Source organism: Lytechinus variegatus, chromosome 2 (assembly GCF_018143015.1).
Source record: "Lytechinus variegatus isolate NC3 chromosome 2, Lvar_3.0, whole genome shotgun sequence".
Classification (NCBI taxonomy): Eukaryota; Metazoa; Echinodermata; class Echinoidea; order Temnopleuroida; family Toxopneustidae; genus Lytechinus; species Lytechinus variegatus.
Window position 1 is genome coordinate 51,305,094 of NC_054741.1, and position 103,419 is coordinate 51,408,512.

The 103,419-nt window shown below is 35.8% G+C and overlaps 6 protein-coding genes across 12 annotated transcripts; 3 read left to right on the forward strand and 3 right to left on the reverse strand.

The window, feature by feature from the left end:
- Positions 1 to 9,838: 9,838 nt before the first annotated feature.
- On the reverse strand, positions 9,839 to 11,602 carry LOC121408309 (triple QxxK/R motif-containing protein-like). Its single transcript, XM_041599724.1, has 3 exons — positions 11,515 to 11,602; positions 10,677 to 10,828; positions 9,839 to 10,269 (listed from the first exon to the last, which is right to left on the reverse strand). The coding sequence occupies exons 2-3, from the start codon at positions 10,824 to 10,826 to the stop codon at positions 10,183 to 10,185; spliced, it is 237 nt and encodes a 78-aa protein (XP_041455658.1). The 5' UTR covers positions 10,827 to 10,828; positions 11,515 to 11,602; the 3' UTR covers positions 9,839 to 10,182.
- Positions 11,603 to 11,649: 47 nt separating this feature from the next.
- On the forward strand, positions 11,650 to 18,805 carry LOC121408308 (malonate--CoA ligase ACSF3, mitochondrial-like). The gene is made up of 6 exons (XM_041599723.1): positions 11,650 to 11,737; positions 12,991 to 13,966; positions 14,512 to 14,666; positions 15,169 to 15,314; positions 15,778 to 15,996; positions 16,634 to 18,805. Exons 2-6 carry the CDS (start codon positions 13,016 to 13,018, stop codon positions 16,999 to 17,001), a joined length of 1,839 nt encoding a protein of 612 aa, XP_041455657.1. The 5' UTR covers positions 11,650 to 11,737; positions 12,991 to 13,015; the 3' UTR covers positions 17,002 to 18,805.
- A 5,060-nt stretch (positions 18,806 to 23,865) lies between these two features.
- Positions 23,866 to 31,671, reverse strand: LOC121408314 (glutathione S-transferase omega-1-like). The gene is made up of 6 exons (XM_041599736.1): positions 31,499 to 31,671; positions 28,267 to 28,372; positions 27,066 to 27,291; positions 26,025 to 26,157; positions 25,161 to 25,255; positions 23,866 to 24,501 (listed from the first exon to the last, which is right to left on the reverse strand). The coding sequence occupies exons 1-6, from the start codon at positions 31,539 to 31,541 to the stop codon at positions 24,379 to 24,381; spliced, it is 726 nt and encodes a 241-aa protein (XP_041455670.1). The 5' UTR covers positions 31,542 to 31,671; the 3' UTR covers positions 23,866 to 24,378.
- Positions 29,908 to 67,847, forward strand: LOC121408312 (39S ribosomal protein L3, mitochondrial-like). Of its 4 annotated transcripts, none has more exons than XM_041599734.1 (9): positions 29,908 to 30,010; positions 43,133 to 43,302; positions 60,859 to 61,183; positions 62,273 to 62,374; positions 62,945 to 63,044; positions 64,020 to 64,080; positions 64,698 to 64,809; positions 65,958 to 66,035; positions 66,599 to 67,847. In XM_041599734.1, exons 2-9 carry the CDS (start codon positions 43,205 to 43,207, stop codon positions 66,824 to 66,826), a joined length of 1,104 nt encoding a protein of 367 aa, XP_041455668.1. In that variant the 5' UTR covers positions 29,908 to 30,010; positions 43,133 to 43,204; the 3' UTR covers positions 66,827 to 67,847. The 4 variants fall into 4 exon arrangements, with proteins under 4 accessions (XP_041455668.1, XP_041455666.1, XP_041455667.1 ...); XM_041599732.1 differs by lacking the exon at positions 29,908 to 30,010 and adding an exon at positions 39,704 to 39,827; XM_041599733.1 differs by lacking the exon at positions 29,908 to 30,010 and adding an exon at positions 39,704 to 39,810.
- LOC121408311 lies at positions 53,439 to 60,855 on the forward strand. 2 transcript variants are annotated; one of them, XM_041599731.1, is made up of 2 exons: positions 53,439 to 55,084; positions 55,130 to 60,855. In XM_041599731.1, exons 1-2 carry the CDS (start codon positions 54,239 to 54,241, stop codon positions 55,469 to 55,471), a joined length of 1,188 nt encoding a protein of 395 aa, XP_041455665.1. In that variant the 5' UTR covers positions 53,439 to 54,238; the 3' UTR covers positions 55,472 to 60,855. The 2 variants fall into 2 exon arrangements, with proteins under 2 accessions (XP_041455665.1, XP_041455663.1); XM_041599729.1 differs by having other exon boundaries at positions 53,439 to 53,970; positions 54,106 to 60,855.
- A 1,937-nt stretch (positions 67,848 to 69,784) lies between the features above and the next one.
- Positions 69,785 to 102,542, reverse strand: LOC121408310. 3 transcript variants are annotated; one of them, XM_041599726.1, is made up of 24 exons: positions 102,167 to 102,542; positions 95,881 to 96,191; positions 95,080 to 95,309; positions 92,741 to 92,752; positions 91,358 to 91,489; positions 89,914 to 90,006; positions 89,536 to 89,622; positions 88,931 to 89,004; positions 88,358 to 88,490; positions 87,826 to 87,899; positions 87,197 to 87,293; positions 83,709 to 83,833; positions 82,565 to 82,652; positions 81,102 to 81,200; positions 80,040 to 80,124; positions 79,103 to 79,166; positions 78,423 to 78,594; positions 77,846 to 77,989; positions 77,045 to 77,220; positions 75,236 to 75,323; positions 72,773 to 73,166; positions 72,181 to 72,288; positions 71,263 to 71,369; positions 69,785 to 70,625 (listed from the first exon to the last, which is right to left on the reverse strand). In XM_041599726.1, exons 2-24 carry the CDS (start codon positions 96,077 to 96,079, stop codon positions 70,518 to 70,520), a joined length of 2,889 nt encoding a protein of 962 aa, XP_041455660.1. In that variant the 5' UTR covers positions 96,080 to 96,191; positions 102,167 to 102,542; the 3' UTR covers positions 69,785 to 70,517. The 3 variants fall into 3 exon arrangements, with proteins under 3 accessions (XP_041455660.1, XP_041455661.1, XP_041455662.1); XM_041599727.1 differs by lacking the exon at positions 102,167 to 102,542 and adding an exon at positions 100,124 to 100,285; XM_041599728.1 differs by lacking the exon at positions 92,741 to 92,752 and having other exon boundaries at positions 102,167 to 102,540.
- Positions 102,543 to 103,419: the final 877 nt, after the last annotated feature.

The following is a 103,419-nucleotide window of genomic DNA, read 5'->3' on the forward strand; positions in this document are numbered from 1 at the left end:
AAAGGTTAATTAACTTCGTGAAAAAGTTCCTGAGAGTCCTTGTGGGATTTTAACTATCAATTATAAAAAATCCTCTTGAGTGATGTAAAAAAAAAATGAAGGTCCTTTGATGTATCCGTCGCTTCAACACACAAAGCATTGTCAGAAAGATAGGTATCCTTACTATCTTGCTACCATCTTTATTTATATTTGGATATTTTAGTTAGCTAAACGATATAACCATGCAGTTCATTTTATTTGATGGAAGAATTCAACTTTTTTATGATGTTCTTTCTTATATTGATAGTTTGCTGAATATAAGGTTATAATTACACTATACTAGCATTACTTCGGTGAATAAATATTGTAAGATTGTGAAAATGTTTGGGTAAATTATCCATCACACTTGTCTATATTTGCCATTATCTCTTACACAGGGTTTACATGTAATCAGGTACCCTTTGTACCCCAAAGACGTGCCTCTGCTGATGACATCTATCTCTGATTAAACAGACATCTTTGACTAAAAGCTAGGTTATAGTTAGGCCCTATTAAGTGGTTATCATTGTTTTATCGTGTCACGCCATGCGACCTTTAACACGAGCTACCTCCGTGCATGTTTTGTGTTTTAACACATTTTATACAATTGCTTGATATTTTTGTAGATGAGTTATTACTACAATTCAATTACAATAGTGCATTGGTGATATCGTTTTATAATATTTGTTGATTTTCTTAATTTTGTTATCATTCTTCCCCTGTCCTTCTTCTTCCTTTCTTCTTCTTCTTCTTCACCATCTTCTTCTGTCTCCTCCTCCTCATTTTCTTCTTTATTCTTCTTCTTGAAACCCTTGTTTACTAAAGATGTGTATGAATGTCGTATACATTATGTATTATGTGCCAATAAGAAAAAGAAAATCATATCAATATTTTTGCATCGATTTTTTTTTATAATAGCGCTACTAAGTCATTATATCTATAATTTTTCTTGTTGCCAATTTTGTCTATACCTAACCAAAGATTTTTTTTTCAAATTAAAATCAAATTGAGTTTTCGTAATTGCTCACTCTGTCCATTTACTTCTTCTCAAACTAACTTGTGCGTACTGGATTTTTTTTTTTTGGGGGGGGCAATATGTAACAAATTGCAAATAGGTTTAGGTCTACAATTTTCCACAAAGTGATGTAGCCGCCCTATGAAATTCAAACAACTGAGACACGGGGGGGGGGGGGGATTGGGCACCCACTAATCAAGCATGATTTTGTATGCTCAACTACTTCTCTAAAAATAAAAGTGTATTGATAAAGCTGTATTTCTCTTTGGCATGTTTGGGGTGCGGTGGTTTCACTGGCGTAAATCCCGGGGGGGGGGGGTGGGGGGATATATCCCCCCACTTTTCGAGGAGGGGGGGGGTGGCCTGTACAAACATCTCCCCCACTTTTTATGGAAGAAATGAAAAATAAATCACAAGAGATAATTGTTTTATTTGTGAAAATTCTTCCTAAAATACCGCTTAACAAATAAAACAATACTATTGAATCATAAAATGCAAATAAAGAGCCAGTTTACCATTTCCAAATGAAATACTTATGTCCTTATTATAACATTGAAGAGAAACCCCCGTTTCTTCCAATTAATCAATGCTGGGGTTTTTCGGGGAAGGGTTTAAGATGGAATGTCAACAAATTTTGAATACAATCTCTAATAAAACTATTAAACTATCATGGGGTAAAAAAAGATAATAATATCGGAGGGGTATTTGCCATATGGACATACAGTGGCGTAACTACAGGGGGCATTGGAGCACATGCCCCCCATCGGCTGACCCCCCCCCAAAAAAAAGGGGGAAAGGATAAATGAGGGAGAAAGGAAGAGAAACGTAGTGGGAAAGAAGAAAATATTCATTATGTTATATTATAATCATGTTATGTTACATTACATAAGAAACATTTTTATCATAACTTTATGAAACATAATTTGCCCAGGGCCTACGTCTTCATTGTTCCTGGTGCTCGCATTGTCAGTTTAACGAGATATATAATCATGTTGTACCAAAACATCCCCTTTTCAAGTCAATATAAACCAAATATATTTCCTAGCACTTGAGTTATCATTTTTTGTTATGTAGTGACATATGCTTCTTTTACATGACTAAAAAGAGATTGCCCCATGCTATGGTCTTCGTATATAAACATTTCCTGTCCGTGATTACGTTCGCATTAGTGGATTGGTGAGATATGTCTGCTCTTCATGAATTCCTAAAATCAGTCCTTAAAATGTCCCTTCTTCTGATCTGAATATCAAAAATTTTCAGCTTGCGCTTCGCGCTCGCATCATTTGGTTAATGAAATACATATATGTTCCTAGTTAATTCCTACATAGAAACCTTAAAATGCTCAACTTCAGGTCTGAATTATCTAAATTTTCAGCTCGCGCTTGCAATATTTGATTAGTGAGATGCGTATGATAATCATGATTGCAATGACTACAAAAAGTGTGTCATGTGTTCAGATGTAATTCTAATAAAATCAGCAAGCGCTTGGCACTCGCATTAGATGACTATGGTGAGATATGCATACTCTTAATGGATTCCTAAAATATATTCCTCAAAATCTCGCTGTTTGGGGTAAAAATATACGAAAATTTCAGCTCGCGCTTCGCGCTCGCATTGTTTAGCAAGACAGGTACCTATCATGATTACGCAAATTTGATTATAATGTCCCTTTTTAGGTGTGAACATCAAAAATTTTCAGCTCGCGCTTTGCGCGCTCACTCAGTGATTCAAAAATTTTGCTGGTGCCCCCACAATGCCGTGACCCACGGTACGCCACTGTGGACATATCAATGACAATTCCTTGCATATCTAAAAACATGATTGAAACAAAAATGCCAAAATATTTCAGTCATCCCCCACCCATCAACACGGATTTACGCCAGTGGGTGGTTTTACGACCAGGGATAGCCAGAGAAGAAACCCCTTGATTGTTTTATATTTTCACTATAATGGCTTTCCATATTTTGATGTATGATCTATAAGCTGTAATAATCCGTAGGCCCTAAAGGTTTTTTTTCTTTGATTTTTTTAAAAAAGTACAATCAATTTTCTTTGAATTTTTTTAATTGCTAAAATTAAGAGAAAACATATTCCGTCCTCTTCCGCGTCTAAAATTTGCATGTACAAGCATTATTACAGGGTATTATCTACTCAAATTTGAACAGGTATGTTTTATCAATGGGCATATCATAATATAAAAAAAATGAATAATTTCTTGTCAAAGTGACAAGGTCTTTGTCACAACAGAATCTGTTTATTTGAACAAAAATCTTTGGTATATGTGTGGGTAATGTAATGTTGATTACTAATTTCGAGGTTCTTTTGTATGAATGAGTAATCTGAGCTGACCATAATGCCTGTGACACTTTTGTATGATAAAATATATGCAAAATACTAAATTGATTTCATTGTGTTCTTTCGTAATATTTCTTATTCCTCTTCCTAAGCTCGATATGAAATTGTCGATATTTCATTCCGGAAAACAATGGAAAAGGGACAATTTAATTATCAGGTATTAAGCACTTTTGTCATTATGAATAGGATGCGAGCGCAAATCGCGAGCCGAAATATTTTTTTTTATTGCCATGAAAAGGGGATTTTCAGTAGTTTATTAGAATTAATCCTTTTCAGGTCTGGTTGTCAAAACGTATCAGCTGGCGCATTTCAATCGGTGAGTTGTGTATGTATAGGCTCGCCCATCAAAATGCGAGCGCGCAGTGCTTGCTATACGTTTTGACAATCAGACCTAAAAAGGGATATTTGGAAAACAAGGAGAGAATAAGTACTTGACATATCAAATAATGCGAGCGCGTAGCGCGAGCTGAAAATGGTACACTCTAAATTACAGGGATATAAAATAAGTCCACATGGACTGTAGTTAGGGACCAATCGAATTCCGGATTTAGTTTGACTCCTTAAGATTCATTTTTTAATCTCGAAAGATTTAAATTTAAATAATTTTAGATTTAAATTTAAGTCTTTAGGATGAAAACTAAATCCAGAAATCGATTGGTCACTAACTACAGTCCATCTTGACTTATTATAAATCCCTGTAATTTAGAGTGTAATATTCAGACCATAAAACAGACATTTTACAGAGCACTTATTAAAAATCAATTTATAAATCAAACAAAATAATGAAAACTCGATGTCCGAGCTGGAATATGTTTTGTATATTGACTTTAAAACTTGATATTTTAATTTCCATATTAGCCTATTGAGGAAGATAAGTATCTCGTAGAGAAGGCAATGCGAACGCGAACAAAAAAAATCATAGTGGCATGAAAGATATTCTCTCCCCTCAACTTATTTTATTCACTCGTATTGCTCCTCTTATTTTAACTCTCCACTTTTTCTCCTCTCTTTTCTTCTTTTTCTTTAAAAAAAAAAAAAGTTTCTCCCCCTCTTTTTGCTCCACCATGCGGGGGGGGGGGGGGTCGGCCCCCTTGTTCTGCCTATTTATACCTTTCGTTTATCACCAGGCAAATTATTTCACACCCTCTACTGAAAGAAAATATATAGTCATCATGAATCATCAAAATGTAAAATACCCGTATTTTATATCATATAACATATTATGGGACAGCTGCTCGTATATGACGTCCCAATTTAAGAAACTTGAAATTGTTTGTTTGTTTGTTTGCATTTATTTCTGCGTTCAAAAACACAATACAAAATTATTTATAATTACAAAATACAAAATAATTCATAATATAAACAATGTGGTCATATTACATAATAAATACAAATAAGGATGTGAGTATAAATTAATCTATTATAAAATGTAAACATAATAATGTAATAAATGAACGCAGGAGACCGCCATCGTGAGCGGTTAGGCTTGAATTGATGGCGGCCTCATAAAAGATTCGTGACTAAGATTGATATTTACTGACCAAGTGGGTGCATTGCAAGTGCAGGTGCTGTGTATAGCAGTTGAGTAAAATCAGAATATTAAATAGCGAATGTGAATATTTGAGTGAATGTTTTAATTTGGAGGGTGGGGTTGATAAGATTGAATGATAGTTTTCTTTAGAGTGGCTTTTAATGAGTATATGGTTGAACATGTTTTAATATTGTTTGGAAGACCATTCCAAATGTCAGGACCATGGTGTCGTATTGATTTAGAGGCAATTAACAGTCTGGGGTTAGAGAGATGAAAGTTTCCGGATATGCGCGTTGGGTAAGTATGGACAGAACTATTAAATTTGAACATGTTATCAAAGGACGAAGGGAGCAGATTGTTAATATATTTAAACATAATTATAGTTATTTGAATAGTATATAAGTCGGCAATTTTTAATGTTTTCAGTTTAAAAAATAAAGGATCAGTGTGAGCCAAATAATGTGATCCTGTACAAATGCGAATTGCTCTTTTTTGTAATTTAGAAATAGAAGTAAGTTTTGTAGAACCACAATTAGCCCAAACAACGTTACAATATGTTATATACGGGAGTATTAACGAATTATACAATAGAAATAAAGTTTTGTGTGGTAAAATAAATTTCAACTTGGAAATTATTCCAATATTTCTCGAGATACATATAATGATATGGTGCAGATGTTCATTCCAAGACAAAGCTTGATCTATGATGACGCCTAAGAATCTAGATTGAGTCTTCCGCTCTAATGGTGTGCCGTCAATCTGTAAGTGAATTGGAGAATCTGTAATATGAGAATGTTTAAAATGGATGAAGTGGGTCTTTTTTGAGTTCAAGGATAGTTCATTAGCTTTAAACCACTGTGAGACTTTAATTAATTCAATATTTAAGATGTTGTTTAAGGAAGTTATATTTTTATGAGAAAAAAATATATTTGTGTCGTCAGCAAATAATACAAATGATAAAATGGAGGATGTATTAATAATATCATTGACATATAATAAAAATAAAAGCGGGCCTAGAATGGAACCTTGAGGGACACCACATTGAACTGGAAGTAAACTAGAATCGTTGCCATTAAATGTGACATATTGTTTTCGGTTTATTAAATAATTTTTAAACCAAAGGAGTGATTGACCGCGAATACCATAATAATTAAGTTTTGAAAGTAAAATATTATGATTAAGTGTATCGAACGCCTTACTGAGGTCACAAAATATACCAATGACATGCTCTTTGTTGGCTATGGCGTTTGTTATTTTATCGTAAATTTGGATTAAAGCCAAGTTTGTTGAGTAATTTTTTCTAAAGCCATATTGATTAGAAATAAATAAATTGTGTTTGTTGATAAATTCATAAAGTCTATTATAAACTATTTTCTCGAGGATTTTGGATATACTAGGGAGAAGAGATATAGGGCGATAATTGCTTATTTCATGAGGATTGTCTTTTTTGAAAATTGGATTGACTTTGGCGATTTTGAATAAGTCAGGAAATATACCTTGTGATAGAGATTTATTAAAAACATGACTAAGAGGGTTTGCAAGCGGGTGAATTATTTCTTTTAAAAGAGACATACTAATTTTATCATGCCCATGAGATTTGGAGCTATTAAGAGACCGTGTAATGTTGAGAATTTCTGTGGGGTTCGTCGGGTTCAGGAAAAATGAATGTGGATTAGGTTCGGGGAGGTAATCTGTGAAATGCGCATTTTGGCTATTGATCTTGCTTGCAAGTTCGGGTCCGATATTTGTGAAAAATGAATTGAATGAGTTTGCATGAAGGGAAGAGTCAACTTTGGAACCATTTAAAGTCATGTCATCAGAAATAACTTTCTTAATATTTGATAATTATCTTTTAACTTTCACCAATAATATTTATTATTGTTTCTGTTATTTTTTCAATAAACTCTTCATCACAAAGGGTGAACGTCTTACATCTACTTTTTTTCTAAGAAGTAATAAAGATACAGAAAGTTTGCCACAAAGGGGCATTTCATAAAAAAAAGAAATGGAAAGAAGCACGCAAGGTGGATCCAAAGGGAGGGGTGCCTGCTGGAACTGCCAATATAATCATTTTTAGTAATGTCTTTTTGCTCCTTATTCATTTTGCAATATGGTTATTTCTTGCCAGTGAAAAAACCGGGTGGGAACCCATTTTGCTTTTTGTGAAAACAGTTTGAAAGAAAAATATCAAACTTTTTTTACAATAGAAAAGTGTGAACAATCATATGGCTCCCTGGCATCAAGCAGGGGGGGGGGGGTGATCAGAGTGATTAGACAAAAATTGGGTGTATTTCATTGTTACATCAACCTATTTTTTTTGTCTTGCAAATCTTTAGTTAAAGTGGTACTCTAGGCTGATAAGTGAAAAATGATGACCTCTGAAGATGTAGAGAACTGGTAAAATTAATGGAGCAAAAAGTTGAGGAATTCATCGAAATATATTTACGATTTTTACATTTTTTGCAGTAGAATAAGAAAAAGATATCAATTGATAAATGGGTCGACAACTGGCACTCCATAAAAGTGTGGTCTAAATTAACCCAGGTTCATTCAAACCATGATTCCCGATGACCCGTATTCTGAAGTCAGGTTTAGCTTAGACCATGGTCTAACTCTGTACTCAAATGATGGGGAGCCAAAAATTCAAAGATTCTGTTTATATTGTATCTTTGTTATGCTTACTATTTTTCCCCCTTTCACTTTCATAATTAAGAAAAATACTTCAGTTGTCAATTAATGAACTGAATACTGTAAGGGATTTGTGCTCAAATCAGCTCTCCATAGTTAAACCATAACTTTAAACCAGGGTTTAATTTAAACCAGCGTTCAGAATACGGGCCATATGGTTTAGGTTGGTATGACGCCACATAGGGGTTATATAAGGTATAGCAGGTGCACACCTCACTTCTGCATCACATTAAATATATCAACACAACTTTCTAATTACAATTAAAACATGTTACATTGTAAACACTATATATATATTTTAATCAAGGATACTGCAATGCATGTCAGGCTAACAAAACAACACAAGTGCATCATTAGGTAACAAATCAAGACAATAAGCAAATCTGAGAATTTAACTGAAATCCAAAACACAGAGGGAGGGATATTCCATGGTCTCAACATAAGGCACAATAATTTATGAATACCTGTACATACAAAATATGTAATAAAAAGGAGTATTTATGAGAAACTTACTCCCTTCCTTAAAGAGAAGTTTATCCTGACAAAAAATATTATCATAAAAATAGCAGAAAAAATAATATGAAATATTACTGAAAGTTTGAGGAAAATCCATCAAAGAATAAAAAAGTTATTAGAATTCGATTATTTGATTTGTGTTGTCATATGCGAGCAGCTTTCCTACCAAAAAAAATGAAATGTCATTACTCAAAAAATTGAAAATGGTTTTTATTGAACCCTCAGTATATAAATACACAAATCATTTCACATGTGCTCCTAAAAAGAAATAAAAATAAGTCGTCACAAACCATTGAAAATGAAATTTGTGCATTTTATAATAAACACATGGGGCAGCTGCTCGTTTATGACGTCACAAATCAAATAATTGATTTCTAAAAACTTTCTTCACATTTAAAGGATTTTCCTCAAACCTTCATCAATATTTTTTGCTATTTTTATAACTTTTCGTCAGGGTAAACTTCGCTTTTAAGATTGTAATCATCATAGGATTCTGATCACATCAAGAACTACAACGGTATACAAAGGCGACTTCTGTTATTGCTTCATAGATCACAACATTAGTAGTCCGTAAATAGATGAGCGCTGAATTATCCATATCATTATAAGTCATTGGACATGAACTCAGCTAATAATTTTTCAAATTCTGCTTTTAATGAGATATACGGTATGAAATCTGCGCCAGGCATTTTATGTCGAGTTTTCACTTTAAACTTTATACTGGAGATCTTTCAAGTGCATTTGTGCCCCTTGACCAAAAAAGGAGGCCTTGACCACTATTTGATAAAATTTTTAGGCATGATAATATTACACCATTACACTGGAATGTCATTGAAGAGCTTAGGTACCTGACAGATTTATTATTACCCTTGTAAGTTGTATGCACATTGTTCTAACAATGAGCAGTCAAGTCATTCCAATGGTTCGGCCATCAGCATGGCTTTTTTGCATCCAACAGGCACCCATTTATCACCTGGATGAAGAGCGGCAATTAGGTGTAGATTGACACCTTGACAAAAGGCATTTCATGTCTTTCTCATTACAAGACAAGAATCAGAACCAATCCACCATGAATAATAATTTTTTTTTTCATTATGGTAGTAGCTGTTTTATACTGTTCTCAAGTCTTCATTGATGTTAGCTTTAAATTTCACAAACTGGCAAAACATGTGCAATCAATTCCCTTGGCACAGTTTTCTCCCCCTTGTTCAAGCCGATTTCCCCCCAATCAGAAGACTCTGCATCAAGGATGATAAACTTCGAGAACTCACCATTTTAATCCCAAGGAACACCAAACCATGTACCACAGTTATGATCCTCTATTGTACATTCCACAAGCGGATCCAGGATTTTCTAACGGGGGGGGGGGGACATTTTTCAGAGGAAAAATTTGACAAGCAAAATAAAAAAAAGGTCTTCACTTTCAAAAGGAGCACACCTCTGTTTTAATGGCATTTTTACATTACAAAATTAATTTTGCTTCTCAAAAGGGGGCATGGGCTGGCTGTGCCCCCCCTGGATCCGCCAGTGGTACATTTTTCTCTAGTCTACAATCATCTACAATCTATTTCCATACTACTGCTTACAATGATAATTTCCTTCCCTGGGGCCCATTTCATAAAGCTGTTCGTTAAAATAAGAGCGACTTTAAGAACAGCTGGTGATCCTTTCTTGTGGTAAATGATGATCACCATTAAATGTTGATGATTATTTAGTGGGTAAGAAAGGATCACCAGTCATTCTTAAAGTCACTCTTAAGTTACAAACAGCTTTATGAAACACCCACCAGGTCATTTTGTTGTTTATGCACGACTATGAAGACTCTTTATCATGTTCATTGGAATGGTAGTAAGTTGTGCCAAACTGAAGAATGAAAATCTATCAACACTTCTTGCAAATTCTTCCAGCTAATGTTCCCTTCACTGCTCTGGAAATCAATCCTCCATATTCAAACGACATCAAGTTTGAAAGTGAGATCCGCACACCAATCTTGAGTTTGAGATCATAGTACGAAATATCAAGTCAATATGGAAGTTGTGCTGAAAATGTACAGCTTATGTCAATCCTTGGGTGTGATTTGGAAATAGAAGAGGGCGTAGATCAACATCACTGCTGCTAGTAATGACAAAATCACGAGAAGAGACTCCTGGAAATGAAAAAAGAAAAGGTCGGACTTTCTTTTGAACAGTGATATCATAGAGCTAGTATACGGTGATATCTTATGTCATAAAAACATGCTAGGTAAAGATAATTTCTTTTAATATCTAACAATTATCTTATTTTGGTTATACATTCTTCTCTTCCCCTTACCCCACCTTCTTTTTTTCTTCCTCTCCTTCACTTCCACGGTTATGGTTTATTTTAAAAAAATACTTATTGGTAGTACAGTACGTCATATTGACTAGTATCAGACTATCATTGACTGTACACGTGTCTTCTGTACATGGAATAATCTTTTCCGTCTAAAATGAGACTTTCCTAATATTGTAATATATGCTAAGTACTCATGTGTAATAAAAGACTAGATGTATTAACAAGTTCTTTTTTGTATACCTGAAATCCAAATCCTCCTTTCCTGATCTGTGCCTCATTTTTCATTCTTTTGACATCTTTCTTTGTTCTCTTCTGTTCCTGTTTCCCAATACTCTTCCTGTACTGATCAACAGACAGGTGTGCTCTTTGAGATGCATCTTTCTTCCCCATCCCTGCTGGAGAAATGTGAAAGTATATTTAACAAACACATGTTATGCATGCTGGTACATGAAAGAAAATCTTGGTCCTTGACCTATTTTTTTTTTTACTAATACTATAGTTATACTACATTTACCGGTATTCAGTCTGGTCTAACATTAGTTAGGATTAAACCTGGGGGATTAAACAGGAATAACCATCATTTCTGGGGTTTTATTTAACGATTTCTGACATTTTACTATCATCCCCTGCCAATGTATTGACTATTGGTGAGTAGAGCCAATTTAACATGGTTCAGCAGAACAACCAATTTACAAATAGTCAAAAAGGCTGAAGCTTTTTTTGGGGGGGGGGGGACTAATCTAGCCATTGCCAAATTCCATCAAGAAGAGGGGAAAATTATCATTAAAAGTGTGACGAAATTCATTGAATCACCCAAGACGACCCAAAGTGTCTCAATCATGATGATTTTTTGTCAATTAAGCCCGGCAATTAATCATTTAATGGTGTACGTGGCAACAAGTAAAACGTTACATGATATTGAGTTAGTGGGGCAACGGTTTAAACAGCAAATATAATTGAAACCGTCGTCTGCTGCATGAACACAATATTTTAAATCATTAATTATTTACACGTAGAAAATTAAGAATCGTGTATAATTACTCAATATATACAAAGAATACGGTCAACTATTACATACCCCTTATTTTTTTTCTCAGAAATTTGAAAATATGACAATTCTACTGTCTAGACGTCCACCCTAGCCTGCAGTCATCATTGCATTCTCCTTCCGCATCAATTTTGTTTGTGTTTCGAAGTCTGCAAACTCCGAAAGAGTGATGATGAAGTGAAAGCAGTTTTATTTACTCCGATATCTTTTATCGTTTCGTAAAATATTAGTCTCTAGATCTTAGAGCAATCAGGTACGTAATACTGTGCGATCTGAGAGATTTTGAACTTTGATTATGATGATGTTCTTTGCGGGGTTCTTTGTCAGTTTATGCTACTGACTGTGTCTGTGCTGCACCTCAAGCTCAGGGAATCGGAGCGGATCGCCGCGCCCGAGATTGGCCCGGGCTCTGGGCCGGTGTTTCCTCCGGCTCCGGCTTCGCGATCCTGGCGCAGTTTGGAGGTGTGTTTGGAGTTCGTGTAATAACTATTCGGACAATCGATTTCAAACAGCCATTTAAAAAATTGGCAAGAGTTTCATATGTACCCCCCACTAAAATTGAAAAACAAAAACATGGAGGTTCAGAATTCAGGATAATAAAAGTATCTAGCCATTAACATTTACCGTATGACATGTATGATGGGGGAGTGGAAATACATACCAAAAATATAGACACTAACAGCTGTTTCGAGGAGTTTTTAAATTTTTTTAAATTTATTCTCGTACATAGACGGCTATAGTGTGCAGCCACCATTAGGGGGACTTACATTGCTAAATTCCCCCGTCGGGGCTCTTCAAGTTCAATTTTTGTCTTTAATGAATCAAACTTTTGAAAATTAACGCGACCGAAATGTAAATTAATAATATTCCCTCTTGGCATTAATTGCCAAAAAACAGGGAAAAATCAAGTTAAAAGGAACAAAAACAGTGACTTACCTCGGCTGTCGCACAACTTCACCTCCCTGTTTTATCAGAATTTAGTACATAAACATATGGCCATTGAGTCCCCTGTACAGATCGCGCTAGAACTTTGGTCTCTGTATTTGGTGGGTGAAGCCAATGGAGTTCATCTGAACAACCAACATAACAGAGACCGAAGCTTTTGGTCTAACCAAAATATGGCTTTATTCCATCAAATTTCGAGCAGGATCGAGTGCGTGTAATTATCCATGTATAGACATCGGTTTATTTTGTCAGTAATAAACTAAAGGGTCTGTGAGGCTAGACTAGTTGAACTATCGGCTGATAAATACCCCTTCGGTTCGGGTATCAGTGTTTCTCACTAGTATAGCAGGAAGAGGTCTTGACTGCAAATAAAACGATTGAGGTGAATTCGAGGTGTTAATACACTAGTGATGATAATGAAGCTCATTTTATTACTCTAATTGTGCTTTGATTTATAAGAATCTATTGATCTATCTTCACTAATGTAGCCGCAAATAGTTGTATTTCGTGTATTGTTTACATACTTTAGGATTTTTATTTCATATTCTCTTTTCTTTACAGGCATCTAGAGGCAAGATCCCCAATCATGAGGATGTATATAGGCATCCTGTTACCATGGAAACACATCATATCACACGTGAGACCAGTGCTTCCAAAGAGATACTCATCTGGAGGGAGATCAACCAGGACTCCTTTCATCCAAGCAATCAAAGAGGGGTATGGAGATCGAAAAGCATTAGTTGATACTCATCAGACATACACTTATAGAGATATCATAAGCTGGAGTATGGTTCTATCAAGGCACATCCTCTCCAATACAAAAAGAGATGAAGTGCTATCAAGGCGAGGGTCAAAGGTCATTCTGAACGGTGAGAGAGTAGCATTCCTGTGTCCTAACGATGCGTCGTATACGATTACCCAATGGGGTGTTTGGATGAGTGGTGGGATGGCTGTTCCTCTGTGCAAGTCACATCCAGAGTCGGAGTTAGAGTACATCATCCAGGATTCGCAAAGCTCTCTGGTGGTAACAACCAAGGAATTCTCACAGAAGATCATACCTATCGTTGAAAGACACATGATCAATTACATGGTAATAGACAATCAGGCTTTCCATACTCCAGAACAGGGTGATGGAGTTGATATGGAAACTCGGGTCGGGGTACAAGAAGATCCAATCCTACAAAGAGAAGATGCTATCGAGGACAATCTTTCCATCATGACGTTCAATCACCACACCGAGGATCTAATCCCAATGAATAGCCTAACTGAGAAGTGGAAGCAAATACGTTGGAAGAATCGTGGCGCCATGTTGCTCTACACGAGTGGTACGACAGGGCGACCCAAGGGTGTCTTGATGACCTTTGGTGCTCTTCAAGCTCAGATTCAGATGATGATATCAGCGTGGGATTGGACGTCCGGTGATGTTATTCTTCATGTTTTACCATTACATCATTTTCATGGTGTGGTTAATTGTTTAGCGTGTCCTCTATGGTCGGGTGCTACGTGTGTCATGCTTCCCAAATTTGATGCAGAAAAGGTAACAATAATGTAGAATTCCTAAACAATTTTTAAAAGAGAAGGATCTTGCAAATGTCCTCGGAAGCCTTGACTTGGATAAAGATTTGGCTTGTGTGAGATCTACTTTAGAAGGACCTTCCTTGATCTGTGTTTTAAAATTTTGTTTCTTCATTTACTTACTAATTAATGCTGTGTTGAGTATTCTATCTTTGAGGTGGATTTCTCCAGTACTCATAAAATAATATTATCCCACTTTTTGACATCTTTAAAACCTTGTGAAAAAGCAATACAAGGAAAAAAAGTAGAAAACAATGTTTTTAAGAATAGGAAATGGCATAAAATTATATTCTAAGAATGTCATTTTTCAAGGTGTGACCAGTTTCGATCACTTGTCATAAAGAAGACAACTATTTTTTCTACAAGATTTGATAAGAATGATGATAATTTTTTAATTCTTGTTGGTGTTGATGCTCTATTTGTAATAAATGTGCATTATATAAAAAGCTACATATATTGTTTATCGCTAGTCAAGCAATGTTTTCTTGTTTCGCTTTTCTTTGACAGGTTTGGCAATTGCTCCTTGAAGACCATACACCTAGGGTGAATGTCTTTATGGCGGTACCTACTGTCTATGTCAAGCTTCTAGATTTCTATCAACTCAAGTACACAACGCCAAAGGTTCAAGCTTTCATTAGAGCAACATTGAAAGAAAAGATGAGGTAAGTTACCCCTCCCAAAAATGATAAATGGAAGAATAATCTGAATAGATAATGAATCTGAGGAAATCAAAGTCCAAAGTCTGTAAATTTCAAACTGTCCTTGTGAACTTCCAGAGTAGATGCCCTCTCTCTCATTCCCTTAAAATATATGCAAATATCCAAACGTAGTCTTGACAATTACAATGTTGGTTGTACAGACCACAGTCTCAATTATTCAATGATTTCAAGTTTTCGAATAACCATTATCAGCTTGTGAATAATCTCAGTTGAAGACAGTAATGGATTTAGGAAGGAGGGGGTTCATCTATTTTTCCTGCACTGTCTATAGTTTGGTAAGTTGCTTTAATTATACATCAAATCTATTTCCACTACATCCAAAATGTTTTGAGTGTTAATTCTTCAATTTACAGGAATGCTAGAACAACAATAGATATCATGTTATCTCAGCATTAAATGATTTTATTTTTCAAAGAATTATTAATATCTTGCAACTTTCTTTTAGATTGATGGTGTCTGGTTCGGCTGCATTACCTCAACCTATTATGGATGAATGGGAGAAAGTATCGGGTCATCGATTACTAGAAAGATACGGTATGACGGAACTTGGTATGGCTCTTACCAATCCACTCATCGGAGAAAGAAAACCAGGTAGCCCCACTTCCAAGGAAGTTTGCTGATTGATTGCAATTGATTTGATGAGTTGAAATATTTGGAAAAAGAGAGAAAAAGCAGGTTTAGGATTAGAGATTGAGTTTATTCTTTGATTGATTTCCATTGTGTATCTCCATAGAAGCAAAGATATTCATCATTCATTTTTTAAACTTGCATTTCCTTCTTTAAAAATAAACATACATGTATGTTATAGTTGTGGGATAGAATTGTGGAAACAACTGTTTCAGCTGACTTTGATATCTTTTTAATGATAATGTCCCTAAGGGATGTGTGGTAAGATTTTAGAATTGTGAAAATGATCTGAAATTTAATGGATTCTGTTGTGAATCATATGCACTGCACTTATTGTTGTCTGAACGAGTTTTCCATTTTATTTCTTGAATTAAAAAATGTGTCTTGATCAATTTAAATACAATCCTTGTAATTGCGTGTCTATCAGGTGCAGTAGGGAATCCCTTCCCGACCGTTGAGGTGCGAATCGTGTCCTCCACCAACCAAGTCATTGCCTGGGGCAACTGCTTTCACAGTGAGGTCGTGCCAGGGTTCGAAGGTCAACCGGGTGACCTACAGGTCAAAGGCCCAGCTGTTTTCAAAGAATATTGGAATAGACCTGATGCTACGAAGGAGAGTTTTACTGACGATGGGTGGTTCATGACTGGTAAGTTTGATTGTCTTGTATCAGTGCTGTCTCAAGGTGTGCTCTGAAAGTCTATGTCAAGTTTTGTTTGGGTGCCTAGTCGAAAGGACTTTTTTTAAAATTTTTTTTTTCATTTTATATGAAATTACTTTTCGAAAGCATTGAAACTTTCAGGATATAATAATCTCTGTATTAAAAACTTTCTGATATCCAATTATTATATTTTTAAGATACAGTTCAAAGTGTAATTTTTAAATAGAAATGAAAGATACAACTGAGAGACGGTGTTACATACCACCCCAAAAAAAAAGAATTAAAAATTTCACAAAGAATCAAGAAGTGAAAAAAAAATTAATGGCTACTATTCTTTTGTAAAATTGGAATAATAGATGCTTCCCAAGTAAAGAATAAATCACATTTGGACCCTTAACCAAAGCTTTCGAAAGGTTTTAACGTATTGAATACAGTTTGATTTCAGTACAATGCACATTTTAATTATGCTACTGACACAGTTATCTTGGACTTAGAATTCTTCTTTGATTTTTATTGTCATGATGAATATGATAATTTTTCATGTAAATGTAAGTGAAAAAAGATAAAATGGGAATCCCAATGATTTGATGAATGAATGATTGTTTGATATTGCTGATTCAAACAGGAGACACGGCATGCTTGGATGATGGTGTGTTCAGGATCTTGGGAAGATCATCGGTGGATATCATCAAGTCCGGAGGCTACAAGATCAGCGCCCTTGATGTTGAAAGACATCTCCTCTCCCATCCCATGATTGCCGAGGTTGCTGTGGTAGGTCTCCCAGACATTACTTGGGGTCAGAGGGTCACTGCCATAGTAACGTTAAAGGCAGGTCAAAGGTTAAGTCTTGGAGAGCTTAGGAATTGGGGGAAGGATAAGCTGCCATCATATCAGATTCCTACAGAGTTGAAGATCGTAGAAGAAATACAGAGGAATGCAATGGGGAAGGTTAATAAGAAGCAGTTAGTATCTCAATTATTTGGGATTGAATGAAAAGAAATTCAGTGGGGTAAATCTCTGGTATATTCCTCAAGGAGTGGTGATTGGGCTTGCCAGAATCTGTTGACTTGGGTAACCATAGGTTTGTAAACTACTTAATTACTCCATTACATTGTGATATAAGCATTACATGATATTCAAACAGATTTTTGTATGTCAGAACATCACGCTTTGCGATTTACTTATTAAAAAATGGTGCTCGCCAAGTTTATTGGACTCGTTTAACATTCATTAAGTGAACGATGAATGTGAAAAAAAATCATTGAACAGTTGTAGAGAATATCACTTATGAGCATAACAGGCACGACGTGCAATGACCATAACTTTTTTTTAAATCTTCTAATTAAGAGAATCCCTGGAATGTATATTTGGTACTAATGAAGCCTTAGATCATAAAGCAAATATTTCATATCAGTTTTGAATTCAACTCTTTAGTAAGAGATCACAGTTGTGTAAAAAACATGACACCTTAAACATGACATGCCAGTTTTGTCCATTTTCTTTACGGTCTTTATACTTACACTTAAAAGCATTCAATAACAAATGTAAAGCTTATGTCATTAATTTTAAATCCTACCTGTACCATAAACATCTATGAAATCAATTCTGAAGATAAATGTAGAATAAATCTATTCAAACATTGTAACCCCCTCCAAAAAAAGTAGAAAATTGCAAGAAGACATTTGCATTTTTGGAAGAAAGGTATGCCTAAATGACTTTAAAAATATTTAGATACCACTCAAATTAAATAGCTTGATGAGTTTGATTAATTGATACTAAATTTGTCACTTTAGCATCACACATATTGTTTGAGTTATTAGTGACTATTACAGATGTTTGAATTAGAGGAATGGTAAATTAAAAAAAAATTTTTTGGGGGGGAGGGGGTCTTCCATACAAGCTCTTTAAAATAGAGTCTTTGACTCTGTAATATGAAGTGTGGTTTGGATTAGTGTTATCGTCCTTATATTTCTATTTTTGTATCAAGAAAACTTTGCAGCTGCATGTATAAAAGCATTTTCTAAACAAATGTGTGTGTGTTGGTATGGTTTGATTTCAAATCAAAAGTATTACCAGTAATAAAAAAATATTCAAGTAATTCTGTCTGTTTTGTTGAATTGCCAGGAAGATAGTAGTCAATAGATATTGGAGTTGACTCTTTTAGTATCTCCTTGGTTGAACTTGAGGATTGTATGGAATTTCATCATTTATACAAACTCGTGCTTCATTTTCAACATGTTAAACATGGATTTAACACGTTATGACATGATAGCGAGCTCTGTGCTCCATTATAGTCTCAAAGAATTGAAAGTCTTGTCAGGGCCAATCAAATTTGCAGTTTCATGCACATGGCATTCACCATGCCCACTATTAGCCAATCAGAATCATTGTTGCAAGGGTGGAAGTGATCACAAATTGAGCTGAAAAAGCTTAAGTTGAGAGAGCTCGGACTCCCATATATTTTTTGTAAAGAGGAAAGCTAAAATTAGCTTCAATTAAGCTGAAAATCAAAAGCAAATATAGCTGAAATAGCTTAAAAGCTGAAATCTCTTAACCCTGGTATTGGAGGAAACTTACAAATGATTGCAAACTTTAGGGCCAACAAATTCATTTCTTGAAATGAAGTATGTCAAAACAAATTTAATTCAATAATTACTTGTTATAAGCTTTGTCGATTTTTGTAATTCTTGAGTAGTCTTCCAAGATGTACTTTGATGTTAATATGTGCAATTATGAGATCATGATGTGAAAACAGGATATTATTATTATGTATTAAATACATGTCATTAATTAGAAATGTTATCTGTTCAGTGTCATTTTCTGTTCTTTAGCAATAAGTGATGACTTACATAGTATCAAACAGATAATTTAAAAATGAGACATCACTGTAAATTGAGAAGGAACCGAGTTATGCTTGGACTGAACCCATCAAGTCCTGCATGTATGCCCAAGATAATGTGGGGAATGGTATCTGGTAAATGAGCATCATATCGAAATAGAATTGCAATCAATCAGTACATAACACAATGAATATGTGAATCAAGTTATTCAATGTTGGTAGAATGATTATGAAGAAATACATCCAACTTGTGCATGAATTTGCACCGATATTATTTATAACCATTCATCAAGCTGATTGGAATCAGAATCACAACTTATTCATGATGCAAATTTGTTTGCGTTCGATCTTGTTAATTTACTTGGGGAGGTCAGATATTTTACAGTTTCAGTGAGACTAACTTCTGGATGGTCGACTGTAAAGTATATGTATACAAGCTGGCTATTATTATCACCATCTCCTTATCCTTTGCAGTACCTCCATCTCCATCACTAGATCAGCACCATGGAAATCATTCCCTTTGTCAATGCAACCATTTATCATCTCCTTCAAAATCATCTGCATCTCTAAATGCTGTCATCATTATGATCATCATAGTCATTGTCTCCATCATCACAAATGCACAATCAACACAATGACCATTATTGCCACATGGACCCAAGTCCATGGTTGCCCCCACTCTAATCATTTACATCGCTATTTCTGTCTCCTAATAAATGTTGCCATCATTACTCTCATCAACATCACCACTGTCATAACTACCACCTCTCAAAGGCGGCGGAAGCAGGGGGTAAGTGTCCCCCCTAAATTTTTTGTTGATAACCTTTTTTTTGGCTTGTCAATTTCGTTTCCTGCGTCCCCCTAAAATTTTGGGTTGATAACCTTTTTTTTTTCTGGTAAACAAATTTTGGTGGTCCCCCCTAAAATTTTTGGCTTCTGTTGCCAATGCCACCTCTACAATCACCACTACCACTACAATCATTGTTATCGACATCTACGAAGACATCTACCACCACCACCACTACAATCACCACCATCCCTCTCATCAACATCATCAGCAATGCCATCATCCTTATGAGCACATGATCATCAACACTACCATCACCATTCAAAGAAAAGGTAAAAATGGCAGAAAATATAATAAAAAATATTGGTGAATGTTTTAGGAAAGTTATTGAACGAGCAGGTTCCCTATATGTTATGTAATATAGAATGCATGAATTTCATTTTTTTCAATGGTTCCTGATGACATATTTTCATTTACTTTTCATGATTGGGCATGAAATGATGTATGTTGATATACAAGAGGTAAAGTAAAAACCATTTTCAATTTTCTGAGAAAATACCATTTTTATTGATTGTTTACCATTGGCTATATAGGAATGCTGCTTGCATATGACAAAAGTCTAATAAATTTTTGATTTTTTGATGGATTTATATAGAACCTTTGGCAATATTTTCTGCTATTTTTACAGTAAACTTTTTGTCCGGGTGAACTTCCTCTTTAACATCCATCAGCAATACTGCCACCCTCGTGAACTCATACCCATCATTACAACCACTACCATCACCATGATTGTCTTCAACATTGAGATCACTGTTGATTATACCACTACTAAATTAGAAAACAAGGGAGCGCTAAGTTCTGCTGGTGCACCTCTAGATTTATTTAATACAAATTATAGAAACTGAACTACTGCATATCAAAAGGAAGCATAGTTAATCGTGCGGGTGAGGATACAGAACAATTCATTTCGAACTTATCTTTATTACTAATACCCTTTTCATAAACCTATCCTCCAATTAGCCGCCTAAGAGTAATGCGGATAATTCAATAAAAATTGCGTTCGTAAACTCCGAAAATAAGCCGCATTATTTTTACGAGCGCCCGTCCTGAAAAGGCGGATAATCGCCATGACAACTGGACACGCCCCCTCCGATGCGGTTGTGTTGGAAAAGGGTGACCTTGTGACCGCACCATGGCAATTATCCGCATTATTTGGAAATGCGTTCATAAACTCAAAATCTTATCCCGATGCCGCTATTATGCGGATAATAGCAGCATCAGAGTAATGCGGATAACTCTTGTCCTCCTCCAATTTTACGACCAAATTATGCTGCTATTAGCTGCCTAATTCATAGTAATTGGGTTTATGAAAGGGGTATTTAGGACCATCCCAAAAGCAAGTTGATTTCAATACAGCGAGTCGAAAACAGCTGTTTTATTCATTTTTTCAAATCATGCATATGTAGCTATTTACTGCTATTACAAAAAAATGTCAAAACCGCTGTTTTCGACTCGCCATATGGGCATCGAAGAGCAAATGTGATGAGGTATAACAATGAAGTACAAATGGTGCTTTCACATGTTCATGGACCAGCCAAGAAAAATGAAGATTTTTCAAGATTCATATATAGTACATGTCAGTCATATGTTTTTAGTGAAATTAAACTTGTTGTGCTTGATGATTTTCTTCTTTTTTTCCACAGATTAACCTGGTTTTGGGTGTAGACTTGACCTTTTACCAGCATATCAGTAACAAAAAGGAAATGTACACAAAAAGAAGTTGCTATGCAATTTTGCTACACAATTTAATATATTGGACATGTGAAAGACAAAATGTAGTAAAAAAAACACCTTGAATATATATGAAATTGCCCTATAAAAACGAAGGGGAGCACAAAGTTGGCCAGCATCCCAACTATTCATTTGTTTATACTTGATTTGAAACAAATATTCCTTTTCAAATGGCAAAAAATCAATTCATTGGATACTTGGTTTTAAAAATTTCCAAACAATTCAATATTTACCAGACTGTTTCATGGAACAATCATGTGTTGCATGGAGCATAAATCAATTTTAATAACATGAATATGCTTCCAAAAGAAGGTGAAAATATTGACATATTTCCAGCCTATCCAGAGTAGAACTCTTGCAAACAGTGCTTTTAAACCATATAAAACTGGTTTTACCATCTATTTAAGAACATCTCCCGTATATAGAGTAACAAGTCTCACTTTTTGTTTCCATTCAATTTCAATCAACAATACAAAAACTATCTGGGTCTCTGTTATTAGGAAAGAAACATGAAGGGTACATAGGTACATGAAACAAGGTGATATGAAAACGAGTCATGCTTCAAGCAATAGATATTAATCCAATAATTTCTGAAATGAATGCTTTGAGCTAACTTACAAAAATATCTGTAAAAAAATAACATCCACATACATAATCTAGTCATTAAATGATTAACAATTCAGTAAAAAAAACTACCTGTTATACATACCCTGCTGCTCTACTAAAAATAGGGTAAAGTAAAATGGAATGCTCAATTAATCAGTTTAGTAACCTAATATATTTCAGACTGAGGTAATACAACAAATGATACATATTTGTTCTTGAATACTGCTATAAAATAGCACCACTCAGTCATGATCATCAAATGGATATATAACGTGCTGTAATATTGTTTACATGAAACACACCAATGTAATAATGTAATTGAATCTAGATGTGCATTCATCACTTTCATTCTGATATTCAAGATTGACTATAAAACTTAACACTTACACATAAATAAATGCCTTACCAAAGGGCACTAGTGCACCACTTGGGAATCGAACATGGGTCACCAGAATCCGAAACCGTCGCTCTACCGACCGAGCTATCGCGCCTCCCTATGACAAGTGATGAGTTGTCGAGGAAAGCTTAGAATTATTCCATGATGGAAGATGATTCAGGAGAGAACAATTATTCAAGATGGATCCTGTTACACAAACCTTAACATCTAGATGTACATTTATCATTCTTTAGTTTTAATTTGAAATATGAGATTGACAAAACTCGCCTTCCCTGACATCGTTACCCATTTAATTATGACAAGTGATGAGTTCTCTAAGGAAGCTTAACAATTATTCTATGATAAGCTAATTCAGAAGAAAGCAAGACAATTAATCAAGATGGGGCTTGTAACTTGAAGCTTTATGTTGATTGTAAGGCTGATTCTTGCGGTTGAGTACAAAGACCACGATGTGAAAATTATCGTAAAATCAACTGTACAATTCACTGCTAAGCTGTGCGATAAGGGTGGGTGTTCCATAAAGCTGTTCGTAATTTACGAGCGACATGTAATTGTCAACATCATTTACCACAAGGATCACCATTCGTTCTTAAAGTCACTCTTAACTTGCGATCAGCTTTCTGAAACGGCCCCCTGGTGGGTGTTTCATAAAGCTGTTCATAAGTTACGAGTGACTTTACTATTAAGACTGGTGATCTTTTTTTGTGTGCTTTCCGTTGGTCTTGATTTAGTTCTTGAGAAAGGGTCACCAATCATTTGTTAAGTCGGTGGTATCTCACAAACAGCTTCATAAAACACCCACCTGAAAATGGAGCTATTACATTGACTTAGTCAGGATGAGAAGACGTCAAGACATCCAAAAACTACTGACTGAAGAGAGCAGGAGGGAGGTAAGAGGATTTGGGTAAAAAAAAATCAATTTGTGTTTGCTCATTACCAAATATAGGGTATTGAGAATGTACAGATAAATTTTATGATAAAAAGGCCATTGCACATCTTATGATTGGTCTGTGACCCAAGTTTAGAATCTAATTAATGTAAAATTGAATGACAAAATTGCCATCTCACAATGGAAAGACTTGATTAAATGAATACTCAAGCTTAAAGATAAATGTAAGTAGTTGCAGTAAACACTGCTTTCACAAGAAAGTCTGTAAAACCAGGCTTAATTGTCACTATATCATCGAGGATCTAGATCTGGGACAGTTACATAAACTGAACTTTGTGAAATCTTGAAATCTATGCTGAAAAATTCCACATTGAAGATCACCAACACAGATAAGCACATGTGGGACAGTGTATAATTACTGCTTTGAATGTCGGCCCGACACTTGAACCGAATCCCGTGCTTATTTGCTAATTTTTCAGCAATTACACAATTTCTTCCAGAATCATTTGGCACATGTTTTTTTTTATTCATACAAACAGACACTTTGGTGGTCATTTAATTGGATTCTGAACAAACTCATTTTGAGATCATTACCACAACTGGCATTCATCTTTAAATTCATGATTATATTACTACCGCCCTTTATAGAAGAATAAAAAATATAATTTCAAATTTTAATGACACCACAGCAATTGTACAATTGACTACAATTTGAAACCTTTACTATAGGCTTGAATTACCAATGTTACAGTTAAACCTCAAATATGAGTATCCCATTTGTTTATATCTTAGGGGAACATTTTTTTCTAGAATCGAGTCATAGACTAATCGAAAGATATACAGTGGCATGAAAGCTTCCGTTTTCTTTGCCTTCCTTCTTCTTTTAATTATCAAGACAAAGTATTACCTCGTCTTGTTTCATTTTCATGCGTTTTTCTGAAATGTCTCACAACTTGGTTTTAATTAAGATCTCCATAGAATCCTGAGTTGGTTTTTGGAAGTGAGAGGGTTTCAATGAATGGATTAACCTGAGGATGTATGCCGATAGATAAGGCAAGGCCCTAGTAATCATCCTGGGGATTTTTCTCCAACAATCTCTTAAATTGATCTTGATAGATTTCATCAGGTGTAGACGCTTCTATCACAGCCGGGTCTTCTTTCATTCGAGCACAGTATCCCATTAGCTGGAACAGAAAAAAAATAATAAACTGACATTAGCTCAAGCAAAATCAATGAAAATTTTACATGCAAAATTGTTGGTATGAATAAATCAAAATTGTCAATAAACTTTTAACGATTTGCATTTTGAAATAAAAATACTAAAGTTTAATTAAAGCTTGTGGTTCCGAAATGTTTTTCTTAGACTGCCATAGAATACAATTAGATCCCACTTGAACTTTTTTACAATTGTCATAGAGTTGTTTTTTTCTAAATTTCTTGTCTGTGGAACTGCATTCATTGTAATGATTGAAAATTAATGGGTTCAACCATGGAATTAAACCATGAAATGCATTGTTTATACCCCAAATTATGTCAACTATACAGCAATGTGGATGTAGTACGCACAGGGTGATATCACATTTATTGAAAACACCAAGGTTGGTGCTAAATCCAAAACAATTTCTTAAAATTTCAACAACTACTTCCAGTGTTAAGGGGGGGGGGGGGTTATTCCACTTACATTGTAAGGCAACATTTTTTATATTTTGGAAAAACAATATTTTTCTGTCTTTCCTCCCAGAATAGGAAAAACATCACCCATTGATACTGAGTCTTTGGGCAAATTTTCAGGACAAAATGCGGTCAACGAAGTAAAAGGTGGCATCTTTATATCAAAACTCACCGTAGGATAATTGTCTCGTTTGAACTCTTCTCCAAAGACAGTCCACCTTTCAAACCATGGCCACATGATGTAATCCACTAATCCTGGCCTGTTGCCTAGATATAAACACAGAAATAAGACAGTATTTGTTCATTAAACTTTAAATTCACCATATTGACATCCATTGAAAACAGCAAGACAACATGTGAAGCATAAAAACAAACATAATGCATTGAAATTATATACAAAATAATGACAAAATTAAAAACGCCAACAAACTCAAACCCACTCACACACAAATAGAATTACAAAATAAGAAAGCATTCGGTGCCTCTATTACGCTCATTTTCAAAAAAAGTTCCTCCTGATATATGGTTAGTCTTCCATGGAGGATTCTGGTGAATGAACACACCAACACACACCCACATCCACTCATACAGTGATTTCAAGTACGGTGTTGACCTTTTGGTGTTGGTGTTAGGTCAATTTTACATGATTATAACGCCAAACTTGAAATAAAGATGGTTCTGAAAAGTAACTCACTAGTTGTTTGGGTGTTAATAATGTGATCTGGATCAGTTTTGCAAACTATGAAGAAGTTTTGAAGCCAGGGGAAGCAATCCAAATTTCAACACCAACAACAAGGACAACACTGGACTTGATATCACCCATAGACTCCCCCAAAATGCAGTAGCATACGTTTATCTCCTAAAAGTAGAGTTTCCTCTGATAGATGTCTAGATAGTCTACCATTGAGGATACTGGGGATGGACACACGAAAAAAAAAAACACACACCCACAATCACTGTAAACTTGGGTTTACTTCTGAAAATTGGATAGATGGATTCTTATAAAATGAGTTTGGTGGATTAACATTTGACTTACCAAAGAAGAAAGCAGTGCCTCTTTTCTTGAGCTCATCTTCAAGAACATAGAGCTCCTTCTGATAGATGGCTAGATAGTCTTCAGTAGGGGATTCTGGCGGATGGTACGTGGCCTTGAAGAATGGTGGACTTATCTGTGATCAGAGAAAGCATGTTTAAAAGACAAATAACTACCATGCTACACCATCTTTCTTTAAAAAGATATTTCACTCAAGTGTTTCCCATCCTCTCTTTTAGGTTTGAATACCGTAGCGTAGGTGATGACTGATGAGGGTTTTATGTAATAGAGCACAGTCCGCTGATATACATATATATACACACAGATGTATGGTGAAATGGTGAAAATCAAGAGAATGGGCATTGAAACACAGGTGAGAAGGGAGGAACACTAAAGGGGGTGTTGTAAGAAAATATTTGCAATCATTTGCAAATATTCTGTTGCAATGTTACAATTGGTGGATCAATTTTAACTATAGCGAATAAGATTATTCTCCTTGTTTTAAAAAGCATATTAGCAATTAATCACCAATTACAATTAATTGCAAGACTTACGATCGATTTAGGAACAATAAATAGACTTGCACTTGATTGAAAGTTTCTTGCGACACCCCATAAGGAAAAACTAGCATTAATTTGGTGATATTAGAGTTAGAAACTTGAATTAAATAGAGAACAAGAACAACACTTGACTTCCAATCCTTATCTTCACTCTGGGATATATAAGATAACTGAAAAGTAAGTTTGTTTAATAATTAATTGATGAATTAATTAATTTATTTACTTATTAATTCATTTATTCGATCAATCATTCATACGACCGACCGACTGATCACCCACCCACCAACCAACCAACCAACCAATCATTTACTTATTCATTTATTATATTTCATGAATCATTCAATTCAAGATTTAAAAAGAGCACACAATCAAATGAAGAGCATTTTTACTCAAAACAGAGCTGCCCAAGGCCCCTACAAAATCGCATCTTGAGGCAATATGAGCCCCGATAAAGCTACCGGTATTGAAAAGAAAAAAATCTTACCTTGCTCCCAAAGTAATCCAGAAGCATCTTATCCTGAGCCTTTCTGTATGGATCACTTGGCCATAGGTTGCCATGATCGGGGTAAGCATCATTCACGTATTCACAGACAAGGGTAGAATCTCTCACGATCTTCTCATCATGTTCAAAGCATGGAGTAGTTCCAAAGGGATTCTTTGAGAAGTACCATTCTGGTTTCTTAGAGAGGCTTATGTTGACAAGTTCATAGCTGGAAAAAAAAACATGATGCAATTTGACATTCAGGGGCAGGCCTGTAACACAAAGCTTAGCAGTGATCGTAGACACATTTTTCTACAATTGATTACATTGACTACAATGTACAATCAGTCATAAAAATCAAGCGTACAAATAATCACTAACGTTTGTGTTACGGGACCCCGATGTATTCTAAATAGTTTTCACTTCAGGTTAATTTTGTTTGATATTCAAGATATCAACTTGAAATACATTGTTCTCAGTCACAGGTTATTTCTCAATGTCAAGTCTACTCCAACAAAGAGCATGATGAATAAATAGAAGAAAAAGCAAAATTACCATAACTTTATTAGCATCATCACCATGTATAATGTCATTTGAATTTAAATCTATTGATTTATTCAATTTCTTTGTAAATTTTCAACATACAAATTTATCAGAAATACAGATCGATGTTGAATGAGATTTACAAACAATTTGATTAGATTTTTAGTGATATAATTTGTTTGATTTTCTATATTTGTAAGGTAAATGCTAGTTTTGGTAACGATGTCAAAATGAGTTCGTACAGAATCCAATGAAATGACCACCAAAGGGTCTGTTTGTATAAATAAAAATCATGTGCCAAAGGATTCTGGAAGAAATTGTGTAATTGCTGAGAAATCAGCAAATAAGCACAGGATTTGGGTAGAGCGTCGGGCCCGACGCTCTAAGCAATAATTAAACATTGTCCCACGTGCGCTTATCTGTGTTGGGGATCTTCGGTGTGAACATTTTTCAGCGTAGATTTCAAGATTTCACAAAGTTCAGCTAATGTAACTGTACCAGATCTAGATCCTCGATGATATACTGACAATAAAGCCTTGTTTTGCAGACTTTCTCATGAAATCAGTGTTTACTGCAATTACTGGAACTTCTCTTTAAAAAAATCATGAAATACTAAATCGTAAACTGAAATTTATTTCAAGTGGATATGAATAATGCATACTCAACATTCTTGGCAGCCAGCACCAAACGAGCTCTATGAGCAAAGGGGCAAAACCGGAAACTGTACAGACGAGGAACTCCCTTCTTCAGAGGTGGGAGGGGCTCTCCTGTGAACACCAATAGATAATACAATCATAATTCAATCATATCATTATTCAGAGAAAATCAAAATAAAATCAAAAGAAATAGTGGATTATTTTTAGCTTCCTTATTTGTTTAAGTAGCCATCATGTATAACAGTTTTGTGAAAATATATGTAATTTATACGATATCTTTATCAGTTCTTCAAATCTATATATTTTAGTAAATAAATACTGGTATAAGTTTTCTTGAAACAAAATCATGATATCTAAAACTCAAGAAAATTACTTCATGCAGTTTGTCATGTTGTTGGTCAAAATGAACTGATTGTGCAGTTCATATAACGTTGGTTATATTTGTTGTTAAATGCTATTTTAGGCATTAAGTATGGGCTTAGAAAAATGAAAATGTACTCAAAACAATATTTTTCAAAAGTCAATGCAGAGCATTCATTATCAAATTATTCAGAGTGCGACCCCCCCCTCTTTTTAAAAGAAATAAGAGACCATCTATTGTTCCATATCGAGGACAGTTTTTACCCATACTCGTGATGTTGCTGGTAATAGTATATACAGCATTGATGGACGGTATTCCCTGGTAATAGGGTATATGCTGGTAGGCAGTGTATCCACTGAGTGTATCAAATAATACTTCCCTGATGTGATATACAGCTTGGTAGACTTAAACATTGATGGGGGGTTGGTGACTTTGGGTGTGTTTAGACTTTAGACTTAATTTTCAAAGGCAAATGAGAATTTTGAAACGCAAACAGAAAAAAACATATTTTGAGACATAAGTAGTTAAAAAAAATACCATAATTATGTAATATTTATGAGCGCCTTGGGTCGCATGATTGGCATCATTGACATGTCAAGTGGAACATCATCTTTTTAAGTGATATGAGGTTTACAACTGTATACAAACCACATTTTTTATAAAAATAATCACATTTGATCCTTTGATTTCTTTCTTAAGAAATGATGTAACTCGGTTTTAAAAACTTTTTATAAAAAAGCCACCTATACAATTAAGAGTCCTAATGTGCACGTTCATATTAATACATTATCACACAGTGTGGAATGCAGAATAAACTCTCCTGATATGCAGCAAAGACTTTAAATAAAGTGTCTATAAAATAACTCTATTGTCTCCTAAATTTCAGTATGAACCCACCCTTTCTTGTTAGCAGTGTTTAAGTCTTATCATGCCACTCAAATGAATTAATTTTTCATACTAGTTTGATAAAGTGTCTAAACATCTCTTTTTGCTCCTAAATTTTAGTATGAACTTATCCCCCTTTTTTGCATGGTGATGGTTTAGTCTTAGACTTAACATAAAAAATTGAATTAGTTTTGCATACATCATATTGCCAACTACTGACAAAGGTGTCCTATTGGTTAAAACAAAGCAATTCCTGAGGGTATCCTTTGTGTTGGCTTCAGGACCAGCAAGATTGAACGGCGCCTTATGGTTGATATTATAATGGGATGGGTGAAAGGATGAAAGAGGGAATTATTATGGGATATCGGGTTTGAGCTAGAGTAAATCAGCTTGCAAAGTTGTTCAGATCTGGTTTTGGGGTGAAGATGATGGACAGCATCAAACATGTAGTAGACCTGGGGATTCCATGCTGTACAGTGCCCTAATTCAGGGGAACAGAATGGGTAAGTAGATCTCTACTGGGTAATTGTGGTGTGAGGCTGAAGCAGTAAAGTGTGTTGGTTGTTTATCTAGTCAAATCAAAGAACATAGCTTTATCAAAATTAAAAACATATCTCTTTAGTTAAGAAAATATGCTGTGTAGAGTTGTAGACCAAAATAAGTAAAAAGAGCTCTGAACAAGCGCAGCTGAATATATCCATATAACAGCTGCGCTATATACATTAATGCTTATTATCAAACAAAATAACCGCATTAAATTGTGACTGTAATTATAATGAATACGTTCTATGTTTCATCATTCATGTCTAACTTGTTACGGTATATAAAAAGGTGATTGCTCACATTTCTGTCATTGCCTAGGATCCATATGCGACCTACATTTGATGTTTGATACATTATCGGCAATAATATTCCATTCCCATAACATTTAATTTCAATCACCTTCCTGATTTATTGAGATATTTGGGAAAATAATTTAGCTGCCCGGCACTCCAGTCCACACTCCCTTGGCCTTGACAGTGACACCCATAGTAATCTTACCCCGGCCAGGGCCACGCTCCGGCCCGCATCACGGGCAGGAGCTCCCTGGGTTCACTTGTTCACTGCTACAATCTGGCCTGTGGAGAATATACAGGTAGGACTATGGTATGCCAATGCTGTTGAGCACACACTTTAAAAAATCCTTAAAATATCACTTTTGTGACCAAAATTACTAATTTCCATACAGTTTTAATTTATTTATCATTATATTAGTAAAGTGGGAATATTTTTGTATTCACCAGAGCGCTCAAAAACTTGAATTTTGGGCATATTTTTGTGTACGCCCTCTATTGGTGGAAAGTAATATGGCAAGAAAATTTTCATTTTTTGATCTCTAATTTTAATTAAGAAAAAAATGATATAAAATCAAATTTAAATAAGAGGCAAGTTGTATGAATAGCAGGTCTAATGGAAACTGTCAGTGTAAAAAATCAAGCATTTGCCCCAAAGGAAAAGAGAAAATAAGCCAAACATTGCCACCCTTATTTTGCCACACATGGAGATGAGAACAAGGTTATATCATAACCTTGTTCATTGAATGAGTGCCTGGGATTGTTAACAATGCAATCCCAGGGGCCGATTGCACGAAATGGTATTTCCAAGGACCGTCTTTCGTGTCGCCCATCTTTTATGATACGCTATAAGCGGGGTGTTTCTGAAATTTATGATAAAGAATTAGATTCGTTAGCTTGCTTTTAAATCAAATTTTAAACAATTTCATGATATATCCCAACATTTTATAAACAAATATTTTGTTTATTTTAATGGACAAATGAAATATGTTTGCAGATGATTTATTTAAAATGCGTTTCACATGGCGCATCATAAAAGATGGGCGACACGAATACGGTCCTTGGAAAGCCCCTTTCGTGCAATCAGTCCCAGGTTAACATAAATCCAAACTTAGATATATTTCGCAAATGGGCTAGTAATACGAAGTTTATACGAACCTTGTACAATATGCTTTGGATTAGGCTTTGGAGACGGAGTCATCCTTACACAAGAGAAATTCGCCCAACTCAATTCGGAAAACTGACTATTTATCTCGGCTTGGCTCCACTTATCGCCTACTAATTCTATCTTTTCCAATCAATGCAGATCGACCTGTACCTCCCACTGGAGAGATCAGTGCCTGTACTGTACCTCCCACTGAGATCAGTGGTACCTCCTCGCGCGCGCTCAGCTCATGCTCAAAGCACAAAGTCAGGCAATATTACGAGACATCTCACATTTGATTGCTTGCGTAACATCATGGACCTAGGTCCATGGTAACATAGAGTGTGCGTGATGAATTAGCCGATGTATGCATGATAGTCATAGAGATATGATTTCCGTCCTTTTTTTTTGATATTTTTTTTTCTATAAGTAAAGAAAAATGGCTCCTGATTGAGGCTTAACTTAATAAAAACATATTAGTGACTCAAAAGTGCCGATCCACGTTTCGGATACCGAGAGGGGGTAAAGACAATGTCAAAAATTTTCGGCGCCAAATTATATACTTGCAGAATTTTGCACGTGAAGCACGCCGAAAAAATACAAGTTTATATATTTAATAATATTTTGATGGAACTAGTTTGATGGTTTTATAGCAATTTCATATGTTTTTTTTTCACTGACTCAATTTGCAAAATTAATGGACAGAGCAAACTGGTAAATTTGCCGCATAGTATTTCGATCGCCCCCTGCCCCGCCCCATAGAAGCAACATCATGTAGAATGATTTGATTCTGTTGTGATAGACTCCGGGTGTAGAATTTGTGTTGTACAGGGCAGTGATCATTGGATCATATTCTTAATATGCATGAGTATCCTATTCAGTATGTTGCAAAATTAATGTAGGCGTACATTTATTTAGAAGTTCATAAAGTTCTCAAAATGTTAGGTTTCCTTTAAAAAAATTCTCCTTGGTCACCACATTCCCTCGTAACATTTTAAGAATTATCATTGACATTATAAATCTCTGGTCATATTCTACACACAAAAAAAAAGCCTGGAGCGCCTAGTAACAACGGAAACCCATGCACTTCCTGATGGGTCCTACCCCCTCCCCGGCATCGTTAAATGTATAACATGCAGGCCCTGATGCATAATAATAGCATTTTGAAAATGTGATCGTTTTTTTTTTGGCTCGTCGCTACGCCCCCCACTCTCATAATAATACTAGACAATTTTTTTATAGGAGGGGAAAGGTAGCTGCTCGACCAGCTAAAGGCTATATATCCAGAATTATAGGCCATTTTCATTGTATACCATCGTCTAAAATAGTCAATCAGAAGCCCCCCGCGAAAATGATCTATAGAACCGCGCCTGCTCTCTCTATCTCTCTCCCCCTCTTTATATAAAGGATTTGTTTACAGGTGTATTGTAATATTCAAGATAAAAAAAAATCATGTATTTTGATGGCTTTAGCAATCACAAAAATACATTGGGCCTCATTGCATGGTAACAATTTCAGAAAATAGAAGTAATAAGGGAGCAATAGTAGGCTTCAATAATCAGGGGCGGCGGGAAGTATTTTCGTTTGGGGTGCAAAGCCCCAAAAGTGCACTCATAATTATGTCACAATGGGCATTGTGCAACCGGATATTTTCTCCATGAGATTGCGTGACAAAAAAAATCGTTTAAAGGGGTGTTTTCTCCAATCTTGGAGGCGGGTCGCGCGTGTAGTCAATAAGGGTGTCACAACTAACGTGGTTTTGAAAGACTGGTCAATGGATCAATCGCGGGGTCAAACTCAGTGTATAATAGTTTTTTTTTTTCAAAGCTTTTCTTTTTAGACTAGACAAACGTGTCAGTGGAGTCCCCGCCCCCATTATTTTTTTGGTAACCAGGAACATAATGATATGAACAATAGCTTCACTAGTTGAAACTTTGTGCTGTTCCAATCTGAAAAATGGATGGACATGAACGGGATAAGCTATAGATGCAAGCGGAAAGCGTGAGCCACAACAAAAAAATGTGATTTTCTAACTCAGTAAAATATACTGTGTTTTACTTCAAACATTGAAAAGGGTACATTACAAGTTGAAAAAAAGTCATTTTCCGTTTTGGGAAAACGGCATTTTTTTTCCTATGAGGATTTTTTTGGGGAAGGGGGACTAGGGGCCCCGGTTCCGCCGCCGCCTGACGTCATAAAAAACAAAAAAGAGACTCAAGATTTTTAAAAAAAAGGAAGCCGTTGCCACTGCAGATTATTTTGCTAAAAAGATGTGTGTGTGATTGAACCTGTTTTTGCTTCTTGATTCTCAACATTTGATTATCGACTAAATTATTTATTTACACATCACAATATCAAAATTTGCACTAAAATGAAGATGAAAAGGAGAAACCAATTCCGAATAGCTCGAGCTCATTGGTTACAGTTATGACTTGTGACAGTGCTTGTTCGTGTTTACAAAGATACTTGTGTTTATAGCTGTGAGTGAGCACTCTCCGCAAGTTAGTTGTTTGAATACACACGTACGTACACGTACACATGTGGCGTGGGAAAGGAATCAGGGACAACTCGGACCACGGGACATCTCGGACCGCGGGCCGAGTTGTCCCACCCATTACGAGATTTTTTTCTCACAAATTTGCGTCTATTTTTCCGTCATTTCGAAATTTCTTGTAAAGATTTTCTAGACATATGGTGTAATTCTAATGTTCTTCACTTTCTATTACTTTTTTTTCGCTGAAATAAAAAAAAAGTGTAATTTTAGGCGTTTTTCGACAGCTCGCGATTCCCATAGGCGCGCGTGTATTAACTGTGTCGGTGCTCGGCTCGGCCCCGCTCAATAACTGACTTGATTTTGTGATCATTTCTCCTCAAAGTACCACTTTTATCGCAGAAGATGGACTTTGTTGTATTCCATTACCTCCATTTTCTCATCACAAGGATAAAATTTGGTGTATTTGCACGATTTTGATCAAGTTTTTCACCTTTTTCTCTCTGGTCGCAAGAAGCGAACAACCGATGAACGGTCCGCTGCTCTTCATCGTAATTCTCCGTAGCTCGGCCGCCAAACTGGCGGGGTGGGATTCAGACCGAATCCACAATGGAAGTGGGCGTGCACAGCAAAGAGCTGAGCTTGACTGAGAGTGAACTAGAGTTTGAAGCTTGGCAGTGTCGTATAGGCTCTGCCTTTTTTTGTAAATATATATTTTTCAATTTTTTCTATATTGATTTTCCCTGGTTTCGAGCTCTAAGATTGTAATGATATAATTATGCTTCAATTTCTTTGACTGAGTGTGACTATGGTGTGGATGTTTGAGTTGCTCAAAAATATTTTTACGTGGGTGGGGGCTCGGGGCGATTTCACTCTTGCCCCCGAAATGCGAAAAAAATATATTCGGGGTGTAGCTGTGTGGGCATGCCGGGCTGAGGCTAGCCATCAATAATTTTTTTTTTTTTGAGAGGGGGGGGCTTAATTTTTTACTTTAAATTGATCATTTTTAGGCCTTTTTTTCCATTTTATTTTTAATATTGAATTTCCGTGGTGTAGAGTTGAGTTTTAAGTTGCATTAATCAATATGCTTTAATTTCTTTGACTTTGAATGTGACTGTGGTGTGGATGTTTGAGTCGAACAAAAAAATACCTTTACGTGGGTGGGGGCTCGGGGCGATTTCACTCCTGCCCCCTAAATGCGAAAAATATTCTGGATGTAGCTGTGTGGGCATGCCGGGCTGAGGGTAGCCCTCAATAAAAAAATGTTTTTTTTTGGGGGGGGCTTAATTTTTCACTTTAAATTTATTATTTTTAGGCCTATTTTTTGTACATTCTATTTTTCATATTGAGTTTCCCTGGTGTAGAGAGTTGAGTTTTAAGTTGCAATAATTAATATGCTTCAATTTCTTTGACTTTGAGTGTGACCGTGGTGTGGATGTTTTGAGTCGAACAAAATACTTTTACGAGCTAGGGTGGTGGCTCAGGGCGATTTCACTCTGCCTCCGAAATATGAAAATGATCTAAGTGTATCTGTGTGGGCATGTCAGGCTGAGGGTAGCCATCAATTAAAAAAGTGTTTTATTTGGGGGCTTGATTTTTAATTAAATTAATTATTTGTATTTTTTACAGGATTTAAAATAAAACTGATTTACTTTAATTTTATTTCTTGGTCTCAAGGGTGGATGTCAGGCTGCCGGGATGGAATTCAGCCACAATTGCCAATGGAAGTGGACATACTTGTACAGTCGTGAGCTTGGAGACTGAAGCCTTGCCCTACAGCTTAGAATATTTTTTAATCAAGTTTTAGGCCACTCAGTCTTATTCCCATTTGAAATATAATCAGGGCCGGATCCAAAATTTCCCTACAGGGCCGGGGGCATTTTGTCTAGGAATTTTTGACAAAAGGTCTTTACTGCCAAATCACAGTAATTTTTTCTCAGGAAAAATTTGACAAGCAAAAAAAAAAAGAAAAAAATGTAAGTTGCCTTTTCAGTACTTTTTAAGGGGGCGAATGTACCCCCTCCCTCAATTCGCCACGAGAACTTATGTCCATATTATTTAGTTTTAATTTTTACAGGAGGAAAGAATACCAAATTAAATAAGTTTTATGTTTTGCATTTTTACCAATTATTGTTTATTCAAGTAAAATGTATTTAATTTAGTATTGTTCCAAAATGCATCACCTAATTAACTTGTTTGAATTTAAAATGCAAACCTGAATAAAAAATGAATTATGAACTTTGAATATAAATAGAAAATAATATGTTATATTCTGTAAATTGTAATATTTTCAAATCATATTTTATCTCCATTCTTATCTTATCATTGTCTCCCTTTCTCATTATGTTTATCACTCTCATTTCAATTAAATTTATATTCTATTACTGGAATAAAAAAAGACAATACTCAACAATGAAACATCGATCAATAGAAAAAAAACAAAGAAAAAGAGGGAAAATACAAAGAAATGACAGGTACAAGGAGGGGGGGGGGGGTAACAACAAGTCATTCTTGTCTGGGTTTTAAAAACAGGAGAAGAGTCGTCAATACAATATTGCAAATAGCAACTATGAAGAGGGTTTGGTTTTTATCAAATAATTTTTGCAGTTCCTTTGGAGTGATGTTGTTTTTGTTTCACCCATTCTAGAAAGTGAACTTTGTATCTAACACTAAGTTGCCCTAGTGTTGTTTTCCAATCTACATTTTCTAGTTCCTTGTATCATGTATGGATGAAATCATTTAAGGTGTACCAGTTAGAAAATTGTTGACTTTTGGTATATATTTACATTAATCATGCAAGTTGCAGGTATGATCACCTTCTCAATGACTCTTAAGACAAGCTTCTGCAATTAATAAAATATATTGTATTTACTAGATAATTTGAACAACTGGACCAAATTGTGGCAAGATTAATGAGCTATATATAAGTGACAATGGGGAACCCGAGGCTGATGATATGATTTGAGCAAAGAAACAATAAAAATTTGATCAAAATCGGATAAGGAAAAACAATATTATCGCTGCATTTTAAAGAATGATTTGTATTTTTCTGGTGAAACAGGTCTGGCGTTTCTTCATGGATATTTAATCAGCAACCTCATACATGATGTCATATCCTCACTTGTTCTTTGTATTTTATTATGTGAAATTAGATTAAATTTTTAAAGTTGAATTCAATAACCCCGCTATTTGTTATCAGATTTTTATGAAATAAGCACTTTGATATGTGAATGTTGCTATGTCTACATTATTCATATATAAATATTTTCATCCCGGAGCATCCCTTTAAATGATTTATTTATTATTTCTTTTTCTCGAGAAAGAGTATAGTCTCTACAATAAAACAAGTGGAATGCCTCTGGCGGTCTCACCTGCATCACATGATTCGATATAACAGTAGTGCTGACTTTGAAAACTACTATATACAACTCGCACAAGATGTTCAGTGATACTGGGTTACTCTTATTTCCATGTCTTATGAAATATACCAATAAACTTAAAGGGGAAGTTCACCCTGACAAAAAGTTTATTGTAAAAATAGCAGAAAAAATAATAAAAAATATTGCCGAAGGTTTGAGAAAAATTCATCAAATAATTAAAAAGTTATTAGAATTTCAATTATTTGATTTGTGACGTCATATGCGAGCAGCATTCCTACATAGCGAATGGTAAAAAATCAATGAAATGTCATTTTCTCAGAAAATTGAAAATGGTTTTCACTGTAACTTTTGTATATCAATAGACAAATAATTTCACACCCGATCACGAAAAGAAAACAAAATTAAGTTATCAGGAACCATACAAAATTTTAAATTCATACATTTTATATTATGTAACACATGGGGCAGCTGCTCGTTTATGACGTCACAAATTCAAAATTTTGAACTCTAATAACTTTCTTACTCTTTAACGGATTTTCCTCAAACCTTCACCAATATTTTTTACTATTATACCCCAAAACAATTGACAAGAAAAAAGAGGGGGTTTTCAATAATAAAAGGTCATTTAGTCCTAAACACATGTATCATTTCAATTGTGAATGATTCATTATTTTGTTCTCCATGAAGAAAAATAGTAGGGTGGACATTTGGTATTGTGTCCCCCTATTTTTGGTAGGGGGACACGTCCCCCCCCCCCCGATTTCCTCCCATAATCATCCCTCACATCCTCGTCCTTCTCACCATCTCATGCACCCCTCTTATCAAGAGTCATCATCATCATCTCTCTTATTTATATCCTTCATGCACCTCCTCTTCCCTCTCATCATCAAGGCCCACCCCTTATCATCGCCATCCCTCACATCCTCATCTCCATCTCTTTCCCTTTGTCCCTCTCATCATCCCCCCCCCCTCATCAAGAGTCATCAAAGATCCTCATCCCTCTTATCATCACCATCTCTCACCTCCTCGTCCCTCTCATCAAGGCCCACCCCTCGTTATCGCCGGTATGCTATCATCGCCATCCCTCACATCGTCGTCCCTTTTACCCTATATCCAAAACTCTGCTCTCTACACAAAGGAAACTTAATATAAAAATTAAAAATGAAATTGGCATGCCCACACAGATACACCTAGAACATTATCACATTTCGGGGGCAGGAGTGAAAATGCTCGGAGCCCCCATCCACATATTTTTTGTTCGGCTCAAACATCCACACCACAGTCACACTCAAAATCAAAGAAACTGAAGCATATTAATTATTGCAACTTAAAACTCAACTCTCTACACCAGGGAAATTCAATATTAAAAATAAAATGGAAAAAAAGGCCTAAAAATGATCAATTTAAAGTGAAAAATTAAGCCCCCCCCCTCCAAAAAAAAAAAAAATTGATGGCTAGCCTCAGCCCGGCATGCCCACACAGCTACACCCCGAATATATTTTTTTCGCATTTCGGGGGCAAGAGTGAAATCGCCCCGAGCCCCCACCCACGTAACTTATTTTTGAGCAACTCAAACATCCACACCACAGTCACACTCAGTCAAAGAAATTGAAGCATAATTATATCATTACAATCTTAGAGCTCGAAACCAGGGAAAATCAATATAGAAAAAATTGAAAAATATATATTTACAAAAAAAGGCAGAGCCTATACGACACTGCCAAGCTTCAAACTCTAGTTCACTCTCTCTCACTCAGTCAAGCTCAGCTCTTTGACTGCACGCCCACTTCCATTGTGGATTCGGTCTAAATCCCACCCCGCCAGTTTAGGCGGCCGAGCTACGGAGAATTACGATGAAGAGCAGCGGACCGTTCATCGGTTGTTTGCTTCTTGCAACCAGAGAGAAAAAGGTGAAAAACTTGAACGAAATCGTGCAAATACACCAAATTTTATCCTTGTGATGAGAAAATGGAGGTAATGGAATACAACAAAGTCCATCTTCTGCGATAAAAGTGGTACTTTGAGGAGAAATGATCACAAAATCAAGTCAGTTATTGAGCGGGGCCGAGCCGAGCACCGACACAGTTAATACACGCGCGCCTATGGGAATCGCGAGCTGTCGAAAAACGCCTAAAATTACACTTTTTTTTTATTTCAGCGAAAAAAAAAGTAATAGAAAGTGAAGGACATTACCATTAGACCATATCTCTAGAAAATCTTTACAAGAAATTTCGAAATGACGGAAAAATAGACGCAAATTTGTGAGAAAAAATCTCGTAATGGGTGGGACAACTCGGCCCGCGGTCCGAGATGTCCCGTGGTCCGAGTTGTCCCGTCCCCTGGGAGAGGGATGAGTGTACGGTACTCCATCAGCTTGGACTGGTGTTGGATTCCAATGTTACATTTTAATTACTGTATTGTGATTTGTGAGTGGGATTGTTAACTATGGTATGAGGTCAGCTTCAGGAGAAGGTACCTTTTTATTTCATTTCTTATGTGTGACGGCACTGTATTGAATTCGAAGAATCTAATAAAATTGTAATTTAAACTTGCGCTTGCGGTACGGTATCTGCGGCTAGCTAGCTACGGCAACCGTGAAACTTTCCGACCGGGCAGCTCTCGGGCGCACGGCGTCGGCGGATCGGGAAGTTCAGCTACCAGAGCGCTGGACCTTGACCTAGCTAGTCTAATCTAGTCGTGTAACTTGTGCGTAGTCTGCAATAAAAGAATTTGACACGATAACCAATGATACCATGTATGTATAGAGCTAGATAAAACTAGACTTAACATGTATCTGTGTATATTTGTATAGAACTGGATGAAACGAATTGCGCATGACCTGTGCTGTGGCTGAGCGCAATTCGCGTTCGCCAGTTTCATTTTTGATTCGGTGGTTAATTGATACGTGTGGGCAACATTCTCGCCAGTAGTGTAGGAAAGGTGTGTCGCATGCAACATTTCACAAGCAAATTCATGCGTCACAGCAAAATGCGAGTGACTCAGGCAAAAAAAACACAAAAGAGGGGGAAAATCTTCAGACCTCGGAAATCATTGTTGCATCATTCATCATCAATCCTCAAAAGTATACAGATATTTCAGAATCATTTCGGCAACAGACAAACTATGATTGTATCATTGATGACCAAATAATGCCAGTGTGGCTAGCTAGCGCTAGCCACACCCATCGCCTGTACTCTTGACATGCTAACCAATGAGCTACGTGTAGATTTCATCCCAGTGCGATTTATCACTAATCTCCGAAGAGCGGAGGATCAAAACAGAGAAAGAGAGAGAGCTAGTTGAGCCGGACATACATGCTATGTTTAGAACTGAATTGTCTGCGGTGCGACGTATAGCCTTTCATTTTTACATGATACCTTATTCCGATAGTTTTCAAGAAATTTTATTTTAAAATGAAGTATTCCACTGTTTCTACATAATTTTCCTGCTAATTACCTTAGTCTTGAGGACTCTATGATTGTGTTATTTCTTTTATATTTTGATATACTTCTTCATCAAGGAGTCTTGAACTGCCGTGGCATGATTGATACGTAGGTGTCATTTTCAACTGACCAAACATTAAAGGGGAATTCACCCTGACAAAAAGTTTATTGTGAAGATAGCAGAAAAATAATGATAAGTATTGGTGAAAGTTTGAGGAAAATCCATCAAAGATTTAGAAAGTTATTAGAATTTGTACTTTTTTTATTTGTAAAGTTGCTGATTAAAGGACAAGTCCTCCCCAACAAAAACTTGATTTGAATAAAAAGAGAAAATTTCAACAAGCATAACACTGAAAATTTCATCAAAATCGGATGTAAAATAAGAAAGTTATGACATTTTAAAGTTTCGCTTCATTTCACAAAACAGTTATATGCACATCTCGGTCGGTATGCAAATGAGGGAACTGATGACATCACTCACTCACTATTTCATTTGTATTTTATTATATGAAATAATTTGATTTTCTCGTCATTGTCATGTAAAATTAAGTTTCATTCCTCCCTGAACATGTGGAATTCCATTATTTTAACATTTGTGCTTCAGGCAAGGAGGTCCTAATCATCAAATTCGTAAAAATTGAAATATTGTATAATTCAAACAATAAAAAACAAAAGAAATAGTGAATGGGTGACATCATCGACTCTCTCATTTGGATGTAACTGGCTCGTTCATATAACTATTTTGTTAAAAATAAGCGAAACTTTGAAATGTCATAACTTTCTTATTTTACATCCGATTTTGATGAAATTTTCAGCATTGTGCTTGTCTGATTTTTCTCTATTGATTCAAATCAACACTTTTCTGAGGTGGACTTGACCTTTAAATAAGAAATCAATGAAATGTCCATCACCACCCAAAGCAATTGCTTGCATGGCTCATGGTTTAAAATCAACTCAGTGGCTGTCCAAATGAGTCCCAAGAGAAACAATTTTTATCTCATGTTTACCTGATTTAATGGTTCAGCAATCTCGGCAGATTATCTCAATTTGTAGTCGAGTGTCTTGATGACAGATCTGGCCCAGCTGGGTCACCCAAGGTATTACGCAATGTACCTCATGACGAAGGAGGTATCACTTGCTTTGACTGTGAGCTTCATTTTGCTTTTCGTAGAATGATATATCATATCATGTAGATATCATGTCAAAACTCTTTACCCCGATTAGTGAGGAGAGCTTCATAACAGAAACTAGTTTTTCTTTTAGTCATCCTCAGGCACTAGTCGGTGGTAATTTCTCTTTCTTGTACTTATTCTTGATGTCTTTTGCCTGGAAATAAAATAAATAAATAAATAAATAACGTCAAAGGTCATTACAAATATGTTATGAATCTTCAACAATTTTAAGATTATCATTTATACCCGGGTTTATACCTCCTCTCAAGCCGGGATGCTTAACAATCCAAGTGATCAATGTTTGTTACTTCTGTTCTATTTTATTTTGATTTCCGCCATTGTCAGAATAGTGCATCATTTATATTTCTTAGAGAGGTCATAGCAAAAGGTATATAAAATATATTTTAATTTGTTAGGACCTCAAAACAAGTTTAAAACATTCCCAATCGATCATTCATTAATCTGAGATGTTTGTGACTTCTATTTTGTTCTATTCCCCTTAAGCCCCTCCCCCTGGCCTTTTAGGGTTAATTTGCCATTTTCATTTGTAATTATATAATGAGTGTAAAAGTTAGAACATATTTTACAACTTAATCCTGTTTGCTTTTTATTCTGAAAATGTGAATGAATATTATCTTTTTATTTAAGGCTATTTATCCCCAGGAAAATTATGTGGTCAAAGGTCATCTAGGGGTCTAAAGGTAAATTGATATGAGGTCATGTCATTCCTTTTGAAGTTTTTGTTCAACTTGCTCTCCTTTCTTTTATTCTGCATCAATTTTGATCACCTTTGGTCCAAATGATCCTTGAGTAATGTGTGTTCATGAGGATGATAAGGTCAACGGTCATCTAGGGAGCAGACTACATGTATATATATTGCATATTGATCGCGAAATCAGGCGAGACTCGTGGTTGGTGAACCACCTTATTTAGTATTGCAAGCTGTAGTATCGTGGAGTAAAAGGCCACATTGGTTTTAAATCATCGTACATTGTAAATTGTAGGATTGCTATGACTTCATTATCATGACTAGATATTCAGTTCACTTTTACTACAATATTATGATGGTAGCTTAGTTATAAAGTTGAATAGAATATTCTTACAATGATTTATAACTTCAAATAAAAGTAAACTTACATTATTGTGTATTGATTCTTTGTAGGTCTTTGCAGTTTGTAGTGTCTCACCTGTACATGTATGTGTGACTGTGTGACCTATTATAACCAACATTAGCATGGCTAGCTGCAGTGTACAGCTACTGGACGCAGTCAGGCATTCTACTCTTCAAACCTGCCGGATATCAGCAACACAGTTGACATTTGGACCCTCAAGGTAGGTGTAGGCCCTACAACTATGATCTAGTCTAGACTAGGTCACCTAGCACTAATTTTTAAAATTGATTGCAGAGAGTGATATGAAACTATATATTTATTATCATTAGGATTGAAAATAATCATGGAAAAGATATCGAGAAAATAACATTAACTTGAGTCATTGCCTGTGTTCATTTTTCTCACTTTTTTTCTATGATTATATTTATTTCATTCTTTATCAGCACATGTCCCAAATATGTGTCATTTCATATGAGATATTGTTATGTACTTACAAAGAGTTGTGATATGCATTCTATATAAAGCAAAATCAGGTTGCAATTGATCTAAGGTGCATGAATTTAGATCAGTCATAATTTTAGTTTTATTTGAATATTCAGACTTGGTGCTAAAAAGTTAGTGAACCCCACTAGAAAATATGTAAGTGTTTGAGTTCTGCCATGTTTAATTGTGAAGTCTGGTGATAAAATATTACATTCCATAAAGTTTGTTTCACTGGGCTCACTCGACATTGTAGTATTGTTTGTTGTCTACATTCAACACTCGGCATGAAGGAGTGCATTTTGTTGTGGGGTTCACTATTTACTTTCTAGCACCATTGTACATGGTTAGCAACTCTTAAAGGTCAAGTCCACCTCATAACAATTTTGATTTGAATCAATAGAGAAAAATCAGACAAGCACAATCCTGAAAATTTCATCAAAATCGGATGTAAAATAAGAAAGTTATGACATTTCAAAGTTTCGCTTATTTTTAACAAAATAATTATATGAATGAGCCTGTTACATCCAAATGAGAGAGTTGATGACGTCACTCACTCACTATTTCTTTTGTTTTTTATTGTTTGAATTATACAATATTTCAAATTTTACGAATTTGATGATTAGGACCTCCTTGCCTGAAGTACAAAATGTTAAAATAATGGAATTCTACGTGTTCAGGGAGGAATGAAACTTCATTTCACATGACAATGACGAGAAAATCAAAATATTTCATATTTCATGTAATAAAATACAAAAGAAATAGTGAGTGAGTGATGTCATTAGTTCCCTCATTTGCATACCGACCAGGCGAGATGTGCATATCACTGTTTTGTGAAATGTAGCGAAACTTTATAAAATGTCATAACTTTCTTATATTACATCCGATTTTGATGAAATTTTCAGTGTTATGCTTGTTGAATTTTTCTCTTTTTATTCAAATCAAATTTTTGTTGGGGTGGACTTGTCCTTTAAAGGCATAGCAGGGCAGTATGATGTCCAATGGTATTAAAATATGACAACAAATCTTTTATGAATGAAATATATGTAATGTGTGAAGTGTCATTCATGCTTTTCTGTTTTCACTTCATGAGATAATTAGCAGACTTTGTATTGTTGTTTTCAATTTTTTTTAGGGCAATGCCACTTTTCAAATATTTTCATATTATAGCACAAATTTAAGAAAAATGTCACACAAAATACTCAAGGACAATGGGCATCTGGGGACATGTGCATGTCAGTTGAATAATACTAGGCTTTCCAATGCCATGGCACAAGACAATGGCATTGGGTGGCCCTGGATTATTTTAACCCATGGCATATGTAATTTAATTGAACAGTTCATTGTGAGCTAAACAATCATGGTCAATTGAGCCAGTTTTTTTATCCACAGATAGATTTTATGACCAGGGAGCATTTCAAGTTATTTCCACTGACCATTTCCTTTGAGCTAAACAATTTCAAGGGAAAATGGAAGTTTATTACTAAAAGATGAAAATCACCTATAACTGGGGTTTGATCTTACCAGGGAAGGGGTCTTGAAAGTACCAAATTTATCAATTTTTTTTTTACTGCATTCCCTCCTGATGTAAAGATTTTTATATTGTAGTACATATATGGTGAACTACCATCGATTTTTACTTTTTGCTTGGCATAATATATTGTTTTTTTATATCTAGGTCTATAGTAAAATAGAGTTGGTGAATTCTTTGTCTATTGCATATATCAGTTTATTTCAGTGTTGGATTTGAGACAGTCTCAGTCAAGACCTAAACTACTGCTCAAAAGTTTGACATTAGGTTTTACTGTTTAATGTACTAATGTACCGAAACCTTTGAGCAGTCATGTACATAGTTAGAGCCAATGATTTCTGTTTGAAAAGCTGGGATGAGACAATAACACTTAGACAAGAGACCAAGACAGCGACAGAGACACTTGCATCCAGATTTAGCAGAGACCAAGATAAGGCATGGTTTATAATTTCTAGACCTGTATAAAGACAACAGGAATGGACGCATTTAAGTATACAGTAGCAATGAAATTTATTTCTCGATTGTGAGCCCTTTTTCAGTGTCTTACCAATGTTTCAACCCCAGATACCTAAGACATGTCTCTTTAAGACGGAGACATTGACCAAGGTATTAATTAGCATTCTAGACTGAGGTAAGATGCACAATAGGCGGTTTCAGACCGCCTCGAAGTTTGCCAGTTCCAGGTATTCTCTGATCGGGAAATTTACCCCGATCAGAAAATACCAGGTATTTTGGTAATGTGAAAGCAAACTATGCGTAATTTCCCCGAAAGAAAATACCCGCTAAATAGTAGGTACTTGGCGAAATTACGAGAATTTTCGTGGGGATTTTTCCAAGGTCGCAGGTATTTTGGCGATGTGAAAGCAAATTACGGGAAGTTTTATCCCAGCGTGTCGTTGGGCGCGGCGGCGTGGGTGGCTGCTGGGCTAGTGATTTTGAATCTCCCGCCTTGTCTGCTTATCAGACCACACTGCGCATGCTCGTAACTTCGGGAACTTATCCCGAAGGATGTGTTTCGGGGCGGTGTGAATGCAGGAATAATTAACGGGTATTTTTTAGCCTTAAAAAGTTCTCGTAATTTAACAGGGATTCTTGTGATCGAGGCGGTTTGAAACCACCTAATCACTGTCAGGATTGTGGTGCCGGGTACTTAAGCGTTTGGGCTCCTCTATAAAGAAACAAAACTTTGGGCCTTCTTACAAGGGCAACCCTTAGAATTTTGTTCAAGTCCTCCATATTTCGAACACTGGTACTTTAGTGTGAACAAGGAGGTATTGTTTGGAATCTCTGAGCTCTCAACTTTTTTTGATTTTGGGATGGGTGAAGAGCCAATGTACCCACAGGATGTCACTGAGAGTCTCTGTCACTTCATACCTCCTTGCATAAAGCTGACAGAGATCACAGAAGACCTTGTTGGAGGCATTGTTTCCTTCTCCACTCAACCCTCCAACTGTTCCTGATTCCTTTTGATCCTCCACGATCTCCTTTACATGCTGGTGCAGATAATTGAGCCAGATTGCATGGGAAATGTGTCTTCAAAAGATTCCCCATACACACTGCATTGTCTTTTTTATTTAGACTGTTATCCTCCAGGCAGCCTGTGCAAGATGGCTCTGTGTTGATTAACTCAGACGTGACAAGGTAGACAAAGATCCTGATGGCCCATCGATTTTTGTTCGTCCGCATCTACATTAAAGATACTAGCTTGCCTCTGCCGTTCTCTTGCTCTCATCCTGTGCTCCTGAAGGATACAGAACATCGCCTCGTTCTTGGCGGTTCACCTTGTTTGACTGATGATTGTCAATATTTGGTGATTCCCTTTTCGCCTTCCACTCTTCAAACACCTTTTCTACATGTATACATGTACATGTATGATTCCAATATTCGAAACCACACAGGCGCATTCCAAAACGCAAACACCATCGACAAGGCTATCACCATCGTTCAACCCTAATTCTGAGTGGGTGGTAGAATGATACATCTCGTCGAGTGAATGAATGGGCCTGCTTTTATCCAGTCCTTTATACCTCTTCCACGCTGATTGCATCATATTCATTCTTTTATATGAATAAAATTTTTTTTTACCAACATCCGCATGCTACTGCCCCGAAAATTGCCCCGGATAACCTTGCGAGTTCAATGACACGCTTTGGCCGCTTCATGAACTTTGAGGCACTTGACATATCTGCTGGTAGACATGACTGAATAAGATATAAGCTTACTGGTCAACAGGTACATCAAGGTTCCCCTTTGTTTGTCTTTGCTAATACTCGGTAGCTACGGGTGTGGGTCTGATTCTCCGGGCAGGGCGGTCCGAGGGGTAGGGAGGACATTGCATTTCTTTACAAATCGGTCTTCCAGCTTCTCCAATTTTTCTCTTCATTGTTTCATGTACTGCAGCATCGATGGCATTGGTCTTATTGACCAGTTCTTTCCATTTGTTCACCCTCAGCTGTATCCCCTTTTTGGTGGGATACCACTGCAATATGCCGCCAGGGCTGTACTGGTCAAAGTATTCCCGGATAGACACGAAGACCCCACAGCTCAAAGATTGAACTACCCGCTACGTAATCACCGACTCTGTTTCCTAAATATGAAAAGAGATTAAAAAGAATAATAATTACAAATGTAGAATATCGTACAAATAACAATAACAGATGAAAGAAAAAATAAAAAGGAAGGATTCTCCGATTGTTTTCTTTCTTGGTGGTAGGGTGGCTCTTGGTGGTAAAGAGCCTTTGGATTGATTGCTGATTGAAATCTCTATAGATTGATCGCCATGACTGTATTTCCCGGCAGGGAAACAGTTGCACAGTTGGGGAGCTCCATCGTCAGGCAGCCATTCTCTAGCGTGAGGTACTGTAAAAGCTGTTATTTTCGCGTACAGAATTTTTCGCGAATCGCGGGGGTCCCGACATTTTCGCGGGTTGTTAAATTCGCGATCGGAAGATGTATGATACATTTCCACAGCATTTCAAAGAAGCAAAACTAATGCAATTCATGTGCAAATCTTCACTTCTCAAAGTCACCATGCTGATATGTCTTTTGTACATAAATATGTCCCTGTAAAAACAGTTACAAATTGTGGAAAAAGTGGCTTAAATTTCACTTTTTTTAACCTTTAGATCTAAAAATTAATCATGCCACAGGATCTATAGGGTTAAGCAATCTTTGGAATTTGTGTTTGATTCGATTCATTTTTCAAAAAGTTGGTAAAAAGTGCAAAATTGTGGAATTTTGTGAACAGAATGTTCACCTTCAAAATTCTGGTCATGTGACTTATGAATATTAATGAGTATGCAAATAGCTACCAATACGTGTGTAAAGAGTCAATCAGATGACAATAAAATCAAATTGTTTCATGGAAAATACATTTTAATATTACAGTGAGTGTATAAATATTGATAAAATAATGTTAGAAAATAGTTTAGGCCCTGATTTTGTTTGAGAAATTAAAACAAAAGTGAAATTCTAGCTAACTTTTTGAATCACTAACTGTACTTTCTAAGCCTATTTTTTGTACATATAGAGGTGCATATCTCCATTTTCTCAATATGCAGGATGTTTTCAATAGCAAAGCTTTGCTGTTGGGGGCATTGGCGCTGACTTAGAAATGTGTCAATATTTTCGCGTGTTGTTAAATTCGCGGCCGATCGGCAATGCGAAAATAACAGCTCCTACAGTATATGGTTTTTGCAACGGTTGGCTGTGTTGGAGCTTCAGCGGGTGTTGGGGGCGGGTCCTTCAAAAAATTTGCTGCCTCTTCCACCTCATCATTCCAAAGGTATGTAGGTTCTGAACCCATGGCTACAACTTATAATTATCCCCAACACCATCTGCTGTTTAACTCCTCTGGAAAGATAAAAAAGTCAGTAAAAAAAGCTAAAGACCTAGAATATCAAATTGATGTCGTTGACTTATTAGAACCTAAAGTAAACTGAAACGAGATACATATCTGACCTTGAACCCACAATTCATCGTTCAACGAACCTTCGTGACCCCTTAAAGTCTTGGGACTAGATAAAAGTCATTCGTCGATTGTGACACATTTGCTCGTAGATTGTGTGTTTTAAAATATTGTTTATCGGGTTTTATACAACTTAGTGAAAAAAAAGAAGAAGAAAGAAATAGTATAATGTGTGTGCTGCCAGATTTTGGAAACAAAAAAAAGTCGCAGGCTTAACAATTATTAATGGACTTGTATTATGGATGTAGAACGTAAATAGTTCTGACCACTTGGCTGCCGCCATGTATGCCTCCTTCAGTTCTTTGACTGGTATGATAGGGTTTTTTTCTTCCCCCTCCAACATACATTTTGATCTGGCAGCAAAATTTCCACGCCTCTTGTTGAACAATTTCTATTTTATAATCCTTTCCAAGGTAGTGCAGATGGAAAACATCGACAATATTGACACCAGCCATCTTAGTATAGCGATAAGGAAGCTTGAAATTGCCAATTGAAAAGCAAAGGAACGTAAATAGTTCTGACCACCGGGCTGCTGCCAGGTATGCCTCCTTAAGTACTTCGACCGGTATGATACGTTTTTTTTCTTCTCCCTCCCACGTACATTTTGATCGGTTAGTGAAATTCCCACGCCTCTTGCTGAACAATTTCTATTTTATAATCCTTTCCAAGGTAGTGCAGATGGAAAACATTGACAATATTGACACCAGCCATCTTAGTATAGCCCCGGTAAAGGCATAGATCTAGTCTTATTGGTCTTGCTAAAGTAAACTTTGCGAATGTCGACATACACATCACCTTGATATGTTTTAAGCGTCACAAATTTTGGATATTCTCTTTTCCCACCAATGCGGGACTTTTTCACAAAAGACACAGAAGTGTCTTTTCTCCCACTTCCTTCTAGTTCGGTTATTTGCTGTTAGAACCTTCATATCTTGAGGTTTCTCTGCCATGTCCATCTCTTTATTTCCAGCATTTGATGTTTATGCTTGGAGAGGGCATGTTTCTTCCGAGAAGTTAGCTTGATGTTTCTGTCAATAATGTTCACGATACCCTCACAAATGGCATCTATAAGTGCTTTATCGGCAGCTTTCAGTAAAGCTTTATGCTGTTTAGGTGAATAGTGAGCCAACGCCTGGAGGAGAACAGCGTGCGTCCGGACACGGCAGGACATGTTTGCGAAATAGGAAGGGCGGGCAGTGAGATGTTCCTTTATAGACGTTGGATGTAGGCATGATGAGTTTCCCCAGGGAAGATGTTCGTCCCTTGCCGAAAGTTCTCGAGAGTATCTGGTTTTAAATTGACAAAAAGATAGCCGTACTTATCTTTTGTGGCATCCGCATAAGCTAAAAAAATTTATATGGGCTCGATACATTTGCTTTCCTAAACACGTTACCTGCATTTTATCAGGACAATTTTTGAATAAAACGTATTGTGTATTCAAAGAAATGGTCTGCGACTGTTTTCCTTGGTGAAATAAATTTTGCATAATGTAAATGAGGCTTGCATTTCGATGATGACAGCCTTTGGTGAAAAGGGCTGCCACTTTGTCGTTATCCCCCGCTGCCTCCATGAGATCATCAATGATGAAAAGGGTGCAGGTACCTTCTTCAATAAAATCGTAAAAGCTTTTGGGTAAATTTTCATCTCGGCAGGGTTCCATCCTGTGCCATTGTACCCTTGTCCGTGGTTTCACCTAATCTTCCAATGGTCTGGGGCGGTCCAGGTCCAAAAAATCCTTATCAAATGCGATCCATTGCTGTAGGGAACAATCAAGTATAAAATAAAGGTTAAAAGATGGTGACCCAAATTAAAAACTAAAAGATTAACTCTACAACTACAACAACAAAAATATTAACACTTAGAACCAGTCCGCTTACAATTTCTATTGCCTATTACTCCTCCGGTAGATCCCAGCTTGCGGGACTGCCGGGTGAAGAGGGTTCAGGGAGAGAGTATTCCACCTATCCACTGCTATCGCAACTTTCCTTCGAAAATGGTATGGAATGGCCACCCCTTCTAACAGCAGAGTGTTTCCTGTCAAGGCGGTAGATTCAAACAAACATGCAAACAAAAACTTATGAGAAAGTTTGCAATTAACTTTGTATTTGACTTGATTCTATAAAGATAGGATATCGAGTTTATCATTTCAAGAGATTTCATGATGAACTTTCATGAATACTTGCAGGTAAAAAATATCAAATACCTTGATAATTAACAGCAATGATAAACTGTTGAGCCCAGGTGTTGAACACATTTAATCATAGTTTGATCAGACATGTCTGTGATGGCATCGGCTTGTCCTCATCGCCCGCCCCCAGCTCTGGTTGAGAAGGCATCATCTGATCCTCATCATGCTCTTCGGTACCTCCTCTTCTTCCAGGGCCTTCACTACCTTAATCAGTGACATCATACACCTCCTCTTCACGAACAACTCCGCCTTGTTGTCGCTGTTTATTTTAAAGGTCAAGTCCACTTCAGAAAAATGTTTTAAATCAATAGAGAAAAATCAGACAAACACAATGCTGAAAATTTCATCAAAATGAGATGTAAAATAAAAAAGTTATGACATTTGAAAATGTCGCTTATTTGAACAAAATAGTTATATGAACGAGCCAGTTACATCCAAATGAGAGAGTCAATGATGTTAATCACTCACTATTTCTTTTGTTTTTCATTGTTTGAATTATACAATATTTCAATTTTTACAAATTTGACTTCCTTGCTTGAAGCATAAAATTTAAAAATAATGAAATTCCACATGTTCAGGGAGGAATGAAAGTTCATTTTACATGACAATGTCGAGAAAATAAAAATATCGTGAGTGATGTTATCAGGTCCTCATTTGCATACCGACCAGAATGTGCATATAACTGTTTTGTGAAATGAAGCAGAAGTTTAAAATGCCATAACTTTCTTATTTTACATTCGATTTGATGAAATTTTCAGTGTTATGCTTGTTGAATTTTTTTCTTTTTATTCAAATAAAGTTTTCGTTTGGGTGGACTTGTCCTTTCAGTTCTTGTTCTTATTACAACTATTTGTATCATAATTCTCATTAACATTGAAACCATCATCATCATTATCATCATCCTCACTATCAATATCATCATCATTCTATCATCATTACTATAATTAACATTATTATTATCATCACTCACAATACATTCTTACATACAATTGAGTTGCATAAAACTATCATACATTTTTACATTCAACTAATTCGCATATTACCACCAATGTTAAACACCATAATAAAACAAATTTTGTACAATGTGAAACGTCATAATTTGATTTAAGTTGTAAATTTTAATACCAAGAAAAATAAACAAAGGATATGAGTTGTGGAAATGCACTATAACATATTGTGATTATAATGTTAACATTATCATTACGAGTTAAGCGTTTTTCGTAGATACCATGTCACTTTTTATCAATTTCATAAGCAAATGGCTATTTTTAGACTGTTATGATTATTCATATTTTCTATGAAATATGATATTATGACCGATTGACCGTAAACAATTGTAGTTTATTGATTACATTATATTTGCATTTCGTTAAAAAGATATTTTCATACAGAGTAAAAACGCTGTTTAAGACTCATACAGCGTTGTATATTTTTTATTTTAATATTCATGAAGTTATATAGTAGCAACAATACGAATATAAGATACAAAAAATGTAGCAAAGAAATGTTCAAGATAAATGTGGCAAATGGAGTTTGGAAATACAAACAAACGTTTAAATGTCTGAGAAATAAAAGCATATGAGAAATACATGTAGGAATGATGGATTTTGGAATAAAGGTTGACTTTAAAAACAGAGCGACATTGGAGGGGATGGGAGTCAGAATGAAATGAAGCAGTCAAGAAGTGCAAGAAAAATGGAAATAAAATATTTACTGTCTAGAAAACATTAGTACAAACTTAAAACTTTTCAGATTGTAACTAACATATATGAATAATAACACAAAGTAAACATAATTATTTATGTCATTGAATAAAACACATAATTATGGAGTAATACAAAATTTATTCAAAAATATTTTTGTTTATAATATTTCTTGCACAAGGTAATGGGTTTGTTGATTTCGTATTTTAATGTACTGTATATGGAAAGAAGTGCTTTTAATCTTGTTTTATACTTTGAAATGGGCATAGGAGATCATGTGAGACTTGGTAAAAGGAATAAAAAATGCTTATGTTCATTAAAACCTGGGGCATGGGCTAATTTTTTGGGTCTTATATGCAGGTGCCTGTTACAAAAATAAGCTTTTAGACATAGCATCTACAACCACTGAGAAAGTTCATGGTCATTCGTTTTGGCAACCACTGAGGAAACTCGTCATACTATTTAACAACCACTGACGAAGCTCGTGGTCATACCTTTTCCAGCTAGAACGATTATAATACGGAGATACTCTGCATCGTGTAATTCGTTTTGGCAACCACTGAGGAAACTTGTCGTCATACTATTTAACAACCACTGACGAAGCTCGTGGTCATACCCTTGATGGCTTCGCTGGCCTCCGGCATTGTGTTGGCATCCAAAACATGATGCCGAGGCCAGCTCCACTATCTTCCTTCATAATACTGCCCCTAATGCTATGAGCATTAGGGGGAACACATCAATATACTCTTCTGACTCGAGGGTTGAGGAGTCAGGCATTGGCTCGTCATCATTGGGTTGAGAAGGCCATGGTTCCGTTAGTATCAGCACGTCGTCATTGGGTTGAGAAGGCCCTTGTTGCGTTAACATTAGCACGTCGTCATCGGGTTGAGAAGGCCCTGGTTGCGTTAGCATCACCACGTGGTCATCGGGTTGAGAAGGCCATGGTTGCGTTAGCATCACCACGTCGTCATCGGGTTGAGAAGGCCCTGGTTGCGTCGGCATCACCACGTCGTCATCGGGTTGAGAAGGCCCTGGTTGCGTTAGCATCACCACGTCGTCATCGGGTTGAGAAGGCCCTAGTTGCGTTAGCATCACCACGTCGTCATCGGGTTGAGAAGGCCCTGGTTGCGTTGGCATCACCACGTCGTCATCAGGTTGAGAGGGGTCCACTGGACCATCTGTCCCTAATTCTTCCTCGAGGACCCTCACCTTGTCTATTAGGGGTCTCAAACACCTCTTGCCGAACATCTCTTCCTCCTCCTTGTCACTCTCGGGTGAAGAGATTCTATGCCTTTTGCGGCTTTCATTCCTCTTCCCCCTACCCTTGTCAATCGAGGATCGCTGGGTCTCTCCTGCCTTCGCATCCAAAACATGATGCCGAGGCCAGCTCCACTATCTTCCTTCGTAATACTGCCCCTAATGCTCATAGCATTAGGGGGAACACATCAATATACTCTTCTGACTCGAGGGTTGAGGAATCAGGCATCGGCTCGTCGTCATCGGGTTGAGAAGGCCATGGTTCCGTTAGTATCAGCACATCGTCATTGGGTTGAGAAGGCCATGGTTGCGTTAACATTAGCACGTCGTCATCGGGTTGAGAAGGCCATGGTTGCGTTAGCATCAGCACATCGTCATTGGGTTGAGAAGGCCATGGTTGCGTTAACATTAGCACGTCGTCATCGGGTTGAGAAGGCCCTGGTTGCGTTAGCATCACCACGTCGTCATCGGGTTGAGAAGGCCATGGTTGCGTTAGCATCACCACGTCGTCATCGGGTTGAGAAGGCCCTGGTTGCGTTAGCATCACCACGTCGTCATCGGGTTGAGAAGGCCCTAGTTGCGTTAGCATCACCACGTCGTCATCGGGTTGAGAAGGCCCTGGTTGCGTTAGCATCACCACGTCGTCATCGGGTTGAGAAGGCCATGGTTGCGTTAGCATCACCACGTCGTCATCGGGTTGAGAAGGCCATGGTTGCGTTAGCATCACCACGTCGTCATCGGGTTGAGAAGGCCCTGGTTGCGTTAGCATCACCACGTCGTCATCGGGTTGAGAAGGCCCTAGTTGCGTTAGCATCACCACATCGTCATCGGGTTGAGAAGGCCCTAGTTGCGTTAGCATCACCACGTCGTCATCGGGTTGAGAAGGCCCTGGTTGCGTTAGCATCACCACGTCGTCATCAGGTTGAGAGGGGTCCACTGGACCATCTGTCCCTAACTCTTCCTCGAGGGCCCTCACCTCGTCTATTAGGGGTCTCAAACACCTCTTGCCGAACATCCATTCCTCCTCGTCGTTACTCTCGGGTGAAGAGATTCTATGCCTTTTGCGGCTTTCATTCCTCTTCCCCCTACCCTTGTCAATCGAGGATCGCTGGGTCTCTCCTGCCTCCACATAGGAGAGACTCTTCTCAGAGGAGGAGTCGAGAGAACGCTCGGAGAGGAGGCGAGTGTGGAAGGAGGGGTCTCATCGTCTCTAACTTCCAGCTGATGGATAGAACAAGGACAAAAAGCAACAACAATTACTAGATGTGTACAGCCAAACTTTACACCTATCTTCATCCTCCCCCCCCTCTAAGTCACGTCTTTAAACGAGAGTTAAAAAAGCGTTCATTTTTTATTCTCCATCACAAGTTCAACCATCACCCCACTTTTTTTTCATGACAACCACACATCCAAAATATATACCAAATTAATCTAGAAAGAAATTCAAATGTTTTTTGTTACTTGCTTTTTGATCGCGCCGCAATTGATTTTTCAGTTTCAAGAAGAGAAGCGCTTATTTCAGACCCCACTTTAGCAAGCTCCTTCCAATTATCCGCTGTAAAATTAATCCCCTTTTTACCCGGAAACATTTTTGTACCCATCCCTTTCTTTTGATAATATTCCCTTATATTAACATACGGCTTCCCACAAAATGTTTTCACGACAACAAAATGCGATTTCCCCAAACTAAATGCTTTTTTCACCCCATCTTCAAAGATATAGGGCTTTTCTAATGGCTGCTTTACACTAGATGCTGTTGACTTTTCCTCCCTATCCCACTCTTTACAATCATCCTGACGTTAAAAAAAAGGAAAAAATGAAACCAATTATTCAATTTTGTTTCTGTCAGACACTCGTGAAGCTTAAGATACAGTGCATCGTTATAATCCAAACTATACACACACTTCACACGCAAACAAATCCACAAAAAAATCTAAAAAGCAATATGTCTTACCTCGTACACTCTTTGTATAATGTTGTCAGCTTGCTCTCTTGCCTTAACTTCATCCACGATTTTGTTGGTTGGTGGAGCCATTTTTTAATTTTACAAATTTCAAAATTGAAGACTTATTTAAATGAAATTTAGACGAAGATATAACAGTAGCAAAAAACAATGAATGATATGAATTGAAGACAAAGGTAAATTGTGTTGAAGATATAAGAGTAGCAAAAAACGATGATCGAGATAAAATATTTTGAAGATGAAGGTAATTTTTTTAGGTGATCAAGATCAAATATTGAGGACGTGTGTGTCGGGAGAGATGCGAATTTGACAGCTGTCAAAAGTGAGAATGATGGCCTTGATTGAAGTCCCATCTTTATACCCTTCACCTTCCTACCTGTTTGACACATACATGAGTATGGATTTCACTCTTGTACCCCATCATCCCCTCTTTTACCTGTTACAATCGAAAACATTTTACGCTCATCGAACATCATTCCCTCTTTTACCTGTTACAATCGAAAACATTTTACGCTCATTGAACATCATCACCATTAATACCCGTTACTTTTATGATCCTGGCAACGTTATACCAACGTACCTGCATCTTCCCCAACATCAAGTCCTCCAACTACCCGCATCTTCTAAAAGGTCGCCGAACTTCAACACCCATCAACTTTTACGACCGGGGGTGTTACGTAATATACAATAGGTCGTAAAAATCCTACCTATACTGCTATACTACTCTTCTAGCCAGTAGTCAAATGTTCGTACTTGCAGCCATTTTTGCTCCTCCCAATATGTATCCAACAATCAGTGATTGGGTCCCCCTCAGACTCACTGTGTCTTTCCCTTACTTTGTTACATTATGTTGACACCACTCTTCTTCCGTTAAATTCTGCAGTTCTCCCCTCTCCATTCCTTTTCCAATGGGCATTTTTCTTCAACAATTTTACCAGATAGACCTATCAAATGTAATCGGATGCTATGTAATGTTAGCACAGCGTCTGTTGTCGGTATAGTTAGAAGAAGACTCGACACATAAACCTAACAATGACTCAAAACACACAGTTAGATGTCTGTCCACGGTTCTCCTACCTGATAGCCCAGTTCTGCCTGTTACAGCCAGCAGAATGATCTTATTCTGTTCTGTTTTAATTATATTCATGGAACAAACAATAGTGTAGCCCATAAAAGAACCATATTGCAATGCTCGGGCATGGATCTGGCCAGATTAGACACACTACCATTGCAGGGCCCATCTTGTTTAAATTGCACAATCCCCTTTTAAAACTATTTTGTCTAATCTGGATGGATAGCCTTGCAATGCTTATATACAGTAGTGCTTCCCCATTGACACTGTCTTATTTTTTTGCTCTGACATCAGCTTTTCTTCTTCATGTGTAGAACATGAGGAATGGGTCCCTCTTCAGACAAGACCGAGACAGTGACTGATACAGTGGTCACCAGGACAGAGACAATGGCACCCTAGACTGAGATGAGACATGAGACAGACACACAATTTCTGTCATGAGACATGTCTCAAGACGTCCAACACTGATCCTGATTTACCATAATCTTTGATTCAGTCAACATTCTGTGATACTCGGTTGTTGATACATTGTAATTGGAAAATCCCATCTCTTGACAACAATGTCTTTGTTGATTAACATATAAATACTTAAATTATCAAATAATTTCCTGATCTGATCCGAGGTCTACATGGAATTGAAATCATGTTTCTAAATATGAAACACTGATATGCCACTGGATCATGTCCCATTTCCATCATGTCCTTCATTATATCAGTTTGACTTTACAAGAATTCACCAACTAAATCCATATCAGTTAATTTTGATTCAATATCAGATTTCATTTTTTTTTAAATATACCTGCAGTCTATATGTAGCCTGAATCTGGATTCGGTTAGGTGAGGATATAATAGGTTTTCAGGTCAAGGCATGCCTAACATGATGCAGATGATGGGGGGGGTGCAGAGCAACCTTTTTTGTGAGTGCCAAGAGGTATCTCTTTCTTGCAATGTTAAGTAAAACCATTTTTATGCATAAATTGATCTCAAAAGGTTGTCTATTCATAGATATTAGCCAGCTTTTACATTAATTTAGAAAAATATATTGATTTGTGTAAGAAAATTGTCATCTATTTTGCATAGTATACAACTAAGTCTCAAAATGTTAATTAGAATGAATTATTTTCATGCAGCCAAACCTGTGTAACATAATTCATGATGTACAATTTAAATGTTTATCCCATGATTAGTGTATGACTAGTATTTATAAAATTGAAGTTATGAATTAACTTTAAACATAAGACCACTATATTGTGAGATGTGATAATTATTAACCTCCATTAGTATTTACAAACTGCAACACCTTTCCTACATGTAGCTCAAACCATTAGGGGGGTATCTGATTCAGCTATTGTTCCGCAATATAAATGTACAATAACTAATGTTGACAATATTGTGACTGGGTTGCAACTAATCTACAAAATGCTGTGTGGTACCAGATTTGTTAGAACTTTAATACAAGAACTAAATAAACATTTTGACTGCGTCATAACATAATTCATCGATAATTGTTGTGTTGCACCAGATTTGTTCTACAACCTTCAAGAACTATATTATCCACATTGTGACTGGGTCATGGCTGATCTATGATTGCAGTATGGTACCAGATTTGTTTTCCAACCTACAAGAACTTTGTTATCAACATTGTGACTGGGTCACAGGTCATCTACGATTGTTGTGTGGTACCAGATTTGTTCTACAACCTTCAAGAACTTAACACTGTGACTGGGTCACAATATATCTACAATTGCTGCATGGTACCATACATTGATTTGTTCTAAAACCCTCAAGAGCTTATCAACACTGTGACTGGGTCACAATATATCTACAATTGCTGCATGGTACCATACATTGATTTGTTCTAAAACCCTCAAGAACTTATCAACACTGTGACTGGGTCACAATTTATCTACAATGGCTGCATGGTACCAGATTTGTTCTACAACCTACAAGAACTTATTAACACTGTGGCTGGGTCACAATATATCTACAATTGATGTGTGGTACCAGATTTGTTCTACAACCTTCAAGAACTTATCAACACTGTGACTGGGTCACAATATATATCTACAATTGCTGCATGGTACCATACATTGATTTGTTCTAAAACCCTCAAGAACTTATCAACACTGTGACTGGGTCACAATTTATCTACAATGGCTGCATGGTACCAGATTTGTTCTACAACCTTCAAGAACTTATCAACACTGTGACTGGGTCACAATTTATCTACAATGGCTGCATGGTACCAGATTTGTTCTACAACCTACAAGAACTTATTAACACTGTGGCTGGGTCACAATATATCTACAATTGATGTGTGGTACCAGATTTGTTCTACAACCTTCAAGAACTTATCAACACTGTGACTGGGTCACAATATATCTACAATTGATGTGTGGTACCAGATTTGTTCTACAACCTTCAAGAACTTATCATCATTGTGACTGGGTCACAATATATCTACAATTGATGTGTGGTACCATATTTGTTTTACAAACTACAAGAACTTATCAACACTGTGACTGGGTCACAATTTACTACAATTGCTGTATGGTACCATATTTGTTCTACATCCTTCAAGAATCCATCATCATTGTGACTGGGTCACAACTTATCAACAATTGCTGCGTGGTACCAGATTTGTTCTACAACGTACAAGAACTTATCAACATTGTGTCTGGGTCACGCGTCATCTATGATTGGTACATGGTACCATATTTGTTCTATATCCTTCAAGAACCTATCATTGTGGCTGGGTCACAATATATCTACAATTTCTGTATGTTACCAGATTTGTTCTACAACCTACAAGAACTCTGTTATCAACATTGTGACTTGGTCACAATTTGTCTACATTGCTGTATGGTACTAGCATTTTTCTGCAACCTTCAATAACCAGTGTTACCAACATTGTTTTGAAGCCTTGGTACAATTTCTGTATGGTACATAAATGTGTTCTGAAGCCCTTATATGTATCAACATTGTTATGAACCTTGATAATGTATTTTGTCACTCCAGAATGTACTGTAAGAACTGAGCTCTTGATAAGAGATTTGTGTAATTTGTAGATCATGTCACTAATTGAGATGTTTTTTTTTTCTTAGAAGTATTGTGTTCTAACACCATATTTTGAAATGATGGAAAATTGCACATCTAATTATTTTAACATCAACAAATAAAGACAAACTGGTATAGCTAATGTAATTTTAGTTCATGGGTTTGGCTGCATGATTACTTTTTCATGGTTTTGGTCAAATTTATTCATATTACTATATCAATATATTATTTTATTAACAGGCATTTGGGCAGAAGTGAAACTCCTTCAGGTTTTTTTTTCTGGTGTAAGATATTCTGTATTTTCAAAATACTTGTAATTGACTGGCTTGAATTACATGTACATACAAACATGACATTACAAGTACTGTGTGCTTGAATAATATGTGCCATCTTCGAACTCATCTTCCTGTGTACAGTGCACTATAAATATAAACATTGGCTATTTTGTATTGTAATCAAGTTTGAAATGTAAATAAATGATTATGAGAAGAAAAAATAACATGATGCAATAGAGAATGACATGAAATATTTTCTGTTGATCTCTTTGCATTGTGCTAGATTTCTGACCCCTGTCGCATCCACCACTGGCCAACAAGTGAGACACAAACAATTCTACCCCAAGTACAAGAAGGTCGACATCTCCAAGGAAAACTTCACCCGCTTCAAACAACAGCCACCAGAGGGCGACCTAACCAAGGAGAATGAGACGTTCGTGTATAAATGGAGCCAGACCAAGCATCTGATGAGTCCGTTGAAGCATGCTCCGTGGCCAAGAGGTGAATGGACTCCACAATCGAAGAGAACGGGCGTGATAGCGATCAAGCTGGGTATGCAGCCGCTGTGGACTAAAGATGGAAAGCGCATTCCTACTACGCTTCTCCAGGTAAGTCATGGGATAATGCAGTAGGCTGAGCGCTGGAATTGAGTGTTAGCATGCGCCAGTTAAAGGAGAATGAAACCTTTGGAACAAGTAGGCTTGTGTCAAAACAGTAAAATCAAAGAATAAGAACAAAGAAAGTTTGAGAAAAATCGGACAAATAATGATAATGTTATGAGCATTTGAATATTGCAATCACTAAAGCAATGGAGATCCTCCTATTGGCAATGCGACAAGGATGTGTGATGTCACATGTGAACAACTTTCCCTTTGATGGACTGTAAAATACCCCCAAAATGTCTCTTTTTGCTTTTTCTTATGGTGATACAAACTCTTTATCCATGATGTATTCTGTAAAAATCTGTATTTCATGCCCTCCTATAGAAAGAACAAATGATCTTTTGATAGATGTGATAAAAGAGACAGTTTAAGTGAAATATATACTTAAGTAATGGGGAGAGTTGTTCACAAGTGACATCACACATCTTTGTCGCATTGCCAATGTGAGGATCTCCATAGCATTAGTGATCACAATATTCAAATGCTCATAACTTTCTCATTATTTGTCTGATTTTCTCAAACTTTCGTTGATCTGTTTTTTTTTATTTTTCTGTTTTCACACTAGCTATCCTATTCCAAAGGTTTCATTCTCATTTAAGGGAAGGGCTCTTAATAGTTGTTTGAAGGACTTCTTATTACAGATAGTGAAGGGGCATTCATGTTATTACATGATATTTAATTATATTCCTTTAAGATTGAAAATTCATGGTTCATGTGTTTTTCAGATTTTATGGCATTTTTATTCAGGGGCGTATCAAGAATTATGGGAAAGAGTTCTTGTGTGATTTGTAGTTCTTCACGTGTTCTTCATTTGTTTGATCGTCATAAATATTAAATTCAGATTTGCTCCTAAAAGTCCTAAACGACTTCAGATATTACAACTAAACTGCCCTACATGTATATGTTTTTTTTTCTCCGTATTTAGTTAAGTTCAGTGACTAACATTACCTGTAATCATAAAATAACAGAAGAATAGTCGATAGTAGTTATGTATCACTAATTGATTGATTTGTTATGTTTGTTTTGAATTAACAGGTATTGGAATGCAATGTATTGGATTTCCATCCTAAAGGTTTGAATGGTAATGATCGACCAGGTACCCTTCTTGTAGCAGCTAAGAATGCATCACCTTACTATGTGAGTTCACTCTATCTCATTATTTTATGTCTCCACGGAAATCTAGATTATTTTATGTATATATATTCCCTAATAGTAGCTTTTCTATCATCATAAGACTTTTTTTTTTTTAATACTTGCATTTATCCAGTAAAAAGGGTTTGAATAGAGATCATGTTTACACTAGGTTTTAGATGGGACTGTTTGACTGCATTTTGATATTGCCCTTTTGGTTATTATCTGCTTTCTATATCAGTGACAAAAGGATGTTTCACCTACAAGTATATCCTAACACTGGGGTGATATCATGTTCAAATGGCGTGTGTGTGTGATGTCCAAATTTCCTTCCAACAGCTCTAAGCACCCAATATGATTCTATATAAAATGATCCAAATCAAATTATTGAAAGCTTGACTCCTAGTGAGACCATATTCTTGTTTAGTTTAATGCTATGCTGAGGTAAATATTTGCCTTTTAAACAATCAACACCAAAAGGTCAACACTGATCTTGAAATCACGATCTCTTAGAAATTAGTTTAGACATCATTCAAGGCACCGGCTTCATTAATTTTCTCTTTCTCTGTCCTTTAGAAAGATGAAGAGTATGCAAACCTGTTCAAGCCGGCGTGTCTACCCGTCAAGGAACACATTACTAGCTTTAATGTGACTGATGATGCAGCCATTCAACCAGGTAAGAATCGTTCAATTATTCAATATCACTCTATTTAGATTCAATCTCTGTGTATGTTAAAAAAATATGAAACATATATAAAAAGCGATTACTTGTATACCTATGATACATTGAACAACAGTACTTGATATAAACCAATATTAAAGAACCGGGCTGAATTTTTTATTTTTTTATTTTTTTTCTGGGGCTACTTTTCACAACTTACTGCCTAAATCTGCATCATTGTATAAGCTTTAATAATAATAATAATAGGCATTTATATAGCGCCATCTATCTAGAAATATTCTATTCCGAGGCGCGTTGTTATTATTACCCCGGCTTTAGCTCAAGCTGCCTCTCAGCGCTCATGCATTCAAGGAATTAATCATGCCGGGTACCCATTCACCTCACCTGGGTCGAGTGCAGCACAATGTGGATAAATTTCTTGCTGAAGGAAATTACGCCATGGCTGGGATTCGAACCCACGACCCTCTGTTTCAAAGTCAGAAGACTTATCCACTGGGCCACAACGCTCCACATAATAATGATAATTGGCATTTATATTGCGCGTTATCAATCTACGACTGTTCAAAGCGCTTCACAATTATTATTACCCGGTCACTGGATTCATAGCATTTCAAGCAGCCTGTTAGACGCACAACCACAATGACGGTTGTTTCCTACCGGCACCCAATTAGCACCTGGGTGAGAGTGGCAAAGTGTGGATTTGAAATTCTAATGAATGGGAATTTTCCAGGGCTTCTTGTATTAGTTTCCAGAGCTCTTATGAGCAATTGGGGGGCTAAATTGCCCCCTGCCCACGTACATTTTGTTTCCTGGAAAGATCTAAATAGATCATCACTGTTAAATAGACAAGGTTTTGTGAGGGCTGCTTCTCTTGGTCAATGAAATTTATTTGCATAATAGAGAGGAAAACATATACAAGGATTTGTAATGGTTTTTATTTCACTCGGAAATGTTTTGTCTTTGATGTAGGTACTCCCCTATATGCTGCTCACTTTAGACCAGGCATGTATGTAGACATCGCTGCCAAAACGTAAGTATACCTGTCTCTTTCAAACCATGTTTGTTTATGGTTGTTGAATTGAATTCTCATTGTAGGGCCAGAAGTGTTTAACATTCCTAGTTCTTCCCAATATATTTCATATTCATTTTAGCTCTCTCATTTGAAAGTATTAAAGAAAAAAAACGGACTTGATAAAAATGCATCCAGACAGTTCTGAAGGGAATATAAGATTTTATGAGCTATTTCAAGTTGATAAAGAATCATTATACTGAAGTTTGCATTAGTTTTAGATAACATCTAATAGAGTTAAACATATATTTAAGATAAATGTTCATTCTTCATATTGGTTTAGGAATTTTTTTTATCTTTACAAGATGAAATTCTTCAAACATCCTTTCAACTTCGTTTGAGGAAAATATTCTTAACATTCGCAGGCCTGATCTTTTAGTGTTCCTTGGGCAACAAAACATTCCTTATTATGTGTTATATATCAGCAAAGTGATATATAGATGATGCATATATAAAAGCAGATGATGATTGTTGTTACCAAGAAGCCTATTATATCATCTGATTGTTGAGATGTAAACAGCCAATATATTGAATTTTACCACAATTACCCCCTTTATATTTGATTGACCTTTGACCAGCATCGACAAGGGCTTCCAAGGTGTGATGAAGAGATGGGGGATGAAGGGTCAACCAGCTTCACACGGTGCTACCAAAACACATAGGAAGATGGGAGGATCAGGTGGTGGAGGGGTAAGTCATGTACCTCTATGAGTAGGATAGGGTGAGGGAGGGGTGTATGAAGGGTCAACCAGCTTCACATGGTGCTACCAAAACACATAGGAAGATGGGAGGATCAATTGGTGGAGGGGTAAGTCATGTACCTCTATGAGTAGGATAGGGGTGAGGGGGGTGTATGAAGGGTCAACTAGCTTGAGACGGTGCTACTAAATTGCAGGAAGATGGGAGGATCAGGTGGTAGAGGGGTAAGTCATGTACCTCTATGAGTAGGATAGGGGTGAGGGAGGGGTGTATGAAGGGTCAACCAGCTTCACATGGTGCTACCAAAACACATAGGAAGATGGGAGGATCAGGTGGTGGAGGGGTAAGTCATGTACCTCTATGAGTAAAATAGGGGTGAGGGGGGTGTATGAAGGGTCAACTAGCTTGAGACGGTGCTACTAAATTGCAGGAAGATGGGAGGATCAGGTGGTAGAGGGGTAAGTCATGTACCTCTATGAGTAGGATAGGGGTGAGGGAGGGGTGTATGAAGGGTCAACCAGCTTCAAATGGTGCTACTTAAACACATAGGAAGATAGGAGGATCAGGTGGTGGAGGGGTAAGTCATGTACCTCTATGAGTAGGATAGGGGGTGAGAGGATGGTATCAAGGGTCAACCAGTTTCACGCGGTGCTTCCAAAACACATAGGAAGAGGGGAGGATCAGGTGTGGAGAGTAAGTCATGTACCTCTATGAGTAAAATAGGGTGAGGGGGGTGTATGATATAAACACATTGAGTAAGGTAGGGATGATGTAGTGGTGACGGGGTGACATCTACCTATATAAATTATGTTTATGATTATGTTCATGGAAATTATTTGCCTCTTTTTGTCCCACCCATCAGATATCGATGAATAGTATATGTCAGGTTCATAGATGAAATATTGATTCTTACTTTTTGATGGCATCTTGTACATTCCTTTACATTGCTATCACCTAGTAATCAGTAGCAGACTTTATACTCTTCCTTTGTTCTTTACATTTTATGTGTGGTTGGACAATAGAAGTAATTGGCAAGTTTGTTATTTTTCTGCCCTTTTTTGAATATTTTTCAATCAATTGATTTTCTTAACTGTTCGGTTGTTTATATTTGCTGCTTTATTGTTCTATTGTTTTTATAGGATCCTGGGAGAGTTTGGCCCGGTAAGAAGATGGCTGGATTCATGGGTGATAAACTCAGATGGACTTATGCATTGAAGGTACGTAACTTTGTTTTACGGTAGATGCACACTGGGGAGATGTTTCCCAAAGTCGAACATAAGGTCATACTTCATTGCTTACACACGCATGATGTTCAATCCAAAATTTCATTGATAAGTATGTGGTCGCACACACCCTGTGCGTGTGATCTAACCACTGACGTAAATGCATCGTGTACCACTCATAACTAGGAATTTCAGTGCATCGTTTAGTCACACTAAAATCTTTGTGAAAACTCCCCCATGTCTTTTTCATCCTCAGATTTTGAGACATAAAAATTTATCTAATTTCTTTATGTCTAGCTAACAGACATGTAAAATATCAAACAATGCAAATCCGTATCAGCAATTATTTCAAGCAATGTAAAACATCCGAGTATGTGTTCAGTGACCCACTCTACAATACAGTAGCTTACAGCTTGTACAAGGTATGCTTGAATAGACTTCTTGAGTTTTATAAATATACTTTCCAAGGGCCAAGAAGGAAAATTTTTGTTGGACTAGATTTCGCACTTGAAATATTGAATATCAAGTAAGTAATCTCTTGAATTCATCCCGTTTAGGTGGTTCGGGTGAACACCAAGCATAACATCCTGTATTTGAAGGGCACCGTACACGGGCGTAACCTTGGCTTCGTCAAGATCAAAGATTCTCACGTCCGTCCCAGCTCCGAGATGCCTCCGTTCCCCACGTACTTCCCGGATGAGGAAGTAGAAGAAGACCTGTTTGATGAATCACTCCATAATTTCTCTGATCCTAGCATTGAATATGAAGTGGAAGAGGGATCGTGATGATGAGATGGAGGCTCGCATCCGATTCCATGCCTCATAGACGTTGAAAAAGACATTGCACATTGCTCGACTCAGCCATGAATATGAAATGCTGATGGGAGCTCTGTCTGGTATTTTAAGTGATCAATGTGAAAAAAAAAGTAAAATGGATTTTCTATAGTGAATCAAACATTTGGAACTACTGAATCGGTCAACTCATATGCAAGTATCAAGTGGATGCTGACTGTCTGAATGAAACGGATTGCTGGGTATGATTGTAGAACTGCAATGATCTACTTATAAACGGAATATTTAATTTGGAAAGTCTTCTCTTTTTTTACATTATCCTCTTGCAGGATAATTGTGGGAAAATAAAACCATGGAATATTAGATTATTTGTGTTTAGATATCCTTTTCCTCTCTAAAAATTGAAAGAGAATTCTCTTTTCAATTGGCTTGGCTCAACATAATCATGTGAAATCATCCTCTATAAAGATATTAGAGGGTCTAGAGATGCATACACATATGGCAATACATCTCGGCACTGTTTGGTGTCATTTCCTGGCAAATCATTTACAGACATTCATCTCTGTGTATTAAGGCAAGAGTGTTCCAAACTGCTTGCTTTATTACATGCATGAATACAACCAGGATGTATGTCTTCTAGCCCCGTGTTTATTAATTTCTCCCTTTTTTTTGGGGGGGGTTGGGCTGTTAGTTGATTCCAAGTTTGGTGTTGGGTGCTGGTGTAAAGAACAAACTTTAGCAAGGACACTGAACTAAACACAAGGTTGGTGCTACAATAAACACTACTAGTTGTATTTTCAATGATGCAATTAAAGTCATTTTCTATACTCAATTTCTTTTTTGTATATATACACGTAGAGCTCAGTTCAGCAGCCTATTAACATCTTTTTATCCCCAACACCCATCATCATACTTGAGACCACCAATGAATGTGATATGAGCAAATTGTTTTCTATGAAGACTGACACCAATTTTAGAATGAGTGATTGATGTGAATAAAGACATTTAACAACAATTTATTTCTGAAATATATTTTTTTATTGTTTTTATATTACCATTACAGTATCTTAATGATATTTCATGCCATGCTTAGCTAATTGATTGCCAGAACAATTTGTAATAGAAAAGACACTTCAAACAGTTCTTACACACTCGTAACCACAAATGAGTACAATTTTTTTTTTCAATTTTTCAAACAGTATGAAACATTTTTGTTGGCTGTTTACACATAATAGTTCATTTTTATACTTAAAATTTTTACCTGAATTAAAATTATTTGGAGAGAGTATTTTGAAAATACAGATTAAATATGCATGCTTGTAACTCTGAAAATTTCTTTTCAATCAGAAATAAAATAAAAATGAGTTTGGGAGTTAAACATGAATTTATTCATTTATGATATACAATGAATGAGCTGATGTCTATTTTCAAATAGAATGCAAAGAAGTGGGAATATTGATGATTACATACAAACAATTGTAAGATCTAAGTAATTTCTTACTGTTTTACTATGGTATTCTATTCAATTGATTTGATGGAATTTTAATTATACTATATTCATTCAACTGTCATTAAAAGAAACTAGAATATTCCATTTTGTCATAAAATACTCAAACATTGGTAAAGTATATCAAAACAGAAAGAATCTGAATTTTGCACATTCTACTAATTCTTGATAATTTTACTTCACACTCCTTTAAAAAGTGCCAATTTTACTTCACACTCCTTTAAAAAGTGCCATTTCTTGATAATTTTGTTTGCGTACAGGATCCAACCGAATTGTGTTTTCCTCATAAGATGCATGGATAGTGCAAGGATGATTTTTAAAAAATAATTTTACTACCTACTCCTTCTTGAAAGGATGTTTTTGTGTAATAAAAATAATGAAAAAACCCCAGATCAAATCATCCATAAGTTTTAAGTTCTGGGCAAGGATAAAATGGGAATTGTCCACTATCAATTTGGATTCTGTATGCACAATATTCCAAATAAACATCCTGAAAGGGGTGAAAACTATCTAATGGGTAAAACCTTGTGAAAATATCACAAACATTAAATACAAAATCACAATGATGTTTCACTCTTAATTCCAGTCTCACTATATGATATCTGTAGTAAAATACATACTGTATTGCAATACATAATTTTCATTCAATAAAAAATAGAAAACAATATTCTTACCTGATTTTTTTAACATCAACATTAAAATGCACTAGAAATCCTCTCTATAGTATATATTTTAAAATATATAGTATTGCAAATACATCAATGCCTTTAGTAATTCATTTTTTGATAGAAAACTGCCACTCGGTCCACTACATATTCAAATATACAATTATACTAAAGCGAACACTAAAACATGTTCAAGTATTCAGTATACTAATACACATGGCAAGCTATTGCACAAATTTGTTCTGTTTTCATATCTCCTTTGGCACTTACTAAGTCATACTGAACAATGTGGGAATGCCACAAAAAAGCTTAAAATTCCATTCAACTTCAAATTTCCAGATTGAATCCAGGGAATAATTTTCCCGGTGCTGCATTGCAATTTGCTCTACATTTATAAAAAAAAATAGTAGTTAAGAGTTTTTCTCCTGTGATTACAAATGCTATTAATCAAACTATTCCCTGGAATCTTCAATTTCTGATTGCTTATCATACCACTGGTACATACATGTAGTAGTCAATGAAATAAGCTCATGCTTATTTTTGTATCTCTTTTAGTTCTAGTCTTGTGCAGCGAAACCCTTACTGACTCATTCATTACATCCAAGGAACATGCTAGTTCTTTATTCAATAATAATAATGATGATAATATAGGATTTATAAAGGGCATGTATCCACCTTGCTAGGTACTCACGGCGCTCCTATATTACCCCGGGTAAACTAGTCCAGGGATTCTGGTGCGCACAGCTTTTTGAGAAATACTTCCTGCCGGTACCCATTTACCTCACCTGGGTTGAGTGCAGCACAATGCAGGTAAATTTCTTGCTGAAGGAAAACATGCCATGGCTTGGAATCGGACCCACGTCCTTAAAGATTGAAAGACAAAAGTCTTAACCACTGTACCACAATGCCCCCATGCATTCAGACTCTTTCTACATGTTCCTTTAGTTTACGTCATCTTTCTCTTACAAACTCAATCACAGATCATCCATGATGTATGGTGTGGTTGAGTCTTCCAAAGTCCACCTTCCCTAAGGTAAACTTCATCCAAGTCAGGGACCGCGTACAAAAAAACGTAAAATGACCATATGATTGTGATTTTTTGCATGGTCAGCCCCCACTTTGAAAACCGTTCCGCGGCCCCTGCAAGTTGTACAGATTTCTGTGGTTCCAAGAAAGAGATTCAACCCCGGGAATAATTTTCCTAGTATCATATATCAAATTCGCTTCACATTTTAAAGACTGCTACACAAAGAGTCTCCAGTGTAGCAAATTTTTGGCATAAGAGTGTACAGAACGTAGCTTTTCTCTCTTGACCAAAAATGCTTATCAGTTGTGGTAATCAAAATTACTCCCTGCAACATTTTTTGCAGATTCTACTTTATTTCAATGAGTTCTGGCTCATTCACCAATTCTTTGCGTACACGGTACAGACATGTCCATTATTTAAAGTATTTCAATGAGTTAAGGCCATTCATCAATGTCTTTGCATCCATGGTAGACAAATGTCCATTATTCAAGGTATTTCGATGAGTTCAGGCTCCCCATCTCTGTAAGTCTTCGTTGTCCCTGTTTTGTGCCTCAACTCTCTCACCAACTCATTGATTCTCTGGTATGTCGCAGTCTGCAAAAGAAAAGTAAAAGATAATGAATTTTACACATAAGAAGTAATTTGAGACTAAAACAGACTGATATCAATAATTGGCTACATACTCGGGTATGAAAAAGAACAGAACTTAGAAACTCAAGCTGATCATAGCCCATATGAACAAGCATTAAACCCAGCTGGTATGACTTGAATATTTCTCCAAAGATCTTATAACAAAGCTAGTAATGTCTATTTCCAATACACGAAAAATTTATTGTTGAAATAATTCCATCATTCATGATGGCATAAAACAGCATATGTGTGTCGTATTTTGTTTGCTCAGGGGGTAAAAGCTTTCTGAGAAAAATCACAAATTCCCAACAATTAAAGAACTCAATGAATGGGAGATTTATTAATATTTATAATAATAATAATGATGTAACTGATTTGCAAAATCCAACCCCAAAATTTCCCTCCCATTTGATATAATCTCACAAAATTGCCTATGTGAGATCCCATTTTCAATTGACATTTTTTTTAGCACATTTGGCACAAGTCATGTATCACCAAAGGTGGATTCCCTTTAGAGTATATAGAGTACCACAAGTCCCATACCTGAAAACTGTGATCACTTGATAACATACTATTGTCATGATTACTCCAACAGACTTACCTTTGCATTGAGAACAAGGAAGATGTCGGTTATCTTCACTATCTTGCCATGTCTCTTGTTAGCATGAAAGTATCTCTTCCCGTTGATGATCCCATCAGTGTCTCCCGCTGATCAAACAAAACCAAGGGGGAAAGAATTTTAGTTAGGGCTAAGAGGACAAAAAGTTGCTTTGTAGGCAATTAATCCAGAATTCACAAACCTGGTTTATGCCACCACCCAGGTTTTATAGCATGAACACACTGACTGATCAAATTACGTATTTTCTTGGGGTACACAAATGGGGAAAGTGGTTCTATTTGTAATCAGTCATAAATTAATATTCATTTAAGTGTGGTTTAAAAACCAAACAACCAAAAGATATTGTTTAAAACTGATCTTTGGTTTTAAACTCTTGTGAATTGGGGCCTTTATCTTGGTATATTAGTGGCATTCTCACCATCAACAGATGATCAATTCTAGTTCACAAGTGATTCACTGAAATGTTGCCAATTGATGGCAGGGACTCATTGAATAAAAAATATTGATGAGTGTGTCTTGCAATTTATTGTAACTTCCAAAGAAACCTTGATTTTGATTGGTTGTAGAGCAGTGTTGCTATCAGTGGCGGACCGTGACCCGGAGGAGACAAAGCATTGGGGGGGGGGCACAGCATTGTTCACAAACAATGCAGTGCCCCCCCCAATGCTTTGTCTACTCCGGGTCACGGTCTGCTACCGGTTGCTATGGTAGTAAATATCAAATGGAATGCAACTGGGCCCGCAGGCTTTGATGTTAATCTCACTTAAGATTATTAATGTAATTTATATTGCAAAATATTGTTTGTAAAAAAGACAAAGAAATGGGTTAATCAATATTTATATACCACATAAGTTCTAAAAGAAGGTACTATTTTTTTTAATAGGAGAAAAGTTGACTCACTTGGTTCGTCCAGCCTCAGTCCCACATATATATGATGGTCGATATGATCTTTGTCTATCTTGCCAACAAACTTCACAATCCCTGTCATAAAATCACTTGGTTTCATTGCTGCAGAGAAATTAAGAATATGTAAAAAGGAAATACCTATTTATAGGCCTATATACATTTGAAATGAATTGAGAGAATAATAGTTGCATAGCTTAATTCATAATTCCCCAGACCTGTTCTTCCAATGTTATGAAAATTTTGTCAAAATACTTCGGCTTTGTATATCAATTCCTTAACATACCCTGGAGATGGGTAAGTGATTTCAGTGCCTCCAACTCCTCTTATCAAGGAATTGATAAAGCCCTCAACCTCAACTATTTAATTCCTATTTGGCAGCAGATGAATTTTGAACAATGACAAGCCACATGCCTAAGCTGGATCTAAACTGGGATGAATATATTGTTAAAATAGTTGAGATTTTTTGTGACTCTATACATAAACACATGTGATTGAGTAAATAACGGGAGCATAGCATATATAAAAAATTCCCCAGAGCTGTCCTTACATAAAGGATAGACCTCATAATAAGAAAAAGGTTACTCACATATGATCTTTGAAGCATTCTTCTTGACCCTGACTCGATCTCCAACATGTACAAACTGAGCCACCATGAAATCATCTTCATAGAGACGTGTTCCTGTGGGCAGTGCAGACTTATCCCTCCTCTGTATCCTAGCAACGCACGACTTGGGTCGTACACGCTGGTGTGACCTCGGAGAGCCCGACCTCTTGTCTTGTGGGGAGTAAACTCCGTTGGGTTCATAGAGGTCATACACTGTTGGCATGTCATCATGGTTACCATCGTTCTCTAGGAAACGGAGGAAGCTTTTCTTGGACGTATCGATGGCTTTCGTTGGCGACTTTCTCTTCGGATAGAAGGAGTACTCCTCGCCTTCATCAGAGATGTCTTCTGGTGAGGCGCCTTGTCTTGGCGCCGACTGAATAGAAAATAAGATAACACCAAACAAACAGATTAGGAATATATTGTTTGTAAATTATGGGTTTTTTACACTTAAAGGAAAGTATCTGTATTAATAGCATTTTCTATATTTCTTCATTTTTGTCTCACCTGCGAAGCAAAGTGAGACTATAGGCGCCGCTTTTCCGACGGCGGCGGCGACGGCGGCGGCGGCGTCAACATCAAATCTTAACCTGAGGTTAAGTTTTTGAAATGATGTCATAACTTAGAAAGTATATGGACCTAGTTCATAAAACTTGGCCATAAGGTTAATCAAGTATTACTGAACATCCTATTAGAGTTTCATGTCACATGACCAAGGTCAAAGGTCATTTAGGGTCAATGAACTTAGACCATGTTGGAGGAATCAACATCGAAATCTTAACCTGAGGTTAAGTTTTTGAAATGTCATCATAACTTAGAAAATATATGGACCTAGTTCATGAAACTTGGACATAAGGTTAATCAAGTATCACTGAACATCCTGCATGAGTTTCACGTCACATGACCAAGGTCAAAGGTCATTTAGGGTCAATGAACTTTGGCCGAATTGGGGATATCTGTTGAATTCCCATCATAACTTTGAAAGTTTATGGATCTGATTAATGAAACTTGGACATAATAGTAATCAAGCATCACTGAACATTTTGTGCAAGTTTCAGGTCTCATGATTAAGGTCAAAGGTCATTTAGGGTCAATGAACTTTGGCCGAATCGGGGGTATCTGTTGAATTACCATCATAACTTTGAAAGTTTATTGGTCTAGTTCATTGAACTTGGACATTAGAGTAATCAAGTATCACTGAACATCCTGTGCTCATTTCAGGTCACATGACCAAGGTCAAAGGTCAATGAACTTTGGCCGAATTGGGTGTATCTGTTGAATTACCATCATAACTTTGAATGTTTATGGATCTGATTCATGAAACTTGTACATAAGAGTAATCAAGTATCACTGAACATCCTGTGCGAGTTTCAGGTCACATGATCAAGGTCAAAGGTCATGTAAGGTCAATGAACTTTGGCCATGTTGGGGTTTTTCGTTGAATAACCACCATCATATCTCTGTAAGTTTATTGGTCTAGTTCATAAAAAGTGGTCTAGTTCATTAAACTTGGACATAAGAGTAACCATGTATCACTGAACATCTTGTGCGAGTTAGAGCAGTATTCATAGTCAGCACTGCTGCCATATTGAACCGCGTGATGCAGGTGAGACGGCCAGAGGCATTCCACTTGTTATGAATATTCTCTCCCAGTAATGTGTAAATGTTGGAGTTTAAGGGTTCCTATATGTTTGTCTACCTGTCTGTCTCTGCTTTTCTGTATTTCTTCCTTTAGCCTCCCCACTCCACTCCCATTCTCTCTCTTCAAAGTCACTTCCCGTCACCTTTCACTCTTGTCATGCTATTTCTCTTCACATTTCAAGTCTCTCCATGGCTCAAACTCCCCCCCCCTCTTTCCATGTCCCACCCACCCCTGCCCCTAGATTTCCTGTCTCCCTCCCTTCCACATTCTCTCCATTCCCTCCTTCCTAGGGCCTGTTGCATAAAACATTTTACCTGAGAAAACTCTGGTAAAAACTGAAAACTAAGGTTAGTCTCATATCTGCCATTGACTTTAATACAGGGCAAAAACTCTGGTAAAAACAACCTGAGTTTTCTCAGGTAAAAAGTTTTATGCAACGGGCCCCTGCTCTCTCTCCCCTCCATCTCTGTTTCTCAATGGGTGATTTCAAGTTCAGTGTTGACCTTTTGGTGTTGGTGTTGGGTCATTTTCTACACGATTATAACACCAAACATAAAATGAAGATTGTCCCGAGAAGTCACTCACTGGTTGTTGAGATGTCAATAATGTGATCTGGATCAGTTTTACAAACTCTGGAGCTAGGGGAAGCAATCCAAATTTCAACACCCAGGCCAACACCGGACTTGAAATCACCCAATCTCTCCCTCAGCTTTATCCCCATCTCTTCTTCCCCCTCTCTCTCTCTCCCTCCATACCTCATCTCCTTTATGTCATTCCACCAATCATACCCCTGTCTAACTTACCTTATGATGTCCATTCGTCTGCATTCCTTGTGTCTTCTTCGGGTTCTGGTAGAGTGGACATGATGGATCACTACATGTCCGTAATGTACTAAAAACAAAACATGATATAAGAAGAAATTAATCATCGCTTTCTAATAAGAATTTATTATAGAATGGATGAGAAAATCCCCGCAATCTGATTGGTTGAGAGCTATGCAAGAATATTTACTGGGCTGCACGAACGATATCCCGATAATCAAAACGATATCCACTGTAAACAAGCTATCGCCCGAAAAGGTCATTGTGATGTCATCGCGCATGTACTGTTACGCTTGTTTACGTCAAAATTTTGAATTTTCGATCAAGGCAGAATGAATCAAATAAAGGATGCAAAATGATCTGTAAGTACAAATCTGGTACCGTAATTGTCATTCGGATTAAAACTGCCCGCATACTTGTTAGTTGAGAAGTCCAGACATACGATCTAATGTTAGATCTACTGCCCTGTGAACAGCCAAATTCTCCACTGCACTGCAGGCCCAGGCAGCTGCAAGCGCTGGCCCCCGGCGCGGCCCGGGCATACACACACAGCTATTGGAGGTCGGAGGCTGCCTCAAGATCTTGTCAATGCAAAGCTGTATTTGGCATTTTGGGTATAATAATGCCTTTGTGCCAACATATTATGCAGTTAAGCCCATATTTATGTTGTCCAGGGTTATCAAAGTGTCTGCACTACATTTTGGAATTTTCATGCATCCGGTAAATAAATCATGCGTCCGGTAAAAAAAATCATGCGTCCGGTAAATTTTTTCATGCGTCCGGTAAATTCAATTTACCGGACGCATGAAATTATCATGCATCCGGTAAATCATTAATTTTTGTATTTTATTCAATAAATTTTTTCCATTCTATAAAACAGATGATGCATGGGTTTCTTTCGTGGGTCAGTGGAACTGTGTGCACGCGGTAACTTTGGCATTATGGTCTAAACCCACTCGGCTGCGCCTCGTGGGTTAAACCATGCCAAAGTTACCTTGTGCACACAGTTCCTACTGACCCACTCTAACCCATGCATCATTTGTATATTAATAATGAATAAAATAATACTTTAATAATCATTTGAATTTTGTAACAGAATTGATACATGGAAACGTTAATAAACCATGTAATTTTAAGCAGTAGTATACTAGGTGTTTCCTTTATTTTCTCTTTTCAAAAATTTACTTGCATTCTTTTAAAATTTGTATTCTATATTTTGTATTTAAATGAATTTTATATGAATTGCATTCTCCTAATATTGAATTTTCCGAATGATTACAGTCCAATTGCTTTAATAATGTTCATTTCATTATCATTACCATTTGACATTTGGATGAAAAGAAGGAAAAATCAATCAATAATATTATCATCACTTACACAATAAGCACAGCCATGGACCATAACCATTTGAGAAATTGATATTGATTTTGGTATTGACTTTGACATTGATCAGTGATAGTGAGTTTGTCATACATTCAATTGGTTATCTAGTAATTACTTGGCAAAATGGCAATTCTATAAAGTAATCCACCCATTCCCCCACCCCTCCACTTTAATACACTTAATGAACTGCTCAAGACATGGTAATTTGAAAGCATAGCATCTTTTAATATGAAGCAAATAGCAGAGACAAAATGATTTCAGGAAGTCCCTCATAAAGGGGTTCTGTTGTACACAATTTATAGAATCAACCAAACGTGAAACAACTATTTTTCCTGAATCTCATTGCATACTAGTACGTCAAAAACCCTGGACAAAGCTGGCAATCTACTAAGGAAATGGTTTACTTACTAGTTTAGCGATTCCATTGACTTTCTATTCCCCGTTGCATTAGCAATCTGTTGAGCTTGTTTTATGACCAGACGATCCTTTCCATCTAATAGCTTCTTTAATGTGTCAACCTCACATTTAGCATGTTCCATCTCCGTTTCCACGGCAACCAGACGATCTATTTCATCCTCGAGATTCTAGAAGAGAAGTGAAAGTGCCTTGTCTTATAATCAGAGGTTAATTTAAGTGTAGCCAAGGGCAGACACAGAACTACGGTTTGCAAATTTCCTTAACCATTTACGATTAGATTCTTAACTTTTGCTACTATGAAAACTATTAATTATGATCTTGTAAAAAACTAAACAAATAATAATAATATTCCGCATTTATGTAGCGCTTAACACATCGGAACGACATCTCTAAGTGCTTTAAAGATATATTATTACCCTGGTCATCGGATCCTTGCATGCCCGCATACAATGTATGCACCTTCTCCACTCCCTGGGGAGCGTTCCAACAAGAGTTCAAGACTCAATTGCATACTACACAGGCTTTTGCATCATACCGGGTACCCATTTAACACCTGGGTGCAGAGTGGCAAATTGTGGACTGATGCCTTGCCAAAGAATGCTAAATTCACTGTTTCTTTTACTTTTATTCAATCTTCAAAACCTTTTCTTTTACCATACTTTTGTCAAAATTGTGAAAAAAATTATTACCATCATGTGATTACATATATCTGTAAGGTGCTTAGAAACACTGTTATATCATAACAATTTTGTATGAAATCAGAATCCTATAATCACTATTATTACAGCATACCTTGATAGTTTGCTTGTTATCTCTCAAGATGTATCTAGCATGTGTGAGTTGAGTCTTTTTCTCATCCAAGACACTCTGTACGGCCGCCACTCTCTCATCTGTTTCAGAAAGATCTTTCTTCAATAAAGGAATAACCTTCATCTCCTGAAACATAATATTAAAATATCACATTTCATATTCATCAAACACTCTTAATATTTGATATCAAATTGATGAACATTACTCTTCACTTCTTTTTACCAGGGGGGGTGTTTCATAAAGCTGTTCATAAGATACAAATGACTTCAAGAATGACTGGTGATCCTTTCTTGTGGTCTATTCATTGGCGATGATTACACGCGTACGAAAGGTTCTTAAAGTCGCTCTTAAATCATGAACAGTTTTATGAAACAGCCCCCAGAAAGAAAGAAATCCCTGTCAAAAATTTAAAAATCTAAATTCACTATGAATTGATTCATCTGTGATATAAGACAGGAAAATGTAGCATTGTTTTTTAATTAACCTTTTAACAACTAATGTTATTTTCAGAATTTAAACATCAGTGAAGATTTTTTCAAGATAAAGGGATAAAGTTTACTTCTTCCATCTGTTGATTTCTCTTGATTTCAACCCTGAGTTGATGGTGAAGATCGGCCACCTTAGCTTCTAACATCTCAACATTCTCCTTTGTCTCGCCCAACATCTTGTTGGTTTCATCAAGCTTGCTCTTCAACTGACGGAGATCAAAGTCTTTCTCTCTGACGGTAGACCTGGATTGATGAACAAAAGATCATGGTAGTCATATCCTAAAGATCGAACTCCCGACACATAACTACGATTCCTATTTTGATCTTATGTGATGAAATGCAATATTATAATATGCACTATTTATATAGTGCTTCATACAAATGCTTCAACCCATGCAGCCTTAGCATGGCTCTCCCGATCAGGCACTCGAGCATTCAAAGAATTTCTTCCTTCCAGATGGATAGTGGCAAATGTAGATAAATGCTTCCACTTCGAATCACCTTGTGATTGACACATTCACGTCAATCACTTAAAACTCTCATAAATTCAAGGTATTTATTTCAGTTTGTAAAACAAATAGAAATGTATACCATCATCTTGGGCTAAGCAAAACGTTAAAAAGTGAAAAATTAATGGTTTAATACAAACATTTCAATTCAAATAGTAAAGGAGTACATAAGTGATGTAAGGGGGTGAGGCAGTGGAATGGAATACTTCTTGTGGAAATGCTATGTCAGGCAATGGACTTACTGTGTTACTTTGAGCATATCTCGCACCGATTCTAGATTCTGTTCAGCTTTGTCTCCTTCAGCAGCTAGAAATCAGACAGAAATAAAAAGAGAAATGTCATAACTTAATGACATCGCAGATATCATGAAGATGATAAGCATTTGATCAAATGATGGGATGTTTTCAAAACGCGGTAAGTTACATAATATATGCTCTTATATGCTTAAAAAGAATGCCATCTGATTTGCTGAGAGCAAACTTTTGATAAAATTTAATTCTTTTTCTGATATTTTTCAATGAAATATGATCAGATTCATTCTGTTTTGAACAAGTTTTAACCCTAGGGGCAACAAATATTACATGTTTATTTCCTTGAGACTCCACACTCCAAGAAAAATCAGAAACATAGGGCCTAATAATGAAAATATAACCTATTAAAGATAAATGCCAGTTGTGGTAACAATCTCAAAATGGCTTTTCACAGAATCCCATATAATGACCACCCAAGTATCTGTTTGTATGAATAAAAAATATATGCCAAATGATTAATTCTGGAAGAAATTGCTAAGAAATAAGCAAAATAAACGCGGATTTGGGCACTTCCTTCGGGTCTTTATTCCAGCAATAATAATATACACTGTCCCACGTGTGCCTATATTTGTTGGCGATCTTCAGTGTGATTGTTTTTCAGCTTAGATTTGATGATTTCACAAAGTTCAGTTTATGAAACTGTACCAGATCTAGATCCACGATGATACAGTAATACTTAACCTTGGTTTTACAGACTTTCTCACGAAATCAGTGTTTTACTGCAACTACTTTCATTTAGCTTTAATGACAATAACTTTCATGGCTTTAAACCATATAATGATTGCTTGTTTAGGACCTCATAGCCGAGTTTTTTTTTTCTTACAGAATGATTTATGCATCAAAATTGATTTCGGGAAAAAGTTCTTACCTCTGGATTCTAATCCTTTCATCTTGGTGTTGAGTTTCTCTATTTCTCTTTCTAGATGCTCAATCTGCTTTCCTCTCATTTCATTCTGTCAACATCAAACATCAATATTATCAATAAATCATTAAACTCACTTAAAAGTTTAAAACATCCCTGTATATACATTTCACCTACACAATAGTTTTTGGTATCAATTTGAATGCTCAGATTAGTCTCAAAAGGACCGTTTGCACCGTCCCGAGTTTTCAAATTAGCTTGCTTTTTCTGATCCGGCAAATTATTCCGATCTGAACAATCTCGTGATTATTTACAATGGAGATGCAATTATCATGCTAGTTCGCAGGATTAATCTCGAGATTGTAATCCCAACTCAACTTGGGATTATTCGCAAAATAGCGCGCTATTTTACGAATTATCACGCTAATTTGTAGATGCAGACGCACTCTGGATTATTTATTCATGGTGTCAGACCATAATGCATCGATGCCTCGCTCAAGAAGGAATCGTTCTTCTTGCGATGGTGGAGACGGGGTTTCATGAATCTCAAGATTAATCGCGAAGAGGGCCGATCAGGCTAAAATCAAGAATGAGCAAACTCGGGATGGTGCAGCACCGCCTAGAGTAGAAAGCTATTTGGATTATTTAAAATAGTATTACAATTCATTGATACTGTCTTCATCTACTGATTTAATCTATTCTACCTATTGGATCGAACTTTCTAACTTCTACACAGGCTCATTGAATGAGATGGCTGATTCACATAGTCATATGGTAAACATGAAGTATGTTTTAACAGCAACAACTCTGCAAATCTACAATGAGGACAAATAATCATGTTAATATGCCTCATTGGAAAAAAAGTGAATGTTACAGCCACAAACCTACAATGCACAGAAAGTAGTCCATTGAAACTGTCCGTTTAAGCTTACATCAATTAAACAACTTAACTACCCCCCCCAAAAAAAAAAATTACTCCCATCTTTTGCCAAATACAATAACTTTTTATGAAACATTTTTAAGTGAAATAATTTCTATCTCAACCAGATTAAAGGGTGTATTTCATACCTCTGTTTTAGTCTTCTCCAAGGTTTTAGTAGTTTTTTCCAGAGCACTAGCATTGCTGCTGTTTTCTCTAGATACAGTACTCAGCTTCTTCTCAAGATCCTGATAGGTAAAGAAGGAAAAGAAACATGATGCTGATTTTCCTTGCTGCGAACATTAAGCTCAATATTGTGATATTTTCAACATAATAGGTTGGCAAATTAGGCACTTTTGTTTCCCATCAAAGCCATGAGTCTTGTCTTAGCCTTTTGGAGACTGAGCTACCCTGCGTATTTGCATGCTGGAGTCTATGGAAAACATATTTTATAGCAAAATCATTATGTCTCCAACAGGATAATAAGTCCTTAAGAAGTTACAGTTTTCTCCAAGTTTAAAGAAAATCAGATGAACTGCCTGTTTCAGATCTGGGCCCTGTCTTACAAAGAGTTACAATTGATCCAATCAATTGCAACTCTATGGAAATCCATCAGTGTCAAAGTTTCTTCTACAGGAAATTTGTAAAATGTCCTTTGTAAACAAAGGAGAACACATCAAATTGTCAAGATATCAATGAATTTATGGATATACATTCATACACGTATCTAGGAATTTTTTTGAACAAACATGCATTTTATTTGTTGACGTTGATGGCCATCCATAGTTGCGATTGATCAGATCAATCTCAACTCTTTGTAAGACGGGTCCCTGATATCACTATGGAATCAATTCAACTTCACTTCAATGGATCACTTCCACATACATAGTCACACTTTTCCATTGTAACTATTTAACTCAATGATTATAAAAGTTTACTGTAATCTAGGATTAATCTATGAATAAAGTTAAGGTCATTTGAATCAGGAAATAAATTGTCTCAAAAGTTTGGGAAAGTTTATTCATAATTCACATAAAAGCTCATATTTGCTGTACCAAACGTTAGATAACTTGATGCAATTCTACCAAGAGTCACAAATGGTATGGCACACATATGGTAAGACCCAACCATTTCAACTATTCTCACAGTAAGATTTTAGGAAACTTGAAGAGCAATCTGTCACGGTACACTGTTAGAAAATTTATCCTTAAAATAAAAAAAGTTCCTGCAGCAGAGTCTCGAGAACACCTGTAATTACCAGATTGCGTAATCTTACAGAAAATTGGTATGGAACCTTACAAATTTCCTCTAATAAAACACCATTTTCCCCCTTTTAAACAGACCTGTTCTGTTAAATTGCAGAAAATTTCCTGCTTTATGAATTTACAGAATGATTCTGTCATTGCTTTTTGCAAAATCTTCTTTCTTTTTTCTGTAAAATCAGGGTATTTTTAACAGTGTACAATATTTGTCTGCGATATCTTTTCTAAATATAAAGAGAATATGAACGCTCACAAAATCATTTTCCATCCTTCCACACAACTGGAATATCACTATAATAATCGATTCTTTTTGAGTTCGAAGATATGAAAAGAGAGTTCAAAATATTTACCTGTCTACGTTTTCGTTCTTTCTCTAGTTCACTCCTCGTAGAAGCTAGATCTTCTGCTGATTTTGTCAACAGTTCCATCTCAAGTTCTCTGTTTATATACAACAAACATCATTTAAGTACAAAAATATACATTTCAACATAGTATTCCAACATTACTTTAAGGATGCATATTTTTCATGTGCAATACAAAGATATATGTCAATTCAAGAATTTTTTTTACATGTACATCATGTGGGAAAGACAAAAGAAATATGAAACATTGCACGTACGAAAGTCTCCCCAAAACAAAATAAAGGTATATGAAATTCTTGCCAATCACTTGACTTTTTTCTCACAGGGTCCAACTCGAACAGTACTAAGTAACAAATATCATAACAAAATTATAAACAAGTGAAGGTGCTCAAGCATTTATGTAATCAACATATTACTGATGTGGAAATGAGTGGTGGAATTTGTTCCACTAATCACACCTTAGTATTCTTTTATAAATCTTGTGTTGTGTCAAAACTGAAATTAAAGGACGAGTCCACCCCAACCAAGAGTGAATTTGAATAAAAAGAGAAAAATCCAACAAGCACTGAAAATTTCATCAAAATCAGATGGAAAAAAGAATGTTATATGACAATTTCATGTTTCGCTTAATTTTCACAAAATAGTTATATTCACATCCTGGTCGGTATGCAAATGAAGAAACTGATATCACACACTCACTATTTCTTTTGTATTTTATTATATGAAATAGGAAATGTTTTAATTTTCTCCTCATTGTCCTGTGAAACAAAGTTTTATTTTGCCATGAACATGTGGAATTACCATTGTTTAACATTTTATGTTTCAATCAAGTTGGTCTTTATTTTCAAATCTGTAAAGATTGAAATATTTTATGATTCAAACAATAAAAAACAAAAGAATTAGTGAGTGAGGGACATATCGATTCTCTCATTTGCATGTGACTAAATTGTGCATATAACTACCGGTATTTTATGAAAAATAAGCAAAAAACTATAAAATGTCATAATTTTCTTATTTTACATTTGATTTGATGAAATTTTCAGCATTATGCTTCTCTGATTTTTCTCTATTGATTCAAATTAACATTTTCTGAGGTGGCCTTGACCTTTAACAAATGCTTTAAAGAACTTACCTATCTACCAGTCTGTGTTGCTGTTCTGTAATGTACTTCTTGGGTGGGACACGCGATGATTCTCCTGTTCTCTTATTGAACCAGAATGATCCTACGTTACCAGTGTAAAGGTGGCACCATTCATGCTGTGGACATAAAATAGTATGGCGATAGGTCAGGAAATTATCAAAATTGAGTTAATTCACTGCAATGTTCATGTTTTTTTTACTTTTTATTTATTTATTTGGCTTTTAGTTTTTATCCACATTTTCAATTGCAAGTTATGGGATCTGTTGCAGAAAGAATTGCGTTTAAACGCAAGTCAAAAAATCAATCGCAAGTCCCAAATATACGCTGTTGATTGGTTGAAAATCAAAAAATCAAGTAACGCATGATTGTCAGGGTTCAGATTGATTGCAACTTTTTCTGCAACGGGCCCATGATTAATCAAATGAGTATATTCTTCATAACATTTTGATATATGAATAACAATTTACAATTTAATTTTTGAAAAATAAATAATTTCAATTAATCCAGTGTCACAATATGACTTAATTGTTAAAATAAAAACAACATATGCACCAATATATTCAAGATGATAAAATACCTCATTTCAAATCATAAATTTTAACTACATTTTTTTTAAAGATGCACTGTGATAGAATATATGACGCTTCGGGAACTTAAGCAAAACTTCAAAACTAAACAAAACTAGATAAAAATCATAATATTCTCAAAACACTTCATATAACCGTAAGTGTGTATATATGTTTGCACATGGCCATTGACCCAACACATGTTGCAGTAAGTAGGCCTTTAGACAATACAAATATACATGAAGACACCATGAACAAACTAAAATAGAAGCATTTTACAAGTCAATAATATCAAATGTAACAAAATCATACAAAATTATGTATCAAATACAAAAATATCCTATAATTACCTCTATAAAATAAGTTCAATTTAAGTTTATCTATAATACTCCATAAGCCGGTAAAGTTATCATATTCCAGAAGTATACTACAACGTAATAATCCCTCGTTATTGACAATAGGATCTTCGCACACCCTTCAATAATTTACCCCCTCAGTAGATTGATTCCTAGCAACCATAGGGCTTCACTAGTCTACAGTAAACTAGTCTTGGAAATACTTGCAAAACTTTATAAATCGATGAAAAGGGAATTTAATGTAACTTAAATGGTGTGGAATAATTAAGAAATAATACTGATATATTTTTCAGGTCATATCTAAATGTAACATAGATATTTTTCTCTAGTTACAGATAAATATTTTTCTGCGGATCAACAGAAAAGTGAGTATAGAAGGTCTGTGAATGCAAGACTATTCTATTTAGAAGGTTGTTCCCTGAATGGAAGGGCACTTAAGCATATCCCTATTATCTTCAATACAAAGAAATCTACTGATTGTGTTTCATTCGGATGCAACAAAGGATACAGAACGCTGCAAACAGAATTAAAAGCTTGTTCAACGAGTCTTATTTACTAAAATGCATTAGCATGTTTGACTGTAATTCATCCCCCCCCCCTCTCTCTCTCTCTCTCATTTTCTTTTCCCAAACATTGAGATAATCAAGTACAATGGTAACATGGTAACGGTGAGGGGAAAAATATGCTTTCAAAATGAAAAAAAATAAATATATATTTCATTAATGTTTTCACAACCGAGTGATATAATTTAGACTTTGTTCATTACTGGTCTGCTTTATCATGAAATTATCATCACTTTTTCACATTCATATAATTAATATATATCACCCAAATCTATTTGATATTTTTGGAATATCAAGGACATTTGGAGCCATTGTAATTCAATTATACAACTTCTAAATCAGAGCACTGCTTCATGATAGTTATCAGCACCAATAAGTTGCTATTCTCTGGAAAATGTTTAGCTCACTCCTGGCTTAATTTCAACTGGTCGAGAAGCACTGGTCTCTGACTCTGGTGGTTACTATGGTAACTACCAGTAAATGAAAACCTGTCAAAACCTTACATTTCTTTTTTTATAATGAATTAAGAAATGAATGAACAAAGAAAATGATTAAATGAATACGTGATTAATAAAATAGATGAATAAATTAAAATATTGATAAATGTACACTACTACAAATGAAAACCGATAGTAGAAAAATTAATTAATCAATCAATGAACTAGTACATGAATAGATAAATGAAACCTAAAAGATAATGTACAAATGGAAAGTGGTAGGTAAAAGGGTATGGGGGAAATGTGTAGACCCCTCATCCCCCCCCTCCCCTCGCAGGCCACAGGAAATAATTTCACCTTATATTGCATACCAAAATGTTTGATGTGAAAAATGCATCTCTTTAAAGATAAATTCCAGTTTTGGTAACGATCTCAAAATGACTTTTTACAGAATCTTATATAATGACCACCCAAGTGGCTGTTTGTATGAATGAAAAATATATGCCAAAGGATTCTGAAAGAAATTGTGTAATTGCTGAGAAATAAGCAAAATAAGCGCGGATTCGGTCACTTCCGTCGGGTCTTTATTCCAGCAATAATAATACACTGTCCCACGTGTGCCTATCTGTGTTGGTGATGTTCAGTGTGAACATTTTTCAGCGTAGATTTCAAGATTTCACGAAGTTCAGTTTATTTAACTGTACCAGATCTAGATCCTTGACGATATACTGACAATTAAGCCTGGTTTTATAGACTTTGTCATGAAATCAGTGTTTACTGCAACTACTGGTATTTCTCTTTAAGAGATGATGACCTTTTTTCTTTTGCTTATCACATCAGAAATTTGTTTAGACAACATACCTACCTCTGTCTTGTGAATCAACGATCCACCACTGATGGGCAAATTAATTGTTCAGTTATAAATTAAAGGAAAATCAAACCTTTGGAAAAAGAAAGCTTGTGTGAAAACAGGAAAATCAAACAAAAACACATCAACAAAAGTTTGAGAAAAATCAGACAAATAATGAAAAAGTTATGAGCATTTGAATATTGCAATCACTAATGCTATGGAGATCCTCGAATTGGCAATGCAATTAAAGATGTGTGATGTCACTTGTGAACAACTTTCCTATTACTTTAGTACCGTATATATTTCACTTAAACTGCCTCTATTATCACATCTATCAGTAGATCATGTATTCTCTATAGGAGGGCATGTAATACAGATTTTCAAAGAATTCATTATGGATAAAGAGTTTGTATCATCCTAAAAAAGAACAAAAAGAGACAATTTGGGGGTATTTCATAGTCCATTAAAGGGAAAATTGTTTACATGTGACATCACACATCTTTGTCGCATTCCCAATGAGAGGATCCCATAGTATTAGTGATCACAATATTCAAATGCTCATAACTTTCTTATTATTTGTCTGATTTTTTATCAAACTTTCTTCGTTCTTCTTCTTTGAATTTTCTGTTTCCACACAAGCCCACGTGTTTCGAAGGTTTCATTTCCCTTTAAACACTTTGATGAATGAAAACAGAACATTGACTTACAGGATATGGATCTCTTGCTCTGTAGATAGTAACGATGAGTCTCTTTGCCATGGGAACAAAGAAAGCATATGGCATGTTAATCTTCCTCCCAGCCTCACTGAAAGAAAAACAGGCCAAAAAATATTTTCATATATCATTAAAAACATTTAAAAAAAAATATCATGATTTTTTCGCCGGTTATCATATTTTGAGAAATCTACAAAAACAAATGTAATAGTGCTTGAGTGAATAATAAATAATTCAATCTTTCATTAATAAAGATAAGTCATTATGGAAGTGTTTTCAGTCTTGAAACAAAAATTAAATTGGATTTTGTGTGAATGGAGATTCTAATTCATCACTTAAAAATACATAACCATTATATCGTGCTAGTTAGAGAAATAAATTAAAATTATTTCAGATGTGATTGTTAGTCAAATATTTTTATCCATCTCATTTTGATTATAACGATATACCTTTATAATGATATATCATTCATGTAAAATATAAAGTGGTTTATGTAAATAGAAAATACAACAAAATATGGCATGAAAATTTCGGCTGAATAAATTTCATGAATGTCAACATCTGTATCAACAATATTATATCTTAAAATTTAAGTTAATTCATAGTCAATAATTGATACTTACTTGACAAAATGATTGTTGATTTGATCCAAATCTTCATCGGTCAACTGCAAGCCGTAGTTCACTGAATTTATTATCTGAGAGAGCAAATATTACATACCAAATATTCCATGCAAAACCATGATACAACAGACATCTGAATAATAGACCATTTTTACAGCCTAAATTGTGCTAGGTGTTAGAGGGTAATAAAGCGATATGCTCTATACAAAACGGCAGACTTTATCACGTTAGGTAGTAGGGTAATAAATCCAGGTGATATTCCATATAGCATTTTGCTGCTATCATAAACAGCTGATTCAAAGTAGTGCACACAAAAACTCAAAAGCAAGGGAGCAAAGTGACCAAGCTTATCTTGGAGGGCACGTTTGCATTTTCTTAAGTGAGATTGAAGGATGTCCTGCACACTTTGGGTGAATTTTGTGGAAATTTTCAGTAAAAAGAATGTAGGTTTTCAATATTTATGGGGGCGACTGCCCCTCCCCTACATCACAGCTTAGTTCTTAACATAATACTTTCATTCATGCTTACTTACCCTGATGAAATCATTAATGTTTATCTTCCCATCATTATTCATATCAGCAATCTCAAAGAGATCCATCAGAGACCTCTCAAATAAATCCGGTTCTTGGAAATGCCATGCATCGTAATCCAATGGTCTTGTGGTACTGCAAAAAAAAAAATGCCTGAAATAGTAAATAATACTCCTACATCTGAAAAGATATATTTCTAATACTCTTATCTTTTTTAAATGCTTAGGAGAAAAAGAATAGATCTAGTGCACATACACACACAAAAATGCAATTCAATGAAATAACAACTTTTTATGGATCAGATTTTATCTATTTTATCTATATTCCGCCAACAAATTACACAAAAAAACATTACTAGGTCAAATATTTACATAATTTTGAATCAAACATCAAAGCTAGTACAAAAAAAAATAATATTCAGTGTAATTTCAAATGAACAACTAAATTAGAGATGCCCTAGATGGTAAAGGTTGATATTAAAAGATTTTGCAAGAATACTCCATATTTCAATATTCATAATGACAAAATAGCCTGGGCTCAACAGGATTAATAGACAAACAGGTGAGGAAACTTACCAAGCCTCGCCCGTTTCTTTGTTGAAGTATATCACTCCACTCTTTGGGCCTTTATCCAGTACAACCCAGTGGTTCTAGATAAGATAGGGAAAAGGACAATAAAATAATCTTTGGTAACAATTCTAAGAGTATGATTGCAATATCCATAAGAGTTTGTTAAATCATTTCAAGTCCTAAACTGACAGATGTAAAGCAATACTCTCTCTAGAGCGGCTTGTATAATCCCCTGTCAATAAGAGATCATGCCAGTACAACTTCTTAACACAAACACTTGCAAGCACAAATCAGATTAGATATTTCTAAGAGCTGATTTTGTGAAATATTTTGTTGGTAAGAAGCAATTTGAAGGAAGAAAATACATTTTTAGAACACCTGGATACTTATTTGATTTCCAGCAAATTGGTGCGGAGACTATCATGGATATCAATACTCTAAACTTTGATTCTTTCCATCATAGGTGTTTGCACTTACTATTCACCCCCTACTCTCACCCACACTCTCTCATCCCCCCCCCCCCTCTTCTCTCTGTCCCTACCCCTTGCTCTCTACATCAAGTTCCATCTTTCTTTTCATATGAAACAAAATATTGGAGGGATTTGAATTACCTCAGAATTGACATCCTTCTTGCTGTAGAAAAACTTGAGCAGATGGACACCAAATGGAAGGAACTCATCAAATGTCATGGGAGAATCCTGAAAAAAAAGAAAATCATTATCAAATTAGAAGGAAAGATAACAGTTACTTAAAATATTAACAAAATTAAAATTGCAACAAAAATTATACATAAACTAGCACTGCAGGTGTGATTACAAAATGATATGGTATGTTTACACTTTACAATATGTCCATGATGGTAAATACTATTATTCATTCAAATATCAGCTTCTCTGATTAAGAGATTTATAATTAAATTTGAAAATAATTTCCATTAACACATATAATAACAGATGAAAGATATGTTCACAAAGACAGGAGAAACTTACTTTGATGTTATCTCGTTTATGGCAGATATCTTTCATCAGTTTAGTGACATCATCTTTAGAGACTTCTAGATCCAGTCGAGGAGAATTCATGATCTATTCAAAAGATATAAAACATTTAAAAGTCAACGTCAGATATATGAAAAATAGACAAAAACATTAATAAATCTTAAAGTGATTGGTTAACATTGGTTTGACTTTCAAAAAATCTGAGCTAGAAGGTCACATTTGTCACCTGTGTCTGTGATATGTTACAAAACTGAAGCCCAGAAAAAATTGCGTTCGAAAATAATTATTTATTACTTCAAAAATTGAAATATAAAGTGACCGGAAACACCATCTTAATTTCATCCTATACACTTATGTGTACTATTTAGGCGTCTATAAGACACCTACTTACAAAATGGGGGTTACATTGTAGTTTTAGCTTTTCATTCTCAATAATGGTTGTTTTCAGGGTTTATTAGTTCTAATACATGCACTTGTACACATGTTTCATCTTGGTTTGAAAATTTTTTAAATCGGCTGCTCACAAAGTTAAACAATACCTTTAAGATTGATCCATTTTGTATGAAAACTTTCAAATATTTATTTAAGAAAAAAAAAAAACAACAATAAAGAACCATATTTCTGTAAATTTACTATGGTAATTTATTTTCAATAAGTAATTATAAGTATAATGTTTTGATTATAAAGACAAGCTTGCATTGAAAGGGGTCCTAATTGGCATAAATAACATTAACCCTAAAAATTACAACTCAGATAGGCCTATATAGAGCTCAACCATAATGCCACAGAATGGAACAATCTATAAATTTAGAGAATGAAATCAATCACAATTTTAATGAGAAAATCCATTCATAGATTAGTTGATCAACCTTAAATCTATTTTTATCTTATACCCTTTTTACACAGGCTAAAATTTCCTTAACCCCGTACTATAGGTGGGGCTAAATGGCAATTTAGCCCCACCTATAGTACGGGGTTAAGCTTAGCCCACTTTCTTTTTACACAGCATTTTTGCAAAGTGGGCTAACCCCACCTATAGTACGGGATTATTTGGCCCTGCAAAAAAGCAGGGTTATCCCACCAATTGCGGTGCTAAGAGCAATAGTACGGGGTTAAGATCGCATGTGTAAAACGAAAGTGGGCTATTATAAGCTTAACCCCGTACTATAGGTGGGGCTAAATGGCAATTTGGCCCCACCTATAGTACGAGGTTAAGGAAATTGTAGCGTACGAGTGAAGTACTTTTACTACGAATGATCGACAAGAACCAATAGTCCGGGGTTAGCGAGTTTCGTGTGTGAAAAGCAAGCATTCCTTATCCGGGTTAGCAATAACAATTTGGCATGTGTGAAAAGGAAAAAAATAGTACGGGGTTAAGGATAGTACAGGGTTAGCGATAGTCCGGGGTTAAGAAAATCCTGTGTAAAAAGGGCATTACCGTGCCAAACTCTTTCCTACTGAGTTTGCCGTCATTATCTCTGTCAGCTGTTCTGAATATAGTCCAAGCGAGTTGTTTGTCAGGTTCAGTGAATTGGGTGCATTTAAACCGCTTTACCCGCTGCTTCTTCTTCTGTAATCAAACCAGAAAAAAATGATTAAATATTTTGAATCGGACAAATTAGTTAGTATAAACTTTTAATTTAAAGGCCTTACAAAAAATTTTGAAATAAAGATTTTAAAAATTAAATTTGGCCTGAACTTTATTGAAGGAAAGTATGAAGATGAAGTTCCATTAAAAGGAAACTGTATCCTTTTTTTTATTCATTTACTTTTTCAGATTGCTTCCACAAGTTCCACTCACCCAAAATGTGCAACAAATCTCCCGTCCACTGATGAAAAGAAGCAACTCTGGTTTTGTTTAAAAAAATTAAAGAGTTGGAATATTTTGTACTGGATGCCAAAGGACTGTTGCATCACCACGAATTTCAGAATTACAGTTTTCTCAAAATCATCATTCCACAGAGTTACTTCTTTCTGTCGGTGGACAAAAGGAGAGTAGTGCACCAAGCTGCTGAAGTATCTCATTCATCTTGACAACATTACTACCACCCTATTACCATTGCCTGATGTAGGCATATTCCACAAATCCTGCTTACTCTATTTTGTTTATTACCCAATCTACTTCTATCTAACACTTTAAGACTTACACATGTACAGTAAGCATCTTGTCACAAAAAACAATGTGATCTCACTTTCATCATCATGATTGGACATCCATCAACATTGCATTCTATAAATGCCTCAAAATTCTCTACCCCTCCAATCTGTCATCACTACAACCATTAAACATCTCCACCACCACCACCTCTACCACCACCAACACTACCATAAGAACAAAACAAATTCCATGAGAACACTGCCACCACCACCACTACTTTGCATTATACAAGGAAGAATTGATAAGAAGAGTGCATACAACTAATAATTATAAACCAACAAACAATACCACCTAAGTCCTATTTACAAGCAAAATAAAACTTCAGTGAGTGGTTGAGTATAGACCAAAATAAAATTAAATAAAATTGCAGGTTTACGCAAATCATATCTGTGCAGAAACATGCTAGCAAAAAGAATGGGAAGCAATATATGCCTGAGCGATTTCAATGTCATATGATAAATGCTTGATAGATTCATTATAGGTATAATGATTAACATGAATATACTATGTATAGTAACATTTTTCCAATATAAAGCAGTTAAACAGATGATTAGCTGATCTAAAGGATAATGGCAAAACTTATATTCTGTACATTAGAGAAAGCTGGTTAATACGGGTGCAACTTATACATATACTAATTCTAAGCTAATTCAGTGTACAAACCCTCTTCTTGGTCTGATTGTTATGAATTAAACAAATGAGAAATTACATTTTTTATAATGTATTTTATATATGATGAAACTCAAGAATCTATCAATTATACAACATATTAAACATTTTTGATGATATTCAAGTTAGTAAATCCTGAAACGTGTACATGTGTACTTGCAGTTGGTACTACTGACTAACTTTGTGAAAACTGGCCAAGCATAAATACAAATTTGAATTCAAAGGGAAAAATGCGTAAAAAATTCAAGACATTTCTAACAAACAAACCAAATTCTCTGCATAAATCATTCAGGACATTATTTTGAACCCAAGTGTAAATGTTTAAATCTACTGGTAAGTTAAAGTGTAGGGGAAGGCGGGGTAAGTTGTGACAGTTTTTGCTTTTTGCATGTTAGAATTGATATGATTAATAATCTTGTCGAAATAAGTACCTTGCCTTGAAATTTCATTCTTCTGAAATATTTTCCACCTGTATATAACTTTCTACCCCAACACTGAAAGTCATCGTGACCTTTGAAAAAACTGATGTCAAATGGCTCAACTTGCCCCATATATGGGGTAAGTTTGAGCCACCTTCTGGGGTAAGTTGAGCCACAAAAACTATGTACAAAATGTATGGGGGGAGAACCAGCATGTCAATTTTTTGTTTAAAGTCTTTTCACTTGCTAATTCTCTATAAATACTAACATCCTGTAAAAGGAAAAGAGCAGTCATGTAAATTTGCTCCTTTCAGCCTGCATTTCAATCTATTTTTATGGTTTGTTTGTTTTTTAAGATACATTACCATAGGAATTACCATGGCTCAACTTGCCCCATGCTATTTGGCTCAACTCTCCCCAGTCCAAACTTAGTGCGATAATTTTGTATCCACACATTTATTATGCATTCATCATATAAAAGACTATGACAAGAATGAAGATCCATACCTGGACTAATGATATTGTTATCATGTCTTTGTTATATTTAAAGACGTGTGTGTTTATAAAGCACTTATCTATTTCACACTCTTTTTACTTTTTTGGCTGAAATTCATATTTTTCCCTCTAAAAAACTACTTTTTGTTTCAAAGTTGGAAACAATGTGGTGGGGTTAGGGGTTATGCTATGGGTCATCAATACATGACACCACCACAATGTCTGACTCATTCATTATTGGCCTGGGGCTGGTGGCTCAACTTGCCCCTATGCTCAACTTACCCCGCCTTCCCCTATCTATTTGTTTTAATTGTGTATACACTCTAAAAACAAACTACTAATTAAAATGACTAGATTCATTACAGTGCAAATGATAGGTCTCGTATTTGGTCATATTCTTGGAAATTTTGTTGACAGAATGACAATGTTCTAGTCAGATTTGACGACAAAATATTCAAGTACAACTAAAATAACATTAGACATCAGTCATTATGATGACTTGGGATTTATCCCACTGCTGCCACCAGTCATTTTGGTGGCTTGGAATTTGTCCCACTGCTGCCACCAGTCATTTTGATGGCTTGGTTTTGTATCCCACCACTGCCCTTAGTCATTTTGTTGGCTAAGGTTTGTATCCCACCCCTACCACCATTCATTTTGATGGCTTGTGTTTGTATCAGACCACTGCCACCACTTATTTTGATTGCTAGGGTTTGTATCCCACCCCTAATACCAGTCATTTCCATGGCTTGGATTTTCATCCCACCGCTGCCACCAGACATTTTGATGACTTGGGTTTGTATCCCACCCCTGCCACTAGTCATTTTGATGGTTTGGGTTGTATCCCACTGCTGCCACCAGTCGATCATTTTGAAGTCTTATTTGGGTTTGTATCCCACCACTACCACCAGTCATTTTGATGGATTGGGTTTGTATTCCAAGCTGCCACCAGTCATTTTGTTGGCTAAGGTTTGTATCCCACCCTTACCACCAGTCCTTTTGATGGCTTGGGTTTGTATCCCACTGCTGCCACCACTTATTTTGATTGCTAGGGTTTGTATCCCATTCCTAATACCAGTCGTTTTGATGGCTTGAGTTTGTATCCCATTGCTGCCAACAGTCATTTCGATGGCTTGGATTTTCATCCCACCGCTGCCATCAGTCATTTTGATGGCTTAGGTTTGTATCATCCCAACACTGCTCAGTCATTTTGATCTAACTATCATCACTGGCACTGGCCTTTTCTTCAATTCATTTTGTAACAAGTTTTGTTTTCAGAGAGAGTATGGACTAGACCACAGGTTTATCAAATTTAGAAATAAGTTTCTTTTGATCTTTCTTTGGTTATGAAACTATTATCTTTGATGAACATATGAATAAATCAATACATAAGTATTGAATGAAAAAATATAAACGCACCTCTCCAAATTCATCCAGGTCATCAGTCTCTAGGATATCTTTGATTGGAGGAAGCTCTCCAAATGGATCAATCAACCTCTTCTTACGGCCTTTCCTTGGGGTTGATCCTTGAGATTGATCACCTGATTGGTCATGTGACATTGGGCGCACCACTGACTGAGTTTTATACTCATCCTCTGATGTTACATACCCAGCATGTACGGGTCCACCATCTGTATCAGTTTCAAATCCTGCAATTAAGATACATGACAAATAATCATATATATTTTGGTGTTTTTTTTTTCTTTCTTTTCAATTTCGATTAATCATTTAAGAGTAACGATTTATATTCATCAAATGAATGCTTCATCTTATGAAGATGAATTAAACTTTAAAAAGGGTATATTTTCAACGAGTCACTTTCCAGGGTCTAACTTATTGTCTAACAGTGCATGCTTTAATTGGTATATCAATGGACTATCACATTTCTACAAATATCGGAATAAATTTCTTGAACGATTCTTGGAATTTATTAATTTCATTATGCAATTTATGAATTTCATTATGTCATTGTACTTTTGTTATGTTTTCTGCTGTCTTTTTTAACCTATTATTGTACATTTCTATTGATTTTTGTGATTACACATTTTTATTGAATACTTTGAATTGATTTGGAAATAAAGTTTATCTTTGCCTTTATAATCAATATTGAGTTTACTCTATATTATACATGCATAACAACTAATTGTTCGATTGCACTTGGCCTTGAAGTATTGCTGATTAGGTACACGTTCAGCATTTTTTCTTGAAAGAATTTTTTACCTTCATTTCTGCTGTGTTCTCCTTCATCCTCTTCGAGTATCATGTGAAGTAGATTATCTCCAGGTCCTCCTCCTTCTCCTCCTTGTCCTTCCATTAATTGATCCATCATCCAATCAAATTGATTGTTATCATTGGGTGATTGCATTCCATACTGAGTGTTCATACCTTGGGGGACTGGGTGATTCCTATAAGATGCCATAGTTTTTGGATCCTTTCTCTGTTAATCCCTGGTTTGATAAGAAATGTCCTCCATTTCTTCAAAACATTGTAATATCTGTTAAGTCTTTGTAAAACTCCTCTGAAAATGGTTCCTGCATGAACATCAAACAAAACAAAAAAAAAATATCAAAGAACATTTATTGAAGAACATTTCTACAATTTATGATAAAAAGATTCCATAGAAATGCTGATGAAAAGTTTATTAAACTATTAAAGAAACTAATTCATATAGCATTTGGAAATAGCAGAAAGCTATAGACACTGACATGACAGTGAGCTATGATTGGTTCCTAATGCTGCAGTCACATTTCCCCTATGGCCAACATCTGTATTATAAATCTAATTTTTATTCAAACTACCCATTTGTATCTGGTATAAAAAACTGTACTTGCTGTACGGCGACCGTAAAGGAAATGTGACTGAGGTATAAGTGTAAGGAACTGCATGTGGCAAGGGTCAAAAAGGAATAATCACTATGCTCCTCTTTTTCTGATATGAAATGATAAAATATTCATCTATTTCAGTTGATGATGTACACATGCAGGCTTTGATGAGAATTGCCATAGAAGTAGAACATTAAAAAATATGACAATAAAATTAAAATGGAATTCATACTTGTCAATGGACATTCATATCCCATGATTGATTAAGCTTATTAAAACTGTGATCATCACAATATAATCAATATATTTCTGTTACACACCTGTTCACAATCAAAGTCTTTTACTCATCGTTTTTGTTTGAACTAAACAATGGGAGTACATTCAAAAATTGAAAGGAATTTAGCATCTGCAATACAGGAATTCAAGATCACATGTTCCATTTGCCCTGTTGACTTTATGTAAAAATACTTAAAAAGTTATTAATTGTTTATACACAGAATAGTAATGAAAAAGAAATTCATGAACTTTCAATATGTGAATAAATTATAAGAAACATAAGCATCTCTTACAAAGAATAATGATGGTACAATAACATGGAAGAAATAAAAATGCCTTGGTTATAAGGGATTTTTATTTGTATTGTTTGAGATGCATTTGTTAATTGATATCCAAAGTCTTGTTAATTAAGTATGTTGTCCTGACAACATGAACAACAAAAAAAATAAAAGGGCGACACACAAAGTCTTTGATTATTTTCTTATTAAGTAAATTGATTAATAATCACATTATGAGTTGATATAGATTAATAAAGTATATTGTCATGACAACAATATCACCCAATAACAGTGGGGAAAAGAATAACATAATGAAAAATGGAATGTCCCTTCCAAGGACATGAAAGCATGCCTCAACCAAAAATGAATTTTCCATTAAGCCAATAATTGATTTCACGATTCGACACGGCATGGAGTTTGTTTATGATGCTTCCATGGTGATAGCATGATACAAATATTCTGTCAATTAAATAAAAAGTGTTCTGGTGTATGACAGCTTTATGAGCTTCTCAATCCAATCACAACTAATGAAGTGAACCGCAATTGAAATTAAAGGGGTACTCCAGGCTGAAATAGAGTAAAATTCACCAAGCAGAATGCTAAAAAAAATTCATCAAAATTTGATAACAAATAATGAAGTTTTAATTTATAACAATAATTTTAACAATATTTTGTGAATAAAGTTATATGCACATCATCATGAATATTTATTAGGTTGGTTGATGTCATGTGCCCAATTCCTATTATGTTATTACATAAAATCATTAATATTTTACATTTTCATACATGTTGGTAGGGTATGTCTCCTTTATAAACAAGTTGCAGTGTTCTAATGCATTGAATCAGTTGCCAATCCAGTTTTTTTTTATTCTTAGATGAACACAATTTTATATCATAAAATATGAGGGAAGAAGTGGGGACATAACATCATCACTCTACTCATGGAATATTCATGAATACATGCATAGACCTGTTTCACTTTAAAAGGGGAATGAAACCTTTGGAACAAATAGGCTTGTGTAGAAACAAACAAAATCAAAGAATAAGAATAAAGAAAGTTTGAGAAAAATCAGACAACTAATGAGAAAGTTATGAGCATTTAAATATTGCAATCACTAATGCTATGGAGATCCTCCCATTGGCAATACGACAAGGATGTGTGATGTCACTGATGAACAACTTTCCCTTGGGTGACTATAAAATACCCTCAAAACGTCTCTTTCTGCTTTTTCTTATGATGATACAATTTTTTTATCCATGACGTATTCTTAAAAAATATGTATTAAATGCCCTCATGTAGAAAGAACACATGATCTATGAATAGATGTGATAAAAGAGGCAATTCAAGTGAAATATATACTAAAGTAATGGGGAGAGTTGTTCACAAGTGACATCACACATCTTTGTCACATTGCCAATTTGCTATCTCCATAGCATAAGTGATCGCAATATTCAAATGCTCATAACTTTCTTAGTATTTGTCCGATTTTTCTCAAACTTTTGTTGATCTGTTTCTTTGATTTTTCTGTTTTCACACAAGCTATCTTGTTCCAATGGTTTCATTCTCCTTTAAATAATGAAAATCTTTAAAAATGTCATAACTTTTCTTATTCCTTGTCTGATTTTCCCATATCTGTTCAAATCATATAATTTTCAGCCTGGAGTAAGCCAGCAAATAGTAACAATAATCCATGATTGAGCTGAAATAATATTGACCCCAAACAGAGATATTTTAAGAACTATAGGACTTAATGAAGAGCTTTTATATCTCACTATAGTCTCATCTAATGAGAGCACCAAGCGCGTGTTGATTTTTTTTAAAGACTTACACTTAAACACATGAAGCACTCTGTAGTCAATGTAATTATGAACATGATAGGTATCTCACTAATCAAAATATTCAGACCTGAAAAGGGGCATTCTTCTTTGTAGGAATTCATTAAGACCAAACGTATTTCGCTAACTAAACGATCATGATGCAAAGCGCCAGCTGAAGATTTTTGATATTCAAACCAGAAAAAGGGGCATTTTAAGGACTGTATTTCGGTATTCATTTTCACAAATACATATCTCGCCAATAACTCATTAATACCTCACCAATCCACTAATGCGAACGTATGTACGGACTGGAAATGTTTTGAATTCAGACCGTAAAAGGGGGTAACCACTTAAAGTAGTTATGAAAAAGAAGCATATGTGTCACTACATGAATCAAAGTGCGAGGAAATATATTTGGTGTATGTTGACGTAAACGGGATGTTTAAGTGCCATTTAATCCCTTTGAACAGGATTATATATCTCATTAAACAGACAATGTGAGCATTAGGAGTGATGAACACATAGGCCCTAAGGCCTAAGCAAATATGTTTCATTACGTTATGAAAAAAAATTCTTATGCATATAAAATAAAATGATACAGTAAGTCAGTATGCGTATATTAATATAATATACAATAATTTCTTCTTCTTCCCCGACTACCTTTCTCTAGCTTTCTTTCTCCTTGTTTCCCTCATTTTTTTTCGCCAGCCGACTGGGGGAGGGGGGCATGTGCCCAGCTTTTCCCCCTTTTTCTCTTACCCTTGTTTCAATTTATTTTCACTTCTTGAAAAAAAAATCACATGGGGGCATCCATGGCCCCAGGCGCGGATCCAGAGGGGCATGTGCCCCCTCCCCATTTTGAGAAGAAAAATTAAAAATGTCATGAAAACAGAGGTGTGCCCCCTTGAACTTTTTTCTTGCAAAATTTTGTTAGGGTACATAATACCCTTAATTTTTGGTTGAAAACTTTTTTTTTTAGCTCGTCAAAATCCTCCCCCCCCCAGGCTAAAAAAAAAGGTTTTCAACCAAAAATTAAGGCTGTGGCATTTCGTACACCGCTGCTTGCCCACCTGTCTTTATCAACAACTCATACAAACTTGTTGGAACATGATAATCATGATATAAAAAGACCATTTTTCCATCCTCCTTCATCATTTTATAGACTTGATGAGAGTTCCTAATTAGGCTAGTATAATAGTGCCAGAAGTTGTTCTCAATTCAATTCCATTTCCACTTTTCAGAAAACATTATTTTAGAATTTTTACTTACAAAAATTGTTAAATCTCCATCTGAAGAAAGATTTGAATTTTGATGTGTTGACCGCCAAGACGAATGTCGCCGTACGTACAGTTCAAGAACATTCAACAGTTACAATGTGGTCGAATGTTTGACCACATTATTGATTTCCGATAGAATCAGATTGTCCCGTGTCCAAACTCCGTGTATATGATAAATGATAAATACAATTATATGTGTTGAACGACGAAGAGACCCCTTTCACGGCAAGTGCATATCTAGTCTCAATAAATAAACTTTTTGTTATGCTAATCAGAGATCGTGTCATAAAAGGTCCCTTGGCGAGATTTTGCTCCCGGATTTTGCTACATAAACTTCAACGGCATTAATCTCAATTCCCGTGTAATAATCATATTTTGCTATCAATATTCACTGCAGATGTGCATATTGAATTCAAGACTTCACTTAAAACTTCAGAAAAAAGGATCAAAGTAATATCGTAATAAAAAAGTAATAACAATTTATTCAAATTATAGGCTTGCGTGTGTCAAGAGCTCGGATCAGGAGAAAATAAACTTATGCCTAGTCTAAAATTGATTGTGGGCCCTTATATGTGCCTATTAAGAAATAATTGGACAGACGATACTCACATCATTACCTTTATCCATTTTTCAAGTAAACTGACTATAGCAACATCATGCACTTTGAGAATGATAATGAACAACTTTATCTCAATCAAATATGATGAAGAATATCTTTAACAGACTATGGCTAGAAACAAAACAGCTAGAATTTTCGATTGTGATTTCTGAAAATGCATTACAAGATACACATATAAACATTTAAATTGAAACAGCGAGTAGTATAGGCAGACTAAAATATTACCATATGAATGTGTAATTTAATTCTTTAATTTCTTATAAATTTGGGGACAAATTACACCATATCCAAAACTAAGCAACCCCTCCCTCCTCATTATACCAACAATATACATTCTAACTAAAAACTCCCTGTATTTTTACGGAAAAGTGCACCCGATCCGACAGAGTAATCAATAAAGTGTCTTCATTTCTAGACTAAGGATTAGATCTCGTTCAATCTTTTTATTGCCCATCAGCCATTCAGGGACGACAATGGCTCGGTTTCACTCTTTGACTGTTACCATGGTTACAGGAAGCTATCAGACGGTCGGTGCAGGCATGCATGCGAGGGTACACAAACACCATGTGATAATAACGGTGCGCTTTGATCATGTTGATGTCATGCAATTATGAAATTAGATTTCTCCTCATCCTTTACAAATGCAGCCGCTGTTATCATTGTTCACGCATGTATACGTCTGCAACATGAATAATTGCTTGCAATATTGAGGGTTCATTGTATCTATATTGTAGAGACCAGAATTGAAGAGCTGATTATGCGACACATGCGAACACTCTACCTTAATCGGGGTGTGTATATAGAGAGAACATTATGATTAATTTCTGTTCAACCCTTTAAACATTATCAAAATTTATCATGATAATGATTATGCCTACCCCCAACATAAACAAATTGTTTTTGTCAGGAAAATGTGTAATATTTCGGAAATATTCTCACTATATAGCTCCTCTTCATATTTAGGCCTACTCTTGTATATGAAATTCAAGTGAAATCCCCCCAAATCATATACTGTCAATCCGAATGAGTGCATGAAAGAGCACCAAATGCATTGAGAATAAAATTGGGGTCTGTGTAACTATAACTAGCTTGTATAAAAGAAATATGAATTTGAGTTGAATGTCCAAATAAACAAGGCTCGATAAAAAAAGCAAAAGAACATCCACAATAATCACAGGGAATATCTAGTCTTGAGAACTCCATGATGAAGTATTTAAAAAAAAAATGACATATACTTCTTCATCAAGGGGAATCCATCTTTATTTACTTGGTTCTCTTATGGCTATATGGAAAGGGATTCAAGACTCCAATGATGAAGAAGTATATGTCATTTTTTTTAAAGACATCATCATGGAGTCCTCAAGACTAGGGAATATCAAGGAGCTAGGCCCAAGCGCAATGCATATCAGTACTCACCAGCCAAAAGTTAGACAGCTTTGATCATGCGAGTATTCCAAATTATTCCATATCTTGGGAAATCATTCAGCTTGCGAAGGTCGACTGATAACTTTGAATCCCCGAGAATCCTTTTCAAGTATAATATACCGCAAATAAATTCACAAGGAAAAAAATATATACTCCGTCTGCGTATCGTGAAATGGGGTGAAGTGTCGAAGGAGAAATCTCGACAATACAAACCCGGTACAAACCCCTCGCTCGAAGAGCTTGACAATGTCAATACAGCGTTTGAAGTAAAGATGAACCAGAGAGGTTGAAAGATTAAACACTCTACTTCTTTGACTCCCTCTTCAAGGACTCACTTCTAGTCTTCTTTCCAAGCAAGAGTTCATTCAAGCGACCAAATCAATAAGATCCCCCTGAGAGGGGCTCATGCTTTTATTCCGATCACAATAGAAAGAAAACTAACTGTATGGTTTCTGTACGGCGAAGCTGTCTCTTTCTCTTGTCTCGGAGACAATAGTTAAACAAAAACACAATGTGTGAACCCAAACGCGTGAATTCAATCTATTGTGACATCATTGATTAAGGTCGTCTGTATGATGAAGTGTTAAAATTTGTGAATATTTCGTTTCCTTTTTTTTTCGTGGGGGAGTGGGTTAGTTTTCACATTTTAGATGAAATTAACTGACTAAAGGAGAAGATAAATAGAATGGAATAATGTGTGTTTATTTGATGACTTAATGTTTTAACGGGTGTTTCAACTGAATACAATCGGATGTGTTTCAGGATCCCATGTAAGACCAAAACCAAATTTCCTGTAAAACATGAAAGAATTAATAAATACAAATGACGCCCAGAAAATATTGTTGTGACCAAGTTCAATTTTCTCCTCGTTTTGTCATTCTGAAGTTGTCAATTTGTAATACAAATTAAGTTGTGTTTTCTATTATTTTGTCCTGTAAACGCCTAAAAAAGTTTGAAGCTAAAATTGAATGAAAATGAGATATCCAAAGGGGCCACTTCCATTGACGAGTGGATACCATGCGTGACCACGGGTCTTGAAAATCACCCTAAACACGTATTTTCCATATTCTGAAAATGCACCCCTTAAGTATTGGCGTTTGAAACCCTACCCTTAACAAGTATTGGAAACAAATGCTATTGGCAAGTATTCCCAGAATTGAGCCCCTAAACAAATACAGCGATGTATTTTCCATATTCTGAAAATGCACCCCTTAACATTAAAGTATTGGAAACAAAACTATACT

Bases quoted from the DNA above. Each gene is read 5' to 3' on its own strand.
- LOC121408309 (XM_041599724.1), bottom strand. From the start codon at position 10,826: ATGGGGAAGAAAGATGCATCTCAAAGAGCACACCTGTCTGTTGATCAG. The intron at 10,270-10,676 runs GTATACAAAAAA...TTTCATTTCCAG, and splicing joins AAGGAGGATTTGGATTTCAG to GAGTCTCTTCTCGTGATTTT.
- LOC121408308 (XM_041599723.1), top strand. From the start codon at position 13,016: ATGAGGATGTATATAGGCATCCTGTTACCATGGAAACACATCATATCA. The intron at 14,667-15,168 runs GTAAGTTACCCC...ACTTTCTTTTAG, and splicing joins ACATTGAAAGAAAAGATGAG to ATTGATGGTGTCTGGTTCGG. The intron at 15,315-15,777 runs GTAGCCCCACTT...CGTGTCTATCAG, and splicing joins CATCGGAGAAAGAAAACCAG to GTGCAGTAGGGAATCCCTTC.
- LOC121408314 (XM_041599736.1), bottom strand. From the start codon at position 31,541: ATGACTCCGTCTCCAAAGCCTAATCCAAAGCATATTGTACAAG. The intron at 28,373-31,498 runs GTTCGTATAAAC...TGGTGTTCACAG, and splicing joins TCCAAAGCATATTGTACAAG to GAGAGCCCCTCCCACCTCTG. The intron at 25,256-26,024 runs GTAAGTCAAATG...GTTTATATCTAG, and splicing joins AGGCACTGCTTTCTTCTTTG to GCAACAGGCCAGGATTAGTG.
- LOC121408312 (XM_041599734.1), top strand. From the start codon at position 43,205: ATGGCTAGCTGCAGTGTACAGCTACTGGACGCAGTCAGGCATTCTACT. The intron at 63,045-64,019 runs GTAAGAATCGTT...TCTTTGATGTAG, and splicing joins TGATGCAGCCATTCAACCAG to GTACTCCCCTATATGCTGCT. The intron at 64,810-65,957 runs GTAAGTCATGTA...TTGTTTTTATAG, and splicing joins GAGGATCAGGTGGTGGAGGG to GATCCTGGGAGAGTTTGGCC.
- LOC121408311 (XM_041599729.1), top strand. From the start codon at position 54,239: ATGCCTTTTGCGGCTTTCATTCCTCTTCCCCCTACCCTTGTCAATCGA.
- LOC121408310 (XM_041599726.1), bottom strand. From the start codon at position 96,079: ATGGCATCTTATAGGAATCACCCAGTCCCCCAAGGTATGAACACTCAG. The intron at 87,294-87,825 runs GTAAGTATCAAT...TTTTTCTTTCAG, and splicing joins ATCAACAATCATTTTGTCAA to TGAGGCTGGGAGGAAGATTA. The intron at 77,990-78,422 runs GTAAACTTTATC...ATTATGTTTCAG, and splicing joins GAAATCAACAGATGGAAGAA to GAGATGAAGGTTATTCCTTT.